General features: G+C 44.4%; 4 protein-coding genes across 5 annotated transcripts; all 4 read left to right on the top strand.

Annotated features, from left to right (window-relative positions):
- Positions 1-706: 706 nt before the first annotated feature.
- Positions 707-18,093, top strand: LOC148115698 (E3 ubiquitin-protein ligase TRIM39-like). The gene is made up of 7 exons (XM_087883965.1): positions 707-1,572; positions 2,335-2,430; positions 3,009-3,239; positions 4,865-4,887; positions 12,048-12,166; positions 13,481-13,513; positions 16,982-18,093. The coding sequence occupies exons 1-7, from the start codon at positions 1,159-1,161 to the stop codon at positions 17,464-17,466; spliced, it is 1,401 nt and encodes a 466-aa protein (XP_087740091.1). The 5' UTR covers positions 707-1,158; the 3' UTR covers positions 17,467-18,093.
- Positions 18,094-23,082: 4,989 nt separating this feature from the next.
- On the top strand, positions 23,083-44,725 carry LOC148115697 (zinc finger protein RFP-like). The gene is made up of 7 exons (XM_087883968.1): positions 23,083-23,811; positions 25,140-25,235; positions 25,810-26,040; positions 34,852-34,874; positions 36,590-36,708; positions 37,699-37,731; positions 44,607-44,725. The coding sequence occupies exons 1-7, from the start codon at positions 23,398-23,400 to the stop codon at positions 44,651-44,653; spliced, it is 963 nt and encodes a 320-aa protein (XP_087740094.1). The 5' UTR covers positions 23,083-23,397; the 3' UTR covers positions 44,654-44,725.
- A 5,607-nt stretch (positions 44,726-50,332) lies between these two features.
- LOC148115696 (E3 ubiquitin-protein ligase TRIM39-like) lies at positions 50,333-85,064 on the top strand. Its single transcript, XM_087883949.1, has 7 exons — positions 50,333-51,068; positions 53,335-53,430; positions 56,316-56,546; positions 59,058-59,080; positions 80,551-80,669; positions 81,980-82,012; positions 83,919-85,064. The coding sequence occupies exons 1-7, from the start codon at positions 50,655-50,657 to the stop codon at positions 84,431-84,433; spliced, it is 1,431 nt and encodes a 476-aa protein (XP_087740075.1). The 5' UTR covers positions 50,333-50,654; the 3' UTR covers positions 84,434-85,064.
- A 5,760-nt stretch (positions 85,065-90,824) lies between these two features.
- Positions 90,825-106,227, top strand: LOC148115695 (E3 ubiquitin-protein ligase TRIM39-like). 2 transcript variants are annotated; one of them, XM_087883950.1, is made up of 7 exons: positions 90,825-92,444; positions 94,659-94,754; positions 95,333-95,563; positions 97,678-97,700; positions 102,248-102,366; positions 103,515-103,547; positions 105,437-106,227. In XM_087883950.1, exons 1-7 carry the CDS (start codon positions 92,031-92,033, stop codon positions 105,949-105,951), a joined length of 1,431 nt encoding a protein of 476 aa, XP_087740076.1. In that variant the 5' UTR covers positions 90,825-92,030; the 3' UTR covers positions 105,952-106,227. The 2 variants fall into 2 exon arrangements, with proteins under 2 accessions (XP_087740076.1, XP_087740077.1); XM_087883951.1 differs by lacking the exon at positions 103,515-103,547.
- The last annotated feature ends 2,850 nt before the right edge of the window (positions 106,228-109,077 follow it).

The raw sequence follows: 109,077 nt of genomic DNA, 5'->3' as shown, positions 1-109,077 counted from the left end.
GGCACCTCAAACTTGAAGATTTCTATTCAGCAAATGATCTTATTCCACATTTTATATATTCCATATTCTACATCTACAAGATAAGTCTTCTGCATCTCCCTTGTACGGACTGCCCCAGGCTGCCTCTTCACCTTGACTTTTGCCCAGTTTTAGAGCTTTTCCTGGTCCATTTCCTGATTGGCTGGCTGGGAAGGGGGCAGTCCAGGCAGTTCTTCCTCTGCTGGATATTTGTATTAAAAGTGACCAAAGAAAAGAGATTAATTTCTACCTGTCCTTCTCCTTTATCTCTGAGATATCCCATCATTTGCAGCATTAGATTTGGGCTTTTATCAAGGGCTTCTTACGGTCTCTTTCATTCCAAGTTTACTCCCTCTGGTCACATGCTTCCTTCTTCCTAGTTTTTAAAAACCATTTTCCCCTTTAACAAACTGGTTAGATCAATAATAATTGATTGGGAATCTGTCCTATGGATGTTTCTTTCTCCCCAGGATTTTTCAATATCTTTCCCTTTAGCAAGTGTGTGTGTGTGGGGAGGAACTATGGCCCTTTTATAATTTGCGGACTTCAACTCCCAAAATTCCTGAGCCAGCTGGCTCACAAATAAGTAAATCAATCAATCAATCAATCAGAATAGAGCTGGAAGGGTCCGTCTAGCCCCCTGCTCAAACAGGAGGCCCGATATACCATTTGAAATCCACAAGTCATAAAGGGGCCATGGTTCCCCACCTCTCCTTTAGCAGAATGTTTGGATCAATATTTGATGGGGTGGGGGAGCATCCCATGAATTTTGGCTTCTCCCCAGTTTTTAAAAACTTTTTTTTCTCTTTAACAGGATGCTGGGATCAATTGTAATTGATTGGTGATTAGTCCCAGGGATGCCTCCTTCTCTCCAGTTTTTAAAACAATTTCCCCCTTAACGAGCTGGTTGGGCTAATAATAATTGATCGGGGGTCCGTCCCGCGACTGTTTACTCCTCCCCAATTTGCTCCTTTCAACATACTGCAGTTCTTCTTTAAGAAGCCAGTGAAGCTGACCACAAGAGGAACAACAATTCATTTTGGTTTCCTGCCTAGGCACAGCCCAAAGACGGTCACCTGATTTGGAGGAAAAGAAGCGAAACTTAACTTTCTCTTTCCTTTCCCGGCGGAGGAAGCGGCGATGGCAGCCGAAGCGTCCTTGCAGGATTTGGTGGGAGAAGCCACCTGCTCCGTCTGCCTGGACTTTTTCCAGGACCCCCTGCTCATCCCCGAGTGCGGACACAACGTCTGCCGGCGCTGCCTGACCCGCAGTTGGGGGACGTCGGAATCGGAGGCTTCCTGTCCCCAGTGCGGACAGACCTTCGCGCCCCACAGCCTCCTCCCCAACAGGCAGCTGGCGCGGGTGGCTGAAGTGGCCGGGCGATGCGGAGGTCCTTGGGGTGAGGAAGGAGGGAGCTTCTGCCCGAAGCACCAGGAGCCCCTCAAGCTCTTTTGTAAGGACCACCAGACCCTCATCTGCTTGGTCTGCGACCGATCCAAAGAGCACAGGGGCCACTCGGTGATCACTGTGGAGGAGGCTTTCGAGGAATACAAGGTAGGAGTCAATCAGGAAGAATCGCTGGGGAGGGGAATCCAGTCTTTGGAACCGTTTACTTGCTTCCTCCTGCTTTATCCCACCCCTTATCTCCCTGCCTGCAATGTTTAAAAAACAGGTTGACATCCCTGTTGTCACTGATCAAAATTCAGGTGCTTGTCAATTGTATTGTGTTGTCCTGGGCTCTAGTGTTCACCCTTTGCCACCTTCTGATAAGCAAAGTCAATGGAGAAGCCAGATTCGCTTAACTGCTGTGTGACTAACCTGACAACGGCAGTGATTCACTTAACAACATTTGGAAGAAAGGTTGTAAAATGAGACAAAACTTCACTTAACTGTCTTGCTTAGCAACAGAAATTGCCTGTAGGAAGAAATAGGCTCCCTTCACCAGCTCCCTTTCCTCATTTGCTCTAGAGCGAAATTGTCATGGAGTCCAAATCTTGAGTGCAGAGGCCAAAAACCACTCCTGCTGGATCAGCCCAAACTTTCATTTCTCAGTGATGCTTCTGGGATGATTGCAACCAGGAGACTCAGGCAGCTCACTTTAATGCCCTTGCAGGGAGTCCTTGGCAATGAAAAAAAGTGACAGAATATTTTTTACCCTTGTGATCATTGCAGGCATTCCATGGTCACAGGATCAAAATTTGGACGTTTGCCAACTGTCATGTATTTATGATGATTGAATATACTGGGTCTTCTAACTGGGTCTTCCCTCCGATGTAATTCTTTACAGAAAAGAAACTCAAAACTTATATTTTTCAGATCAAGGTGGAGGATTGCCTGAAGGCTCAGAAGGAGCAGAAAGAAAAAATAGCTACATACAAAGGAGACACAGAGCAAACTGTGCAGGAGATGCTTGTAAGTATTGATCCAATGGTTAGGAGCTTCAGAGCTAATAGGAAGGAGAACCTCATCCGCCATCTTTGATAATAGGCAGCCTGTTTGTAAGTATAAATTCTGACTGAAATTAATTCAAAGTTAAAGACTGTGTGAGGCACAGAACTTGTTCTTAACCTGGGGACTGAGATGTCACCATTGGCTGAATGAGTCTCAGTTGGGTTAAGTGCCCCTATCCCATGAGCTGTGTTTTATGCAATAGGTTTGGCTTGCTTAATAAATTAAGGCAAATCGTATTTCATCACTGAAAAAATTGTGAACACAAACATTTTTATGTCTACTTTTTTGAAATCCCTGATTGCTAAGAAAATTTTCATGAGAGATCATTTAAACTGGAGCCTTTTTTTTTCTTTTTAGAAACTTCCCCCTTGTGTTTTTTAATGTCAAAAGGGTTTTTTTCTTCCTAGGAAATTCTCCCACTTCACTTTTGGATTCTTCAAGCAATCCATTTAATTATCATGACAAAATTAAAATTATTAAATAAAATAATTAAAATAAAATAAAATTATGCCATTTGCTTTTTCTCCTTCTTGTTCTAGGATCGCATTGAAAAAGTGAAAAAAAGTGTAATGGCTGAATTCAGAGAGCTACAACTCTGGTTAGAAGGACAGGAGAAGCTTCTATTGACTAAAATGGAAGAAACGGAGAAGGATATTATGGCAAGAAAGGAGAAGGGTTTGGCCAAGCACATGGAGGAACTGGGCTCTCTTGACCATCTCATCCAGGAGATAGAAGAGAAGCTTCAGCAGCCAGCCAGCAAACTCTTACAGGTCAGGTAATATCATAGAGATCATAGAATCCTAGGGCTGGAAGGGACCTTGGAGGTCTTCTCTGCCCAAGGCAGAGTCCTTATTCCATCCGGAACAAATCTATTTTTGGAAGCCTCCAGTGATGGATCACCCAGAACTCTGGGAGGGAAGCTGTTCCACTGATAAATACTTCTCACTGTCAGGAAATTCTTCTGTATTTTAGGTTGGATCTCTTTGTGATGAGTTTTCACCCCGTGCCTCTTGTCCTGCCTTCAGGTGCTACGGAGACTAAATCGATGCCCTTTTCTCTATGACAGCCTTCCAAGTATTGGAAGATGGCTGTAGGGTTTCCCCTAAGCCTTCTCTTTGTTAGGCTGAGCCTACCGTGTCCCCTTTGCCATTCATTGTACAGTTTGGCCTCCAGAGCCCTTATCACCTTTATTGCTCCTCTCTGTCTCAGCATTTTTTTGGTATCATGGTGTACCAATGATGAAATGGAATAGCCTGCTTTAGCCCCTCCACAGAATACTCTTTTTGACTCTTTCCTTCCCCCTCCCCAGAAATTTAATTGAAATTATAATAGTGAAAAGTTCAAATGGAAATAAAGAAAATAGGGAAACAGAGAAGGATAAGAATGGGAAAGAAGTGTCAGATAAAGGGAAAACAAAACATTTTCAGCACAGTAAAATACAAAATAAAATGACAGCCTCAAGTTTTTATTTTTTATATTTTCTCATTATTAGCCATATGTATAAAAACAGATTAGTCTAATAAGAAAAATCAAGTATCAAGAGTTCTCTTTTTTTTCCTATCTCAAGCAGAAAGTTTAGAAGCAGCTTCCAAGTAGAAGCAATGGGTCAGATCTAATTAAAGCAGTCAATTTTGTCATTTTTTCTAGCTCCATCACTTTTTCCATCCATTCTTCTCTTGTGGAGGTTGATATACCTTCCCATGTCTGCATGTAGGATTCTGGCTGCATTTGACTCTATGGAAAGGAACGGTCACCAAATGAGCTATTTAGACAAGGAGTAACTGTAATGGCTTAAATTAGGGATACATAATGTGATACAGAAAAAGCAGGCCATGCAAAAAGCAGGAATTCAAAGTACTGGTCACTGTCTCTATATTCTTCACAATTTGAGGTTCCTGTCCCCTATTAGAGGATGTAGTGGTGGGTGTTCTTTGTAGGGTCTCCCCCTCCCCTTAATCTCCAGGCAAGGAAAAACCCAACACTGATGACTTTCTACAAAGTATTATAACCACCTGGATTTTCCAAAGTGCCTTCATTCTGGAAGCATAAATGCAGGCCATGTTTTTATTCTATTGATGCACTGTTTTGTTTTTCAAATGGTCTTTTCTTTTTGCTGTTATGTTTTATATATATATATTCTGTAATTGTGTTGAATTCAACTGGGGTATAATTTTTCTCAGGCAAAAAAGTAAAAACAATACCTCTCCAAAAGAGGTTGAACAGCTGAGGAAAAAAGAGCAATGGGATTTTTTTTCTTTAAAAAAATGGAAGTACTTTATATGTATGTTAGTGTCTAGTTGTCCAGAGGTTTCACTCATTTGTTTTGTAAATGTAAGAATTTAATTTTCTGCCTAGGAAATGGCTCCCTTCAATGCGTTGTCTCTCTCTTTTTTAGGACATTGGAAGCATCTTGAAGAAGTAAGTAAATCCACCCTTTTCTTTACAGTCTCAGTGATCAGCAGCTCCTCCAACAGTTTTCCTATTTTGGAAAGGTCTTTCTGTATTTTACAGTATTTTAATGTAAAGATTGCGTACTGTATTTCAGGGCCTTTTAGACCTTTCCTCAGACAACCTCAACACAATATAATTAGCAATATTTGAGATGATCAATTATTGTTGGTTGCATAGTCAGCCAGATGTTTAGACTGAATTTGGCCGTTTTATCTGCCTATTGAGTCCTTCCCAAGAAGAGACAGATGTTTGATGGTTTTGAAGGTATCATTGTAGGATGTAAGCTGTTCCAAGTAATGCAACTATCATAAATACATGCCATTTGCCAAGCACCAGAATAGTGATTACAGGGACACTGTGACAGATGTTAAGTGTGAAAATGGTTGTGAGTCAGTTTTTTGAGAGCCATTGTAACTGGTTGCTAACAAATACTCATCAATTTCCTTAGACAACCTCAACAGGACATAATTAGCAGTATTTGATATGGTGAATTGTTATAGTCCGTCACACACTCAACCAGATGTTTAGATTTAATTTGGCATTTTTTTCCACCTATTGAGTCCTTTCTAAGAAGAGACAGATGTTTGATGGTTTTAAAGGTATTGTAGGATGTAAGCTATTCCAAGTAATGCAACTGTCATAAATACCTGCCAGTTGCCAAGCACCTGAATTGTGATTACAGGGACATTGTGACAGATGTTATCTGCAATTTCATTGCATTACCTTTAAATTTAAGTTTACTTTGGTGTCATTGCACCTCGTACAATGAAATTAAATGCCATCTTTAGTGTACATCATACTAATAATAATAATAATAAAAAAAACACATATCCTTCACATTCTACACAATTAAATTAAAAACCTGTGATACTGCATTAGTATTGCACTATACAGTAGAATTCAACAGAGTTACCGCTCTGGGATAGAAGCTGTTTTTCAGCCTATTTGTCCTTGTTTTTGTTTACCGTCTGCCAGATGGCAATTATTATATTCTTAGCGCAGGCATTAACTGGGACTGATAGTGGTGTTAACAAGAACCTTTATTATGAGCCAACAGGCTGGAAAACACAACAGGGCTAAAGCTGAGGTAACATAACAGCTCTTAAAATACCAACTAGCTGTCAGAGCACAACCAATAGCAAACACAGATACTGCCGCGTTTACGAGGCCACGCCTCTTAGCCAATCCCCGGGCAGCGTCCCTTGTTGCTGGGAGCTGCAGAACACAACACTCCTTCACCCCCGGTTTGAACAGACATAGTCCTTAAGATACTCGGGGCGCCTGCGCAGGCGAGATGAACGTCTTAGCGCAGGCGCGGCTGCCGGGGGCGGGTCGGGATCAGGAACAGGCGTGGCCAGCAAATCGTCCAACACCGTGGGAAGTACAGATGCTGCAGGTGAGTTTCGCGATGGGCTGTGGCCGCGGAGGCTGGAAGGTAGTGCGTCGGCCACAGGACTGTATCTGGGTGCTGCCGCTTCTTGAGGCCCAACACTCGGGTTGCCGTTGGGCAAAACGTCAGGCAGGGTATCTCGCCGACTTCTAAGTTGGTCCACGTGTCGGCGCCATGTTCGCCCATCAGTCAGTAGGATCCTGTAAGAATAGGGGCCCGTTTTAGCAGTCACCCAACCCGGCAGCCAATGTGGTTCGCCCCCTAAATTTCTGGCAAAGACTAGGTCCCCTTCCTTAAATGCCCTGAGCCCCGCACTGGTACCCTGGTAACCATCAGGAGCGTAGGTGGGATGCAAACGATCCAGTACCGTTCGCAGCCACCGTCCCATCAAGACCTCTGCGGGACTCCTGTGGGTGAGTGGGCAAGGAGTCGCGTGTTGGGCGGACAGATATGTGGCAATCCTCTCCTGCCAGTCACCAGAAGTTAACCAGGTCAAAACTTCCTTGGCAGATCGCACAGCCCGTTCAGCCAAACCATTTCCAGCTGGGCGGTAAGGGGCAATTGGGGCATGACGAGCTCCCAAACTCGCAAGGAAAGACTGGAAGGTGGCAGAAACAAATTGCGGACCATTGTCAGTTATAACCACATCAGGAATCCCATGGGTGGCGAACAGGCATCGTAGCACCCGCACAGTGGCCTCGGCAGTGGTGGTAGGCATGAGTTCCAGCTCTACCCACTTAGACAGAGCATCCACCACGATTAAGAAATGATGACCTCGGAAGGGGCCGGCAAAATCCAAATGCAGTCGAGACCAGGGCCCACGGGGAGCTTCCCATTCCCTGGGTGGGGCGGATGGAGGGGCCGGATGGGAAAACTGACAAGGCTGGCACCCGGAAACCCATTCAGAAACATCACGGTCGAATGATGGCCACCAAACATAGCTATGCCCTAACTCCTTCATACGTACAATGCCGGGGTGGCCCGCATGTAAACACCGGAGAACCCCAGGCTGGAGGGACGGGGGAATGACTACCCGATGTCCCCACAGTAAATACCCCAATTGAACAGAAAGCTCGTATTGGCGATTTCGAAAAGGGGTAAAGACAAAGGGGGTCTGTTCCAATGGCCATCCCCTACTAACCCAGCGGAGAACCTGAGACAGGATAGGGTCCCAGAGGGAATGGGCAGCAATGTCTGTGGCGGTCAGGGGCAAAGATGACTCTTCGACTAGGAGGACGGGCAGAGCCGGGGAGGGGTCGAGCACCGGGGAAGGTAAAGGTGAACGACTCAGGGCGTCAGCGTGAGGGATAAGTTCACCAGGCCGGTATACTAAGGAATAGTTATAGGCGGCCAGGAAGACAGACCACCGGGACATGCGGGGGGACATGACCACAGGCGTTTGGCGGCCTCCATCCAGCAACCCTAGCAGGGGCTTATGATCTGTTACTAGCTCAAAGGACCTGCCGTATAAATACTCATGAAACCTTTTAATTGAAGCCACAGCCGCGAGAGCCTCCCAGTCAAGCTGACTGTAGTTTCTTTCAGCAGGGGATAATGTCCTAGAGTAAAACCCTATAGGGGCTTCTAACCCGTTCGGAAAACGGTGACTCAACACCGCACCTATACCGAATGGTGACGCGTCAGCGGTCAGGGTAAGGGGCAAATCTGCACTATATTGGACTAGGACCGCAGATGACAATAGATCTTTAACCACACGAAAAGCATGGTCATGTACTTCCGTCCACACCCATGGAGCCATCTTGGACAGCAAGCGATGGAGGGGTTCGGCCACTGTGGCCTTGTGGGGCAAAAACACATTATAAAAGTTTAAAAGCCCCAAGAACGACTGCAACTCAGCTCGGGAGGTGGGCACCGGTGCATGCTTGATAGCCGCTACCTTGGTGGGGGTGGGACGGATTCCCTTCCTATCTACCAAGTAGCCCAGGAATTCTATCTGGGGAATGCCAATTTTACATTTGTTTTTGTTCAATTTTAACCCTGATTTCCGGAAACGGAGGAGGACAGCCCTTACTCGCTCAATGAGCTCATCCCGACAAGAAGCGGAGACGAGCACATCATCGAAGTAAGGAACTACTCCTGGTAGGCCCTGCAATAACCGCTCCATTAGGTTCTGGAAAAGGCCCGGGGCAACATTGACACCAAACTGCAGGCGCCGACACTTAAAAGCTCCACGGTGGGTTACGATGGTTTGAGCTTCCGCCGAAGCATCATCCACCGGGAGCTGCTGGTATGCTTGGGCCAAATCTAATTTAGCGAATATAGACCCTGAGCCTAGGGAATGGAGTAGGTGTTGAACTACAGGAACAGGGTAAGGATTTGCCGTCAACGCCTTATTGAGGGTACATTTAAAATCACCACAAATCCTAATAGACCCGTCAGGTTTGATGGGAATCACAATGGGGGTTTCCCATTTGGAGTGGTCTGTGGGTTCTAAAACCCCCTGGGATAAGAGTTTGTCGAGTTCAGCATCCACTTTCGGCCTGAGAGCAAAAGGAACTCGGCGTGCCTTCAGTCTAATCGGGGCAACCCGGGGATCCACATTCAGGGAGATGGGAGAACCCACATACTGACCCAGGCCCCCATCGAAAATGTCAGCGAACTCATTTAAAAGGCCCCCATACATGTCCACCCCCGTGGAGTGAATTCCTTCTATCTGCAATCCTAACGATCGAAACCAATCCATTCCCAGGAGGCTGGGAAGGAAACCCTTGACCACAATCAATGGAAGGGGTCCCACAAACCCCCTGGTTTCAACTAAAAAGGAACCCTGACCCAAAATTGGAATGAAATTCCCTTGGTAGTCCCTCAATCTGACCGGGCAGGGTTTTATCTGGCTCTTCCGTATGGTTGGTAACAGCCTCTTTAACACCCCCCATGACACAATAGACTTTGCAGACCCCGTGTCCACCTCCATCTGGCAGGAGGCTCCTTCAATGTTCACAGTCATGTAAAGTTTGTTGTTGGATGGAGATCTTGAAAGGGCATTCACCTCAGTGATGCGGCAGTTGCGCGAGATGGAGAAACACTCGTCTTTAGCAGAACGGCGAGGCTTAGACACAGCAGCAGGTTTTGGCAGGGATCAGCATGCATGAGCAATGTGGCCCAGTCTCCCACAACGGCGACACGTAGCAGAACGGAAACGGCAGGTCGACCTCGGGTGCAGGTCACCACAGCTGAGACATTCCGAAGGTGGAGTCTTCTTAGGCCAACGTTTTTCTTTGGGCCGGGGCTTGGACAACTGAAGGCGGTCGATCTCAGTCTCCTCATCTGTAGACCCTTGAGAGACAATGTCATGCAGGGGCACTGCGGAAGAGGTAGCACCCCTGGAAGGGTAAAATTTCCGAATGTCAGCAGTGGATCTCTCAGCCATTTCAGCCGCCTGGGCCTCCTCGATCGCGGTAGGAAGATCTAAGTTCTGTTTGGCCAGTAGACGCCTCTGCAACCTTATGTCCTTAACACCACACACCAGCTGTTCTACAAGGGCATCATCCAGGTCACGGTACTCACAATCGAGGGCAGCTGTTCGCAATCAAGCCACGTAATGGTTGATGGTCTCCCCCTCATCCTGTAGAATTTGGCGCAGTTTAAACCTCCGGGCAATGCGGGACGGGGCGGGGGAGTAATGGTCCTTCAATTTAAGCCATAGGACATCCCAGGCCACGGTATGCACTGGGGTAGGTGCGAACAATGCACGAGCGGTCGCAAAAACCTCTGGCCTGCAAGAATTAAGGAAATGCGCCCTCTTCTTACCCCCGGAAAGATCGGTGAAATCGTTTGCTTCCAAGAAGGATTCAAACCTTTCCATGTAAGCGCCCCAAACCTCTGAGGAAGCATCGAAAGGGGCAAAAATAGGTGGTGCCATTAGTAGTTCTCCACTCCTCGTCGCCAGTATTATATTCTTAGCGCAGGCATTAACTGGGACTGATAGTGGTGTTAACAAGAACCTTTATTATGAGCCAACAGGCTGGAAAACACAACAGGGCTAAAGCTGAGGTAACATAACAGCTCTTAAAATACCAACTAGCTGTCAGAGCACAACCAATAGCAAACACAGATACTGCCGCGTTTACGAGGCCACGCCTCTTAGCCAATCCCCGGGCAGCGTCCCTTGTTGCTGGGAGCTGCAGAACACAACACACCTTCACCCCCGGTTTGAACAGACATAGTCCTTAAGATACTCGGGGCGCCTGCGCAGGCGAGATGAACGTCTTAGCGCAGGCGCGGCTGCCGGGGGCGGGTCGGGATCAGGAACAGGCGTGGCCAGCAAATCGTCCAACACCGTGGGAAGTACAGATGCTGCAGGTGAGTTTCGCGATGGGCTGTGGCCGCGGAGGCTAGAAGGTAGTGCGTCGGCCACAGGACTGTATCTGGGTGCTGCCGCTTCTTGAGGCCGCTTCTTGAGGCCCAACACTCAGGTTGCCGTTGGGCAAAACGTCAGGCAGGGTATCTCGCCGACTTCTCAGTTGGTCCACGTGTCGGCGCCACGTTCGCCCATCAGTCAGTAGGATCCTGTAAGAACAGGGGCCCGTTTTAGCAGTCACCCAACCCGGCAGCCAATGTGGTTCGCCCCCTAAATTTCTGGCAAAGACTAGGTCCCCTTCCTTAAATGCCCTGAGCCCCGCACTGGTACCCTGGTAACCATCAGGAGCGTAGGTGGGATGCAAACGATCCAGTACCGTTCGCAGCCACCGTCCCATTAAGACCTCTGCGGGACTCCTGTGGGTGAGTGGGCAAGGAGTCGCGTGTTGGGCGGACAGATATGGGTGCCCAGGATGAGATGGATCTTTAAGAACGTTTTGAACTTTCTAAAGGCAGCGGGAGCTATAAAGTTCTTCCAAGGAGGGGAGGGGGCAACCAATGATCCTCTGGGCAATGATGTTAACCTTCTGGAGCGCTGTCCTATCTGCCACTGTGCAATTGGCAAACCATACACAGGTGCAGTAAGTTAAGATACTCTCTATAGTGCAGCGGTAGAAGATCACCTGCAGTTTTTCATTCGGTTCTTTTTTCCTGAGTAGTCTCAAGTAGTATAATCTCTGCTGGGCCCTTTTGACCAGTGCTGCAGTGTGAGCACCCGAGGTCAGATCCTCTTTTATGATAACACCCAAAAACCTAAAACTGGCCACTTGCTCCATCTGGTCTCCATTGATAAGTGAGGGCTGGATATCTGATCTATTCCTTCTGTGGTCCACTATAAACTCCTTGGTCTTATTGGTGGTAAGGACCAAATTATTGTCTCCACACAGTGAAAGCAACTGGTCCACTTCATCTCGATAGGCAGACTCATCCCACCCCCGGCAGGTTGATAATGATTGCAGGAACTGGGCATGGCTAGTCTAGTGAAGAGAAGGACCAGGGGAGACATGATAGCAACAGTGTTGCTATAATTGAGGGTCTGTCACAGAGAGAAGGGGGTCAACCTGATTTCCAAAGCACCTGAAGGCCAGACAAGGAATAATGGATGGAAACTGATCAAGGAGGGATTCAACCTGGAAATAAGACAAAAATTCTGACTGAGGAGAATGAACCACTGGAAGAGCTTTGCCTTCAGATGTTGTGGAAGCTTCATCACTGGAAGCTTTCAAGAAGAGGCCGGACTGCCATCTATCAGAAACGGTGTGGGGTCTCCTGCTTAGGGGTTAGTGGTATGTGTGTTGGACTAGATGACCTACAAGGTCCCTTCCAACTCTGTGGTTCTGCTATTTTGTCTTGCCAGATACCAGGAAAAGGAAACATATGAAAATCCGGTGGATTTACTTCTAGAACCGAAGTGGACAATCTGGGATTACAGTGATATGACTGAGCTTCTGAAAAGTGCCATGAAAAAACTGAGAGGTAAAAAACAGCCGCTGGAGTTTTACACTCAATGACATTTTGAGCATCCAAGAGGGATTCTGGGTCAGTGTCACATGGATCAAAGAGGGATCGATTTCAGGATCAGTGTCTCAGTTAGGATTGTAAATGGAGACTACCTGTAGTCTTCGTAGCCCAAATCAGTGGTGGGTTCCTACCGGTTCGCTCTGGATCTTGCAAACTGGTAGTAGCGGTGGCGGGAGGCTCCGCCCACCCACCTGGACATCATCACAGACACTCTGCGCACGCACCCACATTGTGAATCGGTAGCGAAGGTAAGTGGAACCCACCCCTGGCCCAAATCCATATGCCCTGATCACTGGGGAAGCAGAATAAGTTTCCACAAAGTATAATGGAATACATACAGGTAGTTCTTGACTTACGACCTCCGTTGAGCTGAAAATTTCTATGGCTAAGCAAGGCAGTTGTTAAGTGAGCAGTGCCCCATTTTACGAACTTTTTTGCCACAGTTATTCAGAAAATGACAGCACTTAAGTGAATCGTGGTTGATAAATGAATCTGGATTCATGCATTGATTTTGCGTGTCAGAAGCTCCCCAGGAAGGTTGAAGAGGACAATCCCAGAATCATGGGATGCTGCAACCATCGTAAATACAAGCTGGTTCCCAAGTGCCCAAATTTTGATCACGGGACTGGGGAGGCTCCAACAGTCATAAGTGTGAGAACCGATCATAAAGCTCCTTTGTCAGTGCTGCTATAACGTCACTAAAAAAATAGTTGTAAATTGAGGACTACCTGTATATGTAATTTATTTATTTATTTTTATTATTTATTAGTCCAATTTATATGCCGTCCTTCTCCGTAGACTCAGGGCGGCTTACAATGCATTATAGCAATAGCCTGCATACTTTTTTGTATATACCTGCTTATTAGGGCTTTCGCCCCCCCCCCCCCCCCGTGGTGTTGTTCTATACAAAGTTGGCTTATTGGCCCCACAATCCGGGTCCTCAATTTACCTACCTCGAAAGGATGGAAGGCTGAGTCACCCTTGAGGCTGGTGAGATTTGAACTTGCACTAATTGCAGGCAGCTGGCAGCTAAGTGCTAGCACTTAATAGCACTTTAGTCCGCTGCACCACTGAGGTGCATATATAGTAGAATATATTTATACCTGATGGAATATATATAGCCACCAATGACATTCTGGCTTGTAGCTTTCCCTATTCCTTATTTCCTGATCTGAGGCCAAGGAAAGCAAACCAGGGAATCTGAGGGAGGCCCTTCTGTTGCTCCAATTCCAGGGATGAGATGCTGAATTCCTCCCTTTTCTTCCCCAGATACTCTGGAAAGTGGACTTCAACTACAGGAAGGTAAATATGAGTTATAGGAATTGGATTTCCTTGCTATTTTAAGTTCTGATGCCAGTAACGTGAAGAGAAACATAATAGATCAAAAAGAAAAATATAGGATTAATTACTATATAAGACTATGATGATCCAGTAAACTTTAATGATTATATGATTTATGAACTATTACTTGCCATTTATATGTACAATATTAGCTGATGCAGTGGAGAAAAATTCCTTGTGTGACTGATCACATTTGGCCAAATCAAGCGGTTGTTCTGTTCGGTTATGTTCTACTCCTCTACTCCTGTTCCGCTCCGTTCCATTCTATACATACCATATTTTTTGGAATGTAAGACGAACCTTTCCCCCCCTAAAAGAGGCTGAAAATTTGGGTGCAACTTATACTCCGTATGTAGCTTTCTGGAAGTATTTTTTCAGCCCCACCGAAGCACTAATGAAGCACTAGCAAGCAATCTTCCCAGCTTTGCCTGCTCCCTCAACTCCCTGAGTGAAGCGGTCTCCCTGCTTTGCTCCGACTCTCAGCTGTTCTTTAGAAGCTTTTTTCAGCCCTAACCAGGTACCAGCCGAGTGAAGCTTTGCCTGCTTTTCTCATTGCTGCTTCCACTCAGCTGTGCCTTAGAAGCTGTTTTTTATCCCCAAGCAGGGGATAAAAAACCAGCAAACTAATGTGCTGAAGCTGACCAGACTAAGGATGATAGCCAGATGAATACCTGGTAGGCAGATTTTGTTTTCCTATTTTCCTCCCCAAAAACTAAGCTGTGTCTTATACTCTGGTGTGTTTTATACTCTGAAAAATACGGTAATCTAAAAAACTGAAGGCAATCTTGGTGTAGAATGAAATACCTGGACAAATGGGAAAATATGACCTGGGAGTGAAAGGAATCTTGAATTCCTACCAATTCCTAATAACATCCTCTTGATTTTACTGCCTGACTATAAATTGGTGAGAGACCAGGTCTTTGGGAGCAGAAATTAGGTCCTTTGGGTCAAAGAATGTTATCTGGGATGAGTTTGATTCTGTGACCCCTGAGGACGTGGACAGGATTCTGGGTAGACTGAATGCGACCACATGTTTGTTGGACCCGTGCCCCTCCTGGTTAGTGCTGGCTTCCCAGGTGACGCGAGGCTGGCTCCAGGGGATTATAAATGCTTCATTGAGTGAGGGTGTGTTTCCCGCCACCTTGAAAGAGGCGGTGGTGAGACCTCTCCTCAAGAAGCCTTCCCTGGACTCGGCAATATTGGCTAACTATCATCCAGTCTCCAACCTTCGCTTTGTGGCGAAGGTTGTTGAGAGTGTGGTTGCACGACAGTTTCCCCAGTACCTGGATGAAACGACGTATCTAGATCCGTTCCAGTCGGGTTTCAGGCCTGGGTACAGCACGGAAACGGCATTGGTCGCGTTGGCGGATGATCTCTGGAGGGCTCGGGACAGAGGTTGTTCCTCTGTCCTGGTCCTATTAGATCTCTCAGAGGCTTTTGATACCATCGACCATGGTATCATGCTGCACCGTTGGAAGAGTTGGGGGTGGGAGGCACCGTATTACGGTGGTTCTCCTCCTTTCTCTCCGACCGGTCGCAGTCTGTGTTGACGGGGGGGCAGAGGTCGACCCCGAGGCCCCTTATATGTGGGGTGCCACAAGGATCGGTCCTCTCGACCCTTTTGTTCAACATTTATGTGAAGCCGCTGGGCGAGATCATCCTTGGTTTCGGGGTGGAGTACCATCAGTACGCTGACGACACCCAGCTGTACATCTCCACCCCAGGCCACCCCAACGATGCCCTTGAAGTGATGTCCCGGTGCCTGGAGGCCGTACGGATCTGGATGGGGAGAAACAGACTCAGGCTCAACCCATCCAAGACCGAGTGGCTGTGGTTTCCGACGTCCTGATATAGTCAGCTGGTGCCATCGCTGACTATTGGGGGCGAAGCATTGGCCCCCACGGAAAGGGCTCGCAACTTGGATGTCCTCCTAGATTCACGGCTATCTTTAGAAGAGCACTTGACGGCCGTGACCGGGAGGATTTTTCATCAGGTTGCCTGATCCGCCAGTTGCGTCCCTTTCTGGGTCGGGAATCGTTACGCACGGTCACTCATGCCCTCATCACCTCCCGTCTGGACTATTGTAATGCTCTCTACATGGGGCTCCCCTTGAGGAGCACTCGGAGGCTCCAACTGGCGCAGAGTGCAGCCGCGCGGGTGGTGATGGGAGCAACGTGGTGCTCCCATGTAACGCCTCTCCTGCACGAGCTGCACTGGCTCCCGATGCTCTTCCGAGTGCGCTTCAAGGTTTTGGTTATCACCTTCAGAGCGCTCCATGGCTTAGGACCTGGCTATTTGCGGGACCGCCTGCTACCACCAATAGCCTCTCACCGACCAGTATGCTCCCATAGAGAGGGGCTCCTCCGGGTGCCGTCGGCCAAACAATGTTGACTGGCGGCCCCCATGGGGAGAGCCTTCTCTGTGGGGGCACCTACTATCTGGAATGAGCTCCCCCCCGAGATACGGAGGATTCCGGATCTGCGTACCTTCCGTCGCACGCTTAAGACGTTCCTATTCCATCAAGCTGGCCTGACCTAAACTTTTCCTCTTTTTAAATGGGAATTTTAAATTTGGTTTTAAGTTATTGGGGTTTTAAAATGGTTCAGCCAAATTTATTTAATTTGTTTTATCTCCATTTAAAATTTTGTATTTATATGTTTTATTTTATGGCTGTTCACCGCCCTGAGTCCTTCGGGAGTAGGGCGGTATACAAATTTAATAAAATGAAATGAAATGAAAATGAAAGCAAATAGCAAAGTTGGAGCATCAGGGTTGCCTCCACTCTGTGGGCCATCAGAAAGCAGAGGTTTCCTGTATAAGATCCTCCCCTTTTGTACATCCCTGTGATACCCTGATGCTCATAGAGAAAAAGACGGAGCTTCCTCACATCCCATCATGTGTCCTAAGTTACCTCTGGGGGATCCTTCTGACTTTTCCCAGTTCAGAATTGAAACATGGCAGCCTCTTGCTCTGCCTGATCTTCTGGAAGAGGTGGAGCGCTATGAAGTGTTTGAAGGACTTGGCCATTGTGAGACTTGTGGACTTCAGTTCACAGAATTGAATGGAAGGAGAAGGCCAGAGGAGTGCTGAAGAGGCCGGCAGTTAGCAGAGGATGGGACTAAGACAGTGGGAGAGCCCGAGTGCTTGGAGAAAAGGGAGCAGAGGGAACTGGACAATAGCAGCCCCATCAGCCATTGGAATTCTGTTAGTTGAAGTCTACAAGTCTTACAGTTGCCAAAGTTGGAGGACTCTTGACCAGGCAATGCTTAGGTGTTGTTTAAAAGAACAATGAGTCTTCCAGTCTTGGGGGGGTGTTTGGAAGCTGAACTCCATTCACACAAGAGGGTTAAACTCTTGGAGGTGAAGATACAAACTAGGCCCTGCAGCTGAAGCTCTTGTTTTTCTCCTTCCTTCTCTTCCCCCTTACAGAGAATGTAACTCTGGATCCAGACACAGCCCATCTTGGCCGCCTTGAAGTCTCTGAAGATCGGAAAAGTGTCAAAGGAGTTAAAGGAAAATATTTTTTATATACGCCTTGTGTCCTTGGCTGTCAGAAGTTCTCAACAGGGAGATATTTCTGGGAAGTTACTGTAGGAGGTACAGGAGGATGGGGTGTTGGGGTTGCCAGTAAGCCAATGAACTTAACAAATCTTGATGGGGAGATTAGGGACTGGAGTTTTGGGAAATGGGGAGGGGGATACACAGCCGTATCTCCATCAAAATGCTGTGACCTGTTCCTGACTGAGGAGCCCACGAGGATCCGCGTCTCTCTCAACTGCAAAGAGGGACAAGTGAGCTTTTTTGATGCCAGCACAGCAACTCTGCTCCATACATTCTCAGATGCTTCCTTGGTTGGAGAGAACCTTCTGCCCTATTTCTATTTGTACAAAGGCGCCTGCATGACACTCCCCTAAAACAAGGGACATCCATAAACAAAAATCCCTATTTGCCAAGCAGGGATCTCCGAAAGCCTTTAAAGCAGAGATTCCTTAGCTTTTTACTACTTCAGCTTCCTTTATTTTTCTGTGCCACCCTGGTCAGTCAATCAGTCATTATAAAGGAATAACCTGATCATCATTTCTATTTGTCTGGATAAAAAAAAATGAAGTGTCCTAGGATCTTTATCGGCTTTAACATCATGTGTTCAGGTGTATCAGTATTAAAGATACCTTACAGCTAAGCCTGTCAATCATGATTTTATATGTCTGTCACAGCTCTTCATCCCATTTATGGATCATGCTTGTTTGTTTCATGTTAGTTGCAATCAATGATTGTGTAGGTGTCCATAACTCCGTATATTCTATAATCATCCCCTTCTTTTTTTCTTTCCTTCCACCTTTTTTCCTCCCGTTTCCTTTTAACACGTAATTGTCATAATCCAAGGAACCCTAGCAGGGCTTCAGCAAGTATTACACTCGATATAAGCTTTATAGCCTCACAGGTATAGGAGGAGGAAGATGTGTTGGATATGTTTGCCACCTTGAGTTATTTGTAAAAATAATAAAGGCGAGATAAAAATAAATAAGGGGAGTGAAACTTAACTCTGTTACGGTGACTTTGAATGCTGACAGCAGATCTCTGGAACCCCTCAAAGCATCTAAAGAACTGAAGATTGACAAGCTGCTGTTGGCAAAGGAGCAAATGAGGAATCCTAATGAACATACCTAATACAGGTAGTCCTGGACTTACAATTGAGCCCCAAATTTCTGCTCCCAAGTGATTCAGCTAAAATTAAGTGAGCTTTGCCCCATTTTAACTCTCACGGGGGAAGAAGGGAATGAAAAGGAGGAGGTTTTGGCAGGAAAAAGGAGGGGAGCAGTGGACAGAGAGAGAGGGCGAGAGGGATAGGTGGGTCTCTTTGGGGGCAAACCTGAGGGAGAAGGGAGAGAAGGGAAGTGGGGCCTCCTGGCTCACCTGGCCTCCACCCCACCAAGTGAGGGGGGGAGGCAACACATGAGGGCGCCTGGATGGTTGGAAAAGAAGGCAAGGGGAATCTATCACATGACTCGGGGACCCTTCAACCGTCATAAATATGAGTCAATAGCCAAGCCACTGAATTTTGATCAAGTAATCATGCGGGTGCTGCAATGGTCATAAGTGTGAAACATTGTCATAAATCACTTTTTAATGTCTATATACATTAAAAATGAGAAATATTAAAATGCCTATTATTTGACTTTGCATATGTCAAATTGAGAGCCACTGATCTAGCCCAACAGACTATGAAAAGGGATGGGGATTACGGCCAGCGTGACCCAAGGCATGTCAACAAACTCAAGATGGCAGCCAGCTCCGCCTTTTCCCTATATGTAAATAAGGGGTGGGGCTTCCCAACCTTAGGTCTTTGTTGACTCCCTCTAGGGTTGTTTCTGCTTTGCATCTCCCCACTTCTGGGGAATATTTAAAAGAGATTTAGATGTGAATGTCCTCTAAATTAGGTCTCAGCCCTAAACCTGTTTAGTAGTAGTACTGTAGTTGCAGTCATATTCGTGGTTCCCTTCCTTCCTTCCTTCCTTCCTTCCTTCCTTCCTTCCTTCCTTCCTTCCTTCCTTCCTTCCTTCCTTCCTTCCTTCCTTCCTTCCTTCGAAAGATCTTCACCTGGTGCCAAAATGAAGGTACTGTGGCTGCCAATTAAGGGACTCTGGGGAGGGCATTCCATAAACGAGGTGCCACCACCAAAAAGGCAAGATAAAGGAGGGGGCTTGGGACTCTCTATGTCCCCTCAGAGACCCTGTTGTGATTAAAGAAGCCTCCCCAAAAAGCCCTTGAACAAAGGACAAAGGTGTATAAGATGTTCTCCACCCACCAGATCCCCCCACCTCTCCCCATGGGTCCCCCTGTCCTAAGTTGGCCTGAGACTCTTAATGCCTCTTTCTATCCACCTTTTGCCTTAAGAGGCACCTCATTGGTCAAACGTGAAGATTTCCATTCACCAAATGATCCTATCCCACATTCTACATATTCCACATTCTACATCTACAAGATAGTCTTCAGTGTCTCCCTTCCACAGAGTGATCCAGGCTGCCTCTTTATGTTGACTTTTGCCCAATTTTCCAGCTTTTCCTGATCTGTTTCCTGATTGGATGGCTGGGAAGGGGGCTGTCCAGGCAGTTCTTTCTCTACAGGATATTCCTATTAAAAGTGACCAAAAAGAGTTTAATTTCCCTTTTATCTCTGAGACATCCCATCAATTGCAGGATTAGTTTTGGGCTTTTATCAAGGCCTTCTTACTGTCTCTTTCAGTCCCAAGTTTACTCCCTCTGGTCCCATAAATGTTTCCTTCTTCCTATTTTTTAAAAAAAGCATTTTCCCCTTTAACAAGCTGGTTGGATCCATCATAATTGTTTGGCAATCTGTACAATGGATGTTTCTTTCTCCCCGGGATTTTTCAATATCTTTCCCTTTAGCAAGTGGGGTGGGGGGGGAGACCGATGGCCCTTTTATAATTTGCAGGCTTCAACTCCCAAAATTCCTGAGCCAGCTGGCTCATGAGTTCTGGGAGTTGAACTCAATCAATCAATCAATCAATCAATCAGAATAGACCTGGAAGGGGCCTTGGAGGTCTTCTAGTCTAGTCCCCTGCTCAAACAGGAGGCCCTATATACCATTTGAAACCCACAACTCATAAGGGGCCATGGTTCCCCACCTCTCCTCTAGCAGAACATTTGGATCAATAATTGATCGGGGTGGGGACATCTTTGTCCGAAGGAGGCCACTGTTCCTCAGATAGCCAGATGTGAGTCCCTCCTTGTGAAGTGCGGCCGTGCGGTGCAGATGGGTTTGTTGACTACGTACCTGGCTCCCTGCCACGTGGCTGCCTGAGCTGCTCAATGTAATAGCCGGGGTGGCGGTGGATACCCCCAGACTTATGGTCATGGGGGATTTTAACCTGCCATCCATCGGTGAAACATCAGGGACAGCTCAGGAGTTCATGGCGGCCATGGACCTGACCCAGTTAGTTCAAGACCCTACTCACATGGGGGGGGGTCACACTCTGGACTTGATTTTTGTCTCTGGTCAGTGGTTGAATGATCTGCAATTAGGGGATTTAGTTACCACACCCTTGTCATGGTCAGATCATTCACTCCTTCAACTAGACTTTCGAGCCACTTTCCCCCGCCGCAGGGAGACGGAACCGACCAGGTGGTTCCGTCCCAGGCGCCTGATGGATCCTGATAGGTTCCTGATGGAGCTTGGGCCATTCCCTGAGGCTCTGGCTCACGACTCGACTGAGGAACTTGTGGCCGCCTGGGAAAGGGCGGCCGCTGGAGCTTTGGACCGTGTCGTGCCTTTGCGGCCTCTGACCCGGTGCCGATCCCAATTAGCTCCCTGGTTTTCGGAGGAGCTGAGGGAGATGAAGCACCGGAAAACCGCCTGGAGAGTGATTGGAGGGCCAGCCGTTCCGAATCCGACCGAACACTGGTGAGGTCTTATATCAAGACCTACCTAGTGGCAATAAAAGCGGCAAAATCTAACTATTTTTCCGCTCTTATTGCGTCTGCAGAGAACTGCCCAGCCGTCCTGTTTAGGGTGACCCACTCCCTCCTTCATGTGGGAGCGCGGGAAGACCCCTTGCAGGATAGGGCTGAGGATTTTGCACAATTCCTGCATGATAAAATCACTCAGATTTGGGAAGGCTTGGACTCCGATTGGGTGGGTCCAGAGGGAGTGACGGGGGGGGTGTGTGTGTCTTGAGAGTGTTACCTGGGAGGAGTTTGACTCTGTGGCTCCCGAGGATGTGGACCGGATTCTGGGTAGGTAGAGCTCTGCCACATGTTTATTGGACCCATGTCCCTCTTGGTTGGTGCTGGCCTCCCGGGAGGTTACACAAGGCTAGCTCCAGAAGATTATAAACACTTCTTTGAGTGAAGATTTCCTCCCCTCCGCCCTGAAAGAGGTGGTGGTGAGGCCCCTCCTCAAGAAGCCTTCTCTGGACCTGGCTGTATTAGAAAACTACCGTCCAGTCTCCAACCTTCACTTTGTGGCAAAGGTTGTTGAGAGTGTGGTGGTGCAACAGCTTCCCCGGTACCTGGATGAAGCAATCTATCTAGTTCCGTTCCAATCGGGCTGCAGGCCAGGATACAGCTTGGAAACGGCACTGGTTGCATTGGTTGATGATCTCTGGAGGGCTCGGGACAGGGGTTGCTCCTCTGTCCTAGTCCTATTGGACCTTTCAGCGGCTTTTCATACCATCGACCATGGTATCATGCTGCGCCGGCTGGAGGGGTTAGGAGTGGGGGGCGCCGTGTTGCGGTGGTTCTCCTCCTTCCTCTCCGGTCGGATGCAGTCTGTGTTGGCAGGGGGACAGAGATTGACCCCGAGGCGCCTTATCTATGGAGTGCCACAAGGGTTGGTTCTCTCGCCTCTGTTGTTCAACATTTATGTGAAGCCGCTAGGGGAGATCATCCATGGTTTGGGGGTGGAGTGTCATCTGTATGCTGACAATACTCAGCTGTACATCTCCACCCCAGACCACCCTAATGATGCCCTTGACGTGATGTCTTGCTGTCTGGAGGCCGTGCGGATCTGGATGGGGAGAAACAGGCTCAGACTCAACCCCTCCAAGACTGAGTGGCTATGGCTCCCGGCGTCCCATTATAGCCAGCTGGTTCCATCGTTGGCTATTGGGGGTGAAATGTTAGCCCCCTCGGAGAGAGCGCGCAATCTCAGTGTCCTCCTGGATGCATGGCTGTCTTTAGATGAACATATGATGGCTGTGGCCAGGGGGGCTTTTTATCAGATTCGCCTGATGTACCAGTTGCGTCCCTTTCTGGACCGGGACACCCTGTGCATGGTCACTCATGCCCTCGTCCCATCCCATCTGGACTACTGCAATGCTCTCTACATGGGGCTCCCCTTGAAGTGCACCCGGAGGCTCCAACTGGTCCAGAATGCGGCCGCTCGGGTGATTATGGGTGCGACCCAACGCACCCATGTGACACCTCTCCTGCGCGAGCTGCACTGGCTCCCAGTGGTCTTCCGGGTGCGGTTCAAGGTGTTGGTTTAAAGCGCTCCATGGCTTAGGGCCTGGATACTTACGGGACCGCCTTCTGCCACCAATAGCCTCCCACTGACCAACGCGCTCCCACAGAGAGGGGCTCCTCAGGGTGCCGTCAGCAAAACAATGTAGGCTGGCGACCCCCAGGGGGAGAGCCTTCTCTGTGGGGGCACCTGCCCTCTGGAATGAACTACCCCCTGGGATACGTACGATTCCTGATCTCCGCACCTTTCGCCAGGCCCTTAAGACCCTGTTATTTCAACAGGCTGGCCTCGCTGACTAAAAATTTGGAAGGGGTATTTTAAATTATGGGTTTTTAACTGACAAGGCCAAATTTGTTTAATTCTGTTTTAAATGGGTTTTCTAATGTTGTATGGTTTATTGTTTTATCATGGCTGTACACTGCCCTGAGTCCCTTGGGAGAAGGGCTGTATATAAATTTAATAAAAAATAAAAAATAAAAAAAATAAATCCCATGAATGTTGGCTTCTCCCCAATATTTTAAACTTGTTTTCCTCTTTAACAGGATGCTGGGATCCATTCTAATCGACAGGGCGTTTCTCCCAGGGATGTTTGCTTCTCTCCAGTTTTTAAAACAAGTTCCCCATTAACGAGCTGATTGGGACAATAATAATCGATCGAGGCTCCGTTCCCGCGAATGTCTGCTCCTCTCCTATTTCTTCTTTTTAAAATACTGCAAGTCTTTAAGAAGCCAACGAAGCTGATCGCAACAGCAACAGTTTATTTCGGCTTCTCGCCTGCGCAGAGCCCAAAGGCGGTCACCTGACTAGCAGGGAAAGGCCCGGAGCTTAATTTTCTCTTTCTTTTCTCGGCCGAGGAAGTGGCGATGGCGGCCGAAGCGTCCTTGCAGGATTTGGTGGAAGATGCCACCTGCTCCATTTGCCTGGACTTTTTCCAGGACCCCATGCTCGTCCCGGAGTGCAGCCACAACTTCTGCCGGGGCTGCCTGACCCACAGTTGGGGGACGTTGAAATCGAAGGCTTCCTGCCCCCAATGCAGACAGATCTTCGGGATCCTCAGCCTCCTCCCCAACCGGCAGCTGGCGCGGATGGTGGAAGAGGCCAGGCGATGCGGCGGCCATCCAGGTGAGGAAGGAGGGAGCTTCTGCCCGAAGCACCAGGAGCCCCTCAAGCTCTTCTGTAAGGACCACCAAACCCTCATCTGCATGGTCTGCGATCGATCCAGAGAGCACAAAGGCCACTCGGTGATCCCTATGGAGGAGTCTTTCCAGGAATACCAGGTAGGAGTCAGCCAGGAGGAATCGCTGTGGAGGAACATCCAGATCCTTGGCCTTCCTGGAAATCCTTAGATCACTTTAATTTGCTTTCTCTGTTGTCTGCCAATTGAATAGAATAGAATAACAGAGTTGGAAGGGACCTTGGAGGTCTTCTAGTCCAACCCCCTGCCCAGTCAGGAAACCCTACACCACTTCAGACAAATGGTTACCCAACATCTACTTAAAAATTTCCAGTGTTGGAGCATTCACAACTTCTGGAGGGAAGTAGTTCCACTGGTTAATTGTTCTAATTGTCAGGAAATTTCTCCTTAGTTCTAAATTGCTTCTCTCCTTGATTAGTTTCCACCCATTGCTTCTTGTTCTACCCTCAGGTGCTTTGGAGAATAGTTTGACTCCCTCTTCTTTGTGGAAACCCCTGAGATATTGGAAGACTGCTATCATGTCTCCCCTAGTCCTTCTCTTCATTAAACTAGACCTACCCAGTTCCTGCAACCGTTCTTCATATGTTTTAGCCTCCAGTCCCCTAATCATCTTTGTTGCTCTTCTCTGCACTTTCTAGAGTCTCAACATCTTTTGGGTTTAGCCTGGTGCAGATGCCAATCAGAACCAGACTGGATAGGTGGTTCAAGGAACTTTTATTGAAGTACTCCAAAAGACTCTCAGCAGCTAAAAGAGCTGAGACCCTGAACCACATACAAATACAAATTTTGTACATTTAGGATTAAGGAAGTTAACACTCTAAGAATCACTCATTGGTTCCTACATAGGTTACTTTTTATTGGATTCTTCTACTTTACCCTCATCCTTCATACATTGCACATTTATGTTAATAAGATTTCTGATCAAAATGGGTGTGTGTTTTATTTTTATAATAGGCTAGAAGTTACCAAGGTTTATGTCTATGTGCCTTAGCTAGCATCCTTCTAATGAAGTCCTGATAACTTTCTTGTTGAGGTAGAAGTGTCTCACCATTCGTTACACTCTTATTACGCTCAACTGCAACTTTCTTCCTCGGCCGTTCCTTTCACAAACTTCCCTGATTCCAACCTGATACCTTCACTTCCTGCTTTATGCTCTGTGCCTGCAATTTTTTTGAAGAGAGATTTACCATAGTCCTTGACTTTCAACCATTCGTTTAATAGCTGTTCCAAGTTTTAACAGCAATGAAAAAATGACTTAAAACCATTCTTTACATTTATGACCATCATGGTTGCAAAAATTTGGACGCTTGCCAACTGTCATGTATTTATGACTGTTGAATGTATCATCTAGCTAGGTCTTCCCTCTGATGTAATTCTTTACGGAAAAGAAACTCAACATTTTCTCTTCAGATCAAGGTTGGGGATTGCCTGAAGGCTCGGAAGGAGGAGAAATTAAAAATAGCTACATACAAAAGAGACACAGAGCAAAGAATGCAGAAAATGCTTGTAAGTATTGATCCAACGGTGAGGAGCTTTTGAGCTAATAGAAGGAGAACCCCATCCGCCATCTTTGATAATAGTCAGCCTGTTTGTAAGTACAAGTTCTGACTTAAATGAAATTCAAGTTAAAGACGGTGTTAGGGCACAGAACTTGTTCTTAATGTGGGAACTGGGATGTCACCATTGGCTGAATGACTCACAGTTGGGTTAAGTGCACCTATCCCATGAGTCGTGTTTTATATTATGGATTTGGTTGGCATAATAAATTAATGCAAACCATATTTCATCATATTGAAAAAATTGTGAACTCAAACATTTTTATGTCTACTTTTTTGGAACTCCTACCAAGAAAATTTTCATGAGAGGTCATTTAAACTGGATCCTTTTTTAAAAAAAGAACCCACCCACCCCTGCACTTTTTAGTATCAAAAGAGTTTTTTTTTTCTCTCTCTAAGAAATTCTCCCACCTAACTTTTGGATTCTTCACGGAATCTGTTTAATTATTATAACAATAAAAGTAATTAAGTAAATAAATTAAAATAAAAACATCCCTTTTTCACTTTCGGTCTTCTTGTTTTAGGACCTCATTGAAAAAGAGAAAAAAAATGTGGTGGCTGAGTTCAGAGAGCTACAACTCTGGTTAAAAGGACAGGAGAAGCTTCTATTGACTAGAATGGAAGAGACGGAGAAGACTATTATGGCAAGAAAGGAGAAGGGTTTGGCCAAGCACATGGAGGAACTGGGCTCTCTTGACCATCTGATCCAGGAGATAGAAGAGAAGCACCAGCAGCCAGCCAGCAAACTCTTACAGGTCAGGCAGGAAGTTGAGATCATAGAATCCTAGGGCTGGAAGGGACCTTGGAGGTCTTCTAGCCCAAGACAAGAGTCCTTATTCATCTGGAACAAATCTATTATTGGAATCCTCCAGTGATGGAGCACCCAGAATTCTGGGAGGGAAGCTGTTCCATTGATTAATAATTCTTGTCAGGGCATTTATTAATCCCATGTTTGGCTCTGGGACTAATTACCCTCGTTTAGAGGAGATGGATCGTGGCTTATTCCAAGTTGCAATATTCTGATAAAGAAAACGCAAAGAAAAGTTTCTAATAAAACTCATTTATTTGTTATAAAGAAAATAAAACACCTCACTAACTAAGAAAAGTAATTGTTACATTTTGGCAAGCGAGATCTCCTGCCGGTCCAGCCGGACCTCTGGCAAGAGAACAAAGGAAGAAAGTGTGTGAAGAAGCAAGTGAAGGAATGTGGGTGGATGCGGAAACACGTAGCTTACTGATAAGAAATTGGCAAGCTACGGAGAGTCTGACAGTCCAGAAATGATGGATTCAGCTGGCAAATAAAATAACGCAGTGACATTCCCCTTCTTTGCCAGTTGAGCGAATATCAGTACATCATCAAATAAGGCACATCTTCTTACGCAGATACTCGTGTTGAGCTGCTGGAAGTGGTTTGTTGAGCATATCAGTAATTTGATCATGTGTAGATACATATTGCATTTTAACAAAACCTTTTTTCACTAAATGCTTTATGTTTTGATAACGGATGTCAATGTGTCTGGACCTAGAACCTGTAAAATGAGATTCAGAAATATAAACCACCGATTCATTGTCTTCCATCACTGTGATCGGTCGGATCGGGTGTGTCCAGATATCTGTGACTAAACATCAAACCAAGTTAGAGAATTACATGCATCTGAAACACAAGCATATTCAGCTTCAGTAGATGAACAAGAAACAAAATTCTGTTTACGTACTTGCCAATAAACAGGACATCCATTTAAGAACATCATATAACCTGAAGTACTTTTGCGTGATTTCTTATCACTTGCTCAATCAGAATCTGCATAACAACATAATTCTGCATAATCAGTATGTGTTGGTTCTAACAATAACTTCAAATGTTTGGTGTATTTTAGGTATCTCAATAATTTCTTAATACATGTCCAATGAAACTGTTTTGCCTTACCTACGTGTCGAGATAAGAGATTAACACTAAGTGCAATGTCGGGTCTGGTCCAACTACTAATGTATAACAGTGACCCAATGACTGAACGATAAAGTGTTTGATCCTCGAACTCAGGACTTTCTTCTTGTGTCAAGTTGTGAAAATCTGTTTGCATGGGTGTCTTTGTTGTGTTAGCATCCTTCATGTTGCAATGATGCAAAACTTGTTCAATTTTATCTTCTTGTGAAAGACTAAACCCCTTCTGTGTTTTTTCAATCTGAACACCTAAATAAGTGCTAATGTGACCTAATGATTTCAATGTGAAGTATCTCTGCAAAGCTTTGGCAAAAATCTCACTCATTTGCTTATTTGGACCAATATAAACAATATCATCAACATAAACAAGAACTATCTCATATGCATTGTTAGATCTTTTTGTGAACACGCACTCATCAGTTTCGGACTTAATAAAGCCCATTGAATTTAGTTTGTCAGTAAGACATAAATACCACATTAAACCAGATTGTTTCAGACCATAGAGACTTTTGTTTAGGAACCAGGTATCCCCTTCTTGCTGTCGGAATCCTGGAGGACTTTTCACGTAGATCTCTTCATCTAGGTCTGCATGTAGATAAGCCGTGTCAACATCAAACTGGAAAACTTCTAAACCAAGGATAGTTGCAGTTGCTAAAGAAATTTTTACACTCTCAGTTCTGACTGTCGGTGAGTAAGTACTTGTGTAGTCCTCAGGATAACGTTGAGCGAAACCCTGAGCTACAAGTCTGGCCTTGTACAATGACTCACCATTTGGTTTCTTTTTTGATTCTGTAGACCCATCGAGTGCCAATGACCTTTTTGTTTGTTGGAGGTTTTGCAGGTGTAAATACTTTAAGTTTCTTTAGACTGTCCATTTCAACCTGCATTGCTTCATACCATTTGTCTTGCTCTGAATCAGGGAGCTGCTTGATTTGTGTGAAATTATCAGGTGGAAGTGTGACATTGCAAATCAAAGGCAAGGGTGCTTTTGTCAGTTGCCAAGAATATCGTTGTGGAGGGATCCCTTTTGTGGCCCTCTTGGAACGTCTCGGAACAACTGTCCAATCTTCTTCTGGTTCGTCCTCGTCCTCACTTTCGTCGCTAGCATCAGCATCCGCGGCTTGCGAAGACGGAACATCGGGTTGAGAAGAATCAGTGGAATCTTGATCATCAATCTGCGTAGCATCAGCAGTATCATCTCTGGGAAAATAAACTCCAGGATCATTGGAATGAATCCTGGACCAGTCAATATCTTCTTCAAAATTAGCAGATTGGGAAATCATAATTGCATGTTTAGAGTCAATAAATCTGCTCCATTTTGAGTTATCATCAATACCCATAAATCTCAGTCTCTTTGCTGCTGGACTTCCTTTTCTTCTTTGAGCTAAGGGAATGTTCACCATAGCATATGAACCAAAAATATGGATGTTTTTAAGATCAGGCTTGTAACCATACAACATGAAGAAAGGAGTCTGATTTGTTACACTGCTCCAAGTACGGTTGACAATGTAATTTGCATACTTGATAGCTTCACCCCAGTATATCTTACCAAGGTTGGCGTCTTCTAGGAGACAACGCATCATGGTTTGCAGTACCCCTTGTCTTCGTTCTGCGACTCCATTATGAGCCGGTGTGTAAGGGGCCGAAGTCTGATGAATAATTCCATTCTTACGCATCCAGTCCTGGAAACGCTGAGACATGAATTCGGCACCACGATCACTCTGGATTCTGGCGATGCGAACTTGGTGTTGGGTAAAAACAAGGGTTGCAAAGTCTTTAAAGATCTGAAAGGTCTCTGATTTTTCTTTCATAGGATATACATATCCATATCTAGAGTAATTATCAACAATTGTTAGAAAATATTTTCTACCACCAAATGATGGCGGGAATGGACCAACTATGTCAGTGTGAACCAAATCAAAAATGCGTGTTGACAGGCATGTAGCGTGTTTGGGAATGGCTGCTGCTTTGGATTTGGCCTTCTTGCATACAGCACAATCCAAAAACACCTTACACCCCTTTAGATCCAAACCTTTTGCGAACTCCGGCATCTTCCTAAGAACACGGAAACTGGCATGCCCCAATCTTCTATGCCATTTGTGGATACACCTGGAATGCAAAGGTTTACCAGTTAGTGAATTCTCAACATTAACATTTTTATGCGGAACCTCAGGCTTGCTCTGAGCAACCTGTTTACCAATTCTATTTTTGTTGGCTTTAGGAGCCTTAGGGGTAGCAACAGGATCTCTCTCTGGAGCATCTCTCTCTGGGCCTGTGCGTTCCCTTTTTGGAGTTTGCATACTTGCCTGTGTTTATGTTTTAGGCTTTGGCTTTAAGTAATAAACACCACCAATTAATATGGTTTCAGCAACAATATCTCCATCTTTAACTATGTAACTTGCTTTTTCAAGGTGGTGAACTTGGAACTTTAACATTCTAGACAAGTGACACTGACTAAGCAAATTACTGGTTGCTGTTGGTATGTAATAAACATCAGGAATGAATGCATCGAGCTCTTCAACATAAACAGTTCCTTTTCCTTTGACCTGACAAGGATGATTGGAAAAAGAGTAAAGTTCACGTAGTTCTGGTTCTGGCTCGTGCATTTCTGTGAAAAGTTCCTTTCTGTAGGTAACATGCAATGCTGCACCACTGTCCAAAGTCCACAGGAGTCATCTGTCGTACTCTGGTTGAGGTTGTGGATCATTGGTTAAAGCCAATGTGGCGAGTGGAGTTTGTGGATCACGCCGGGGACCACGACGACCTTGTCTTCCGCCTCTGCCTCTGGAATCTGTTCCTCTGGGCTGGTACGTGACGGGAGCTGGAACTCGTTGGGGACAATCCCGGGTGGCATGTCCCACACGATCGCAGGTGTAGCATCTTGGCATCCTTGGAGCATAGGTCCTTCCTCGGAAGGGGCGCCTAGCTGGAGCTCTTGATGCAGGTGGTCCTCTCAAGTGTGGCGTGGCCAACATGAATGCTTCTTCTTCAATTAAAAGTCTACAGACATTGTCCACTGTGCGTTGAGCAATTGGGACTTGGTTAATCTTTGTAACAGCATCTTTCCATTCATAATTCAAAGAGTTAATAATGATGCTGATCATTTGAATATCTTCAATGTTATGGCCTCTTTCTCTCAATTCTGTTCTCAGTCCTTTCAGTTTGGTCAAATGTCCTCCAATTTGTTCACCAGGTTTCAATCTCGAACCGTGGAGTTCAGACATGAGTAAACATGAAGATTCAATTGAGACAGGCCTGTAGCAATTTTCCAATTCAGCCCAAATTTGTCGGGCTGTTGTATTTGGTGGAAAAGTGACCTGCAGTTCAGTATCCATGGACATCGTACAACGAGCTCTTAACTCTAGATCTCGTATTGCAAAATCCCATGGTTGTGCAGGAGGGTTAAATACCATACAGTGTGTGCCTTCTCTAAGAAGCAATAGTGTAATCTCACTGACCCAGGCTTTGTAATTGTGTCCTGACATTTTTAGTTTTGACTCACCAGTTAGTGGAGAGACAGAGAATGCCTGGTAAGGAGCCTGCATTTGATATGCTGGCTGTGCTGGCGGAAATGCCTGTGATATTTGCTGTGCCTGTTGTGGACCTAAAAATGGTCTTGGTTGTGCCATTGGAGGTGGACTAGGAGCTGGCCCTATTTGCACTTGTGGCTGGGGCACATATGCAGGCATTTGTAGCTGCTGTGGCTGATGCACTGGAATCTGTTGTATTCCAGTTGCCATTTGTGCTTGATCTGCAATATTGGCATGACCTGCTGGAGATGCAGTCATTTTCTTTTGCTGCATAAAGCGTGCCTGTGTTCCATCTAAAAGGACACCAACACCGCCAGGGGGTGTTTGAGTTTGGGCCTGTGGAAACACTTGTGGCATTTCAGCTTCCTGTAGTAAATTACTTTCGCCAGCAGATGGTGCTGCACCTTTAGCTTTGGGCAGCTTTGCAGTTACAAGAAATGATTGCGTGGCAGGTTTATATGTAACTTGATCAGGAAGACTTTCATGTGACGTATGCAGTGCCCTCTGTCTTAATTGGCCTGACACAAAATCCACCAGGGGGAGTGTCTTTGGCTCTGGAGAAGAAGGCAATATGGCGCTTTTTGAAAAGTTTAAGTTATCTTCCTTATCTTGCTCAAGCATAAATATAGCCATTTTTGCCTGGGATAGCTCCTGTTCATAGAATTTTAAACGGTCACGAAAGGATTTCATAGCCAGCTCATCCAGGGTGAACTTAGAGCTTCGAGGAGAATAATGAATTGTTTCTCTCTCTGCATGGGAGGAATTTTGCTCAGCAGTTTGCTTTAGCCTTGCACCGAGCGTTACAAATTCAGAAGGTTCTGGGAAGACAGGTTGAGAGCTGGCATAATTAGAAGGGGGAGTTAAGGACCTCAGTCGTAATGCTTCGCCTTCAAAAACAGCTTCTGTCTTATCTGTCTCCATTTCTGTTCCCACGGCTTTTTCTTGTTCCAGGCGTGTGGCTGTAGTAAGGGGCTGGAAATCTGAAAATCTCCTGTCTGCCATCTCTTCGTTGGAAAGATCAATCAAATCATTTACGAAGAGTGGTCTTGGTTTCACTTTGCCCTTTTTTTTCTGTTTCGGCATCTTAGCAAAATAATTAGCGTACCTCAGTAGCTAAAAACTAATTGCCTATGTGCTCTTATCAGAAATAACAAAACAAGGAAAAAGCCATAAATCTAACCGTCCTCGTGCTATCAGATGTCAGGGCATTTATTAATCCCATGTTTGACTCTGGGACTAATTACCCTGGTTTAGAGGAGATGGATCGTGGCTTATTCCAAGTTGCAATATTCTGATAAAGAAAACGCAAAGAAAAGTTTCTAATAAAACTCATTTATTTGTTATAAAGAAAATAAAACACCTCACTAACTAAGAAAAGTAATTGTTACATTTTGGCAAGCGAGATCTCCTGCCGGTCCAGCCGGACCTCTGGCAAGAGAACAAAGGAAGAAAGTGTGTGAAGAAGAAAGTGAAGGAATGTGGGTGGATGCGGAAACACGTAGTTTACTGATAAGAAGTTGGCAAGCTACGGAGAGTCTGACTGTTCAGAAATGATGAGTTCAGCTGGCAAATAAAATAACGCAGTGACACTGTCAGGAAATTCTTCCTTATTTTAGGTTGGATCTCCTTCCACCCCTTTTCCCTATGAGAGCCCTTCAAGTGTTGGAAGATGGTTGTTGTGTCTCCCCTAAGCCTTCTCTTTGTTAGGCTAAGCATCCCGAGTTCCCTTAGCCATTCCTTGTACAGTTTGGCCTCCAGAGTCCTTATCATCTTCATTGCCCCCTCTCTGCATTCTTTCTGGGGCCTCAGCATCTTTTTTGTACCATGGTGTAACAGAATGGTGTATAGAGTTTTGTATCAATGCTGAAAAGGGATAGACTGCTTTAGTCCTGCCACAGAATACTTTTTTTTTCATATTTTTCCTTTTTTTTCATAATTTTAATTGAAATTACAATAGTGAAAAGTACAAATGCAAATCAAGAAAATAGGGAAATGGAGAAGGATAAGAAGGGGAAAGAAATGTAGGAAAAAGAGAAAAGAAAAAAACAGCATTGACTTCCATCTTTTTCGGCGCAATAAAATACAAAATAAAATTACAACTTTTTTACATTTGCATGTTTAGTATTTAGTATTTAATTTGTATAAAACAAATTAATAAAAAAAATCATGTGTCAAGATTTCATTTTTTTCTATTTAGAGCACAAAGTTCAGAAGCAGCAGAAACAAAGGTTCATATCTAATGAAAGCAGTCAATTTTTTTCATTCTATCTAGCTCCATCACTTTTTCCATCCATTCTTCTGTTGGGGAGATTGATATTCCTTTCCATGTCTGCATGTAGGATTCTGGCTGCACTCAACGTATACAGAAACAAAGTTCCACATCTTTTTTCAACTCCTTGTTTACTAATCTTTCTGACTCCTATGGAAAGGAAACTGGAAAGTATGAAGACTACAGGTAGTCCTTGACTTATGACTACAATAGAGCCCGAAATTTCTGTTGCTAAGCAAAACAGTTGTTAAGTGAATTTTCCTTCATTTTACTCCCTTTCTTGCCACTGTTGTTAAGTAAATCACTGCAGTGGTTGAGTTAGTAACAACGGTTATTAAATGAATCTGACTTCGCCATTGACTTTACTTGTCAGATAGGCACAAATTGTGGTGACATGACCCCCAGGACACTGTAGCCGTCATAAATATGAATCGGTTGCCAAGCAGCTGAATTTGAATCATGTGACCAAGGAGATGCTGCAACAGTCTTAAATGTGAAAAATGGTCACAAGTCAGTTTTTTCAGTACTATTGTAAGTTTGAATGGTCACTAGGTGAACTGTTGAATGTCAAGGACCACATGTAATGGCTAATATTAGGAAAAATACTGTAATTCAGAAAAACCAAGCCATGCGATTCATGATTTTAAGAATGCCTACTTAGGGTTCCTTTCTCCTTTTATGTTGTGACCCAGGCCCATGTAGTTGATAAATGTTAAACTGTTAATGATAAATGTTAAAATGTTAAACTGTTAAATGCAAAACCGTTCCAAAAAACAAACAGATTTTATTAAAACAGCTGAGAATTAACTCATTCTCAGCGTATTCTAAATGAAATGAAAGCAAAGTCCTTAAAACACCAGTCTTTAGTTTATCTCTGACCTTGGGATAATTTGGCAAACTGCCAAAGGCTTTTCTTGGCAACAGTTCAGGAACAGAAGAAATAACTACAGCCAAACAAGAAGCAATTGTCTCAAAGGTTGTTTTCTAGCAAAGAGGCCAAGAGCCGTGGCTGGCTTTTTAAGCCTTATGGGAGGGGCCAGTCATCTCTTGGCCCTACTCCCGAGTCGTCCTCTCTGCTTTAGATGCTCCTGCCTTCTGGCAGCTCTTCTCATACAGGCTTCTCCTGTTCCTCTGCCTCTCTACTGTCAGCCTCTGGAGGCTCCGAAGTCCGCACATCACTCCCCGATGGCCCTGGCCCCATCTCTGCCTCTGACGCAGAGCCATCATCCGGGCCTTCCCCAGCCTCCAGGACTGGCCCATGTTCTTCCTCAGCCTCATCGCTGTCCGACTCCGCTGCCAGCTCCACAGGCTGCTGGCGGACCACAATGTTTTAGGGGATGTGGGGGTTTTTTGTAGGGTCTCCCCCTCCCCTTAATTTCCAGGGTCAACAGTGATGGCCTTCTACAAAGTTATAACCACCTGTATTTTCCAAAGTGCCTTGATTCTGGAAGCGTTAATGCAGGGCATTTTTGTATTCTATTGATGCAGTATTTTTTTTTTCAAATAGTCTTTTCTGTTTGATGTTGTGTTTTATTATTTATTTATTTATATGCAGGATATGTTACATTCTGTATAATTGTGTCATATTCAACTGGAGTATAATTTTTGTAAGAAAAGGAAATAAAAACAATAGCTCTCTAAAAGAGGTGAACGGCTGGGGAAAACAGAGCAATGGGATTTCTTTTTAAGAAAAATGGAAGTACAATTTATAGGTTGTTTTGTATCTGGTTGTCCAGAGGTTTGGTACATTCCTTATATTAGTTTAAGAATTTAACTCTCTGCACAGAAAATGGCTCATTTCAGTGTCTTGTCTCTCTTTTTTTAGGACATTGGAAGCACCTTGAAGAAGTAAGTGAACCCCCCCCCCCTTCTTTACAGATTGGCAGCTCCTCCAGCAGTTTTCCTATTTTGGAAACTTCTCTTTGTATTTAGCAGTAATTTAATTTAAAGGTAATGTATTATTGTAATCCATCTTTTTCTCCATGGGATTCACAAGGATTTAAAAGAGTAGGGGGCGCAGAGCAGAAACATGAGGGTCTCTATTAGACTTTTCACTTAGCTGGATGAGGGTGGATGAGTTCCGGGTTCCGGCTCAGGATACACAGATATACAGTGTGTAGAACAGCCCAGTGCAAACATTCTGGAGAGAGAGAGAGAGAGAGAGGAGTTCCCTGAGGATGGGCTCCAGCACCAGTCTCAAAGCTTGGAAGAATAAACCTCCCTTATCCCAGTAACCGACTCAGACTGGATTCTGTAGTTAGCCAATCCTCAAGCACCATCTGATGTTATAATAATAATAATAATAATAATAATAATAATAATAATAATAATAATAATAATAATAATAATAATAATGATGATGATGATGATGATGATGATGATGATGATGATGATGATGATGATGATTTGAGATACGAAATCCAGCATGGTTATCTTGTTTGCTGTGTATACTGTCAAGTTTGTGTTTAATAATAATAATAATAATAATAATAATAATAATAATAATAATAATAATAATAATAATAATAATAATAATAATTTTATTGTCATTATACGTGTATACAAAGTATACCCATACAACGAAATTCACTTAACAGCCAAAGACCAGGTCCAACACACATAACAATCCCCAAACACCCCCCCACCCACCACAAATTTCCCACCCCTAAACCACCCAAACATCCACACAACAGACCAAGTAATACTGTCCAACAGCTCACTGATGGTGGCCCTTTAGTTCATTGTTGAGTGCAATTATAGCTCTGGGATAAAAACTATTCAGAAAACGTGTGGTCCGAGTTTTAATTGTTCTGTATCTTCTGCCAGAAGGCAACAGCCCAAAAAGATTGTAAGCAGGATGGGAAGAGTCTCTGAGAATGTTATGCAACTTTCTCAAACAGCGAGATTCGAAGATGTCGTCCAGGGCTGGTAGCTGGAGTCTGATGATATTCTGGGCAGTTTTAATGATTCTCTGTAGAGCTTTTTTGTCCGCTACAGAGCTGCTCCCATAACATGCAAGAATGCTGTATGTCAGGACACTCTCAATGGTAGTAGGACAATAGTAGGACAGAAGTAGATGCTGAGATAGATTTATCTTCCTGAGCATTCTCAGGAAGTACAGCCTCTTCTGTGCCTTCTTCACAAGCATGTTAGCATTCATAGTCCATGAGAGGTCCTTCGAGATATAAATGCCCAGAAATTTAAAACTACCCACCCTCTCCACCTCCTCACCATTTATGTACAATGGTAAATGTACATCTCTCTTCCTCCTGAAGTCAATTATAAGTTCTTTAGTTTTGGTGGTGTTAAGTGTGAGATTATTTTCATTACACCACAGTGTCAGCCCTTGTACTTCCTTCCTGTAAGCAGACTCATTGTTCTTATTAATGAGCCCCACCACTGTTGTGTCATCTGCAAATTTAATAATTGCGTTGGTGTTACAGTCCTGTGTGTACAAGGAATAAAGGAAAGGGCTTAACACACAACCCTGGGGGGCTCCTGTGCTTCTTTAGAAAGCTTCTTCCATTGGCATGTTGATAAGCAATGTTCTTTTGTCTTGCCAGATATCAGGCAAAGAAAACATACCAGAATCTGTTGGATTTACGTATCGACCCAAAGAGGACAATCTGGGATTACCGTGATATGACTGTGCTTCTGAAAAGAGGCATGAAAAAACTGAGAGGTAAAAAACAGCCGCTGGGGTTTTACGCTGGATGACATTTTGATCCCAGAGTCTCCAAGAGAGATTCTGGGCCGGTGTCACGTGGATCAAAGAGGGATTGATTTCAGGATCAGCGGAAGAGACACCCTCATTTCTTTCTGGGGAAAGGCCTTGTGTCTTGGCACCAGGAGGGAAAGAGGAGCTTTCCGGTTTCTCCCATTAAAGATGTGCCACCTAAAAACGGGAACCATTAGCTAGTCATAGTTGACCATTTACAGGTAGTCCTTGACTTACTACAGTTTATTTAGTGACTGTTTGAAGTGACACAAAAGTAACCTATAACCATTTTTCACACTTTATGACCACTGCAGGAACCCCATAGTCACATGATTTAAGTCAGACGCTTGGCCACTGACTCATATTTATGACGGTTGCAGTGTCCCGGGGTCATGTGATCATCTTTTGCGACGTTCTGACAAGCAACGGGGAAGCCAGATTCATTTAATAACCGTGTTACTAACTTTACCACTGCAGTGATTCACTTAACAACAGTGGCAAGAAAGGTCGTAAAACAGGGCAAAACTCACTTAACAAATTTCTCACTTAGCAACAAAAATTCTGGACTCAATTGTCATCATAAGTCAAGGACAACCTGTATTCTTCATTTCCCAAATCCATACGCACTGATCACTGGGGAAGCAGAAAAAGCTTTCACTCAAAATAATGGAATGTGGTCACAAATCACTTTTTTCAGTGCCGCTTTGAGTTAGAATGGTCACTAAACGAAAGGTTGTAAATCAAGGAGTACCTGAATATGGAATATACACTAGAATATATTTATATCTGATGGAATATATATAAAGTCATCAATGACATTCTGGCTTGTAGCTTTCCTTATTCCTTATTTCCTGATCTGAGGTAAAGGAAAGCAAACCAGGGAATCTGAGGGAGGCCCTTCTGTTGCTCCAATTCCAGGGATGAGATGCTGAATTCCTCCCTTTTCTTCCCCAGATACTCTGGAAAGTGGACTTCAACTACAGGAAGGTAAATATGAGTTATAGGAATTGGATTTCCTTGCTATTTTAAGCTCTGATGCAACTAACTTTAAAAGAAATATAATAGAGCAAGAAAAAAGAAAAATATAGGACTAGATACCTTAAACAACATGACTATTCAGTAAACCTTAAGGATTTTATGATTATTTGCTGTTTATATGTACATTTTGAGCTTATGCACAGGAGACATTCCTTGCGTGTCTGATCACACTTGGTCAATAAAGAATTGAAGTGCATTCCACTCCACTCACTGAAGGCAAAGCCAATCACTCTTCACTCCCAATCACATTACTCTCATCTGCAAGATGGAAGCTAAAGAGAATTGTGCAGGGAGCTAGAAGAGGTGGAGCACTATGAAGGGTTTGAAGGAGTTGGCCAGAGGTCTTCAACCTTGGCCACTGTAAGACTTGTGGACTTCAGTTCCCAGAATTCTCCATCCAGCATGGCGGAGCTGGAGGGCAACCAGCAGAATGGTGGCCACATGGGAGACTAGAGACCAGGGGAATTGACCAGTGGAGCCAAGAGAGGAACAGCTGAGTGGAGGAGCCAAAAGCAGGACAACTAATGGACAGATTCTGAGGGAGTGCAGCTGAATGGCAGCTGGATTTGCAGGTGGCAAATGCAACCTAAGTGAATGGAAGGAGAAGGCCAGAGGGGTGCCAAACAGGCTGGCAGTTAACAGAGAATGGGACTGTTGCAATATTTTCAGGATCAGACTCAATAATATTAGTAAGAGTTAAAGGTTTAAATATATTTCCTTTTATTTACAATAGGCATTCTATATTCACTGAATATTCACAGATAGAAGCAAGGAAAAGGGTGTAGGTGGCTCCTTATATATACAATGGGTGGAGCTATAAGTGGGAGTGGTGAATTATGAATACATTAAGAAGTGAAGAATAAGTTAACCCCTGATACCCCGTTCATATATTATTTACACATTAGAGAATAAGGCATTTACATCTGACAAATCCCCCTCTAAATGCCGATTCGTTATACAACACCAATTACATTCAGATTCAGGACAATACAATACATACAACTTAGAAGTTAAATATTTGTGTTGCTTAGAAGGTAAAGGCTTTGTCAATATGTCAGCTAATTGTTCTGAAGTATCACAATGCACTGCTTTAATAAATCCATCCTGAGATAATTGTCTCACATGTTTAAATTTTATATCTATATGTCTGGACCTTTGTCCAATGGCATAAGATCTAGATATTTCAATGGCTGCTTTATTGTCTTCATGCATAACAAAAGGCAAAGCAGGTTTTTTCCAAACATCTGAAATTAAATCATTAAACCATACAAGGTTATTTGCAGCTTTGGATAAACAAACATATTCCGCTTCTGTCGTTGAAGTGGCCACTAGTTCTTGTTTACCAGTGTACCAGTAAACTGGACAGTCATTTAAGAGAAATATATAACCAGATGTACTTTTTCTACATGAGGTGTCTCCAGCCCAGTCCGCATCTGCGTAACATGTAAGCTTTGGTTCTTTATTGTCTTTAGGTTCTAATATTAAGCAAAAGTCTAGTGTACTTTTCAGATATCTTAAAATTCTTTTAACAGCTTCCCAGTGATACATTGTTGGTTTGCTGACATGTCTGGATAATAAATTGAGTGGTAAGGCGATATCTGGTCTAGTCCAATTAGATATATAAAGAAGTGAACCTATGATTGACCTATAAAATGTGTTATCCTTGAATTCGGGGGAAGATTCATCAGTATTTCTTAGAAAATCAGTTTGCATAGGAGTATCACAAGGTTTGGCATTGTTTAAATTGCATTTATTTAAAAGTTCTACAATCTTATCTCTCTGAGTAAGTTTGAATCCCCTTCTAGTCTTATTAATTTGGACACCAAGATATTTGTTTACTTTACCTAGAGATTTTAACGAGAAATGTTCATTTAGTTTAGTTACAAAAGTTTTTCTTCTCTCTTTATGTTTTCCTATGTATAAAATGTCATCCACATAAATCAATACAAATTCAATGTAATCATCATCCTTTTTGACAAAAAAGCAGTTATCAGCAGTAGTAGCGTTGAAGTCCATGGTTTTAAGTACTTTCACTAAACAATCATACCATCGTTTACCAGATTGTTTTAACCCGTATAAACTTTTGTTTAACAACCAAATTTCATTTTTGTTTGTGTATTGACTGTGAGGTGCTCTTACGTATATTTCCTTATCTAGTTTAGCGTGTAGATACGCAGTCTGTATGTCATATTGAAATACATCAAGGTTGAGTGCTGATGCTACCACTAGAGCTGTTTTGACACTCTCTGTTCTTACTGTGGGGGAATACGTGTCAGTATAGTCCTCCGGATATTTCTGTGCATAACCTTGTGCAACTAGTCTAGCTTTGTATAGGGTATTGCCTCCCTCTAAGTTCTTAATTTTATATATCCACCTGGTACCAATAATTGTTTTATCCTTAGGTGCAATTGCAGGTGTAAATACATTTAATCCTTGTAAACTTTCCATCTCTTTTTTCATCGCTAATTCCCATTTTTCTTTTTCTTCACGAGGGAGTTTTAACACTTCCTCATATGTATTGGGTGTTGTTGGCTCACCATCCATATGCATTATATAATCCTTGTATTTATTTGGCATTTGATTTCTGGTGTTTCTAATGGTTTTTTCAGGTTTACTATCGTTATCATGCAAATATCTTGCTTCCTTTTTGTTAATGTGTCTGTCTTAATTTTGTGTTGGCTATTTGTCCAAATTTTGGTTTTGTTCTTATTTTTGTTGATATTTTGCTTTTCTATGATCCCTTCTTCATGAGATTTTGTACCTTTATATTTATTTGGAAATATTTCATTAAGATGTAATTTAGACCAGTTGGCCTGTTCATGGAACACAGCTGTTCTGGAGACTATAAATTTGTTATTATTATCAATGAATCTGTACCCTTTTGTACCGGTTTCATATCCCATAAATCTGAGTCTTCTGGATACGTTTTCTCCCTTTCTTCTTAATTGTTTAGGTATGTGTACGTCTGCAGTGACTCCAAATATATGCATGTGTGCTAATTTTGGTTTTCTATTATACATCACTTCATATGGTGTCTTATTTACAATGCTGGACCATGTTCTATTTTGTGTGTAATTTGAATAATGTAAGGCTTCTGACCAGAATTGTTTGCTTAAGCCAGCATCTTCCAATGTGCATCTAATCATGGTTTGTAATGTGGAATTCTTCCTCTCTACAATCCCGTTCTGGAATGCAGAAAATGGACTAGATGTGTAATGTAACATTCCTTTGTCTTTTAACCATTGGGAGAATTCTTTAGACATGAATTCGCATCCCCTATCTGTCATAATTTGTTTTATTTTGATGTTGTGTTGTGTTTCTATGCGTTTGTAAAATTCTTTAAATTTTTGAAATGTTTCATCTTTGTGTTTTAATGTATAAACAAACCCATAGCGGCTATAATCGTCTACTATTGTCAGGAAGTAACGTTTTCTATAAGTGATTGATGGAGTTAATGGACCAACTAAGTCCATGTGTACTAAATCAAAAATTTTGTTAGTTGATCTAGTAGATTTTCTTGGCCTGGGGCTAGTTTTTAGTTTTGTAGATTTACATACTGAGCATTCCAAATAGTTTTCACAATTTTTTATTTTAACACCTTCTGCGTGTTCAGTCATTTTTTGTACTACAGGAAAACTGGCATGTCCTAACTTCCTATGTAAGATGTGAGCACACTCATCATGAATTGGCTTACCTATTTTTGGTTTTTTTTTATTGTGTGCATCTTTGTGATCATGAGATGTTTTACACTCATCATTGTCACTATTGCTAATATTTTCATCATCTACTTCAATACAATCTTCCATATTTGAGTCAATGTTATGCAACCATTTTTCCTTTGTTATCAGATAAGGTAGGCCTCCTTTAATTATCACTGTGCCTATATTTATTTTATTCTTCTCCAAAATCGCTTTTCCTTTTGAAAAAACAATGTTAATGTCAGAATCTCTACTTAGTTTTATAGCACTTAGTATGTTATGAGGTATTTCAGGTATTAGCAATACCCCCTCTATTTTTCCTAGACCAGGCAAGGTTACATTCCCTCTACCTAATACTTGAACCTTTTCTTGGTTAGCTACCTTTATTACAAATTTATCTTCTGCAAATGAAGACAATATATTTTTGTTATTAGTGGTGTGATTAGTTGCTCCAGAATCAATAAGCCAATTATTGTTCTCATTTTGCTGTATGTTAGTGTTGTCTTGTTTATTTAGCCCGTTCAGTGAGCCAGATTTTCTATCCTTTGAATTATCTCTGCCCCCTCTATTCTCTTTGTAATTTGGTGGGCTCCTATATCTATGTCTATCTATGGAAGACTGTCTATAATTGTATTTGTTTCTATATTCTGACCTATGCCTTTCTTTTGAAATTTTGGGACAGTCTCTTCTATTGTGTTCCCTGGATCCACAATTGTGGCATTTAAATGTTTCATTATATTTTTCTTGGAAAGCTACTTTCCTATATGGTTTGTGTTCTGTGTGATTGCTAGAACGATTCCTTCTTGAATTGTCTTCTGCTATCAATTTATTGGATAGACTTTCTATGGATAAATATCCTAGATTGATAGTGTCTAAATGTGACATAAAATTGTCCCATGATGAATCAAGTGAGTTGATAATAACACTTTTCATTGTTTGGTCTGAAATCACCTCCCTCCTCAAATGCAGCTCAGCTCTTATTTTGTTTAAAGATATTAAATGCTCACTTATGGAAACCCCTGGTTTTACCCTAGATGAAAAGAAATCTTTAGACATCCTTGTGGTGGTAGCTACACTGTCACTGTGAAACAAATTAAACATGCATTGAATGATTTCTGAAACAGTCAGATTTGGCTTAATGCAGGAGACATTATACATTGCAGGAGACACACTAGATATTATTAAGAAAAATGCTCTATGGTGTAAACAATCTATTTTTAGAGTCCAAGGTCTTTTTGGGGGGCTAGTGATAAAAAATAGTAAGTTTTCCTTCATAAAGACAACCTGGAGCTGTTGATACCATTCTTGCAAATTAACGCCATCAACCTTTAGCTTTGGGAAGTCACTGGGTAAATTTCCGACATTATTGTGTCCATTACTTACAACCTGAGGTAGTCCGTGGTCTCGCAAGTGTAGAAAATTGCAAAACGGCATGGGGATGCTCGCAACGAGTCTGCATGGTCTCCTCGCCAGTTCATGTCTTCCCGGACCGTCTGCGTAGTTTTGCGCATGCGCGTTGTCCATTTCTTCTTTGTAGTCGTCGTGGAAGGTTCTCCCCATTGCGGCTCGCTCGTTCTGCTCCTCTTCAGATGAATCGGTCTCTGGTTCGATTTTGGGAGTCCTGACGACGGCGGCTGCTCTTCCTCTTCTTTTGAGGGCATTGGTGCTTGCTTCTGTCTGTGGCGTAGGGCGGTACCGGCAGGGCTCTCTGGGTTCGGGCGTCGGCGCTCTCGTAGTCAGGATGGGAGCGGGCAGGTCTTGAGGCATCGGCTTGCTCGCTCGCTTCTTCGGTAGCTGTTTGTTAATTTTTAGTTTTGGCCCAAATGCAGCAAAAAGCGTTTTCATTGCTGATTTTATTTGGGAGTTTGTTGAATCATCTTCACTTTCTGATTCTGATTCTTTTGAAGAGTTTGAATCTTCTTTTTCATTTTCGTCGTTTGATAACGTTTTTCGCGCCAGAAATTTTGAATTGAGCATTTTGATTGGCTCTGCTTCGCTCACCCTGGAGGCCTGTTGAAACCAAGATGGCTGCCATTCAAAATTTCGCGCGGGATCACCGTTTTTCTTCTTCGTAATGACTTTCTCTGCAGTCATATCACTCACTATTTTTGGGTCTTTAGACTTTTCATTAGTGATGTTTTTCTCTCTCGCTGCTCCGCTGTTCTTCAGCATATCTTGGAGTTTCGCGATGAGGCTTTCATCATTCTTCTGGCTCTTTAATAGTTTTAATATCTCTGACCTGAGTTCGTTATTCTCTATTTCGATTTCCTCCTGGTCATCATTTTCATCTATTATTTCTTCGTCTTCAGTGGTGTATTCTTCGGATTCTCTCGAAATTGCGTTTGTGGATTCGTTGATTATTTCTTGTTCTGTTTCCATTTCTTTGCTGTAGGCCCTGGTGTTGGGCCTATCTTTCTTAGACATTTTTAAGTTTTTATTGAGTCAATTAACCATCCTCTGCTACCAGCTTGTTGCAATATTTTCAGGATCAGACTCAATAATATTAGTAAGAGTTAAAGGTTTAAATATACTTCCTTTTATTTACAATAGGCATTCTATATTCACTGAATATTCACAGATAGAAGCAAGGAAAAGGGTGTAGGTGGCTCCTTATATATACAATGGGTGGAGCTATAAGTGGGAGTGGTGAATTATGAATACATTAAGAAGTGAAGAATAAGTTAACCCCTGATACCCCGTTCATATATTATTTACACATTAGAGAATAAGGCATTTACATCTGACAGGGACAAAGACGGTGGGAGAGCCCGAGTGCTTGGAGAAAAGGGAGCCGAGGGACCTGGACACTAGCAGCTCCTTCAGGGGAATTCTGGGAGTTGAAGTCCACAAGTCTTACAGTTGCCAAAGTTGGAGGACTCTTGACCAGACAATGGCTTAGGTGTTGTTTAAAAAAACAATGAGTCTTCCAGTCCTGGTGGGGGGGGTGTTTGGAAGCTGAACTCCATTCACACAAGAGGGTTAAACTCTTGGGGGTGAAGACACAAACCAGGCCTACAGCTGAAGCTCTTTTTCTTCTTCCTTCCTTCCTTCCTTCCTTCCTTCCTTCCTTCCTTCCTTCCTTCCTTCCTTCCTTCCTTCCTTCCTTCTCTCCCTTCCCCCTTATAGAGAATGGTAACTCTGGATGCAGATACAGCCCATCCTGGCCTCCTTGAAATCTCTGAAGATCGGAAAAGCCTCAAAGGAGTTAAGCCAGTTAAAACAATAAATGCTCCCTGAAACTGCACGAGATTTAAAACTAAACCTTATGTCCTTGGCTGTCAGGAGTTTTCAAGAGGGAGGCATTTCTGGGAAGTTATTATAGAAGGCAGAGAAGGATGGGGTGTAGGGGTTGCCAACAAGCCATTCCACTTAACAGATGTTGACGTGCAGACCAGATGCTGGCAGATTGGGAAATGGGGAGGGAAATACGGGGCCATCTCTCCATCAGAACGCTCTGACCTGGTCCTGACTGAGAGGCCCACGAGGGTCTGCATCTGTCTCAACTGCGAAGGGGGACAAGTGAACTTCTTTGATGCCAGAACCGCAGCTCTTCTCCATACATTCTCAGATGCTTCCTTGGTTGGAGAGGCTCTTCTGCCCTGTTTCTATTTGCCAGTTGGTGTCTACATGACGCTCCCCTAAAAGAGGGGACATCCATAAGCAAAACTTGTGAAAAATCCCTATTTGCCAAGCAGGGATCTCTGAAAGCCTTTAAAGCAGAGACTCCTTAGCTTTTGCTACTGCACCTTCCTTGATTGTGTATTCCAGTGTTTCCCAAACTTGGGAACTTCAAGATGTATGGACTTCAACTCCCAAAATCCCACAGCCAGCCATGGTAGATGGGGAATTCTGGGAGTTGAAGTCCACACTTCTTAAAGTTCCCAAGTTTGGGAAACACTGGTGTATTCTATGCCGCACCGAATTGCTTGCAGTTGTGGAGCTTTGGAAATTGAAGGAATGGGTCAGTCAATATGAGATTGTATTTCTACTTTAGAGTGATGTTATTAATTTTATGTTGTTTAAAATCAAGCAGATCAGTGATTATTCAGTGTAACACATAGAAAAAGAAGAGAAAGAAGACAGTAGACAAAAACAAAACATACCATCTGTTATCAAGATAGGAGATGTGAGCACTATGACGACTAAATGTGTCGCTTGGCTCAAGCCAAAATTGAAATAGAATTGTTAATGGAATTATAAAAATGAGATCCATTATTAAATAAATACATTAGTTGAGAAGATGCCGAATAACTCTCTTTTTCCTTCTTGCTTTAAACCTTTTATTGAGTAGCTGTAAAAGAAGAAGCAAATCTAGTGTGGTGGTTAAGAAATCAAGCTAGAAACCATGAGTTCTAATCCTGACTTAGGCACAAAGCCATGTGGGCAACCTTGGACCAGTCACTCTCACTCAGCCCTAGGAAGCGGGCAATGGTAAAGCCACTTCCGAATCTTTACCAAGAAAAGTGGAGGGAGATTCGTCCAGGCAGTTACCGGGAGTCAACAATCGGAGGCAAAAATGACTTCGATAGTGAGATGGAAGTCAGATCCAGTCGGATCTACTGGTTAAGGCACCAGGCTAGGAAGAGGAAGACTAAGTTCAAGTCCTGCCTTAGCCATGAAAGCCAGCTGGGTGACTTTGAGGCCCCCCCTCTTTCCCTCCCTCCCTCCCTCTCCCCACTGTCTCTTGAATTGCCTGCTGGCATCTCCTTCCACCACCTCTACTCCTTCGTGGATTCTTCCCCCTGCCCCACAGAAGCCTCTCCTATCCTATCCCCCTTCGCTCCCTCAGGCTTACCCCACAGAAGCCTCTCCTATCCTCCCTATTTCCATCACTCCCTCTCCTTTCCCTCCTTAAGCCGCCTTTCCTGTCCTCTCAGGCCTCCTTTTCCCCAGGAATCCCTTCCTATCCTATCACAGGACTGTTGTGGGGAAAACAGGAGGAGGAAGATCTGTGGGATATGTTTGCCATCTTGAGTTATTAGTAGAAAGAATAAAGGCAGGATACAAAATTAACTTTGATATGGTGACTTTGAATGCTAACAGCAGCTCTCTGGAACATCTCAAAGAATCTAAAGAACTGAAGATTGAGAAGCTGCCGTTGGCAAAGGAGCAAATGAGTAATCCAAACATACCTAATACAGGTTGTCCTTGATTTACAACCATTAGAATAGAATAGAATAGAATAGAATAGAATAGAATAGAATAGAATAGAATAGAATAGAATAGAATAGAATAGAATAGAATAGAATAATTTTATTTATATACCGCCCTTCTCCCGAAGGACTCGGGGCGGTGTACAGCCGGTTTAAAAACATAAATATACAAATATAATAATTAAAATTAATTAAAATCATTAAATAGTTTGGCCGAATTTTAAAACCCCAACATTTAAAACCCCAAATTAAGGGGCTGTCAATTAGACAGCCCCGCCTGTCGGAACAGTAGGGTCTTAAGGGCACAGCGGAAGACCCGAAGGTCAGAGAGCGCTTCAGCGAGTGCTTCGAGAGAGAGAATGAGACACAGAGAGAGAGAGAGAGTGAGAGAGAGAATGAGAGAGAATAAGAAATGGAGAAAGAGACAGAATGAAAGAGAGAGAATCAGAGAGAATCAGAGAGAGAGAGTCAGAATGAAAGAGAATCAGAGAGAGAGAATAAGAAACTGAGAAAGAGGCAGAATGAAAGAGAGAGAATCAGAGAGAATCAGAGAGAGAGAGTCAGAATGAAAGAGAATCAGAGAGAATCAGAATGAAAGGGGGGGAGAGGGAGAGAAAGAGAGATGTGGGGGGGAGAGAGAGTGGGAGAGAGATGGGAGAGAGAGAGAGATGTGAGGGGGGAGAGAGTGGGATAGAGATGGGAGAGAAAGAGAGATGTGAGAGAGGGGGAGAGAGAGAGAGAGAGGGAATGAGAGAGTGAGAGAGAGAGAAAGAGAGAGAATCATAATGAGAGAATCATAATGAGAGAGAGAGAGATGTGTGAGAGAGAAAGAGAGAAAGAGAGGGGGGAGAGAGAGAGTGGGAGAGAGAGAGAGGGAATGAGAGAGTGAGAGAGAGAGAAAGAGAGAGAATCATAATGAGAGAATCATAATGAGAGAGAGAGATGTGTGAGAGAGAAAGAGAAAAAGAGGGAGGGAGAGAGAGAGTGGGAGAGAGAGAGAGGGAATGAGAGAGTGAGAGAGAGAGAAAGAGAGAGAATCAGAATGAGAGAATCATAATGAGAGAGAGAGAGATGTGTGTGAGAGAGAGAGAAAGAGGGAGGGAGAGAGAGAGTGGGACGGGGGAGAGGGAGAGAAAGAGAGATGTGAGAGAGAGAAAGAGAGAGGAGGGAGACTACCTGAACGGAGTCACTGGGAGTCCAGGCGCTTCAGCAAGTGGCGTGCTGGATTCGTATTAGTGGGATGCGGGATTTAAAATTGTGAACTTGGTGGTCCCTGAGGTCCAAAAGGTTGGGGACCCCTGGACTAGAAGACCTCCAAGGAACATTCCAGCTCTATTGTGATTGATGTTGGTCATCCCGGAGCAGGTCCTCCAACAGGGGGCACCTGCAAAAGTACGAAGATTTCTCCACGGACCACCAAAAGTTTCTTGTGGACCACCACCTGATGTGCATTACAATGCCTTCTGCTTTGCCTTTCCACCTGTAAGCAAGCTACGGGGTCTCCCAGTACAAGGGTACAAGGGTATTGACTACACACATCACAAAGATAGCTGCAACTCCTCCCCCACCCCCCATGGACGAATGGAAAGGCTGGTGGCATTGACTGACAGGATGGTTGCCTGATTCCAACTGGTTAAGAACCTAATAATGACCCTGGCAGGCATAATCATTGTTCTCTAAATCACCTGTTGTGCATTACAATGCCTTCTGCTTTGCCTTTCCACCTGTAAGCAAGCTATGGGGTCTCCCAGTACAGGGATATTGATCTTGGGTGAATCTTGGAAAATTAAGTAGTTTTCAGATTCAAAGGGTGGTGGTGGTGATGGGCTGTCTGTAAAATAAAACCAGGTAATGGCACACACTTGAAAGTAAGTCAGGAAGCCTCTAATTGTGGAGTCTGTCTGGCAAGAACAAAGACTGCTTATCCACAGGAAATATGCATGTGTAAAGCTTGTAACAATTCTGGGTAGTTAGAAAGCTTATAAAAGTAACTAGAGTTAGACAAATTACAGACCTCAGCTAAAAGTTAGGAATAGAGATGGCCTGCAGCAAATCAAAGGGGTATTAGATAACTCCTGGGGCATTCATTAGCCAAGGCTTAGGAATAGGGACAGCTAGAGACCAATAGAACAAATTGTAGAATTATTACTAAAATGTTTATTAGATTATATTTCTTACTATCCCGCCTTGTCCTGCCTTCTTCTTTAGTGAAAATGTATAAAGCTTTTTTAATCCTTTGTTCTTGGCTCTCTTGGCATTTTGGCCAGGAGCCCTCTTCCTTGGGGTACCCCAATAAAAAGCAATCAAAACCTGCACCTCGTGTCTGGCATCCTTCATTGGCCTCGGCACTAGGCTCAGACCCCAATTGGGGACAACAATTAGTTAGGAACAGAATTGTTACCTAAGAGTGTCCATTAGTGTAAAAAAAAGGATGCTACAGCAAGATATAGAGAAATGTTTTCAGTGATTTTACTAGTTAGAATACAGACTTTAAAAAATTAGATAGGATTTTGCTATACAATACTTCCCTTTAACACACTAGATGATAAAATGTTAAACTTCCTAGGTTGAAGGTTTGGCTACAACATAAATATGGGATATCAAAAAGAGATTTAGATGTGAATATTATGGAAATTAGGTCTCTATAGTTTCCAGGCCCTAAATCTGTTTAGTAGTACTATAGTAGCCTCAGTCATATTAGTGATTCCTTCCTTCCTTCCTTCCTTCCTTCCTTCCTTCCTTCCTTCCTTCCTTCCTTCCTTCCTTCCTTCCTTCCTCCCTTCCTTCCCCTCCCTCCCTCCCTCCCAACACAGAAGGGTTTTCACCTGATGCCAAAATGAGGCCACTGTGGGTGCCAACTGAGGGTCTCTGGGGAGGACATTCCATAAATGAGGTGCCACCTCTGAAATGGCAAGATAAAGGAAGGGGCTTGGGAGTGTCCATGTCCCCTTGGGGAGCCCATTGTGACTAAGGAAGCCTCCCCCAAAATCCCTTGAATAAATGGCCTATAAGATGTTCTCCACCCACCAGATTCCCTCCCCCTCTTAGGTTGGCCTGAGACTCCTAATAGCTCTTTCTATCCATCTTTTGCCTTAAGGGAGCTCATTAGTCAACCTTGAAGATTTCCATCCAGCAAATGATCCCATTCCACATTCTATATATTGCATATTCCACAAGGTAGTCTTTGCCCAATTTTGGAACTTTTCTGATCCACTTCCTGGCTGGGAAAGGGACACTCCAGGCAGGTCTTCCTTTGCCAGATATTCATATTAGAAGTTAGGGAACGGATTATAATTTCTACATTCTCCTTTATCTGTGAGACATCCTATCGATTGCAGCATTGACTTTGGGGTTTTATCAAGGGTTTCTCCCAGTTTCTTCCATGCCAACTTTACTCCATTCTGTTTCTGTCCCATAAACGTTTCGTTCTTCCCATTTTTAAAAAAAGCATTTTCCCCTTTAACAAGTGCCTGGCTGAATAATAATTGATGGTGAATCAGCCCCATAGATGTTTCTTTCTCCCCAGGATTTTTCAATATCTTTCCCTTTAGCAGGATACTTGCATCAGTAATTGACTGGGGGGTCCGTCCCAAAAATATTTGCTTCTCCCCAGATTTTAAAAAGCAGCACTTTTTCGTGCAGCTGTTGATAAAAATAGGATCGCCAACATGATCGCCAACGTCCGATGAGGGAAATGAAGGAGAAGGAAGAGGAGGGGGAGGGGGAGGAGGAAGGAAGGACGGAAGAAGAAGAAGGATTATTATTTTGAAAACTCCCCCCCCCTTTGACGAGCTGATTGGACCAATAATAATTGATCCATCCTGCGAATGTTTGCTTCTCTCCAGTTTGTTGTTTATAAAACATTTTTTTCCCTTTAAGAAGCCAGCGAGGCTGACCGCAAGAATAACAACAATTCATTTTGGTTTCCTGTCTGTGCAGAGCCCAAAGGCGGTCACCTGATTTGGAGGAAAAGAAACGAAACTTAACTTTCTCTTTCTTTGTCCCGGCGGAGGCGGCGGCGATGGCGGCTGAAGCGCCCTTGCAGGGTTTCCTGGAAGAACTCACCTGCTCCATCTGCCTGGACTTTTTCCAGGACCCCGTGCTCATCCCCAAGTGCGGCCACAACTTCTGCCGGGGCTGCCTGACCCACAGTTGGGGGACGTCGGAATCAGAGGCTTTCTGTCCCCAATGCAGGCAGACCTTCGCGCCCCGCAGCCTCCTCCCCAACCGGCAGCTGGCGCGGCTAGTGGAAGAGGCCAGGCGATGCGGCGGCCATCCGGGCGAGGAAGGAGGGAGCCTCTGCCCGAAGCACCGGGAGCCCCTCAAGCTCTTCTGTAAGGACCACCAGACCCTCATCTGCATGGTCTGTGACCGATCCAAAGAGCACAGGGGCCACTCTGTGATCCCTGCGGAGGAGGCTTTCCCGGAATACCAGGTAGGAATCAGCCAGGAGGAATCCCTGCGGAGAGGCATCCAGATCCTTGGTCTTCCTGGCAATCCTTGGATCAATTTACTTTTTCTGTTGTCCACAAACTGGGTTTAGCCTGGCGCAGGTGCGAATTAGAACCAGACTGGAGAGGCGGCTCAAGGGACTTTTAATGACCTACTTCAGGAAAAGGGTCTCAGCAGCTAAAGGAGCCAAGACCCCTGAACGATGTAATAATTCAAAATATAGGGTTAAGATTAAGGTTCCTTGACAGGAGTTTCTTTTGATTTCTTGTCCTGGCCTACTTTATCACATTCCTCATACATTGCGTATTTGTGCTAATTAGCTTTCTTATCAAAAGAGCTGTGTGTTTTATTATTATAATAAGCAAGAAGTTTCCAAAGTTGATGTCTATGTGTCCCCCCATTGGTTACTGGTCTTATTACACTCCTCTGCAACTTTCTGCCTCGGCCATTCCTTTAACAAACTTCCCTAATTCCAACCTGAGACCTTCACCTCCTGCTTTATTCTCTGTGGCTGAAATATTTTTGAAGACTGATTTACCATAGTCTTTGATTTACAACCATTCGTTTAGTGACCTTCTCACAAGCAAAGTCAATTGGGAAGCCAGTATCGCTTCACAACTGTGTTACTAAAAGTGAACAACTGCAGTGATTCACTTAACAACTGCAGCAAGACCTTGGAAATTTAAAAACAGAACAGGATTAAAAAAAACAAGGAATAAAAATTGACTGGTGGCCATATTTGCAAATTAGGACAAAATATAAAAAAGACAGGGAACAATATGGTATACACAGAGAACAATTGGAATTGGATAAGATATTATTAGGACCAGGAGAAAAAATGATCACAAAAATGTATAATTTTCTGTTAAAATTTAAAATGGAAGAAGAAACCGTGAAGGAAACAATGATTAGCTGGGCAAGAAATTTTGGCTATAACATTCATTTGGATCAATGGGATAAATTATGGGAGAGAAACTATAAAATAACAGTGTCAACTGCTTACAAGGAGAATCTTTATAAGATGTTTTAGCTATGGCACCTGCCACAAGTGAGATTGGCAAGGATGTTCTCAAAACAGGTCCCCGGATTGTTGGAGGTGCGGCCATAGCCGAGGGACCTTCTACCACATGTGGTGGACCTGCCCTAAGATTAGGAAATTTTGGTGGAAGATAAAAAAATGGCTGGAAGAGATAACTGGGTGGAAGATAGAAAGAAAACCGGAACTATTCCTCCTCGGTATTTAAGAAGGGAAAATGGAAAAAAAAATACAATATATCATATTACACATACTAACTGCGTGTAGAATTGCCATAGCACAAAATTGGAAACAACCGGATATCCCCTCCAGACCAATTTATAATTTTAAAAATTTATGACTGCGCAGAAATGGACAGATTATCTATGGAAATTAAGAAAAGGGAAGACACCAAGTACTATTTAATTTGGAATAGATGGTATTCCTGGCTGGAGAGTAAATCTAAAATGTAAGCGATATTTTGTTACGAAACCGAATTGTGAATAGAAGATATTGTAACTTAGATAAGGATGTAAGTTAAGACAGATAGAAGTAGAATTTGTGTATGGAAGTTAATTAGGATAGAGATACCGATATAGAAAAGCTGTTACTAGTGCTTAGGTTTTGATGTGTTTGTTTTTGTTTGTTTTTGTTGTGTGTTATAGATTTTTTTTAATTGTTCTTTTCTATTTTTTGTATTGTATATTTTAATCTTTGAAAATTTAATAAATATTATTTTTTAAAAAAACCAACTGCAGCAAGAACATCACTTAACTGTCTTGCTTAGCAAGGGAAATTGCCTGTAGGGCGAAATAGGCTCCCTTTGCCAGCTCCCTTTCCACATTTGCTCTAGAACGAAATTGTCATTCCTCCAAAGTCTTGAGTGCAGACCCCGAAAAACACTCCTGCTGGATCAGGCCAAACGTTCATTTCTCAGTGATGCTTCTGGATGACTGCAACCAGGAGACTCAGGCAGCTCACTTTAGTGCCATTACAGGTAGTCCTCGACTTAAAACCATTCTTTTAGTGACTGTTCAAAGTTATGACGACAATGAAAAAAGTGACATAATGTTTTTCACCCTTATGATCATTGCAGCATTCTGTGGTCACATGATCAAAATTTGGACGCTTGCCAACTGCCATGAATTTATGACGATTGCATATATCTTCTAACTGGGTCTTCCCTCCGATGTAATTCTTTACGGAAAAGAAACTCAAAACTTGTATTTTTCAGATCAAGGTGGAGGATTGCCTGAAGGCTCAGAAGGAGGAGAAAGAAAAAATAGCTACATACAAAGGAGACACAGAGCAAACAGTGCAGGAGATGCTTGTAAGTATTGATCCAAGGGTGAAGAGCTTCTGAGCTACTAGGAAGGAAAACACCATCTGCCATCTTCGATAATAGGCACCCTGTGTTTTAGTACAAATTCTGACTTAAATGGAATCCAAGTTTATTTATTTATTTATTTATTTATTCATTCATTCATTCATTCATTCATTTATTTATTTGTTATTGTGATTTATATGCCGCCATTCTCCCGAAGGACTCAGGGCGGCTTACATACAGCAATCAACAATACAAATCACAGTGTTAATTCAAATTAAAATTAAAACCCCCATTAAAAACAATTTAAAATTATAGCATTGTACAACCCCACGATCAGATTATTGTTGGAACAGCCACGCCTTCAGTTCGCGGGGAAAGGAGAGGAGGTCGGGGGCTATCCTGAGCTCGGTGGGCAGACCATTCCAGAGGGTCGGCGCTCCAACAGAGAAAGCTCTCCCCCTGGGGGCCGCTAGCCGACATTGTTTGGCCGACGGCACCCTGAGGAGGCCTGCTCTGTGGGAGCGCACGGGACGGTGGGAGGAAGGCAGAAGATGGTCTCGTAAGTACCCCGGGCCTAAGCCATGTAGGGCTTTATAGGTAAGCACCAGCACCTTGAAACAGACCCGGAGAGCAACCGGCAGCCAGTGCAGCTCACGCAGGAGAGGTGTAACACGGGAGTAATGAGGAGCCCCCGTAATTGCCTGCGTGGCCGCATTCTGGACTAGCTGGAGCCTCCGGATGCATCCCAAGGGCAGCCCCATGTAGAGGGCGTTACAGTAGTCCAACCGAGAAGTAACAAGGGCATGAGTGACCGTGGCGAGAGCATCTCGGTCTAGGAAAGGGCGCAACTGGTGCACAAGATGTACTTGTGCGAAAGCCCCACTGGTTACAGCCGTCAGATGATCATCCAGGGACAGCCGAGAATCCAGGAGGACACCCAGATTGCGAACCCTGTTGGAGGGGGTAAAAATCTCCCTCCGATCACTAAAGATGGTACCTCTAGATCCCGAGATGCCGGCATCCACAGCCACTCAGTCTTGGAAGGGTTGAGTCTGAGCCTGTTCATTCCCATCCACACTGCCTCCAGGCAACAGGACATCATGGAAAGGGCATCCCCAAGGTGGCTTGGGGTGGAGATATAAAGCTGGGTATCATCCGCATATTGGTGATACCTCACCCCAAAACCATGAATGATCTCACCCAGCGGCTTCATATAGATGTTAAAAAGCAGGGGGGAGAGAACTGATCTCTGAGGCACCCCACAAGTGAGGGGCCTCTGGGAGGATCTCTGACCCCCTTCCGATACAAACTGCGAGCGGCCCGAGAGGTAGGAGGAGAACCACTGCAACACAGTGCCTCCTATCCCCAACCCCCTGAGTTGCTGCAGTAGGATACCATGGTCGATGGTATCAAAAGCCGTTGAGAGGTCAAGAAGGACCAGGATGGAGGAACAACCCCCATCACGGGCCCGCCAGAGATCATTCACTAGGGTGACCGATGCCGTTTCCGTGCTGTGACTGCGCCTGAAACCAGATTGGTAAGGGTCCAGGTAGTCTGTTTCCTCCAGGAAATGAGGGAATTGCTGTGCCACCATGGTCTCAACAACCTTCACTAAAAAGCGGAGGTTGGAGACTGGACAATAGTTGTTAAGGGAGTCCGGGTCCAGGTTGGGCTTCTTAAGGAGGGGTTGAACCACCGCCTCTTTGAGTGCAGCGGGGACGAATCCCTCCCTCAGCGAGGCGTTAACAAGAGCCTTGATCCAGTCTCCGGTCACCTCTCTGGCTGCAGAAACAAGCCAGGAGGGACACGGGTCCAATGCACATGTGGAGGCCCCCAGCCGACCCATAATCCTGTCCACTTCATCCAACGAAACAGGCTCAAACTCAACCCAGGACTAGGCCCGGTCTCCTCAGTGGACTCTGCTCAGTCAGAGTCCAACCCGGTCCGGATCTGAGCGATTTTATCTTCCAGAAACTGTGCAAAATCCTCAGCTCAGCCCTGAAAGGGGTCCTCCCTCGCTCCAAGGTTAAGGAGGGAGTGGGTCACCCTAAACAGGGCGGCTGGGCGGTTTTCTGCAGATGCAATGAGAGCGGCGAAATATTGTTGTTTTGCCGCTTCCATCGCCACAAAATAAGACCTAGTATAGGTTCTTAACTGTGTTCGGTCGGATTCAGATCAGGAGGACCTCCAACCAACCTCAAGGTGTCTTTTCCAACGCTTCATTTCCCTGAGCTCCGTGGTGAACCATGGAGCCGCCCGGGATCTGCATCGAATCAGAGGCCGCATAGGCGCGATTTGATCCCAGGCCGCCACTAGGGCCTCAGAGGAATCGTGGGTTAAGGAGGCGGGAAATGATCCAAGCTCCATCAGGAACCTTTCGGGTTCCATCAGGCGCCTGGGGCGGAACCATCTCACTGGTTAAAGTTAAAGACGGTGTTAGGGCACAGAACTTGGTCTTAACCTGGGGACTAAGATGTCAACATTGGCTGAATGAGTCACAGTTGGGTTAAGTGCCCCTATCCCATGAGCTTTGTTTAATACAATGGGTTTGTTTTGTTTAATAAATTAATGCAAACCGTATTTCATCTTATTGAAAAAAGTGTGGACGCAAACATTTTTCTATCTCTTTTTTTGGAATCCCTGATTGCCAAGAAAATTTTCATGAGAGGTCATTAAACTAGAGCCTTTAAAAAAAAAAAACGCTTTCCCCCCTACACTTTTTAATATCAATGGGTTTTTTGTCTCCTTCGGATATTCTCCCACCTCACTTCTGGATTCTTCAAAGAATCTGTTTAATTATTATAACAATTAAAATAAAAGAAAAAATAATTAAGTAAAACAATTAAAAATAAAATTATGACTTTTGCTTTTTCTCTTTCTTGTCCTAGGACCTCATCAAAGAAGTGAAAGAAAATGTAGTGGCTGAATTCAGAGAGCTACAACTCTGGTTAGAAGGACAGGAGAAGCTTCTATTGACTCAAATGGAAGAAACGGAGAAGGATATTATGGCAAGAAAGGAGGAGGGTTTGGCCAAGCACATGGAGGAACTGGGCTCCCTTGACCATCTCATCCAGGAGATAGAAGAGAAGCTTCAGCAGCCAGCCAGCAAACTCTTACAGGTCAGTCAGGAAGTTGAGATCATAGAATCCTAGGGCTGGAGGAGACCTTGGAGGTCTTCTGGTCCAATCTTCTACCCAAGGCAGGAGACCTCATAACCATTCACCAAAAATGGTTGTCCAAACTCTTATTGGAATCCTTCAGTGATGGAGCACCCAAAACTCAGGGAGGCAGGCTGTTCCACTGATAAATACTTCTCACTGTCAGGAAATTCTTCCTTATTTTAGCTTGCAACTCCAGATGAGCTTCCACCCCTTTTCCCTATGAGAGCCCTTCAAGTGTTGGAAGATGGCGGTTGTGTCTCCCCTAAGCCTCTTCTTCCTTAGGCTAAGCTTACCGAGTTCCCTTAGCCATTCATTGTATGGTTTGACTTCCTGGCCTCTTACCATCTTCATTGCTCCTCTCTGCATTCTTTAGCCCCTCCATAGAATACTCTTTTTGACTCTTTCCTTTTTTTTCTTTCATAAATTTAATCAAAATTATAATAGTGAAAAGTACCAATGGAAATAAAGAAAATAGGGAAATGGAGAAGGGAAAGAGTGGGAAAGATGTGTAGGATAAAGGAAAGAGAAAAAAAATCAACTTTTTTTCTGCACAGTAAAATACAAAATAAAATTACAGCCTCAACATTTTAATTTTGCATATTTAGTAATTATTAGCCATGTCTATAAAAACAGATTAGTTTAATAAGCAAAACCAAGCATCAAGAATTCATTTTTTTCTATCTCGAGCACAAAGTTTAGAAGCAGCTTCCAAGTAGAAACAACAGGTTATATCTAATTAAAGCAGTCAATTTTTTCATTTTTTCTAGCTCCATCATTTTTTCCATCTGTTTTTCTCTTGTGGGGATTGATATATATGTCCATGTCTGCATGTAGGATTCTGGCTGCATTTGACCAAGTTCAAAATCTTTTTTTTCAACTCCTCATTTAGTAAACTTTTTGACTCTTTCTATGGAAAGGAAACTGGAAGGTATGAAGACTACAGGTAGTCCTTGACATATGAGCACACTTGGGCTTGAGATTTCTGTTGCTGAGGGAAACAATTAAGTGAATTTTGCCCCATTTTACGACCTTTCTTGCTGCTGCTGTTAAGTGAATCTCTGCAGTGGTTAAGTTAGTAACACGGTTGTTAAATGAATCTGGCTTCCACACTGACTTTGCTTGTCAGAAGGTCACTAATGGTGATCACATGACCTCAGGAAGCTGCAACCGTCATAAATATGAATCGGTTGCCCAGTGGCTGAATTTTGATCATGTGACCATGGGGATGCTGCAAGAGTCTTTTTTTTAAAAAAAAAGTTTATTTATAACACAGTAAAACAATACAAGACATACAACACTTATATACAAGACTCTTTTTACAGCTTTTTCATAGTGGTCCTTCCTTATTATTTACTATTTCCACAAATTTTACTTCATCTCATTCCAAATTACTATCTGTCCCCATCATTTCATTTACAATATATTTCTCTTTTTCATTTCAATCACTAAATTGTATTTTACCCATTTTTTCCATTATTTTTGGACATTTCTTTAGCTCCTCCTTATTTTTCTTCTTGATTTTTCCTTCCCTCCAACCACTCATACCCTCTATACCAAATTTTATAGTATTCTGTATCCTCTTTTTCTGCAAGAGCCTTAAGTGTGAAAAATGATCATAAAGAATTTTTTTCAGTGCCGTGGTAACTTCGAACGGTCACTAAATGAACTGTTTAGTCAGGGACTACTTGTAATGGCTAATATTAGGGATACATAATGTAATTCAGAAAAAGCAGGAATTCAAAGTTCTGGTCAATTGTCTATAGATTCTTCACGATTTTAGGAATGTCTGCTTAGGGTTCCTATCCCATTTTTTTTTTTTTTATTTGATTTATATGCCCCCCTTCTCCAAAGACTCAGGGCGGCTTACAATGTGCTCAGCAATAGCCTTCATCCTTTTGTATATTTATACAAAGTCAGCTTATTGCCCCCACAACTGGGTCCTCAATTTACCTACCTTAGAAAGGATGGAAGGCTGAGTCAACCTTGGGGGATGTGGTGGTGGGTGTTCTTTGTAGGGTCTTCCCCTCCCCTTAAATCTCCAGGCCAAGGAGAAACTCAACACTGATCTCCTTCTCCAAAGTATTATAATCATCTGGATTTTCCAAAGTGCCTTCATTCTCGAAGCATAAATGCAGGGGATTTTTTTATCCTATTGATGCACTATTTTGTTTTTCAAATAGTCTTTTCTTTTTGCTATCATGTTTTATATATAAATATATATTTTCTGTAATTGTGTTGAATTCAACCGGGGTCTAATTTTTCTTAGACAAGAAAGTAAAAACAATACCACTCTAAAAAAAAGGGGGGGGGGAAGAGCAATGGATTTTTTTTTAAAAAAATTGAAGTATTTTGTATGTCTGTTAGTGTCTGGTTGTCCAGAGGTTTCACTCATGTATTTTGTGACTGTAAGAATTTAATTTTCTGCCTAGGAAATGGCTCCTTTCAGTGCTTCCTCTCTTTATTTTTTAGGACATTGGAAGCATCTTGAAGAAGTAAGTAAATCCACCTTTTCTTTACAGACTCAGAGATCAGAAGCTCTGCCAGCAGTTTTCCTATTTTGGAAAGGTTTTTCTTTATTTCACAGTATTTTATTGTAAGGACAACGTACTGTATTTCAGGGCTTTTTAGACCTTTCCTCAGACAACCTCAACACAATATAATTAGCAATATTTAATTCTCCCCAGCCCCTCCCCCCCACAGCCCTCCTCCTTCCTGGGCAGCACATCACAGGTGGCAGTAGCCAGCCAGGCATGCCGCCGCCCCAGCCCCTCCCCCCCATCCGCGGCAGCCCACCTGCAACTTACCAAAAGCTAGGAAGGCAAGGGCAATCAAGCGGGCGAGGAGCTGAGCAGCTGGGCCTGGGCCGAGTGGTTTGGGCAAGCAGCGACTGATAGCAAGCAAGGAGAGCAATAAGTGAGCATCCAAGAGTTCAGCCTCACACACGTGGTAAGAGGAGCTGCCCAGTGGCATGTGCGCCCCGGGAAACACACTTTCAGTTTCTGATGCACACATGTGCACTGGCCAGCTAGTCTGATGATCTGAGCTTTGGGTTGTGAACCCGGAAGAGGAATGGCTGATGCCGCGCGTGCCAGGTGACATGGCTCCACATGCCACCTGTGGCACGCGTGCCATAGGTTTGCCATCACGGACTTACATATCACGTCTGATTTAAAAAGAGTTACAGTTGCAGGGGGGAGCCCAACTCCAGCACTCTCTGCCACCCCCTTTCCTCTTAGCGCATTCTGGACCAGTTGGAGCCTCCGGGTGCTCCTCAAAGGGAGCCCCATGTAGAGAGCATTGCAGTAGTCCAGGCGCGAGGTGACGAGGGCATGAGTGAGTGTGCACAGGGAATCCCGATCAAGAAAGGGCCGCAACTGGCGAATCAGGCGAACCTGACAAAAGGTCCCCCTGGCTACAGCCGTCACATGTTCCTCCAAGGACAGCTGCGAATTCAGGAGGACTCCCAGATTGCGCGCCCTCTCTGCGGGGGCCAAAGACTCGTCCCCGATAGTCAGTGATGGAGTCAACTGACTATATCGGGATGCCGGGAGCCACAGCCACTCAGTCTTGGAAGGGTTGAGCTTGAGCCTGTTCCTCCCCATCCAGATTCGCACGGGACATCACTTCAAGGGCATCGTTGGGGTGGCCTGGGGTGGAGATGTACAGCTGGGTATCATCAGCGTACTGATGGTACTTCACCCCAAAGCCATGGATGATCTCACCCAGCGGCTTCACATAAATGTTGAAGAGAAGGGGCGAGAGGACCGACCCCTGAGGCACTCCACAAATGAGAGGCCTCGAGGTCGACTTCTGCCCCCCTGCCAACACAATCTGCGACCGGTCTGAGAGAAAGGAGGAGAACCACCGTAACACGGTACCCCCCCCATCCCCAACTCTTCCAACCGGTGCAGCATGATACCATGGTCGATGGAATCAAAAGCCGCTGAGAGGTCTAACAGGGTCAGAACAGAGTATCAACCCCTGTCCCGAGCCCTCCAGAGATCATCTACCAATGCGACCAATGCCATTTCCGTGCTGTGCCCAGACCTGAAACCTGACTGGAATGGATCTAGATAAGATCCGTTGGCATGTAGCGAAGAGGGGGCCGCTACATGGCATGTAGTGAAGAGGGGGTTGAGGGGTTTTTTATCAGGTTTTTTAAGGAAAATTTTAAGTGGACCCAGGAGGAGGGGAGGGGGTTGTAGAGATGGACCTGGGGGGATTCATATAGCCACTGGGCGGGATGATGTGTCGCTTGGGCGCAGCAGAGGGATCACAGAAGAAAATTGGTCTGGGGAACAACGAGATGTCAGGAAGGGCAGTGTAATTGAAATAGTGAGCGGGAGGGGCAGATATGATGGGCGCAGGGGACCACATCATGTTCCGGGGGTGCGCATACGCTGTCTACGAGCGATTGCACACTCCGGCCCCCAATGCGCAACTTGGGTCCTGGGTTGCACACAGCCTCAGGCCCTGGGTCCACGGTTGATGTTATATAATGCCAGGTCAGTTGTTAACAAAGCCCCCCTCATTTGTGATCTTATTTTGGAGGGGGGTGCAGACCTGGAAGGTATTACAGAGACCTGGTTGGGCTACGACGGCGGGGTTCCCCTCGTTGAAATGTGCTCACCAGGTTTCTGTGCATTTCACCAGCCAAGGGCTCAGGGGAGGGGTGGGGGAGTGGCGGCGATTATTAGGGAAAGTCTTAGTCCGAAGGAGACCACTGTTCCTCAGATTGCCGGATGTGAGTCCCTCCTTGTGAAGTGGGGCCGTGGGAGACAGATGGGTTTGCTGACTACGTACCTGGCTCCCTGCCACGTGGCGGCGATCCTACCCGAGCTGCTCGACGTTATTGCCGGGGTGGCGGTTGATACCCCCAGACTTATTGTTATGGGGGATTTCAACCTGCCATCTGCAGGTGAGGCATCAGAAGTGGCTCGGGAGTTCATGGCTTCCATGGCAGCCATGGACCTGACCCAATTAGTTCAAGGCCCTACTCACACAGGGGGACACACTCTGGACTTGATTTTTGTCTCTGGTCAGTGGTTGAATGATCTTGGTAGAGGGGACTTAGACATTAAACCGTTGTCATGGACAGATCATTCTCTTCTTCGCTTGGACTTTCCTGCCGTTTCCCCCCACCGCAGGGAGACGGAACCGATGAAATGGTTCCGTCCCAGGCGCCTGATGGATCCCGAAAAGTTCCTGACGGAGCTTGGGCCATTTCCTGAGACCTTGGCACACGACTCGACTGAAGACCTGGTGGCCGCCTGGGAGAGGGTGGCCGCCTGGGAGAGGGCGGCCGCTGGGGCTTTGGACCACGTCGTGCCTTTGCAGCCTCTGACCCGATGCCGACCTCAATTGGCTTCTTGGTTCTCCGAGGAGCTGAGAGAGATGAAGCGTTGGAAAAGATGCTTAGAGAGCATTTGGAGGACTAGTCAATCCAATTTCTACCGGACACTGGTGAGGTCTTATATCAAGACCTACCTAATGGTGATAAAAGTGGCGAAATCTAACTATTTTTCCGCTCTTATCGCATCTGCAGAGAATCACCCAACCGCTTTGTTTAGGGTGACCCACTCCCTTCTTCGGGGGGGAGTGCGGGAAGATCCCTTGCAGGGTCAAGCTGAGGATTTTGTGCAATTCCTGCATGATAAAGTCGCTCGGATTTGGGAAGGCTTGGACTCCGACTGGGTGAGTCCAGGGGAGGAGACGAGGGCAGGTCTTGAGAACATTATCTGGGAGGAGTTTGATCCTGTGGCTTCCGAGGATGTGGACAGGGTTCTGGGTAGGATTAGTGCCGCCACATGTTTATTGGACCCGTGTCCCTCCTGGTTGGTACTGGCCTCCCGGGAGGTTACACGAGGCTGGCTCCAGGGGATCATAACTGCTTCTCTGAGTGAGGGTGCCTTTCCTGCTGCCTTGAAAGAGGCAGTGGTGAGGCCCCTCCTCAAGAAGCCTTCTCTGGACCCGGCTGAATTAGCCGACTACCGTCCGGTCTCCAACCTTTGTTTTGTGGCGAAGGTTGTTGAGAGTGTGATGGCACGACAACTGCCCGGGTACCTGGATGAAGCTATCTATCTGGACCCGTACCAGTCGGGCTTCAGGCGGGGGTACAGCACAGAAATGGCATTGGTCACTTTGGTGGATGATTTCTGGAGGGCTCGGGACAGGGGCTGCTCCTCTGTCCTGGTCCTGTTAGATCTCTCAGTGGCTTTTGATACCATCGACCATGGTATCATGCTGCAGCAGTTGAGGGGGTTAGGAATAGGGGGCACCGTTTTGGGTGGTTCTCCTCCTTCCTCTCTGACCGCTCGCAGTTCATGTTGACGGGCAGAGGTCGACTTCGAGGCGCCTTGCATGGGGGGTGCCGCAGGGGTCGGTCCTCTTGCCCCTTCTGTTCAACATTTATGTGAAGCCGCTGGGTGAGATCATCCGTGGTTTTGGGGTGAGAATCCATCTGTATGCTGATGATACTCAGCTGTACATCTCCACCCCTGACCACCCCAATGATGCCCTCGAAGTGATGTCCCAGTGCCTGGAGGCCGTGCAGGTCTGGATGGGGAGAAATAGGCTCAAACTCAACCCCTCCAAGACCGAGTGGCTGTGGTTTCCGGCGCCGCGATATAGTCAGCTGGTACCATCGCTGACTATTGGGGGTGAGTCTTTACCCCCCACAGAGAGGGCCCGCAATCTGGGCATCCTCCTGGATGCACGGCTGTCTTTAGAAGAACATATGATGGCTGTGGCCAGGGGGGCTTTTTATCAGGTTCGCCTGATGCGCCAGTTGCAGCCCTTTCTGGACCGCGATGCCTTGCGCACAGTCACTCACGCCCTTGTCACCTCCCGAATGGACTACTGCAGTGCTCTCTACATGGGGCTCCCCTTGAAAAGCACCCGGAGGCTCCAGCTGGTCCAGAATGCGGCCGTGCGGGTGGTTATGGGCGCAACTCGTTGTGCCCACGTGACACCCCTCCTGCGTGAGCTGCACTGGCTTCCAGTGGTCTTCTGGGTGCGATTCAAGGTGTTGGTTACCACCTTTAAAGTGCTCCATGGCATTGGACCTGGGTACCTTTGAGACCGTCTTCTGCCACCAGTAGCCTCCCACCGGCCAGTCCGCTCCCACAGAGAGGGTCTCCTCAGGGTGCCATCGGCCAAATTATGTCGGCTGGCGACACCCAGGGGGAGGGCCTTCTCTGTGGGAGCCCCTGCTGTTTGGAATGAACTCCCCCCAGAAATACGTAAAATCTCTGATCTCCGTGTATTTCGCTGTGCCCTCAAAACCATGTTGTTCCGCCAGGCTGGGCTATCAATATAAAGATTTTAATTGGTTTTAAATTGGGTTTTTAAATTCGGGGTTTTATAAATTGGGCCTATTATTTAATAATTTTAATTATTTTTAAATATTGTCTGTCTTTGTGTTTTTAATTAGGCTGTATACCGCCCTGAGTCCTTCGGGAGAAGGGCGGTATAGAAATAAGATAGATAGATAGATAGATAGATAGATAGATAGATAAATAAATAAATAAATAAATAAATAAATAAATAAATAAATAAATAAATAAATAAATAAATAAATAAATAAATAAATAAATAAATAAATAAATAAATAAATAAATAAATAAATAAATAAATAAATAAGATGTTTCCTCCAGGAATTGTGGAAACTGTCACGCGACCACACTCTCAACAACCTTCGCCGCTCCCCCCTCCTATATAAGATCGTGAATGAGGGGGGCCTTATTTACCACGGACCTGGCGTTGCACAGCATCAGTCGAAGGCCCAGATCCTGAGTATCTGTGCCACCTAGTATCTGAGAGGAGCCTTGGGGACCAGGGCGCACAATTGCTCTCAAACAGCAAGTGCGCACCCCCGACACATGATGTGGTCTCCTGCCCCCGCCATAACTGCCCCACCCATCAACTGTGCTGATGGTACATCCCTCATTGGAATAGCCCTCCATCCCCTCCCCAATCCCTTGCCTTGCACCCTCCAAACCGCCAACCTGTGCCGGGCTTGGCTCCGACCTTAGTGGATTACCCCCCACTCCCATCCCCTTTGGTCGTCCTCCTGGTTCCCCTTAAAAAATTATTAAAAAGCTCCCTCCCAGAAACCTTTAAAATCTTATTTAAAAACTTTCCCAGAAAACCCCACAGGCCCTTCCTCGCGCCATGCCATCTCTCAGGATTCCAAAATCCATCATCGAGATAGGCCCTCGATAAAGTGGAAGGCCAAACCTACAAGAGGGGGGAATCTCGCAGGACAAGGAGTTCAGACACTGAGTACATCGAATCATTAGGGGTGACAGTAGTCCATGGTCAGGAGACCACCATGATGTTATAGCACATGGGAAAAATTCCAGTCCATGGCTCAAGCAACCAGACTCCATAGCCCTCTCACAGCAGTGGAGGGGGAGGTACATGCCATTCAGCACCCGGAAATTTCTTGGCCAGACCGTCCTCTCAGGAAGGCCGACCAGTAGAATTTTGATGGAAACCCAGTAGTGAAGGCAGCCATACACTGACTCCCGCCGGCCTTGAGTCCACAGATCCAGTTCTGCATCTGGGTTAGGAGGCGTCAAGGAGCCCAATCCTCCAGCTCATGGACAGGATTTAGTTCAAAATTTAGTTCAGAAAGACTCTTACACAGGCAGGACAATCAGAGATGGCTTGATGGAAGTAGGGGAAGTAGGAATAACTCAGCAGGCCAGGATAAGCACGGTAGCAATGACCATAATGAGGCCTAATAGAGCCTAAACTCGGTCAAAAAAGGAAGGAGGGAGGGGGAAATACAGACAACAGGTGTCAGTAGAGATTTTCCGGTCCCTCGAATCCCTCAGAACTTCCAGTTAATAGTAATAGTGCTCCCCAGTTTTTCCCCCTCCAGCTCACCCTGGAGGTCTCCAGGTCCGTATGGGGGGGGGCTACTCCCAAGGGCCAAGCACACATCAACCGCTCAGGAAAATCCAATGTTAGAGACTGCTGCCAAGAGTCCCACGCCATCTCGGTTAGGGTCTACAGGCCTGTGGGGAGCCGCCCTGGCACCAGCCGCCGTCCCCGCGACCACTGTCGTGGCCGCCATCGCCGCCGCCGACACCGTCGCCATTGGCCCTCCCGAGGTCATCTCCAGCTGCCCGTCGCCTCCACGAATCTTTCTCGAGGCATCCAGGGGCACGGGAAAACTCCGCAGGGGCCTCAACGCCACCATTGTCTGATGTCGCCGACCGCCGTCCCGCCAATCACCAGGCAGCTGCTGAACCAGCCACAGCCGTCCCGCAAGGCTGCGCCCACCATTTTGCTGCAGTTTTTCTGTCTCCCGCTGTCTTTGCTGAATGCCATCCCCCTCAGAGCTGGGATAACCCGGAGAGCTGGCGAAGCTCTCAAAATGCTCCACAGACACTCCTTTACCCAGGCGGGGGGCTGTAGATAATCAAACTGGCCCCCCTGAAGCCTCTTTGAACTAGGACATCACCCCGAAGATCGGAGCTCTAGCACTGGGGTGCCATTTTGGACATGCGCAGAAGGGAATGACTTAATAGCTGTCCATCAACACCCCACTTAACAACTAAAAGCCATACACAACCAGGCACTGTCACGGGTAAATGCCTTATTCTCAAATGTAGAAAATATATGTTCACAGGATATCAGGGGTTAATTCATCCTTCCTTTCTTAATGTATTCATATGTAACCACTCCCACCTATAACCCCGCCTCATTGTTATAAAAGGGGATGTACGCACCTCCTACTTGCTTCTATCTGCAACCATTCAGAGAATATAGAATGCCTACTGTAAATAAATAGTACTTTGTTTTTAATACTTCGTTCCTGAATTATTTATTGAGTCTGATCCTCAAATTTATGCAACAAGCTGGTAGCAGAGGATGGTTAACTGACTCAATAAAAATAGACATGCCTAAGAAAGAAAACTCCAGAAACAAAAGAGAAAGACCCAACACCAGGGCACACAATAAAGAAATGGAAACAGATCAAGAAATGATCGATGAATATACAACTATAATAACAAAAGAATCTGAAGACTGCACTACAGACAACGAAGAGGTAATCGATGAATCTGACAACCAAGAAGAGAACGAGATAGAAAACAACGATCTCAGATCAGAGATACTGAGACTGCTGAAAAGCCAAAAAGACGACAAAAATCTCATCGCGAACCTCCAAGACATCATAAAAGACAGCAGAGCAGCGAGAGAAAATCACATCGTAGCAACTGAATCTAAAGACCTCAAAACAGTGAGCGAATTGCCTATAGATGAAAATATAACAAAAAGAAAGACTAACGGTCCCACGCAAAATTTTGAATGGCAGCCATCTTGGTTTCAACAGACCACTAAGATGAGCGAAGCAGAGCCAATCAGAAAACAGAATTCAAAATGTCTAGCGCGAAAAGTACTACACAGTGTGAAAAGTAAAAAAGAAAAATTCTACTTTTCAGAAGAATCTGATACAGATATCGAAGAAACTCCAATTGAACTGCAAATAGAATCAGCCATGAAAACGCTTTTTGCAACCTTTGGTCCAAATCTGAAAATAACAAAAAAATCAACAAAAGCTGCCGATCAAAAAATAAAGAAAAGGCAAGCAAGCAAGCAAACGTCTCAGAATCTACCCGCTTCTATCCGGACGGCAAGAACGCCAACTCCTGAACCCAGAGAACCTTGCAAATACTCGCCAATGCCGCAGATGCTTCCGGGAGCCAGAGACCTCAACCAGGACAGCTTCGGTGAAAGGAAGCAAGCACCAATCGTCGCCTGGACATCCAAGGTCGAACCGGAGACCGAGTCATCAGAGGAAGAGTGCTACGAGAGAGCTACAGTGACGAGAACCTCTCCCGACAGCTTCAGGGACGAAATGAACAACGCGCATGCACAAACACACGCAGACAACTACAGAGGCCATGAAGAACAGAGAGAACCATTCAGACTGATTGCAAGCATTCCTACACCATTCTGCAACTATCAACATTTACAAGATCATGGACAGCCTCCAGTTGTAAGTAATGCAACAAATAATATTGGGAACTTGCCTAATGATTTCCCAAAATTGAGAATAGACGGTATTAATTTACAAGAATGGTGTCAACAACTTCAGGTTGTTTTCCTAAGAGAGAATTTATTATTTTTCATAACTAACCCTCCCAAAAAACCTTGGACTCTAAAATTGGACTGCCTGCACCACAGAGCATTCTACTTATTAATATCTAGCATATCTCCTGCTATGTATCATAGTATTAAGCATAATCTGACTGTCTCAGAAATAATTCATTGCATGTTTAAATTGTTTCATAGTGAAAGTGTAGCAACCACAACAAGAATGTCTAAAGATTTCTTCTCAGCCAGGATAAAACCTGGGACTACTGTAAGTGAACATTTAATATCGCTAAACAAAATCAGAGCAGAACTTCATTTAAGGGGAGAAATAATATCAGACCAAACAATGAAAAGTGTTATCATTAACTCATTAGACTCATCATGGGATAACTACATATCACATTTAGACACAATTAATTTGGGATACCTATCCATAGAGAATTTATCAAATAGACTAATAGCTGAAGATAATTTAAGAAGAAGCCGCAGCAGTGCATACATGGAACATAGACAGACTAAGAAAGTAGTATTTCAAGAAAAACATCGAGAATCAATTGAATGTTATAATTGTGGATCCAAAGAACATTGTAGAAGAGACTGCCCTAAGTTTCTTAGAGAAAGACAAAAACATGACTATAGAAGCAGATATCATAACAGACAATCATCTATTGATAGATACAGGTATAGAAACTCACCAAATTTTAGAGAACGTAGAGGGGGCAGAGATAACTCAAGAGATAGGAAGTCTGGATCATTAAACGGATTAGATAAACATACCATAACCAACAAACAAAATTCAAAAGATAATGCTTGGCTCATTGATTCTGGGGCAACTAATCACACAACACATGATAAGAAAATACTATCTTCCTTCATAGAAGATAAATTTGTAATCAAGGTAGCCAATCAAGAAGAAGTCCAAGTTATTGGAAAAGGAAGTGTAAATTTACCCGGTCTAGGGAAAATAGAGGGGGTATTATTGATACCCGAAATACCTCATAACATACTTAGTGTAATAAAGCTAAGCAGAGACTCTGACATAGATATAGTCTTCTCAAAGGGAAAAGCAATTCTAGAGAAAAACAAAACAAATTTAGGTAGTGTGGTTATCAAAGGAGGCCTACCATATTTAATCACAGAAGAAAAATGGCTACACAACATTGATTCAAACATGGAAAATGACACTAGCATAGAAAATGAAAACATCAGTAATAGTGACAATGAGGAACATGAAACAAATCATAATCACGAAAATACATCTATTGGTGATACACTCAATAACAAAAAACCAACGATTGGAAAACCAATTCATGATGAATGTGCACATATATTACATAGAAAATTAGGACATGCTAGCTTTCCTGTAATACAAAAAATGATTGAACATGCTGAAGGTGTTAAAATAAAAAATTGTAAAAATTATTTGGAATGTTCAGTATGTAAGTCCTCAAAACTCAGAACTAACCCCAGACCAAAAAAGGCAACAAGATCATCTAATCACATTTTTGACCTGGTACATATGGACCTAGTTGGTCCATTAACCCCATCAATCACATATAGAAAACGATATTTTCTTACTATTGTAGACGACTATAGTCGTTATGGATTTGTCTATACTTTAAAACACAAAGATGAAACATTTCAAAAATTTAAAGAATTTTATAAACGTGTAGAAACACAACACAATATTAAAATAAAACAAATCATGACAGACAGGGGATCTGAATTCATGTCAAAAGAATTCTCCCAATGGCTAAAAGACAAAGGAATGTTACACTTCACATCTAGCCCTTTCTCTGCATTTCAAAATGGAGTGGTAGAACAAAAGAATTCGACACTACAAACCATGATTAGATGTACATTAGAAGATGCTGGCTTAGGAAAACAATTCTGGTCAGAAGCCTTATTATATTCCAATTATACCCTAAACAGAACTTGGTCCAGTGTCATAAACAAAACACCATATGAATTAATGTATAATAAAAAACCTAAGATAACCCACATGCACATATTTGGAGTTACAGCGGATGTACACATACCAAAGTGTGCATGTCCAAGATGGCGGCGCCCGCTGGGATCGCGATCTGACGATGGGGTGCCGACCTACCCTTTGGGTCCTTTGGGGGTCGTGTTGAAGATCTCCGACCCCAGGACCAGTCAGGGGAGCTCCTCGCCAGCACGGAGAGGGTTTTCTTTCCCTCCGTGACTGGGTAGAGAGGAAGGGGCGATGCGTGGAGCGCCAGGCTGATCAGCTGGGCGTCAGCAGCGTCAGCAGCATTTTTTCACAGCCGGCGGCCATCAATCAGTGGGAGCGGTGCTGTGCTGGGGGCGCCGCCGCGCGGCAAGCTTCTAAGCCCAGGTGGGTTGCCCGAAGGGCTGCAAGATGTGTCGGGCACCCCCGAAGACCTCTGGGACGTCACCAGGCTCTTTCGCGGGCTGGCGACAATGGCGCGGTGGCGGCGGCGATGGCGGTTGCTGTGGAGGCTAGCTGGCGGTCAGACGGCGCTGGGGACCCCCCCCCTCGGAATAGGAGCTGGGGGGGCAACAAACCAACAATCCAACAGGCCTGGGAGACCTGCCACCATGGTTGGGGCGGAAAAGACCCGGAGCGATTTTCTGGGCCTTGGGAAGCCTCAATTTGTGGTTGTACGGGGGGCTGGGGACTCGAGAAAACTGCCCCATTTCTGCCCCATTTCTCTCTCCCCCAGCATTCCTCGTTAAAACTGGGCCCACCTGGACCAACTGTCAGCCTGTGGGACTCATTGGCGCGATGCCCTATTATTATTACTATTCTGAACCCCCCTGACTCTGGAGAGGGCTATTTCCATCTGAATGGGAGACCGGTACAAGACTGCATCCCGTCAGCTGAGGGGGCTAGACATTTGCCTGACCACCGTGAGAGGGTGGCCAGGTGCCAGAGCCCCTGAGGGCTGAACCGGGAGGCTTTTACATAAATGCACTTTATCAGCGAGGGGATTTTACCAGCGAGGAGACTTTACCATAGGTCTTTACCTCCAGACAAACCGCCATGAGAGGGCGATTTTGGACCTGACCCCCGGACGCTGTCTTTATGCATCGGTTCATTGCTACCACCTCACCACAAGAGGGGGCTGTCCAGCTGACCTAACCTCCGTGAGAGGGTGGTTGGATCTATTTCCCCCTTGGAACTGTGGTCGTCTTGGCTTGGACTATGTCCTCTGTTGTGAGGGGACAAGGGACTTGGTCCTGTAAATATGTCTCTGAGACTCCCCATTCCTTTGTCTTCTCCCCAGTCCTTTATATATACCCTCAGGGTATGGTCTTATTACCCATTATGATCAATGTACTCAGCAGCGGAGCTTCTTGGTCTGCGAGACTCCCCCCTCTCGCAGGCTTGGCCCTCCATTCTATCGAGGGCCTACCTCGATGACGGGCTCTGGAGTCCCGAGAGGTGGCATGCCGCAAAGAGGGGGCGGCGGGGTTTTTTTAAATTGTCCTTGTCTAAACTTTTAAGGGGTTCGGGGAGGGGGGAGGGGGGTGGGATTGGAATTAGGGTTGTGGGTTTGGGGGATAACCCACTAGGGGGAGAGTCGGGCTTGGCCAGGACGTTCGGCGGGGGTGGTGGGGAATCCGGAGAGGGTCGAGCTGGTCCAGATGGTGTTTTTACCATCGGTACTGTGTGTGGGAGAGGTAGATATGGCGGGAGCAGGGGGCCATATCATGTTAAGGGAGCACGCGCCCGCTGTCTTCAAGCGGTAGAGTGCTCCGGCCCCCAAGGCTCCACCCATTCTCCAGGTAGTACAGACCTTCAGGGCCCGGGCCTTCGCCTGATGTTGTGCAACGCCAGGTCTGTAGTAAATAAAGCCCCCCTCATCTGTGATCTTGTTTACGAGGGGGGAGCGGACCTGGCGGGTATTACGGAGACCTGGTTGGGCCCAGAGGGAGGGGTCCCTCTGGTAGAAATGTGCCCACCAGGTTTCCACGCATTCCATCAGCCAAGGCCACAGGGGAGGGGCGGGGGAGTAGCGGTTATTATTAGAGAAGGCCTTAGGCCGAGGGAGACCACTGTACCTCAGACAGCTGGTTGTGAGTCCCTCCTTGTGAAGTGGGGCCACGGGGTTCAGAGGGGTTTGCTGATCACGTACCTGGCTCCCTGCCACGTGGCGGCAGCCCTGCCCGAGCTACTCAACATTATTGCCGCGGTGGCAGTTGATACCCCCAGACTTATGGTCATGGGGGATTTCAACCTGCCATCCGTGGGTGAGGCGTCTGAGGTGGCTCGAGAGTTCATGGCTTCCATGACGGCCATGGACCTGACCCAACTAATTCATGGCCCTACGCACACTGGGGGAAACACACTGGACTTGGTTTTTGTCTCTGGACAGTGGTTGAGTGATCTTGAGATAGGGGATATAGTCATCGAGCCCTTGTCATGGTCAGATCACTCGCTCCTTCGCCTTGACCTTCGAACCGCGGCACCCCGCTGCAGGGAGGCGGAACCGGTAAGATGGTACCGCCCCAGGCGCCTGATGGAACCTGATAGGTTCCAGATGGAGCTTGGGCCAATCCCGGAGGTTCTGGCTCATGCCTCATCTGGGGACCTAGTGGCCGCCTGGGATAGGGCGGCTGCTGGAGCCCTGGATCGAGTCGTGCCTTTGCGGCCTCTGACCCGGCGCCGATCTCGCCTGGCTCCTTGGTTCACCGAGGAGCTGAGGGAGATGAAGCGCCGGAAAAGACGCCTAGAGAGCTGTTGGAGGGCTAGTCTTTCTGAATCTGACCGAACACTGGTAAGATCTCATATTAGGAGTTACCTAGTGGCGATAAAAGCAGCAAAATGCACTCATTTTACTGCTCTTATTGCGTCATCAGATAATCGCCCGGCCACCCTGTTTAGGGTGACCCGTTCCCTGCTCCACCAGGAAGCGAGGGAGGACCCCTTGGAGGGAAGAGCCGAGGATTTTGTTCAGTATCTGTATGACAAAATCACTCAGATTCGGGCAGGTCTGGACTCTGACGGGATAGATCCAGCGAGGGTAACGGAGACAGGTCTTGAGACTGTTATCTGGGATGAGTTTGATCCTGTGACCCCAGATGACGTGGACAGGATTCTGGGTAGATTGAACGCGACCACATGTTTGTTGGACCCGTGTCCCTCCTGGTTAGTGCTGGCTTCCCGGGAGGTGACGCGAGGCTGGCTCCAGGGGATTATAAATGCTTCGTTGGGTGAGGGTGCCTTTCCCGCCGCCCTGAAAGAGGCGGTGGTAAGGCCTCTCCTCAAGAAGCCTTCCCTGGACCCGGCAGTATTGGCTAATTATCGTCCAGTCTCCAACCTTTGCTTCGTTGCGAAGGTTGTTGAGAGTGTGGTTGCGCGACAGCTACCCCAGTACCTGGATGAAGCGTCGTATCTAGATCCGTTCCAGTCGGGCTTCAGGCCTGGGTACAGCACGGAAACGGCATTGGTCGCATTGGTTGATGATCTCTGGAGGGCTCGGGACAGGGGTTGTTCCTCTGTCCTGGTCCTGTTAGACCTCTCAGCGGCTTTTGATACCATCGACCATGGTATCATGCTGCACCGGCTGGAAGGGTTGGGGGTGGGAGGCACCGTTTTACGGTGGTTCTCCTCCTTTCTCTCTGACTGGTCGCAGTCTGTGTTGACAGGGGGGCAGAGATCGACCCCGAGGCCCCTTATATGCGGGGTGCCGCAGGGATCGGTTCTCTCGCCCCTTCTGTTCAACATTTATGTAAAGCCGCTGGGCGAGATCATCCGTGGTTTCGGGGTGAAGTACCATCTGTACGCTGACGACACCCAGCTGTACATCTCCACCCCGGACCACCCCAACGGTGCCCTTGAAGTGATGTCCCAGTGCCTGGAGGCCGTACGGATCTGGATGGGGAGAAACGGGCTCAGGCTCAACCCATCCAAGACCGAGTGGCTGTGGTTTCCGACGTCCCGATATAGTCAGCTGACGCCATCGCTGGCTATTGGGGGCGAATCATTGGCCCCCACGGAAAGGGCTCATAACTTGGGCGTCATCCTGGACTCACGGCTGTCTTTAGAAGAACACTTGACGGCCGTGACCGGGAGGATTTTTCATCAGTTTCGCCTGATTCGCCAGTTTCGTCCCTTTCTAGATCGGGACTCGTTACGCACAGTCACTCATGCCCTCGTCACCTCTCGTCTGGACTATTGTAATGCTCTCTACATGGGGCTCCCCTTGAGGTGCGCCCGGAGGCTCCAACTGGCGCAGAGTGCGGCCGCGCGGGTGGTTATGGGAGCAACATGGAGCTCCCATGTAACACCTCTCCTGCGCAAGCTGCACTGGCTCCCGGTGGTCTTCCGGGTGTGCTTCAAGGTTCTGGTTACCACCTTTAAAGCGTTCCATGGCTTAGGACCTGGTTACTTACGGGACCGCCTACTACCATTAACAGCCTCCCACCGACCAGTACGCTCCCACAGAGAGGGGCTCCTCCAGGTTCCGTCGGCCAAACAATGTCGGCTGTCGGCCCCTAGGGGGAGAGCCTTCTCTGTGGGGGCACCGACGATCTGGAATGAGCTCCCCCCAGAGATACGGAGGATTCCGGATCTGCACACCTTCCACCACGAGTTGAAGACCCTTTTATTTCATCAAGCTGGCCTCGCCTAAATCTTCTCCCTTTTAACTGTAAATTTTAAATTTTTAATGTATTTTAAAATTATGGGTTTTTAATTATGGGTATTAATTCAGCCAAATTTATTTAATTCATTTTTATTTGATTTTAAATTTTGTATATTTATGTGTTTTACTTCATGGCTGTGCACCGCCCTGAGTCCTTCGGGAGTAGGGCGGTATAGAAATTCAATAAAATAATAATAAATAAATAAAATAAATAAAACAATTGAGACGTAAAGGAGATAACGTATCCAGAAGACTTAGATTCATGGGATATGAAACAGGTACAAAAGGATACAGATTTATTGATAATAACAACAAATTCATAATTTCTAGAACAGCTGTATTTCATGAACAGGCCAATTGGTCTAAGATACATCTTAATGAGATATTTCCAATCACAAAGACAGACATTAAAAACCAAGATAGGACAGAAAAGGAAGAGCATAATCACCCCAGAATAAAAACAGATTCATTAACTAAAAAGGAAGCAAGATACTTACACGATAACGATAGCAAACCAGAAAAAACAATTAGGTGTAACAGAAATCAAGTACCAAATAAATATAAGGATTACGTAATGTATATAAATAATGAAGCATCAACACCCAACACATACGAGGAAGTATTAAAGCTCCCCATTGAAGAAAGAAAAAAATGGGAATTAGCCATGGCCAAAGAAATGGACAGTTTACGAGAATTAAATGTATTCACACCAACACCTGCACCAAAGGACAAAACAATTATAAGCACCAGATGGATATTCAAAATTAAAAATCTGGAAGAAGGCAACACATTATATAAAGCTAGATTAGTTGCACAGGGTTACGCTCAAAAGTATCCTGAGGATTATACAGACACATATTCTCCCACTGTAAGGACTGAAAGTGTTAAGACAGCTTTAGTTATAGCATCTGCACTTAATCTTGATGTCTTTCAATATGATATACAAACTGCATACTTACATGCAAAGCTTGATAAAGAGATATATGTAAGGGCCCCTCATAGCCAATATACAAATAGAAATGAAACTTGGTTATTGAACAAAAGTTTGTACGGACTAAAGCAATCCGGCAAACGTTGGTATGAATGTTTGGTCAATGTACTCAAAACTATGAATTTCAATGCTACAACTGCAGACAATTGTTTCTTTGTCAGAAAGGATGGTGATTCACTAGAATTTGTGTTAATTTATGTGGATGACATTTTATATATTGGTAAACATAAAGAGAAAAGAGATACATTTGTAACAAAACTGAATGAACATTTTTCTTTAAAGTCACTAGGAAAAGTAAATAAATATCTTGGAGTTCAAATCAGTAAGACAAAAAAAGGATTTAAATTATCTCAAAAAGATAAAATTATAGAACTCCTGAATAAATGTAATTTGAGTGATGCGAAGCCTTGTGATACTCCAATGCAAGCTGATTTTTTAAGAAACATGAATGAATCATCCCCTGAATTTAAAGATAATACACTTTACAGATCAGTTATTGGTTCCCTTTTGTATATATCTAATTGGACTAGACCTGATATTGCTCTACCCCTTAATTTATTATCTAGATATGTTAGTAAACCCTTAATGTATCATTGGGAAGCCATTAAACGAATATTAAGATATCTGAAGCACAGCTTAGACTTCTGTCTACTATTGGAACCCAACGATGTTAATGAACCCATTCTCACTTGTTACGCTGATGCAGATTGGGCAGGTGACACTAAGTGCAGAAAAAGCACTTCAGGCTATGTATTTTTTCTTTTTTTTTTTTTATTGAAAAAGTTTTCAAATACAAATTTTTTCCCCACATTTTTCTCCCCCCCTCCTCCCTAACCCCCCCCTCACCACCCATCCCCCCAATGACTTCCTCACAACAAAAACCTAATTCATAACAGATTATATAATATTTTACCATCCCCTTACTCCCTCCTCTAAATACTAACGCTTATTTACTAATAATATTATTAATATTATTACTTCCCCCTTTTAGCATACATTTCAAAATATCATTTTACTATAACATTGCATAATAACTTCTAATTTAACCTAATAATATTATTATAACTCCCGATTTAACAGTAATCTGCCCTATTTCTCCTCCCCATACTTATATCTGTATATTAATACAACATTTCATAACAACCTTCCATTTTAAAACTATGTAATAAATCCTGCTTTAACATTTAATCTTTTGTATATATTAATATAACATTTCAAAGCAGCCTTCCCCATAAATCCTAATTTAGCATTTATTCAGCTCCATCCATTTGCTCCACTCCCATAGGTATATCACTTAAGCATCCCTTTTCTTAAACTAAACAATCAGTAAACTAACCTATCTCCACCCACTTTCATACAAAGTTGCCATACACAACAGTTCTTAATATCTTTAATCTACTACCCACCCTACTAAAAAAAAATTCCATTATGTAGAAAAAATCAATAACTTTAAGTTTATAATCCATATAATATCTTCTTTAGTGTCTTTCCACTAGATTGTTGAATACATCATCCATATTAGGGTAACATAGCATCCTAGTTGCAACGGATGGTTCCAAATCCTCAGTTGTCTTCTGCCCCCATCAGTAATAAATCTCCTCCTATATATATATATATATATATATATATATATATATATATATATATATATATATATATGTATATGTATGTATATGTATATGTATATGTATATATATATATATATATATATATATATATATATATATATATATATATATATATATATATATATATATATATATATATATATATATATATATATAAAAACAACAACCACCCGAGTGACATTATAATTATATTCCATACAATATCTGTAATTGTGGTTTTCTTCAGGATTATTAATTCCCATCATCATAATGGGTAACAACCAGATCTTCTGCATGCCCCAGCGTAATTCTCTTGCCTTATAGCTCAACATAAATATAATACATTTATCAATAAAAAGAACTCCAAAATAGATAATTCCAATCCAACCAGTTTAAGGCTCTTTTCACATCCCAAAATTACGGCATTGCAGAGGTCTGTCACTCTCCTCAGGATATTGTTAACCAATACTTCGCCTCATCTGTCTTTTCATATGTTCATTCATTTTTTTTTAAAAAAAAAACTGGCTTCACTGTTGCTTAATTTAGAAATTTTTATTTTTGTGAGACCTATTTCTTTTTTTCTTTTCCTTTTGTGGGTTTGTTCTCCATCCTAATTTCCTTTCTGTAAGTTGTATATCGACTGAGCGATTTTCGTTCTGCTTTATAACTTGATCTTGTTGGTTTTGCTTTAACTCATATTTCTTTTCTGACAATTGTATATCAGCTAATTGATTTCCATGCTTGTCTGTGACTTGATGAGTCATAATCACGTTGGAATCCGATGCCACTTCTCTTTTATTTATAAATAATCCAGCTGGGGTGTCTAAAGAATCCGAAGGCAAAGTCTCTATAATTCGGTGTTTTCCCTTTATTTCCAATTCCTTCTGCTTATCCTGTATTGTGCATAGAGATGTTGAATTCATTTTCAAAATTTTTTGATAAAATTCTTCCGCTTTTTCAATAGTATTTAATTGATATCTTTCTCCTTGATATCTCAATATAATACCAACTGGGGCATCCCACCTGAATAGGATATTTCTCTTTTTAAGTTCAGTCACCAGAAAACCAAATTTCTTTCTTTCCAATAAGATCTTGGGCGGGAGCTCTTTATATATCCAAATCTTTCTTCCAAACCATTGCAAAATAGAATTGTAAGAATTTTGCACAATATTATTTCTTATCTCCTTGTCTGTAAAATAAATCACCACATCTCTAGGCAGTTGCCTTTGCTTTGCAGTCCAGGAATTTATTCTATAAATTCTATCAATCCTACAAAATACTTCTTCAGGTTGAGCCTTTAAAATCCCAGCCAGAATTTCAGAAGATATTTTCCTTAAATCTTCTCTGTTGTTTTCCTGCAGTCCTCTCAGTCTAATCGCATATTCAGTGAAATTATATTGCATCATTAAAACTTCTCTTTCAATCCTTTGTTGCAAATTTTCTACATTACAAGTCTTTTGATCAGCCTCCATTTTAGGTTTTTCTTCTGAGCTATTATCTTGAGTATTTGTCAAGTAACTTTCAATTTTTTGTATTCTATTGTCCAAATTGTCCTCAGTTTCTTCCATTTTAGACTCTAATAACTTAGTATTTACGTCCAACTGGATCATAAATTCTGAAAAACCATTAGCCATTTTTATAATCTTTCGTTCCAAAAAATCAAACTTTGATTGCACCAATTCTTTAATTTCCTGCTTAAATTTTTCAAAGTGCTGATTCACAATCTCATCCCTTCTTACAATCTCCTCTAAGAGAAATTCTATTATGTTGAAATCAGATTTCTGAGACTGGAGATTTAGAACTTGTTCACGTAATTTATTAATGGGGGAATCCCCCCCCCCACTGCTTGTTTGTCTGACTTTATAAATCTCAATGCCAAACTTTTTTTAGAAAAGAGAAGAAAAGCAGAGAAAAAAAAAACTTCTTTCCAACCAAGATCAATATCAAATCTCCAGGAGGAAAAAAAAAACACAAAAGTGAAGTTTTATCTTCAATTGTAGCCAAAAGTATTTATTCCACTACTTTGTAGTAATAGAAAACAGAAGGACTTTCCCTTTCAGCCCCTTCTCAAGCTGCGGCAGTCGCCATTTTTAAAAATCTTTTTTTTTCCTTCTTTCTTTCTTGAATAACTTTTATAAAATAAATAAAATACTTGCGATTCAGGATCACGGGTCCAGCTCACCTCCTCTTTAATTAATCTGTTAAATTTGTGGGTTTGTTCTTGTCGCCTAGCTCTGCATAAGCAGAGGTCTCCCAAAGCCCGGAGCGGTGGCTAGGGATATGGGGAGTCTCATCTGCTCCATCCCAAAAGTAAAAAAAAACTTTTGGGGCCACGCAGAGAGCTCTACCCACCCCAGCCGGCTCTATCTCCATTTCCTCGTGGAAACGGAGTTTTTTCGAGCCGCCATTCCGTTGTGAAGGCGGCTCTTACAGGCAGTGGGGCTGGCGATCCCGAGAGATCGTCTGGCAGCGACAAGCAGCAAACCGGAAGGCTATGTATTTTTTCTTAACAATTGTCCAGTCTACTGGTATACTGGGAAACAAGATCTAGTAGCCACATCAGCAACTGAGGCAGAATATGTTTGTTTGTCTAAAGCCTCTAATAATCTTGTATGGTTTAATGATTTATTATCAGATGTCTGGAAGAGCCCTTCATTACCTTTTATTATACATGAAGATAACAAAGCTGCTATAGAGATATCTAGGTCTGATGCCATTGGTCAAAGATCTAGACATATAGATATCAAATTCAAACATGTAAGACAATTATCTCAAGATGGATTCATTAAAGCTATTCATTGCGAAACCTCAGAACAAACAGCCGACATACTGACTAAGCCTTTGCCATCAAAACAACACAAATATTTAACTTCAAAACTACAAGTTTTATATTGTTCTGAATCTGAGTGTAATTACTGCTGTATGTCGAATCGGCATTTAGAGGGGGATTTGTCACGGGTAAATGCCTTATTCTCAAATGGAGAAAATATATGTTCACAGGATATCAGGGGTTAATTCATCCTTCCTTTCTTAATGTATTCATATGTAACCACTCCCACCTATAACCCCGCCTCATTGTTATAAAAGGGGATGTACGCACCTCCTACTTGCTTCTATCTGCAACCATTCAGAGAATATAGAATGCCTACTGTAAATAAATAGTACTTTGTTTTGAATACTTCATTCCTGAATTATTTATTGAGTCTGATCCTCAAATTTATGCAACAGGCACCACATAAATACAAGGCATGGAACAGCCCAATGCACACATTCTGGAGAGAGTGTTCCAATATTTGAGGGTCTGTCACAGAGAGAAGGGGGTCAACCTGATTTCCAAAGCACCTGAAGGCCAGGCAAGGAATAATGGATGGAAACTGATCAAGGAGAGATTCAACTTAGAAATGAGGATAAATTTTCTGACTGAGGACAATCAACCAATGAAACAGCTTCCCTCCAGAAGTAGTGGGAGCTTCATCACTGGAAGTTTTCAAGAAGAGGTCGGACTGCCACCTGTCAGAAACAAAGGGGGGTCTCCTGCTTGGGTGGTTGGGGGGGATGCTGGACTAGATGACCTACAAGGTCGCTTCCAACTCTGTTATTCTGTTATTTTGTCTTGCCAGGTACCAGGCTAAGGAAACATATGAGAATCCGGTGGATTTACTTCTAGAGCCAAAGTGGACAATCTGGGATTACAGTGATATGACTGAGCTTCTGAAAAGTGCCATGAAAAAATTTAGAGGTAAAAAACAGCCACCAAGGTTTTACACTCAATGACATTTTGAGCATCCAAGAGAGATTCTGGGTCAATGTCACATGGATCAAATAGGGATCGATTTCAGGATCAGTGTCTCAGTTAGGATTGTAAATGGTGACTACCTGTAGTCTTCGTAGCCCAAATCAGTGGTGGGTTCCTACCGGTTCGCTCTGGATCTTGCAAACTGGTAGTAGCGGTGGCGGGAGGCTCCGCCCATCCACCTGGACATCATCACAGACACTCTGCGCACGCACGCACATTGTGAACCGGTAGCGAAGGTAAGTGGAGCCCACCGCTGGCCCAAATCCATATGCCCTGATCACTGGGGAAGCAGAATAAGTTTCCACTAAGTATAATGGAATACATACAGGTAGTTCTTGACTTACGACCTCAGTTGAGCTGAAAATTTCTGTTGCTAAGCAAGGCAGTTGTTAAGTGAGAAGTGCCCCATTTTACGAACGTTTTTGCCTCAGTTATTCAGAAAATCACGGCAGTTAAGTGAATCGTGGTTGATAAATGAATCTGGATTCATGCATTGATTTTGCGTGTCAGAAGCTCCCCAGGAAGGTTGAAGAGGACAATCCCAGAATCATGGGATGCTGCAACCATCGTAAATACAAGCTGGTTCCCAAGTGCCCAAATTTTGATCACGGGACTGGGGAGGCTGCAACCATCATAAGTGTGAGAACCGATCATAAAGCTCCTTTGTCAGTGCTGCTGTAACGTCACTAAAAAAATAGTTGTAACTTGAGGACTATCTGTATATGGAATTTATTTATTTATTTTTATTATTTATTAGTCCAATTTATATGCCGCCCTTCTCCGTAGACTCAGGGCGGCTTACAGTGCATTATAGCAACAGCCTGCATTCTTTTTTGTATATACCTGCTTATTAGGGCTTTCGCCCCCCCCCCCCCCGGTGTTGTTCTATACAAAGTTGGCTTATTGGCCCCACAATCCGGGTCCTCAATTTACCTACCTCGAAAGGATGGAAGGCTGAGTCAACCTTGAGCCTGGTGAGATTTGAACTTGCACTAATTGTAGGCAACTGGGAGCTAAGTGCTAGCACTTAATAGCACTTTAGTCTGCTGCACCACTGAGATGCATATATAGTAGAATATATTTATACCTGATGGAATATATATAGCCACCAATGACATTCTGGCTTGTAGCTTTCCCTATTCCTTATTTCCTGATCTGAGGCCAAGGAAAGCAAACCAGGGAATCTGAGGGAGGCCCTTCTGTTGCTCCAATTCCAGGGATGAGATGCTGAATTCCTCCCTTTTCTTCCCCAGATACTCTGGAAAGTGGACTTCAACTACAGGAAGGTAAATATGAGTTACAGGAATTGGATTTCCTTGCTATTTTAAGCTCTGATGCCAGTAACTTTAAGAGAAACATAATAGATGAAAAAAAAAAGAAAACTATAGGATTAAGTACCTTAAAGACTATGGTGGTCCAGTAAACTTTAATGATTATATGATTTATGAACTATTACTTGCCATTTATATGTACAATATTAGCTAATGCAGTGGAGAAAAATTCCTTGTGTGTCTGATCACATTTGGCCAAATCAAGTGGTTGTTCTGTTCTGTTCTGTTCTGTTCTACTCCTCTACTCCTGCTCCGCTCCGTTCTGTTCTATACATACCATATTTTTTGGAATGTAAGACGAACCTTTCCCCCCCTAAAAGAGGCTGAAAATTTGGGTGCAACTTATACTCCGTATGTAGCTTTTTGCAAGCTTTTTTCAGCCCCACCGAGGCACTAATGAAGCACTAGCAAGCAATCTTCCCAGCTTTGCCTGCTCCCTCAACTCCCTGAGTGAAGCGGTCTCCCTGCTTTGCTCTGACTCTCAGCTGTTCTTTAGAAGCTTTTTCCTGCCCTAACCAGGTACCAGCCGAGTGAAGCTTTGCCTGCTTTTCTCATTGCTGCTTCCTCTCAGCTGTGCCTTAGAGACTGTTTTTTATCCCCAAGCAGGGGATAAAAAACCAGCAAACTAATGTGCTGAAGCTGACCAGACTAAGGACAATAGCCAGATGAATACCTGGTAGGCAGATTTTTTTTTCCTATTTTCCTCCCCAAAAACTAAGCTGTGTCTTATACTCTGGTGCGTCTTATACTCTGAAAAATACGGTAATCTAAAAAACTGAAGCCAATCTTGGTGTAGAATGAAATACCTGGACAAATGGGAAAATATGACCTGGGAGTGAAAGGAATCTTGAATTCCTACCAAGCTAATAACATCCCGTTGATTTTACTGCCTGACTATAAGTTGGTGAGAGACCAGGTCTTTGGGAGCAGAAATTAGGTCCTTTGGGTCAAAGCAAATAGCAAAGTTGGAGCATCAGGGTTGCCTCCACTCTGTGGTCCATCAGACTTGTGAAAGCAGAGGTTTCCTGTATAAGATCCTCCCCTTTTGTACATCCCTGTGATACCCTGATGCTGGTCGAGAAAAAGACGGAGCCTCCTCCCATCCCATCATGTGTCCTAAGTTACCTCTGGGGTATCCTTCTGACTTTTCCCAGTTCAGAATTGAAACATGGCAGCCTCTTGCTCTGCCTGATCTTCTGGAAGAGGTGGAGCGCTATGAAGTGTTTGAAGGACTTGGCCATTGTGAGACTTGTGGACTTCAGTTCCCAGAATTCCCCATCCAGGATGGCAAAGCTGGACGGTAATCAGCAGAGTGGCGGCCACATGGGAGACTAGAGACTAGGGGAATTGACCAGTGGAGCCAAGAGACGAAGAGCTGAGGGGAGGAGCCAAAAGCTGTACAGGTAGTCAACGTATCCTGAAGGTGTGCAGCTTAGTGGCAGCTGAAGGGGAGGCAGATGGACTGGAAGATGGTGAAGGCAACCTAAGTGAATGGAAGGAGAAGGCCAGAGGAGCGCTGAACAGGCCGGCAGTTAACAGAGGATGGGACTAAGACAGTGGGAGAGCCCGAGTGCTTGGAGAAAAGGGAGCAGAGGGACCTGGACAATAGCAGCCCCATCAGCCATTGGAATTCTGTTAGTTGAAGTCTACAAGTCTTACAGTTGCCAAAGTTGGAGGACTCTTGACCAGGCAATGCTTAGGTGTTGTTTAAAAGAACAATGAGTCTTCCAGTCCTGGGGAGGTGTTTGGAAGCTGAACTCCATTCACACAAGAGGGTTAAACTCTTGGGGGTGAAGACACAAACCAGGCCTGCAGCTGAAGCTCTTGTTTTTTTCCTTCCTTCTTCTCTTCCCCCTTACAGAGAATGTAACTCTGGATCCAGACACAGCCAATCCTGGCCGCCTTGAAGTCTCGGAAGATCGAAAAAGTGTCAAAGGAATTAAGCCAGTTGAAAGAAAATATCTTCTCTCAGACCTCGTGAGACTTTTATATAATCCTTGTGTCCTTGGCTGTCAGAAGTTCTCCACAGGGAGACATTTCTGGGAAGTTATTGTAGGAGGTACAGGAGGATGGGGTGTTGGGGTTGCCAGCAAACCACTGAATGTAACAAATGTTGATCAGCAGACCATGTTCTGGCAGTTTGAGAAATGGGAAGGGGAATACTCAGCCGAATCTCCGTCAGAATTCTCTAAACTGGTCCTGACTGAGGAGCCCACGAGGATCCGCGTCTCTCTCAACTGTGAAGGGGGACAAGTGAGCTTTTTTAATGCCAGCACAGCAACTCTGCTCCATACATTCTCAGACGCTTCCTTGGTTGGAGAGACCCTTCTGCCCTCTTTCTCTTTGTGGGAGGGCGTCTGCATGACACTCCCCTAAAAGAAGGGACCTCCATAAACAAAAATCCCTATTTACCAAGCAGGGATCTCCGAAAGCCTTTAAAGCAGAGATTCCTTAGCTTTTTGCTACTTCAGCTTTTTTTATTGTTCTATGCCACCCTGGTCAGTCAATCAGTCCTTATAAAGGAATAACCTGATCATCATTTCTATTTGTCTGGATAAAAAAAAAATGAAGTGTCCTAGGAGCTTTATCGGCTTTAGCATCCTGTGTTCAGGTGTATCAGTATTAAAGATACCTTACAGCTAAGCCTGTCAATCATGATTTAATATGTCTGTCACAGCTCTTCATCCCATTTATGGATCATGCTTGTTTGTTTCCTGTTAGTTGCAATCAATGATTGTGTAGGTGTCCATAACTCCATATATTCTATAATCATCCCCTTCTTTTTTGCTTTCCTTCCCCCTTTTATTTTCCTCCGGTTTCCTTTTAACACATAATTGTCATAATCCAAGGAACCCTAGCAGGGCTTCAGCAAGTATTACACTCGATATAAGCTTTATAGCCTCACAGGTATAGGAGGAGGAAGATGCGTTGGATATGTTTGCCACCTTGAGTTATTTGTAAAAATAATAAAGGAGAGATAAAAATAAATAAGGGGAGTGAAACTTAACTGATATGGTGACTTTGAATGCTGGCAGCAGATCTCTGGAACCCCTCAAAGCATCTAAAGAACTGAAGATTGACAAGCTGCTGTTGACAAAGAAGCAAATGAGGAATCCTAATGAACATAACTAATACAGGTAGTCCTGGACTTACAATTGAGCCCCAAATTTCTGCTCCCAAGTGAGACAGCTGTTAAGTGAGCTTTGCCCCATTTTAACTCTCACGGGGGAAGAAGGGAATGAAAAGGAGGAGGTTTTGGCAGGAAAAAGGAGGGGAGCAGTGGATAGAGAGAGAGGGCGAGAGGGACAGGTGGGTCTCTTTGGGGGCAAACCTGAGGGAGAAGGGAGAGAAGGGAAGTGGGGCCTCCTGGCTCACCTGGCCTCCACCCCACCAAGTGAGGGGGGGAAGCGACACATGAGGATGGGTTGAGGAAAAGGAGAGAAAGGAGTGGGGGGAAAAGGAGGGAAAAGTGTGTGAGGAAAGGTTGAGGAAGGAGGAGGAGGAAGGAGAAAGATGGAGAGAAAGGGAGGCAGGCAGGGGAATCACGGGAGGAGCAGAGGCAGTGGCAGGAGAGACCAGCAAGCAGGAGGGGGCGGGGGAGAGAGGAGAGGGGGAGAACTGGCTGAATAGCCATCTGACCCCCACCCAACCATGTGAGGGAGCTGAGTGGAGTGGCAGCCACAAGAAATGGACTGTACCAGGGGAAGGCGCCTGGATGGTTGGAAAAGAAGGCAAGGGGAATCTATCACATGACTCGGGGACCCTGCAACCATCATAAATATGAGTCAATAGCCAAGTGACTGAATTTTGATCAAGTAATCATGAGGATGCTGCAATGGTCATAAGTGTGAAACACTCTCATAAAGCACTTTTTAATGTCTATATACATTAAAAATGAGAAATGTTAAAATGCTTATTATTTGACTTCACATATGTCAAATTGGGAGCCACTGATCTAGCCCAACAGACTATCGAAAGGGATGGGGATTATGGCCAGGGTGTCCCAAGGCATGTCAACAAACTCAAGATGGCAGCCAGCTCCGCCTTTTCCCTATATGTAAATAAGGGGTGGGGCTTCCCTCCCTTAGGTCTTTGTTGACTCCCTCTAGGGTTGTTTCTGAGTTGCATCTCCCCACTTCGGAGGAATATTTAAAAGAGATTTAGATGTGAATGTCCTCTAAATGAGGTCTCAGCCCTAAACCTGTTTAGTAGTAGTACTGTAGTTGCAGTCATATTTATTTATTTATTTATTTATTTATTTATTTATTTATTTGTTTGTTTATTTATTTTTGTGATTTATATGCCGCCATATATAAATGAGATGGAAGTCAGATCCAGTGGGATCTAGTGGTTAAGGCGCCAGGCTAGGAAGAGGAAAACTGAGTTCAAGTCCTGCCTTAGCCATGAAAGCCAGCTGGGTGACTTTGAGCCAGTCCTTCTCTCTCAGTCCAACCACCTCACAGGATTGTGGGGAAAATAGGAGGAGGAAGATGCGTTGGATATGTCTGCCACTTTGAGTTATTAGTAGAAAGAATAAAGGCCAGATACACAATAGATACATACCGTAGGTGTTAGGTAGGTAGATATTTAGATAGATAGATAGATAACATAGATAGATAGATAGATAGATAGATAGGAAGGAAGGAAGGAAGGAAGGAAGGAAGGAAGGAAGGAAGGAAGGAAGGAAGGAAGGAAGGAAGGAAGGGCCAGTGGAGTCGGGGTTCTCCTCGCCCTCTTGATATGGCTGCTGGTCCACACTGGTTCCTCACTCAGACACCTCTACTGGCCTGGATCATGTAGTATGGTGGTCAGTCTCTCAGCAGGCAGGTCAAGTGATGAGATGGTATTCATGTGGCTGGTAGGCCCCCCCTCTTCCCCTCCCTCCCTCCCCCCTCCCCTCTCTTGAATTGCCTGCTGGCATCTCCTTCCACCACCTCTGCTCCTTCGTGGATTCCTCTGCCTGCCCCACAGAAGCCTCTCCTATCCTCCCTATTGCCATCACTCCCTCTCCTTTCCCTCCTTAAGCCTCCTTTCCTATCCTCTCAGGCCTCCTTTTCCCCAGGAATCCCTTCCTATCCTATCACAGGATAGGGGAAAATAGGAGGAGGAAGATGTGTTGGATATGTTTGCCACCTTGAGTTATTAGTAGAGAGAATAAAGGCAGGATACAAAATTAACTTTGATATGGTGACTTTGAATGCTAACAGCAGCTCTCTGGAACATCTCAAAGCATCTAAACAGCTGAAGATTGAGAAGCTGCGGTTGGCAAAGGAGCAAATGAGTAATCCAAACATACCTAATACAGGTTGTCCTTGATATACAACCAATGGAGCCCCAAATTTCTGCTGCCAAGTGAGACTGCTGTTAATTGAGTGTTGCCCCATTTTAAGTGCATCATGGCAGAAGAAAGGAATGAAAAGAGGTTTTGGCAGGAAAGAGGAGGAGAGCAGGGGATAGAGAGAGAGAGAGAAGGTGAGAGGGATAGATGAGTCTCTTTGGGGGGGGGAGAAGGGAAGTGGGGCCTCCAGGCTCATCTGGCCTCCACCCCACCAAGTGAGTGGGGGTGAAGCGACACATGAATATAGGCTGAGAAAAGGGGGAGAAAAGTGAGGGAATGGAGAAATGAGTGTGGGGAAAGGTAGAGAAAAATGTGTATTGAAAGCCTGAGGAGGAAGGAGAAAGAGATGGAGAGAAAGGGAGGCAGGCAGGGGAATCAACGGAGGAGCAGAGGCAGTGGCAGGAGAGAGAGAGAGAGAGAGAGCAGAGAGAGGAAGAAGGGCTGACCGGCATCTGGCCACCATCCCACCATGTGACCCGCCAGCTGAGAGGAGACCCCAGAAGGGACCGCCTGGAAGGAGAAGACAGGAGAGTCCAGCTGAGCAGGGCAAGTGGGGGGCCTGAGCAAAGGGACCAGAGTGGAGTGGCAGCCACAAGGAATGGAGGGGAGCAGGGGAAGGGCGCCTGGATGGTTGGAAAAGAGGGCAAGGGGAACCCGGACCCCAGGGAAACGGGGGTAGCGTTATATGACCATCTTTCCTGTCACAGTTGTTAAGTGAAGCACTGCAAATTTCCGTGGTCCGTGGAGAAACCTTCGTGCTTCTGCCGTTGCGCCCTGTTGGAGGAGCTGCTCCGGGAGGACCAATGGGCCAGTCCTGGGAGGGCGACTCCTACAGCTCTGCATACGGGAGCGGCCGTGGCGGGGCTGGGAATCTCTGCGCCAACTTCGCAGGCGGGGCAATTGGCAAAAGGCGCGCAGCCTCTCCGTCCGGGAGGGAATCCTGGCGCTGGGGCCGCGGCGGGGGAGGGGGCGGCGCAAAGGGGCCGGAGCAGCGACGGCGAGGGCTGGAAGCTGCGGGAGCGAAGCGCTACGTGCACCTGCGCGGATGGATATTTGCGCCAGCCGGGGGGGCCACGCGGCCCTCGTCTCCTGCTGCTTGGGACGCGGAGCGGTAAACGGCGCCTGGTCCGGGGAGCAGCCGGATTTTGCTCTCCATTGCAGACGCCAGATCGGCCCCCCGCGAGCTCTCGTCTCTCGAGGAGCCCGGCCGAAGTTTCCCGCACCGCTTCAGCCAGCGCTCCTCCAGAGAGAGAGAGAGAGAATGAGACAGAGAGAGAGAGAGAGAGAGAATCAGAATGAGAGAGAATGAGAGACAGAGAGAGAGAGTGGGGAAGAGAGAGAGAGAGAGAGAATCAGAATGAGAGAGAATGAGAGAGAGAGAGGGAGTGGGGAAGAGAGAGAGAATCAGAATGAGAATGAGAGACAGAGAAAGAGACAGAGAATGAAAGAGAGAGAATCAGAGAGCGAGAATCAGAATGAGAGGGGGGGAGAGGGAGAGAAAGAGAGATGTGAGAGAGAGAAAGAGAAAAGGGGAGAGAGAGAGTGGGAGAGAGATGGGAGAGAGAGAGGGAGAAAGAGAGATGTGAGAGAGAGAAAGAGAGAGGAGGGAGAGCGCCTGAAGGACCCCATCCCGTCACTGGGAGTCCAGGCGCTTCAGCAAGCAGCGCGCTGGATTCGTATTAGTGGGACGCGGGATTTAAAATTGTGAACTTGGTGGTCCCTGAGGTCCAAAAGGTTGGGGACCCCTGGACTAGAAGACCTCCAAGGCACCTTCCAGCTCTATTGTGATTGATGATTGATCGATTGATTGATTGATGTCCCCTGCCCGGTCCTGGCAACAGCACCATTATTTCATTCCAGACGGAGAGGGCTGCGCTCCTTTTTGCGTCCTCTACCACTTGCAAAGCTGCTCATTGCACATGCCTGCTCAGGGCAGAGATGCCCAGCCCAGCCACAGCCAGTCCCATATTCCAGAGCTGTAGTAGTCACACTCACAGGACTGGCTCATTGGTCATCCCGGAGCAGGTCCTCCAATAGGGTGCACCAGCAAAAATACGAAGATTTCTCCACGGACCACCAAAAGTTTCTTGTGGACCACCACCTGATGTGCATTACAATGCCTTCTGCTTTGCCTTTCCACCTGTAAGCAAGCTACGGGGTCTCCCAGTACAGGGGTGTTGATGTTGGGTGAATCTTGGAAAATTAAATTGTTTTCAGATTCAAAGGCGGGTGTGTGTGTGTGTGTGTGTGAATGATGGGCCGTCTGCTAAAATAAAACCAGGTAATGGCACACACTTGAAAGTAAATCAGGAAGCCTGTAATTGTGGATTCTGTCTGGAAAGAACAAAGGCTGCTTATCCACAGGAAATATGCATGTGTAAAGCTTGTAACAATTCTGGGTAGTTAGAAAGCTTATACAAGTAACTAGAGTTAGGCAAATTACAGACCTCAGCTAAAAGTTAGGAATAGAGATGGCCTGCAGCAAATCAAAGGGGTATTAGATAACTCCTGGGGCATTCATTAGCCAAGGCTTAGAAATAGGGACAGCTAGAGACCAATAGAACAAATTGTAAAATTATTAGTAAAATGTTTATTAGATGATATTTCTTACTATCCCGCCTTGTCCCGCCTTCTTCTTTAGTGAAAATGTATAAAGCTTTCTTCATCCTTTGTTCTTGGCTCTCTTGGCATTTTGGCCAGGAGCCCTTTTCCTTGGGGTACCCCAATAAAAAGCAATCAAAACCTGCACCTCGTGTCTGGCATCCTTCATTGGCCTCGGCACCAGGCTCAGACCCCAATTGGGGACAACAATTAGTTAGGAACAGAATTGTTACCTAAGAGTGTCCATTAGTGTAAAAAAAAGGATGCTACACCAAGATATAGAGAAATGTTTTCAGTGATTTTACTAGTTAGAATACAGACTTTAAAAAATTAGATAGGATTTTGCTATACAGTACTTCCCTTTAACACACTAAATGATAAAATGTTAAACTTCCTAGGTTGAAGGTTTTCCTGCAACATAAATATGGGATATCAAAAAGAGATTTAGATGTGAATGTTATGGAAATTTGGTCTCTATAGTTTCCAGGCCCTAAATCTGTTTAGAAGTATTATAGTAGCCTCAGTGACATTAGTGGTTCCTTCCTTCCTTCCTTCCTTCCTTCCTTTCCTTCCTTCCTTCCTTCCTTCCTTCCTTCCTTCCTCCCTCCCTTCCTTCCTTCCTCCCTTCCTTCCTTCCCTTCCTCCCTTCCTTCCCTTCCTTCCTTCCTTCCTTCCTTCCTTCCTTCCTTCCTTCCTTCCTTCCCTTCCTCCCTTCCTTCCCTTCCTCCCTTCCTTCCTTCCTTCCTTCCTTCCTTCCTTCCTTCCTTCCCCTCCCTCCCTCCCTCCCAACACAGAAGGGTTTTCACCTGGTGCCAAAATGAGGCCACTGTGGGTGCCAACTGAGGGTCTCTGGGGAGGACATTCCATAAATGAGGTGCCACCTCTGAAATGGGAAGATAAAGGAAGGGGCTTGGGAGTGTCCATGTCCCCTTGGGGAGCCCATTGTGACTAAGGAAGCCTCCCCCAAAAGCCCTTGAACAAAGGGCCTATAAGATGTTCTCCACCCACCAGATTCCCTCCCCCTCTTAGGTTGGCCCGAGACTCCTAATGGCTCTTTCTATCCATCTTTTGCCTTAAGGGAGCTCATTGGTCAAACTTGAAGATTTCCATCCAGCAAATGATCCCATTCTACATTCTATATATTGCATATTCCACAAGGTAGTCTTTGCCCAATTTTAGAACTTTTCCTGATCCATTTCCTGATTGGCTGGCTGGGAAAGGGACAGTCCAGGCAGGTCTTCCTCTGCCAGATATTCATATTAGAAGTTAGGGAAAGGATTATAATTTCTACATTCTCCTTTATCTGTGAGACATCCTATCGATTGCAGCATTGGCTTTGGGGTTTTATCAAGGGTTTCTCCCAGTTTCTGCCATGCCAACTTTACTCCATTCCGTTTCTGTCCCATAAATAGTTTGTTCTTTCTATTTTTTAAAAAAGCATTTCCCCCTTTAACAAGTGGCTGGCAGAATAATAATTGGTGGTGAATCAGCCCCATGGATGTTTCTTTCTCCCCAGGATTTTTCAATATCTTTCCCTCTAGCAGGATACTTGGATCAGTAACTGATTGGGGGTCCGTCCCAAGAATATTTGCTCCTTCCCAGATTAAAAAAAAAAGATTTTATCCCAGGATTTTAAAAAACAGCACTTTTTCCTGTGGCTGTTGATAAAAATAGGATCACCAATATGATCGCCAACATCTGATGAGGGATATGAAGGAGAAGGAAGAGGAGGAGGAGGAGGAGGAGGAGGAGGAGGAGGAGGAGGAGATGATTATTTAACCCCCTCCCCTTTGATGACCAGATTGGGCCAATAATAATTGATCGGGGGTCCATCGTGTGAATGTTTGCTTCTCTCCAGTTTGTTGTTTATAAAACACTTTTTTCCCTTTAAGAAGCCAGCAGAGCTGACCGCAAGAGGAACGACAATTCATTTCGGTTTCCTGTCTGGGCAGAGCCCAAAGGCGGTCACCTGATTTGGAGGAAAAGAAACAAAACTTAACTTTCTGTTTCTTTGTCCCGGCGGAGGAGGCGGTGATGGCGGCCGAAGCGTCCTTGCCTGTTTTGCTGGAAAAACTCACCTGCTCCATCTGCCTGGACTACTTCCAGGACCCTGTGCTCATCCCGGAGTGCGGCCACAACTTCTGCCGGGGCTGCCTGACCCGTAGTTGGGGGACATCGGAATCGGAGGCTTCCTGCCTCGAATGCAGACAGACCTTCGGGATCCACAGCCTCCTCCCCAACCAGCAGCTGGCGCAGAAGGTGGAAGAGGCCAGGCGATGCGGAGGTCCTAGGGACGAGGAAGGAGGGAGCTTCTGCCTGAAACACCGGGAGCCCCTCAAGCTCTTCTGTAAGGACCACCAGACCCTCATCTGCATGGTCTGCGACCGATCCAAAGAGCACAGGGGCCACTCGGTGATCCCAGCGGAGGAGGCTTTTCGGGACTACCAGGTAGGAATCAGCCAGGAGGAATCGCTGCGGAGGGGCATCCAGATCCTTGCTCTTCCTGGCAATCCTTGGACCAATTTACTTTTTCTGTTGTCCACAAACTGGGTTTAGCCTGGCGCAGATACGAATTAGAACCAGACTGGAGAGGCGGCTCAGGGGACTTTTAATGACGTACTTCAGCAAAAGGGTATCAGCAGCTAAAGGAGCCAAAACCCCTGAACGATGTAAACATTCAAAATATAGGGTTCAGATTAAGGTTCCTTGACAGGAGTTTCTTTTGAGTTCTTGTCCTGGCCTACTTTACTCACATTCCTCATACATTGCGTATTTGTGCTAATTAGCTTTCTTTTCAAAAGAGCTGGGTGTTTTACTATTATAATAAGCAAGAAGTTTCCGAAGTTGATGTCTATGTGTTACCCCCATTGATTACTGGTCTTATTACACTCCTCTGCAACTTTCTGCCTTGGCCATTCCTTTAACAAACTTCCCTAATTCCAACCTGAGACCTTCATCTCCTGGTTTATCCTCCGTGGCTGCAATTTTTTTGAAGACTAATTTACCATAGTCTTTGATTTACAACCGTTCGTTTACAAATGTGTTACTAAAAGTGAACAACTGCAGTGATTCACTTAACAACTGCAGCAAGACCTTGGAAATTTAAAAACAGAACAGGATTTTAAAAAAATAAGGAATAAAAATTGACTGGTGGCCATATTTGCAAATTAGGACAAAATATAAAAAAGACAGGGAACAATATGGTATACACAGAGAACAATTGGAATTGGATAAGATATTATTAGGACCAGGAGAAAAAATGATCACAAAAATATATAATTATCTGTTAAAATTTAAAATGGAAGAAGAAACCGTGAAGGAAACAATGATGAGCTGGGCAACAAATTTTGGCTATAACATTCATTTGGATCAATGGGATAAATTATGGGAGAGAAACTATAAACTAACAATGTCAGTTGCTTACAAGGAGAATTTTTATAAGATGTTTTACCGATGGCACCTGCCACAAGCGAGATTGGCAAGGATGTTCTCAAAACAGGTCCCCGGATTGTTGGAGGTACGGCCATAGCCGAGGGACCTTCTACCACACATGGTGGACCTGCCCTAAGATTAGGAAATTTTGGTGGAAGATAAAAAAATGGCTGGAAGAGATAACTGGGTGGAAGATAGAAAGAAAACCGGAACTATTCCTCCTCGGTATTTAAGAAGGGAAAATGGAAAAAAAAATTACAATATATCACATTACACATACTAACTGCGTGTAGACTTGCCATAGCACAAAATTGGAAGCAACCGGATATCCCCTCCAGACCAATTTATAATTTAAAAAATTTATGACTGCGCAGAAATGGACAGATTATCTATGGAAATTAAGAAAAGGGAAGACACCTAGTACTATTTAATTTGGAATAGATGGTATTCCTGGCTGGAGAGTAAATTTAAAATGTAAGCGGTATTTTGTTACGAAACCGAATTGTGAATAGAAGATATTGTAACTTAGATAAGGATGTAAGTTAAGACAGATAGAAGTAGAATTTGTGTATGGAAGTTAATTAGGATAGAGATGCCGATATAGAAAAGCTGTTACTAGTGCTTAGGTTTTGATGTGTTTGTTTTTGTTGTATGTTATAGTTTTTTATTTTTTGTTCTTTTCTATTTTTTGTACTGTATATTTTAATGTTTGAAAATTTAATAAATATTATTTTTTTAAAAAAAACAACTGCAGCAAGAACATCACTTAACAGTCTTGCTTAGCAAGGGAAATTGCCTGTAGGGGGAAATAGGCTCCCTTTGCCAGCTCCCTTTCCACATTTGCTCTAGAACGAAATTGTCATTCCTCCAAAGTCTTGAGTGCAGACCCCGAAAAACACTCCTGCTGGATCAGGCCAAACGTTCATTTCTCAGTGATGCTTCTGGATGACTGCAACCAGGAGACTCAGGCAGCTCACTTTAATGCCATTACAGGTAGTCCTCGACTTAAAACCATTCGTTTAGTGATTGTTCAAAGTTACGACGACAATGAAACAAGTGACATAATGTTTTTCACCCTTATGATCATTGCAGCATTCTGTGGTCACATGATCAAAATTTGGACGCTTGCCAACTGCCATGTATTTATGACGATTGCATATATCTTCTAACTGGGTCTTCCCTCCGATGTAATTCTTTACGGAAAAGAAACTCAAAACTTGTATTTTTCAGATCAAGGTGGAGGATTGCCTGAAGGCTCAGAAGGAGGAGAAAGAAAAAATAGCTACATACAAAGGAGAGACAGAGCAAACAGTGCAGGAGAGGCTTGTAAGTATTGATCCAACGGTTAGGAGCTTCTGAGCTACTAGGAAGGAAAACACCGTCTGCCATCTTTGATAATAGGCAGCCTGTCTTTTAGTACAAATTCTGACTTAAATGAAATTCAAAGTTAAAGACGGTGTTAGGGCACAGAACTTGTTCCTAACCTGGGGACTAAGGTGTCACCATTGGCTGAATGAGTCATAGTTGGGTTAAGTGCCCCTATCCCATGAGCCGTGTTTTATACAATGGGTTTGTTTTGTTTAATAAATTAATGCAAACCATATTTCATCTTATTGAAAAAAGTGTGGACGCAAACATTTTTCTATCTCTTTTTTTGGAATCCCTGGTTGCCAAGAAAATTTTCATGAGAGGTCAATAAACTAGAGCCTTTAAAAAAAAAAACGCTTTCCCCCCTACACTTTTTAATATCAATGGGTTTTTTGTCTCCTTCGGATATTCTCCCACCTCACTTCTGGATTCTTCAATGAATCTGTTTAATTATTATAACAATTAAAATAAAAGAAAAAATAATTAAGTAAAAAAAATAAAAATATGCCTTTTGCTTTTTCTCTTTCTTGTTCTAGGACCTCATCAAAGAAGTGAAGAAAAATGTAGTGGCTGAATTCAGAGAGCTACAACTCTGGTTAGAAGGACAGGAGAAGCTTCTGTTGACTAGAATGGAAGAGACGGAGAAGGATATTATGGCAAGAAAGGAGAAGGGTTTGGCCAAGCACATGGAGGAACTGGGCTCTCTTGACCATCTCATCCAGGAGATAGAAGAGAAGCTTCAGCAGCCAGCCAGCAAACTCTTACAGGTCAGTCAGGAAGTTGAGATCATAGAATCCTAGGGCTGGAAGGGACCTTGGAGGTCTTCCAGTCCAATCCTCTGTCTCCCCTAAGCCTTTTCTTCCTTAGGCTAAGCATACCGAGTTCCCTTATCCATTCATTGTATGGTTTGACTTCCTGGCCTCTTACCATCTTCATTGCTCCTCTCTGCATTCTTTAGCCTCTCCGTAGAATACTCTTTTTGACTCTTTCCTTTTTTTTTCTTTCATAAATTTAATCAAAATTATAATAGTGAAAAGTACCAATGGAAATAAAGAAAATAGGGAAATGGAGAAGGGAAAGAGTGGGAAAGATGTGTAGGATAAAGGAAAGAGAAAAAAAAATGTCTTTCAATACAAATACAAAATAAAATTACAGCCTCAACGTTTTAATTTTGCATATTTAGTAATTATTAGCCATGTCTATAAAAACAGATTAGTCTAAGAAGGAAAACCAAGCATCAAGAATTCATCTTTTTCTATCTCGAGGACAAAGTTTAGAAGCAGCTTCCAAGAAGCAGCAGTTTAGAAACAACAGGTTATATCGAATTAAAGCAGTCAATTTTTTCATTTTTTCTAGCTCCACTTTTTCCATCCATTCTTCTCTTGTGGGGATTGATATATATGTCCATGTCTGCATGTAGGATTCTGGCTGCATTCGGTCAAGTTGAAAATCTTTTTTTCAACTCCTCATTTAGTAAACTTTTTGACTCTTTCCATGGAAAGGAAACTGGAAGGTATGAAGACTACAGGTAGTCCTTGACATATCAGCACACTTGGACTCAAAAATTCTGTTGCTGAGTGAAACAGTTGTTAAGTTAATTTTGCCCCATTTTACGACCTTTCTTGCCGCTGTTGTTAAGTGAATCTCTCCAGTGGTTAAGTTAATAACACGTTTGTTAAATGAATCCGGCTTCCGCATTGACTTTGCTTGTCAGAAGGTCACTAATGGTGATCACATGACCCCATGATGCTGCAACCGTCATAAATATGAATCGGTTTCCAAGTGGCTGAATTTTGATCATGTGACCATGGGGGTTCTGAAAGAGTCTTTTTTAAAAAAGTTTATTTATTTATAACACAGTAAAACAATACAAGACATACAACACTTATATACAAGACTCTTTTTACAGCTTTTTCATAGTGGTCCTTCCTTATTATTTACTATTTCCACAAATTTTACTTCATCTCATTCCAAATTACTATCTGTCCCCATCATTTCATTTACAATATATTTCTCTTTTTCATTTCAATCACTAAATTGTATTTTACCAATTTTTCCCATTATTTTTGGACATTTCTTTATCTCCCCCTTATTTTTCTTCTTCATTTTTCCTTTTCTCCAACCACTCATACCATCTATACCAAATTTTATAGTATTCTGTATCCTCTTTTTCTGCAAGAGCCTTAAGTGTGAAAAATGATCATAAATAATTTTTTTCAGTGCCGTCGTAACTTTGAACGGTCACTAAATGAACTGTTTAGTCAAGGACTACCTGTAATGGCTAATATTAGGGATACATAATGTAATTCAGAAAAAGCAGGAATTCAAAGTTCTGGTCAATTGTCTATATATTCTTCACAATTTTAGGAATGCCTGCTTAGGGTTCCTATCCCATATTGGGGGAATGTGGTGGTGGGTGTTCTTTGTAGGGTCTCCCCCTCCCCTTAATCTCCAGGCCAAGGAGAAACTCAACACTGATCACCTTCTCCAAAGTATTATCACCACCTGGATTTTCCAAAGTGCCTTCATTCTGGAAGCATAATTGCAGGGGATTTTTTTATCCTATTGATGCACTATTTTGTTTTTCAAATAGTCTTTTCTTTTTGCTATCATGTTTTATATATAAATATATATCTTCTTTAATTGTGTTGGATTTAACCGGGGTCTAATTTTTCTTAGACAAGAAAGTAAAAACAATACCACTCTAAAGCGGGGGGGGGGGGGAAGAGCAATGGATTTTTTTTAAAAAAATGGAAGTACTTTATATGTCTGTTAGTGTCTGTTTGTCCAGATGTTTCACTCATGTATTTTGTGACTCTAAGAATTTAATTTTCTGCCTACGAAATGGCTCCTTTCAGTGTTTCCTCTCTTTATTTTTTAGGACATTGGAAGCATCTTGAAGAAGTAAGTAAATCCACCCTTTTCTTTACAATCTCAGAGATCAGCAGCTCCGCCAGCAGTTTTCCTATTTTGGAAAGGTCTTTCTTTATTTCGCAGTATTTTATTGTAAAGACAACGTACTGTATTTCAGGGCTTTTTATATGATCAATTATTATGTTGGTTGCACACTCAGCCAGAGGTTTAGACTGAATTTGCCTTTTTATCCATTTATTGAGTCCTTCCCAAGAAGAGACAGATGTTTGATGGTCTTAAAAGTATCATTGTAGTATGTAAGCTCTTCCAAGTAATGCAGCTATCATAAATACACACCGGTTCCCAAGCACCCGAATTGTGAGTACAGGGACACTGTGACGGATGTTAAGTGGGAAAATGGTTGTAAGTCAGTTTTTGGAGAGCTATTGTAACTGGTTGCTAACAAATAGTCATAAACTGAAGGTTACTTGTAACTGAATTTGTCTCTATTAAATTACATTGCATTAGTTTAATCCAGTGGTTCCCAAACTTTTTCAGTCCACCGCCCCCTTGGTGCTACAAACTCATCCTCAGTGCCCCCCACCCCGTATAAATAGCATTGTTCAGAATAGCGGTTTGCACGACCCACTAAGGAACATAGTAACAGTAAAATACAAAACTGTAACAATTAATTGCAGATTTATTCAAAATCTAATTTAAAAATCTTTTGTTAATTCAACAAAATTGTTGAACATGATCCAGTGATACCAGGTTTTCAAAGTCTGATAATCATTTATCAAGAACCTTAGCAACTATTTACTTAGTAAACTCAGTAAAATTTAGTAACTACTTCGCTGTTCAGTAAATTCTTAATGTGATGGATGGGCTTGATGAAGTGATTCCAGTTTCCCAATGTCTGGTTTTAAGTCACTTAGCAGGAGTCTTAAATCACCACGTTCAGTAATCTGGAGTTGATTTCTCTGCTTGGAGAGAAGTTGGATGACCACACTGAAACCACGTTCCACCAAATATGATGTTGGAAATGAAACAAGGAGCTTCTTAACCACTGTCCATAGTGCAGGATAGCGATCAGAAATTTCCTTCTGTAATCAAAACTCTTGGTACGATTTCTTAAACTTTGGCTTCAGCTCAATGTCATTTTGCAACTCTATTACTTGATCCTCCACTACCCCATCTTCCTCAGTATCTGAAAATGGATTTATCACCCAATCTGGGATTTCCATCAAAAGAAGATCCTGATATGGCTCAGACGTATCTTTATGCAGCATGTCCAAACGGTCACAAAAAACTTGCAGATCATCATCTTGTATCCCACCTTTCTCTTCTAGCTCGGACAAGCTCGGAAATTGGTATAGCTCGCGATGGCCTATATTGCGCTTGAATAGAGTTAACTTTGAAATAAACGTAGAGATGAGATCAGATTTGGCCTTAATAAGATTGACCTCATTTCCTTGCAACTGCAAATTCACTTCATTGAACTTTGCAAACAGTTCTGATAAATAAGCAATGTCATGCTTGATCTCTTTGATTTCATCACTAAAGTAATGACTGATGGCCACCTAATGTCTTCACCTCTGCAGTTTCTCAAAGATTTCTGAGACCAGTGTTGAATACTTAATTTCAGTAGTCACCAATCCCAGTCTTAAAATGAGTTTAGAATCAGTGGGAGTCACTGATAACAATGAACTCCTAGCTACTGATAATGAGTCCAGTCCTGCCTTCCTTTTCCTTCTGTCCACGTTTTGCAAGTACTTTTTCCAGGCATCTGTTTTATTCTACCGGATACAAACCATTATTGTTAGGGAAAAAATGGGTCTTCCAAGCAATTTTAAAAGACACTGTCAGAATGACTCTGCTCTCAGCCCCACTTGTGGCTCCTTGAAAAGCACCTCCCCCCCTACGCTCCAACACCTGAGGAGACAGGGGTGTCTAGAATTAAAACGTGGTTCAAATCCCTAGTATAGTCCTTCTGCGTGAGAAGGGGGTTGCTAGATGACCTCCAAGGTCCCTTCCAACTCTTACTGATACTGGCCCTGGCTTTCCTGGCGGAACAGCGGCAGTGGCAACGACAGCGGCAACAGCCCCCCCCCCGCACAGCAGCCCACCTGGATCCTCGGCAGGGGGGTGGCAGGCCTGGATGGCCGCATACTAGCCACCCCGGGAGGGCCTCTGGTGATATCGGGGTCTGCAGCAAAGCTCCCGATTTCTCCAAATGCCTCTTTCTTACCGTTGTACAGGGACGGGCTGCGGTGGGCAAAGTTCAAAAGTTCTTGCACCGCCACCTGCAGCGCTTGCTTGGAGCTGGTTTGGAAAGGGGAAAAACGCAGCCCAATTAGGCAAGACACCCCCCCACACACACACACCCAGATCCCTCCAAACGGGTCTCCCTTCGGTAGCCTCCCTGCTGAAAAGCTTTCCTGCTTCCCTTCTACCTGCATTCTGTTACCGGCTCTGCACCCAGGTAGCGGCTGGTGGCCCCGGGTAGCAGCGTCTTGTTGGTCTTGGGGGGGGGGGTGGAGAGCCAGTAACAGTGTGCAGGTAGAGAAGCGGGAAATGCTTTTCGCGCCCCCAGCTCATTCGCTGCAAGAAAGAGCGGGCGCTCGGAAGAGCGGGCTCCGTTTGTGTGAGTGATCACTGTTGGGTCGCGTAGTTCAGTGGGGAGGCTACCGAAGGGTGAACAGTTTGGAGGGATCTGGGGGGGGGGTGTCCCGCCTAATTTGGCTGCGTTTTTTCTCTTCCCAAACCAGCTCCAAGCAAGTGCTGCAGGTGGCAGCGCAAAAGCTGCTGACGTTTTGCACCACAGCCAGTCCCCTTCCCACGGTAAGAAAGAGGCATTCGGTGAAATCGGGAGCTTTGCTGCCAACCCTGATGTCACCAGAGGCCTTCCAAGAATGGTTAGTATGCAGCCAGCCAGCCAGCCAGGCCTGCCCCCCACCCCACCCCGCGCGGCAGCTTACCTCGATCCTGGGCAACACGTCACTGGCGGCAGCAACCAGCCAGGCATGCCGCCCCCCCCAGCCCCTCCCCCCATCCGCGGCAGCCCACCTGCAACTTACCAAAAGTTAGGAAGGCAACAGCAGTCAAGCGGGCGAGGAGCAGAGCAGCTGGGCCTGGGCCGAGTGGTTCGGGCAACCAGTGACCGATAGCAAGCAAGGAGAGCAATAAGAGAGCATCCAAGAGTTCAGCCTCACACGCGTGGTAAGAGGAGCTGCCCAGTGGCATGCGCGCCCCGGGAAACACACTTTCAGTTTCTGATGCACACACATGCACTGGCCAGCTAGTCTGATGATCTGAGCTTTGGGTTGTGGACCCCCGTTGCCTCTTAGCGCCCCCCCCCGCTGCCCCCATTGCCTCTTAGAGCCCCCTAATTCATCCCGCCCACTTTGGGAACCACTGGTTTAATCTATGAATATCAGTTTGAGTGTTATATCCATCTTCTAATTGTTTATCCATAAGTCACCCATATTAGTCATCAGTCATTTGGTCAGATACAATCCTGTCAGTGTATAAAAAATTATGAGCTGGGATAGCCATAACAAGAAGTCAGCCAATGGGAACTGTTTGGTAACTAACAAACAGGATCTATTGTGAGCCATGGGAGATGGCTCGGAGCCTGGGCGGGGCTTAGCTTGACTGATCTGTATATATATAAGAGTTACTTTGTCCTTGCAATATAGCTTCTGTGTTTCTGAGTTCTGGTTATTCTGGTCCTGGCTTCTACTGCATGGGTATTGTATATATGCATCATGCTTTATATTATTGTATATAAAGAAGTTTCTTCTATAAATGAATCCTGCTGAATTATTTACTGGTGTGCTGGTTGGATTGCTGCAAACTCTGACAAATCCATTGTTTTGGCCAAGAGATTCACAAGAATTTTGAAGAGTAGGGAGCCCAAAACTGGAACTTAGTTGCCTCTACTAGATCTCTTCTTTAAGTTGATGAAGGTAGATGAGTGCAGTTCTGGATCAGGATCCACTGAGTGCCCATATTTGAATAGCTAGCCAGAGAAATGACTGAAGCCTGGGAAACAGGGCCCCTGTCAGTCAACAGGAGTGCTGATTTCCCACCATCTTACCAGGTACTTAGGATCTGAGGACAGCGCAACACAAGAAAACGACAATCAATGACTTCATAGCTGTCCATCAACACCCCACTTAACAATTAAAAGCCATACACAACCAGGCACCACATAAATACAAGGCTTCGAACAGCCCAATGCACACATTCTGGAGAGAGTGTTCCAATATTTGAGGGTCTGTCACAGAGAGAAGGGGGTCAATCTGTTTTCCAAAGCACCTGAAGGCCAGGCAAGGAATAATGGATGGAAACTGATCAAGGAGAGATTCAACTTAGAAATAAGGAGAAATTTTCTGACTGAGGACAATCAACCAATGAAACAGCTTCCCTCCAGAAGTAGTGGGAGCTTCATCACTGGAAGTTTTCAAGAAGAGGCCGGATTGCCATCTGTCAGAAACAATGTGGGGTCTCCTGCTTGGGTGGTTGGGGGGGATGCTGGACTAGATGACCTCCAAGGTCCCTTCCAACTCTGTTATCCTGTTATTTTGTCTTGCCAGGTACCAGGCTAAGGAAACATATGAGAATCCGGTGGATTTACTTCTAGAGCCAAAGTGGACAATCTGGGATTACAGTGAAATGACTGAGCTTCTGAAAAGTGCCATGAAAAAACTGAGAGGTAAAAAACAGCCACCAAGGATTTACACTGGATGACATTTTGAGCATCCAAGAGAGATTCTGGGTCAGTGTCACATGGATCAAAGAGGGATCAATTTCAGGATCAGTGTCTCAGTTAGGATTGTAAGATGAGACTACCTGTATTCGTTGTAGCCCAAACCCAAATGCACTGATCACTGGGAAAGCAGAATAAGTTTCCACTAAGTATAATGGAATATATGCAGGTAGTTCTTGACTTACGACCTCCGTTGAGCTGAAAATTTCTGTTGCTAAGCAAGGCAGTTGATAAGTGATCTGTGCCCCATTTTACGAACTTTTTTGCCACAGTTATTCAGAAAATCATGGCACTTAAGTGAATCGTGGTTGATAAATGAATCTGGATTCCCCCATTGACTTTGAATGTCAGAAGCTCCCCAGGAAGGTTGAAGAGGACAATCCCAGAATCATGGGATGCTGCAACCATCATAAATACAAGCTGGTTCCCAAGTGCCCGAATTTTGATCACGGGACTGGGGAGGCTGCAACAGTCCTAAGTGTGAGAACCGATCATAAAGCTCTTTTATCAGTGCTGCTATAACGTCACTAAAAAAAATAGTTGTAAATTGAGGACTATCTGTATATGGAATTTATTCATTTATTTTTATTATTTATTAGTCCAATTTATATGCCGCCCTTCTCCGTAGACTCAGGGCGGCTTACAGTGCATTATAGCAATAGCCTGCATACTTTTTTGTATATACCTGCTTATTAGGGCTTTCGCCCCCCCCCAAGCGGTGTTGTTCTATACAAAGTTGGCTTATTGGCCCCACAATCCGGGTCCTCAATTTACCTACCTCGAAAGGATGGAAGGCTGAGTCAACCTTGAGCCTGGTGAGATTTGAACTTTCACTAATTGTAGGCAGCTGGCAGTTAAGTGCTAGAACTTAATAGCACTTTAGTCCGCTGCACCACTGAGGTGCATATATAGTAGAATATATTTATACCTGATGGAATATATATAGCCACCAATGACATTCTGGCTTGTAGCTTTCCCTATTCCTTATTTCCTGATCTGAGGCCAAGGAAAGCAAACCAGGGAATCTGAGGGAGGCCCTTCTGTTGCTCCAATTCCAGAGATGAGATGCTGAATTCCTCCCTTTTCTTCCCCAGATACTCTGGAAAGTGGACTTCAACTACAGGAAGGTAAATATGAGTTATAGGAATTGGATTTCCTTGCTATTTTAAGCTCTGATGCCAGTAACGTGAAGAGAAACATAATAGATCAAAAAGAAAAATAAAGGATTAATTACTATATAAGACTATGATGATCCAGTAAACTTTAATGATTATATGATTTATGAACTATTACTTGCCATTTATATGTACAATATTAGCTAATGCAGTGGAGAAAAATTCCTTGTGTGTCTGATCACATTTGGCCAAATCAAGCGGTTGTTCTGTTCTGTTCTGTTCTCTACTCCTACTCTGCTCTGTTCCGTTCTATAGATAGCATATTTTTTGGAGTGTAAGACGAACCTTTCCCCCCCTAAAAGATGCTGAAAATTTGGGTGCAACTTATACTCCGTATGTAGCTTTTAGGAAGCTTTTTTCAGCCCCACCGAGGCACTAATGAAGCACTAGCAAGCAATCTTCCCAGCTTTGCCTGCTCCCTCAACTCCCTGAGTGAAGCGGTCTCCCTGCTTTGCTCCGACTCTCAGCTATTCTTTAGAAGCTTTTTTCTGCCCTAACCAGGTACCAGCCGAGTGAAGCTTTGCCTGCTTTTCTCATTGCTGCTTCCTCTCAGCTGTGCCTTAGAAGCTGTTTTTTATTCCCAAGCAGGGGATAAAAAGCCAGCAAACTAATGTGCTGAAGCTGACCAGACTAAGGACGATAGCCAGATGAATACCTGGTAGGCAGATTTTTTTCCCCTATTTTCCTCCCCAAAAACTAAGCTGTGTCTTCTACTCCGGTGTGTCTTATACTCTGAAAAATACGGTAATCTAAAGAACTGAAGTCAATCTTGGTGTAGAATGAAATACCTGGACAAATGGGAAAATATGACCTGGGATTGAAAAGAATATTGAATTCCTACCAAGCTAATAACATCCTCTTGATTTTACTGCCTGACTATAAGTTGGTGAGAGACCAGATCTTTGGGAGCAGAAATTAGGTCCTTTGGGTCAAAGCAAATAGCAAAGTTGGAGCATCAGGGTTGCCTCCACTCTGTGGGCCATCAGACTGGTGAAAGCAGAGGTTTCCTGTATAAGATCCTCCCCTTTTGTACATCCCTGTGATACCCTGATGCTCGTAGAGAAAAAGACGGAGCCTCCTCACATCCCATCATGTGTCCTAAGTTACCTCTGGGGGATCCTTCTGACTTTTCCCAGTTCAGAATTGAAACATGGCAGCCTCTTGCTCTGCCTGATCCTCTGGAAGAGGTGGAGCACAATGAAGTGTTTGAAGGACTTAGCCATTGTGAGACTTGTGGACTTCATTTCCCAGAATTTCCCATCCAGGATGGCAAAGCTGGAAGGTAATCAGCAGAGTGGTGGCCACATGGGAGACTCGAGACTAGGGGAATTGACCAGTGGAGCCAAGAGACGAAGAGCTGAGGGGAGGAACCAAAAGCTGTACAGGTAGTCAACATATCCTGAAGGCGTGCAGCTTAGTGGCAGCTGAAGGGGAGGCAGATGGACTGGAAGATGGCGAAGGCAACCTAAGTGAATGGAAGGAGAATGCCAGAGGTGCGCTGAACAGGCCGGCAGTTAACAGAGGATGGGACTAAGACAGTGGGAGAGCCCGAGTGCTTGGAGAAAAGGGAGCAGAGGGACCTGGACAATATCAGCCCCATCAGCCATTGGAATTCTGTTAGTTGAAGTCTACAAGTCTTACAGTTGCCAAAGTTGGAGGACTCTTGACCAGGCAATGTTTAGGTGTTGTTTAAAAAAACAATGAGTCTTCCAGTCCTGGAGGGAGTGTTTGGAAGCTGAACTCCATTCACACAAGAGGGTTAAACTCTTGGGGGTGAAGACACAAACCAGGCCTGCAGCTGAAGCTCTTGTTCTTTTCCTTCCTTCCCTTCCCCCTTACAGTGAATGTAACTCTGGATCCAGACACAGCCCATCTTGACCGCCTTGAAGTCTCTGAAGATCGGAAAAGTGTCAAAGGAGTTGAGCCAGTTAAAGGACAATGTTTTCTCCCAGACCCTGTGAGATTTGTATTTGTGCCTTGTGTCCTTGGCTGTCAGAAGTTCTCCACAGGAAGACATTTCTGGGAAGTTATGGTAGGAGATAGAGAAGATTGGGGTGTAGGGGTTGCCAGTAAGCCAATGAACTTAACAGATGTTGATGCGCAGACCATGTTCTGGGAGTTTCGGAAATGGGGAGGGAAATACTCAGCCATGTCTCCGTCAAAACGCTCTGACCTGGTCCTGACTGAGGAGCCCACGAGGATCCGCATCTCTCTCAACTGCGAAGGTGGACAAGTGAGCTTTTTTGATGCCAGCACAGCAGCTCTGCTCCATACATTCTCAGACGCTTCCTTGGTTGGAGAGACCCTTCTGCCCTCTTTCTGTTTGTTCGAAGGTGCCTGCATGACACTCCCCTAAAAGAGAGGACATCCATAGACAACTGTTTGGAAAAATCCCTATTTACTAAGCAGGGATCTCCAAAAGCCTTTAAAGCAGAGATTCCTTAGCTTTTTGCTACTTCAGCTTTTTTTATTGTTCTATGCCACCCTGGTCAGTCAATCAGTCCTTATAAAGGAATAACCTGATCAGCATTTCTATTTGTCTGGATAAAAAAAAATGAAGTGTCCTAGGATCTTTATCGGCTTTAGCATCATGTGTTCAGGTGTATCAGTATTAAAGATACCTTACAGCTAAGCCTGTCAATTTTGATTTTATATGTAAGTCACAGCTCTTCATCCCATTTATGGATCATGCTTGTTTGTTTCATGTTAGTTGCGATCAATGATTGTGTAGCTCAGTATACTTAACTCAGTATATTCTATAATCTTCCCCTTCTTTTTTTCTTTCCTTCCCCCTTTTATTTTCCTCCGGTTTCCTTTTAAGACAGCGGTTCTCAACCTGGGGGTCGCAACCCCTTTGGGTGTCGAACGGCCATTTCACAGGGGTCGCCAAAGCCCTCTCTCGCCCCCCCCCACGCCTTCACTCACTCTCACTCTCTGCCTCTGCTGGATCGCCCGGTCGCCATTCGCTTACCCCGCCCACTCCCAATCTATTGCTGTCTCCGGAGTCCCAGCTGATGGCTAGAGGGAAAAAAACTTTAAATTCTTGCCACGGGGCTTCAAAGAGCTAGCTGCAAAGAGGTAAATTCCTAGAGCAAAGTTTTTTCCCCCTAGCTATGCTGAAAAAGCAAAATTGAAAGTAAAGAAGGGTCTTTGTTGCAACGTGACAAAATGAGGCAGAGAGATTTCTTTTTCTTTTTCCTCACCAAAAAAGGTAGGTGCAAAACTGCAAACAATGCGAAATTTAGGGCAAAAGAGGAGGTTCAAGATTTTAAAACACAAAAGAAAAAAAGCTCTATTTAACTAGGGAATTGTAATAATTGAGATACTATTAATTGTATATTGTGTTGAAAGCAGAAATGGTTAAGTTGTGGTTTTGTTGCAGGAAATGAAACGAGACTAGACCCAGCTCTCCAATGCAGGAAAAAGTTTATTGTGCACGGTTCAAACAGCCCAAAGGCAAACAAAAAGTCTGAACGCCAATGGCTTCTTCTGGCCATGTATTTATACAGTTTAAAGGCAAAATTATTACAGAGAGTGATGCATTTCACACGTAGAAGTTACCCTTTAATCTATCTCTAGGAAAGACATAACAGCCCTGTTCCCACAGGCTCAGGTTTCCAGCTCCGAAGCTCAAGACCTAATAAAAGGAGATAAGGAGCTCAAAGGCACCTCACAAGCAGTAAAGAGGACAGTAAGGAAAGCAGTACTTCTTCTCTAGAATCTACATGACATTTGGGGTGCAATAAACATTAAACAACAGGATGTATCTGTTTAGGGTCAGTTTGCCCCTTTACAATTCTGTACCTACGTCAAATACCGTTTGTCATCTCAGCACTTGGCACGGAAGAGGCACTTCTGTCTTGACCAAAGATTTGGATTTCTAATATTTGAGTTTTATCCCAATATCGAATCTTAGCCTGGCTCAGTTTGGGGGAATATATGGGGGAAATTATTTGGTTTATTATTATTGGTAAATATAATTAATTGATTTGTAAGAAATTGGATTACATGGAAATAATTGGAATATTCATGTTCATATTGATTAATATACAAAAAAGATAGTTATATAACTAATTGATTTATATTAAAATGTTGAATTTGTATTAAACAACTGTATTACATTGAAGGGAAACAATAATAAGGATATAATAAATAATACTAGAATATGATATCCTGGTATACTAGATTCTGTAACCATTAGGTTTATATGCCTTTATATTTGTATCTCCTGTAACAAACATATTCTGTTATTAGGCCTGTAATGTATCTGGTATTTGTCAAACATATGTCCCTGCCATTTGACCTGAACCCATATCAATCTTCTCCCTGTTTTTTCTTGTGCCATCTAAGGACATGGTACTATCTCAGTCTTAATTTATGTTGATCTGGATAGACTCCTACTTTCCAGGGCCAGGGGGCCTAAGTGGCCAATTGAGTAAACAAAGAAATGCTCAAGATGACTAATTGGGAAGTTTCTATTCCCCCTTGCAGGGCAACAAGGAATGCACGGGCCTGGATTGGGAGGCCAGAGTTGGGTACTAGCTGACGTCTCTGAGGGTATAAAAGGACGCCATACCTTCCCCAAGGTGTGGCTATCTCCTCGCATGCATTGTATCTGTATGTTCTGGATATAGTTCCACCCAGTATTTTGTTTTGGGCCATAAAAAAAATCTGTGTTTGTTTTTTTTGCAAGCCTCGTCTTGAGTCTCTCTCTTTGGCATTCTGGTGACTCAAGTGTATTTTGGGACCTTACATTTCTGGCGCCCGAAGTGGGACTTGAAGGCAAAGTTTCTTCAAGGTGGCTGCATTCAGCTTCCCACAAACTGAGCCGCTTTGAGGCTTGGTGGCCTTCATTAAAGGCCAATGGAAGAAACCAGCTTGGACCAGTACCGAAGTCAAGAGCACTCCTGGAAAAATTTATCCAGTGACTTTGATCTGGTCATTTGCTGGCAGGCTCCGATTCTGCCTGCCCTGAACGCCTAACAAAGAGGCTTGCATTGTGGGGGTTATGGAACTGAGCTCTTCTGGGTGAGTAGAATTTTTTTTTCTCTTGGGAAGGGGAGTGTTGCTTTGTGAGTGTGTGAATGAGACGAGGGAAATTCCTCAGAGGTTTGCCCTCGAAGCGATGTGCGGAGATCCAATCTGTGTTTCTGATTATCCGAGAGGAGATCAGCCAGAGACGATCGCTTTGAAAGGAGTGTGACTGTTGGAATAAGAATCTGTAGTGCAGGAGAGGGCTCTGACCAAACTTCGGACCCGCAGGGGAGGTCTGGGAAATCTCTTAGGGAAAAAGAGAGGATTTGGTTAGGCTTCGCACCGACGGAAAGGTGTGGGAAATCTCCTCAGGAAGAAAGAGAGTCTAGTCAGGCTTCGAACTGACAGAAAGGAATCCCCTGGGAAAAATGGGCAACCATGTTGGTAGCCTGTTTGGAACAAATAACCTAGTAACAAGAATTGGGCCGTGTTCTCCATTTGGCTATGT

This window comes from Pantherophis guttatus, chromosome 2, assembly GCF_059756535.1.
Source record: "Pantherophis guttatus breed Tessera chromosome 2, ASM5975653v1, whole genome shotgun sequence".
NCBI classification, from domain to species: Eukaryota; Metazoa; Chordata; class Lepidosauria; order Squamata; family Colubridae; genus Pantherophis; species Pantherophis guttatus.
Note: the sequence above shows the minus strand (reverse complement) of the source record. Positions and strands in the feature narration are given on the sequence as shown.

Bases quoted from the DNA above. Each gene is read 5' to 3' on its own strand.
- LOC148115697 (XM_087883968.1), top strand. From the start codon at position 23,398: ATGGCGGCCGAAGCGTCCTTGCAGGATTTGGTGGAAGATGCCACCTGC. The intron at 25,236-25,809 runs GTAAGTATTGAT...TTCTTGTTTTAG, and splicing joins AAAGAATGCAGAAAATGCTT to GACCTCATTGAAAAAGAGAA. The intron at 36,709-37,698 runs GTAAAAAACAGC...TTTCTTCCCCAG, and splicing joins AGGCATGAAAAAACTGAGAG to ATACTCTGGAAAGTGGACTT.
- LOC148115695 (XM_087883950.1), top strand. From the start codon at position 92,031: ATGGCGGCCGAAGCGTCCTTGCCTGTTTTGCTGGAAAAACTCACCTGC. The intron at 92,445-94,658 runs GTAGGAATCAGC...TGTATTTTTCAG, and splicing joins AGGCTTTTCGGGACTACCAG to ATCAAGGTGGAGGATTGCCT. The intron at 97,701-102,247 runs GTAAGTAAATCC...TTGTCTTGCCAG, and splicing joins ATTGGAAGCATCTTGAAGAA to GTACCAGGCTAAGGAAACAT.
- LOC148115698 (XM_087883965.1), top strand. From the start codon at position 1,159: ATGGCAGCCGAAGCGTCCTTGCAGGATTTGGTGGGAGAAGCCACCTGC. The intron at 12,167-13,480 runs GTAAAAAACAGC...TTTCTTCCCCAG, and splicing joins TGCCATGAAAAAACTGAGAG to ATACTCTGGAAAGTGGACTT. The intron at 13,514-16,981 runs GTAAATATGAGT...TCCCCCTTACAG, and splicing joins TGGACTTCAACTACAGGAAG to AGAATGTAACTCTGGATCCA.
- LOC148115696 (XM_087883949.1), top strand. From the start codon at position 50,655: ATGGCGGCTGAAGCGCCCTTGCAGGGTTTCCTGGAAGAACTCACCTGC. The intron at 53,431-56,315 runs GTAAGTATTGAT...TTCTTGTCCTAG, and splicing joins AAACAGTGCAGGAGATGCTT to GACCTCATCAAAGAAGTGAA. The intron at 80,670-81,979 runs GTAAAAAACAGC...TTTCTTCCCCAG, and splicing joins TGCCATGAAAAAATTTAGAG to ATACTCTGGAAAGTGGACTT.